General features: G+C 36.1%; 2 protein-coding genes across 2 annotated transcripts; one reads left to right on the top strand and one right to left on the bottom strand.

The window, feature by feature from the left end:
• The first annotated feature begins 3,119 nt into the window (after positions 1–3,119).
• On the top strand, positions 3,120–66,133 carry FAM171B (family with sequence similarity 171 member B). The gene is made up of 8 exons (XM_063087243.1): positions 3,120–3,333; positions 44,347–44,580; positions 48,842–48,934; positions 52,006–52,164; positions 55,668–55,838; positions 57,941–58,057; positions 64,420–64,543; positions 64,792–66,133. Exons 1-8 carry the CDS (start codon positions 3,120–3,122, stop codon positions 66,131–66,133), a joined length of 2,454 nt encoding a protein of 817 aa, XP_062943313.1.
• Positions 66,134–107,094: 40,961 nt separating this feature from the next.
• ZSWIM2 (zinc finger SWIM-type containing 2) lies at positions 107,095–126,240 on the bottom strand. Its single transcript, XM_063079822.1, has 9 exons — positions 126,076–126,240; positions 124,818–124,894; positions 122,740–122,780; positions 116,669–116,879; positions 114,493–114,741; positions 111,657–111,741; positions 110,844–110,956; positions 108,762–108,915; positions 107,095–107,907 (listed from the first exon to the last, which is right to left on the bottom strand). Exons 1-9 carry the CDS (start codon positions 126,238–126,240, stop codon positions 107,095–107,097), a joined length of 1,908 nt encoding a protein of 635 aa, XP_062935892.1.
• Between the last annotated feature and the right edge of the window lie 17,939 nt (positions 126,241–144,179).

The raw sequence follows: 144,179 nt of genomic DNA on the forward strand, positions 1-144,179 counted from the left end.
GTTTGTTTACAAACTTTTTTTTTTTTTGGCCAGCTCTGCCTGTTATAGGAAATGGATGAAATATGAGTTTGAAAGAATTGTATTATTTCTATGAAAACAAAGTCTGATACTAAATGTGTGAGAAAATTGTGAAAGTTTGGGAAAAAATGGAACATGGAAGAACTTGACACAAATTGCTTGTCAAGGGTCTTTAAGTACTCTTTCCATTTAAACTAACACTGCAAATCACAGGGGTGCGGGGTGACACATTATAATTGTGGTTTATGACCACAGACCCTAAGATGTGGTTAGAAACTCAAAGAAAAATTCTTGGCCCTACACCAAAAGATTGGTGAATGAATATACATTTACTTATTTTAAGGTAAAATAAGTGGTTTAAGATATAGTTAAGATATATTGATTTTTATGTCTCTCAACCAACTTTTTCGATTCACCAATGACTAGCCCCAATTGCATCAAATAATATGGCTTTTGTATATCGCACAGAAATTAAGCATGAACTGTGAGAGTTCATGGAGACTTTAAAAAACCAGCTAAATGCTCTTTATTGACAAAACTTATCCCTTTAAACAGTCCATAGTGTTCAGAGATTTGAGGTCCACTCTCTACTGAGGGCCATGATTCAGTGGCTTTGCCTCCAGAAGGTCTGCTTCTAACCACCACAAAGCGGGATGACAGAAATCCTGGCCGTATTCCTTTCCTTTTGATCTACTAGTCAGGTTTTTGGAGCCATTTCCATTTTCTCCTTTCTTCTCTCCAGGAGCAGAGGTAACTTGGAAGAGAATGCAACAAAAACAACTTGATGAGACTAATAAAGGCTTGCTGCATTCAGTGCAGGAGTCCCCTCCCCGCAATAGCTCCTGCTCACCCAGGCGAGGCAAAGCCGCAATGGAACAATGGTGTTCATTATGATGGGTCTCATTTTGGCATCTGTTTTCCAAATAATTATGTGGCCCATGTAATTAATTTTTGTGTAAAAATCACTAAGAAAGCAATACAAGTACAAGCTCATGGTAGAAGTTTCAATCAGTGCAGAAAGGTAAAGTCACATGCTTTTAGCGTGGCCTTGGGCAGGACAGGGAGCCTCTCTGATGGTCAATGTTTCCATTTGCTAAATAGGATGAGAGCTAATTTGTAGAGCTGTTCTGAGGATATAATGAGATAATGTATGTAAAATGCCTATTATTATTATTTTACTTTATGGTTATGTAGGCACTATTTTCATGGCCTTGACCAAAAAAATAATTGTTACTATTGAGAAGTGTGTTGTTTTCCAGCAAGTTGGAAATGTTGGGAGGGACGCTCATGAGCACGGTGAGGGTAGAAATGGACACTGTTCAATCAGCCAAATCAGCTCAATCACCTACAGTGGTAAATGGGATGATGTCACAGCCAGATGACATTTACATTATACTATCAGATGTCCCACAGGTCCTCCAAATACAAAGAGACTACAGTTGAAAAAGTAGGAAAAGAAGGCCCATCATTCTAGCCCTATTCTGCAGTCTGTATCAAAAGTTGTTCTTGATAACGGCATAAGTAGACACCCAAGATCTCAATCTGGCAACTTGGGTATCAGACTATACACACATATATTCTCCCTCTCCTCCCAATCAGCATCTCTGTTGATTCTAGCCCTACATACTGAGTCATACACTCCTTTCCTCTCCTTTTCAGTCTCACAGGAGTTTGGTATCTTCTCATGGGTGTTTGAAAACACCTTTAAACCGTTCTCTTCTCTCTCAGTCTATGCCCCTCTAATCCATCTTCCATACTAACAGCAAAATGATCCTTCTAAAACACGCGACTGGTAGTTAGTCTCTTCCCTGATTAATTTCTTTCATAATCACCTGCAGTGCAAATTTCAATATTTAACACAGCATTCAAGGTTATTACAGGAGTTAACATATGTAAAGTGGTTGAACAGTGCCTAGCACACAGTAAGTACTACGGAAGTGCTTGCTATTACTATTTTTTTAATGACCTGGTCTCTGGTCTCTTTTTCAACCGAAAACACTGTCACTTCTCTGTTAGAACCATTCTCACATTTTTCCAAGCACACTGTGCTATTACACACCTTTGGGCTTCACACACACACACACACACATGCACACGTACGCAGTCCTTTTTAGAGGACCTGGTTGCTACTATCTGTGTGTGGAACTCTTATTCTTTCTTATACCCCATTACCCCCAGTGTTTGATAGACCCCTCCCATACACCAGATATTTAATTTCTTCCACTTCTGTGCGACCTGTGTACATTGTAATGCTTCTCCAGTTGAAGAGGCACCATATAAACCACCACACTGCATATAATTTGTTTATATGTTCCTCTCCCCGACAGGTGGTGAGCTCCTAGAATGCAGGGATTGTATTTTACATATTCCAAACACCTGACCAAATGCTGGCACACAGTAAGCACCTAGTAAGTATTAAGATTTTTTTTTTGAACAAATGAAAAGTGTGGACGACAGTAAGACAAAATGTAATTAAAAATATTGTATTTTATGACATAGAAAGAAAAAGGCAGAAAAAGGAAATTTAGTCAAAATCCGCAGAGCAACTACTTAACTTCCAGTTAAGCAATGATGGCCGTGATGCAGCAAAGCCTATTTGGTTGGGAGACCCTGGCTCTTTGATCCGTTGGTGCCACATTAAGTATCATATGAGGGTAATCAAGGTGCCAACTTCTCTTCTACTCTCCGGTCAGGTGTGTGTGGGGGGGAATTTTATTCCACTTCCTGCAAAATTTCCCTGTGCCTCGGTAAGGACTGCAACGTCTAAAGGTCCACCAGCCCCCAGAAAAGCTCTCCCTTAGTGTTCACCCTGCGCGGCCGCCACCGAGCACGCATCCCTGGCACCCGCGTCCTCCGAGTAGCGGGGCGCGGGACGCTGGTACCGGCTGGCCCCTCCCGGCGCGTCACGTGCGCGCGGATGCACGCTCCCCTCCCCCTCGGCCGAGCTAGTCGCCTCCTCCTCCCAGTGAGGGTGTGCGAGGCAGACGGCGCGAGGGGGAGCGAGCGAGCGAGCGAGCGGGCGCTGCCGGAGTCCGCCGCCGTGGCTCCTGCCGCCGCCCCGAGCCCCGCAATATGCCGCCGCGGCCCTCCGGCTCTCGGCCATGGCGAGGCTCTGCCGGCGCGTCCCTTGCACCCTGCTTCTCGGCCTGGCCGCGGTGCTGCTGAAGGCGCGGCTCGTCCCCGCGGCCGCCAGAGCCGAGCTTAGCCGCTCCGACCTCAGTCTCATCCAGCAGCAGCAGCAGCAGAAGCAGCGGGAGGAGGCTGAGGAGGAGAGACTAGAGGGGCCTGGAGCATCCTCCACCTTAGCCGTTCCAGGTAGGTCCCCGCAGCCCGGCCCTGCCTCTTCATCTCGGCCGGCGATCTTATTTGGCTTCGCTGGTTTCCTCGCCCCTTCTTTAGCCTCAGCCCTTTCCTACCCATCCCCAACCCTCACGATCTGCCCAGCATTTGGGCTCTTGCTCTGGTGTCGGGAAATTGCCCTTTGGGTGATAAGCTTTCTGGGAAGCGCCGAGCACTGCAGTGGGTTGAAGAGGGGTCGGGTGGGGTTGGGGTGGGCGACTGCCTGAATGATCTTTTCCTTCTCCCTCCCTTTTTCCTGAATTCTTCCCCCAGCCCTGGGAATGACAGTGTACACACACACACACACACACACACACACACACACACACACACACACACACACACACACACACACACACACACACACACACACACACACACACACTCTCTCTCTCTCTCTCTCTCTCTCTCTCTCTCTCTCAAATCCCTTTAGCATTTTGTTCTCTATCCTTTTCTCTCCTAGAGACAGAGAAGTCTTGCCATAGACACCCACTCATCTTTTTTTTTTAATACCATTTCTCCCCGTATGCTGTATTTAAATTTAGACATGGAGAAAGAAATCTTGATTTATTTCGTTATTTATTTCTATCTCTTCTTATCCCAGGAAGGGTTTAAGGCAGTTTGCAAAGAATGTCTGCTGTACAATCAGGTGAAGCAAAACAAAATGAAATAGGAATTTGTAATTGAAGGAAAGGGAAAAGGAGAGGGAGACAGGAAAGATAAAGTCTGGAGTGATTTAGTACACCAAAAGCCTGCTCCCAGAGAGGGAAATCTCCTTGTTAGTAGAACTTAAACGAGGTAGATTCTTGACACTCTTGGGTGAAGGTGAAGAAAAACTGCTGTAGTTTATGTGGTTGTAACCGTCCCCTCCCCCTTCTTTAAAGCTCCACCGGTAAACAAAAAGCTGGATTATCCTTTGAAATAGTCTCTCCCTACCCCCCAACCCAGTTCCCTTCCGTGCTGTAGATGCTGCCTGCTGTTTGGAAAGGAAAAAAACAAAAAACAACAAAAAAACTCATCAGTTTTCTGACAAGTGGGCTTAGGCTTTGCAAAACCAAAGCCAATTATATTATAATGTTTGTTTTTGTTTTAAAATCCTGCCTAGTAATATTATACAAGATGCTGAAAATGAGTTAAAGAGTGGAATCAGCATCTTATTTTGTATTGCTTGCTCATCATCAAGAGCAGTACTTAGGCATGCCAGCTGCAATTCATGACACAGCCAAGATGATTTAATTTATTAGAATGCTCGGAGCATAGGATGAAATCACCAAAGTGTGCAGGAAAGCATGTGTTTGTGACACCCTGTTAAGCCAATTAATAGCACTCAAGTGTGCCTAAAGGTCCTGAAAGGTATGCAGTGTGCGGTGGTTTTCCTGCCCAGCTTTTAATAACTGAAAGTGATAACAGCATGGTTTGGGCGAGGCTGCTGTTATTCATGCTATTCACTAAACTTAAGAAAATTGGAGATAGAAGAGTGATTGAGTGTCTTCATTACAAAGAGAGATTTCATAAATTAACTATGAAATAGAAGTCTGGGAAAGTGTTGATGCGTTTTATGGTTTGCAATATATTTTTATTTTGATCTACCTTTCAGGAATATTTGTTAATTGGATTTTGACTACTACAATGTACATATGTTGTGATGAGCATTATGAAAAACTTCAATAATATTGAAGTATCTAGCATGCAAATTAAAATATTTGTTTTCTGATATTTGTGAGAGAATGTTTTGGAAAAGATGATTGTTTAGAAAACTAGCAGTTTTTGTCTTATTTATCTATTAGATTAACCGAGATAAAGGAACCACTATCTAATAGATCAAACTAGAGCCTGAAAAATAGAATGATTCTTGCTTCTTTCTCAAAAACTTTAACCTCCCAAGCAAGTGGCAAACAAGACAGCAATTCAGTAAACTGCTGTTTTAGTTATTGGAATATCTAGTTGTAAACGAAACACAGCCTGTAACCAAATGAAGTTAAAATATTCTTCTGAATGCATTGTGATCTCTACATTGAACTGGTCGTCTTGGTTGTTTCCTGCAGTCTATTCTCTTCACACAGCTAGTGATCTTTTTAAAAATATTAAGTAGGATCATTTCTGCTCACAGTCCCACAGTGGCTTCCCATTTGTCTCACACTAGATGCCCAGATCCTGAAAACGGCCTACAAAGGTCTAAATCCTTTGTTTCTCCCTCTCTTCTCCTACAGCTCTTACCCTAACTCACTCCATGCTAGCCACACTGGCTCTCTATTTCTTCAGATTGCAAGTGGGCTGAGGTGACAGGCCTTTGCACTTGCTAATTTCTCTGTTTGGAATTCTGGAACTTCAAATTTTTTGTGTTTGCTTGAATGTCACCGTAACTGGGAGGCCTTTCCTGACCAGCTGTATTAAATAGTAATCTGCCCACCCTTTTGCTCTTACCCTGATTTATTCTCCTCGATGGCACTATTATTCTCAGCCCCTCTTATAAGCCTCTCTCCCCTTACTAGAATGTAAGCTCTATGAGGGCATGAACTTTGTTGTTCACAGCTATATTTCTAGTACCTAGAAGAGCACCTGGTACCTGTAGACATTCAGCCATTTGTTGGATGGATGGATGAATGAATGAATGAATGAATGAATATGGTGGCATCAAGGATCACTTTCAATTTCTGAGTATTTTCTTTTCAATATCTTGTGAAATTCTTCATTGAAATTTAGCAGTGGATGTATAAAAATGTTATGTAGGAAGATTTGTAAGTAGAGGTTATAAAGTATGCAAATTTTTGATCTTTAATTTTAGCTAATTTCAGTGTTTATCTTATGCTGATTATAGAAAACTGATTGATACTAATACTTAAACCCACTTATTAGGTTCTGTAAAGAAGATTCTTTACCCGAGAGTACTGAAAATCCTCTTCTGACCTAGGAGGGTATTAACATATCATACCTTTAAGTGGCTGTGATTGAACCTGAGTTTATTCTTTGCCTCTACATGGTATTTCCGATTCTTTGGACAAAGCGTGTGAAAAATTACAGAACTTTTCTCAGGAAAAATTTATAAAACTACTAAGACACATTTAGTGGATGGTACGTGACTGAGCCTTACTAGCCCATAGAAGAGAAATTGACCATTGACCTTGGTTAGTAGTCTCTGGATTTTATTATTCTGAAAATTTATGTCTCTTTATATTGCTGAGAAATAAGAAAATGAGGTTAAAGAAACCTTGAACATGAGATTTTTTTAAAAGTATATTTCCATTTTTCATTTACTTACAATAAGATCATCTTCAGAGAGTAGTGAGAATAAAGAAAGACTAAGATTGGGATCTGTCAAATCAGTTGTTTTCTACAGTGTATGTGGCAGCTCTGATTTCTCCATCTGTTCCAGTATTTGCTAGAAATAAATATTTGAGGGGCCCGAGAAGAATTAATATGGGGGCTGGTGGTAGCTGAGATAACCATATCATTCACTCTGATGGCCCATTAGTTGGAGGCATGCTGAGGGTGGGGGTGAAGGGAGCTGGAGAAAATAATGAGCTCCATTTAACATTCTCCATGTGAAGCACAGACACAGAGGATTTCCATGGATCTTTAGAAATGTCTTTTGCATACAGAGAAAGCTTCTTATATTTTTATGGTATGAAAATTTTTGATTGTATATTTCAGTGGTGTATATTTTTAGACTTTTTAATTTTGGAAAATGTCAAGTATATAGAAAGTAGAGAGAATAGTGTAATAAAAGCCTACACCCATCACCCAGCTTCAACAGTGATCAAAGTTCTGACATTGTTTTACCCACACCTCTACCTATTTCCACTACATGGGATTTTTTTTTAATAGGTCTTTTTTTGAGGTAAAATGTACATACTGGAAATATATAAACCTTAACTGTATCCTTTTCACAAGTGGATACACCCACACAGGCATCACCCCATCAAGATACAGAACATTTACGTCTCTCTAGAAAGTTCTTTCATGCCCCTTTCCCAGACAGTCCCTGCCCTTCACCTGGAGATACCCACTGTTCTGATTGTTTTCATCATATATTAATTTTGCATTTTTTAAAACTTCACAAAATAGAATTGCACAGCATGTACTCTTTTGTGTCCAGCTTTTTTAGTTTAGTGTAGTTTCCAAGCATTCATGTTGTAGCTGGTTCTGTAGTTTATTCCTTTTTACTGCTGAGTAATATTCTTTTGTATGAATTACCACAATTCAGTTTATCACTTCTTTTGTTGATGGGTCTTTAGGTTGTTTCCAGTTTTAGCTATTGTGACTGAAAGTGCTACATTCTTGTACAAATCTTTGTGTGGACATGTTTTTATATCTCTTGAATAAAAGCCGAGGAGTGGAATTGCTAGGCCAAGTGATACACCTTTTGAAGTTAAAAAAAAAACTTTCCCCCATATTCTACATAGTTGGAACCTATCTTGCTTAATAAAATTAGTAATTAAAAATTATGAAATTTTATGTAGAGAATTACTATATACTTTTTTATTAAATTAACTTGATTTAACATCTTTTTTATTTATATAAAAATGTTTTTAAATGTCTTTAAATGCTTTTAATTTAAGGTGTACAACATGATGTTTTCATATACTTAGAAATAGTGAAATAGTTACTATAGTCAAGCAAATTAAAATATCCATCCTCTCATAAAAAAAGGGTATAATTACTCTCCTTTTTTTTTTTTTGTGGCAAGAGCACCAAAAATCTACTCTCTTAGCAAATTTCCATTATTCAATACAATATTTATAACTGTAGTCTTCGTGTTTTACCTTAGATCTCTAGGTTTATTCATCCTACATGTCTGCAGCTTTGTGCCCCTTGTCCTCCCTCTCACCGTTTCCTGCCACACCTGGTAACCACTGTTTTATTCCTTATTTAAATCTCCCATCTATGGAAGCATTTATTTACTTTTTTCTGTGAAAGGAATTTGAAAATCAGTAGGAAAAGTGGGATTAGGAATTGACCATTCTGTCTAAAAGTACTCATGCTTTAAAGGCTATATTCCCAGATGGGGTAATTATGATTTCTTTCCAGGATTTTAATAACCAAAGGGAGCTGTTTCTTGGTGTTGATTACACGTTGAAAAACATGCGGTTGTGTTGAATTTGAGTCTAGTTTGTTTTAGTGGTGCTTTTGCAGTGTCCTAATGTGACTCAATAGAAAATGGACCAAATATTTTTCTGAAACAAAACTCTTCCCCCAAGTCTATAAATATTGAACTTGATTCTCTTTCAATGTTCTGTCTAAGTAGGTTAGCTGCAGTATTGTTGTCATTCATTTATTTGGCTTAGTGTAATGTTTCTTAATTTCCTTTTGTCCAAATTGCCTTAGCTAGGAAGAAGATATAATATTTTCCATCTGCTATTGGTAAAAAGTGTGCTTTGGAATACTGACCTGGAAGATTCTAAAGCTATGGAAGCTATATGTTGTAGTGAAGTATGAGTTTAAGAAAACAGCTTCTGTTTGCTTTGAAGATGCTATTTCGAGATGATTCTTAATTGGCCTTTTGTGTAAGCATAATCTGCATGTCCAAGACATATCAGATTCTTCTTTTAATTCTTTTTCTTCTATGACTGTCCATGTCTTAAGGGCTAGGGCGTATTTTTAAATACTTGTTGATGATGTCTGTGAATATGAAGGCCAGTACACTTGGGTCTTAAAAGAGTAATTGATTCTGAGTGCCATTTCATGTAGGGCAGGGGGTGTCAAGGAAATGGTAATCACTTTCCATCATTACTAACATGTCAAATATGCCTCAGTGACCTAGTGAACCAAGACTGTAAAATGCCTTAGTAATGCATTACAAATCTTAATGTGGAAGTTCTCCATGTTAAAGTTCTATGTCTTGTACAGAAGTTAAGACTTAAAATTAATTTCATTTATATCTGAGTAAGATTTCAATTTCTATTTAATGTGCGTTTTTTTCCTCAAGCAGATTTCTAGATCATGATAAGTTAGGGAGTAATTTAAAATTTAAGTAAATATTTGCCGGTATCATCAGTTATCGTGCTTAGTTCAGTTTTGTTCCTGTTCAGTAAAGAAATATTATTTATAAACAATGTATTTTTAATTCATTTGTTAGCTCTGCTGAAATTTAGAACACTTATTTGGCTAAGCCAATAGCAATGCATATCTGTGGATCTAAATGCTAGCCGGGTTTTAATTGACTGTTCAAAGCTGGTAGAAATGTCCAGCCTGTATTCAGAGCTCACACTGTGAGGTCCATTGGCTTATAACTGGGGTACGTGTTCCAGGAACATTATACAATTCATGTCCTTTGGTCTTTCTAAAATAAAATCAGTGTTCATGGTTTTATTCCCATCTACCTACTCCTTTGCTCTTTCATAATAGGAATGTTATAAATCAGGATGAGTCGATAGATGATTTGTTTTTTTCTAATGGATTGACTGTAACCAGAAGTAGAATAAAGACTGCAGAGGTCCTGGAGTCTTTTGTGACTCACTGGAACTTGTGACCCATCCTACCCTTCTCTGCTCCTCCCCTATGTTTTGGGAAAGAGAAATTAAGCTGTCAAAGTATGGCTCAGTATAGTTAAATGGATTATGTTTCTTCAAAACTTTAAACATGCTGCTATTCTTTCACATTTGCATGAGTTGGGTTTGTTTATAAATGTCTGGGTGACTGAGACAAGATTACCAAAAGAATATTCATTCATTGTAAAAATGAACTGGAGTGAAACCATGCTTTTTGGGTACTGGAGAGGATGTGGCCAAGAATAATAGGCATAGTAGAATTTATTTAACTGTTTAAGTAAAATGACCTGTGTGTGGATCAGTGATAAGCATGTGTTGTGAAGTGGATTCTGATTAATTTGTGTAACTGAAGTTAAAAAAAAATCTGTCTACTTATTTATATTTAAATGAAATGGTGTTTTTAAAATAGTTTCATTTCAAGACAAATAACTTCTTTTCATAAAATAAGTACTTCCCAAAGTATATTTTGCAATATATTTGTGCTGTTAGATTTTGGAGGTTTAGCAGAAAAGCTATGATTTAATATTTCTCGAAATTGTAATGTTTCTTTAAATTTATTAGTGTTCAACTCTCATTATAATCATATGCAAAAAAAAATATTTGAAGTAATGTATGAAATAACTAAACATCTTCTAATGCTATTTACAGTGTAGCAATGTCTAATATTGATTAAAATTTGTAATAATTTTTTAAAAAACAAAAGTGTTCACTTTGCAGGTTATATACTAGGCTCTGTGCTTTATAATAAGTCTTCTTGGAATCATAGGCTCTTGGAACTAGAATAAGGTAGAAATAACCTTCTCTTAAGTGCTTTGCTCTGGCAGCATTTGAAAAGCATATGATACAGCTAGAACATACCCTTAAAAGAATTGTGGTACCACCTGGCAGTTACAAAATCTGATAAAACAGTTAAAGATACTTTGGTGGTTTCCTTCATAACAAATATGACAAAGAGTGAGATTTTTCATAACGTAAAAATTTCACTACCAACTGATTCAAATTGGTGAATCAGAAGAGTTAAAACAATGTGTATTTTAAAATTACTTCTGTACAATAGTATTTCAGATGGGGAGGAAGTCTTGTAAATCAATAAAGCTTGGCAAATGTAGGACATAAAGATGCAGGAAATGAAGACTTTGGAGGTTCAAGAGACAAGAGAAGTAATAAAATTCGTTGTGACAAGTCCGAGAGGGAGTCGGCTAAGTCAGTAGTCTGGGGAAGAGGAAAGTACTCCCAATTGGTGAATATTTTTCTCCACTTTGTGTGTAAGGGACTCACTGTTCCTTATACCTTAAAATACAGAGGTTCTGGGGAGCCATTGGAATAGTACGGGGGATTCACGAGAACCCTGAAATTAATTATACAGTCTGCAGTTATCCAGTGTTCAGAGTGTCTATGAGATTTTCAGAGGAATTCCTGACCCCCAAAAGGTTAAGAAAACCTGCCATGGTTAATTAAGCCTTTGTAAGTGTACTCAGTAAGAAGGGAACAAGGGTGACATTCAGACTCAAACAACATTTAGACTCAGATAACATTTTTGTGTTTTCTTAACATGAGGGTTTTCTGTTATTGTGCAGATGTGATGGGTAAAATTAGTAGGCGTGACAGCAGTGTAACCAATCCTGCCAGAAGGGGCTTTAACCCTTAAAAGAAGTGATTGCTTAGGTTGCACGTACCTTGGTCAATTCTTTTAGCCTTTGGTTTTTTCATTCGGCTTGTAGAATGGCTATCAATGTGTAATAAATATCTTTTGATAAATCACATAACTTTGAATTGCTCTCATAAGCACCTGCTCCTTGCTCAAGGTCTGTAATTAATCTGTGGCTATGCACAGATTTCATATTTCCATATTTGTTTTTTCCTCTAGATTGAAAGCCAGGTGAGGCCAGCTACAATAATTGCTTTGCTTGGGGCTGTATCTCTGTATAAGTATTTATTGAATTAATAAGTGAATGTATCCGTACAGATACATGTTTGGGTAATTGTATATCTTCTTTCTTCTCCAGGCTTGAGTTGGCTTCTAAAGTTAGTGTATATATGAAAAGGATCTTATACGGAGAAAAAGCTGTAGGACTTTAGGAGTGAAGTAGCCAAAGTATATAGGTTTTAGATCAAGAGCAATGCCTACTTTGAAAAAAAAAATACACAGGAAGAGGAACTGGTATCTACTCAAATTCAACATATCATATGCTGGTTTATATGTGGGGTTGGTGATAATGTACAAGATTTGTACAGTGACTGATTTTATTTTTGTCTTTTTTCTCTTTAAACGAAACTTACTGAGTCTTTACTATTTACCAGGCACTATGCATGGTACTAAATGTACAGAATAAAATACATTGTCACTGCTTGCAGAGAACACTCAGTGGCGGCACACATAAAGAGACTACAAATCATAACGGAGTGTGATAATTATCAATATATTGAGATCTGCTGTGAGCCAGCAATTGATACTTTTTTGCCTTTGCATTGATATATAATAAAAATACTTTCCCATCCCATTAAAACAGTGGGTGTCACCACCTTGACCAAATGTTGCTGTTTTCTTCACATATCAGTCCTTACCATGAATGCCACACAGACCAGTGTGTCTTGATATCTCCTCTAACTCCTCTCTCTTTCCCATCTGTGCCAGCCTGCTGGCCATTTCCCCAATCTATCATAAAAACAACTTGGCTTCTCTTCTTTCCCCTTCAGTGACCCCAAATTTTATTTTCACACCCCACCACAAGTCAGTGAATGAGTTATAAAATCTTCTGTTAATGATAGTGGTTACAATATAGAGATGGAGACCTTTAGAAAATATAATTGCACGTAAGCAGTTGCTTCATTTTCTGCTAAATCAGAAAGTTCATTAAAACTAATAAATATCAGGAATTTTGTGTATTCATGAAATTTTCTCTGTTCTAGGTTAGCCTCTCTACGCTATACTCATAGCAAGAGGCCTGCTTAGTTGGAAATTACCAAAGCAGAAGAAAGAGAATCACATTTACTTTAAGTTCTATTCATTGATTTTTGTGGATACAATAGAATTTCACTCTCACCCTGTGGTGCATTCTGCGTTTTTTAAAATCCTTGACATTCTGTAAATCGTCCGGGCTGGGGAACTGAGACATTGAAACAGGTGGCTTAGACAGGAAGCATATGGGCTGACTGTGACTGTTCTCCCTCGGGCTGTAGTCCAGGGTTCTCAGGGTGGTTCTGTGGCATGTTGTCTTTTGGGGCTTTCAGAGACTCAGGGGGAGATCATACTACATACACCACCATTCAGAGTGTGAATTTATATAGAAGAGGCAATATGTAAATCTATTTAAGGAAAGACATTGTCTTAACCCAGGAGATTCCTCCTTTAGACCTTGTCTATCTCCACCATTTCTCTAATCATCCATTCTGGAGAATCTGGAATCTTCATCAGTGCTATCACTCCATCTCTGTTAAGTATCCAGTCACAGTGATTTTTAGTGTCTGTTCCTGCTGTTTTATTTTCACGACCACTTTCCTTGTCCAGGTCCCCATTCCATCTGTTTGGACTATTACAGTAAGCTCCTGCTAGGTCTCCCCCTTTTTTCTCCCTTCTAACTCAAGCCATACCCTTGCTGCATGTATCTTCCTTGGAACACTGCTTTCTTTTCCTAAATTTTCATTATATTGCCACTAAAATTTGAAGTATTCCATCAAGCCTGTATCTTCCTCCACCTGTTTATAATGTATACTTCTAAATATACTGAAAAACTGAAGTAATGAATACCCATATACCCTCCACCAAGGTACAATTACTAAAATTTTGTCATATTTGCTTTTCTTTATTACTGTCTATCTACACACACACACACACACACACACACACACACACACACACACACACACACACACACACACACACACACACACACACACTATATTAGAACCAGTTGAAACTGAGTTATATAAATCCTGAGTTTTCATCCCTAAAAGTTTCAACATTCTTCTCTTAAGATCTGGATAATTTTCAGTGGCCAAGTAATACTTAATTTGAAACAGTATAACAATTATTGAAAACATTTTAATGAATTATATAAAAAACGAATGGGGAGATGGTATAGAACTTCAAGTAATGAATGAATAAATAAATCTTATAGACTGTATGTGGCACATTCTCCAGAAGGCTCATTTTGATTGGCTTCTTGTATTTGTGCAAATAACATTTTATTTATATTACATGTCCACCAGGTTGTGGTAAGACTGAGTACTGCATAAAGGTAACATTTTAGCTACGTTAAACTCTACCAGGCTTTCAATTAATTTTGTTCTTTGGTCCTTTCTTACCAATCTAGGATCTTTTCTCATTGGTCAACTCAGCTCTTTACCTGTAATTTTTATGGTGGATGTATATAGAATTCTCTGTCTGCTATCCCTTCTCCCCTTATGGCACCTTTGTCCATCCATATTTGGTGGTGGAAGTGGTAAGATTTAAAACCTGGGGGGCCGACCCTGTGGCTCACTCGGGAGAGTGTGGCGCTGGGAGCGCAGTGGCGCTCCCGCCGCGGGTTCGGATCCTATATAGGGATGGCCAGTGCGCTCACTGGCTTAGCGTGGTGCGGATGACACCAAGCCAAGGGTTGCGATCCCCTTACTGGACACACACACACACACACACACACACACACACACACACACACACACACACACACACACACACACACACACACACACACACACACACACACACACACACACACACACACACACACACACACACACACACACACACACAGCCTTTAATGGAAATGATGAAACCAGTGCACAGAAATGGAATTCCTGGTTCTAGTTGTTCCCAAGATCTGGCTGGATCATTGTCATCCCCATGGTTTGCTTGTACAGTCCTTCTTTATATTCCATGAATTGATGAATTCCCACGTTTGCCTCAGCAAATGCTAGTTGTATTTCCATAACTTTCAAACAAAATGCCTTAACTAGCTCTATACATTATTTCCTACACTAAATCTTAGCTCCAGGCAGATTTTAAGTCTGTTGATACTTTTTTCCTCCCACTGGCACTGTCCTGCCTCTTTCTTATCCCTAACTCCAGCAGAAACCAAATTAGCTCTGCTTTCTCCATGAAGCTTTTCTGGCCCATGATCATCTTTCTCTCACTAGATCACTTATGTTCTCTATTTTGTGATTCAATACTTAATAATATGTTGTTTTAAATCAGTCTCTGATTGTTTTTGGTATGTTTATTTTGTCTCTCTCGAGTTTCTGATGAATTTCTTCAGAGCATAGGTAAATCTATTCTCCCATTTTACATCTCAGAATGCCTAACACTCAGCAGGTGCTCAATAAAAGCATATTCATTCATAATATGTTATGATTATATATATTTATTAAAAAAACTAAGGAATTAAGTATGTTTTGTTATTTATGTATTTATTCCAAAAATGTTCAGGATAATTTAAACAGTGTTTGCTTGACTTATTATATTCCCTATTTTGCTAATTTTGCTATGGTTTAAAAATACAACATTTGTCTAAGAATATCATTATGAGACAATCTCTCATCATATATTTTTATTTGTACCCATAGCACGTTCCAAAATATGTGTAAGTGGGATCAATTGATAGTTGTCTGTCTCCTTGTTAGAGTAAGGTCCATGGACTGTGTGTCTTTGGTCCTCCGCTAGATCCTCATGCCTCTGACAGTGACAGACACATACTAGGGACTCCAAAATCCTTTTCAGTTAAAAAAAGTTTGTTCTCAGGTTTATGACTTTGGGACAAATGCTGATGGTATTCTAATGAATTGAAAGATGTGAGTTGAACACTACCGTGAGATCCTTTGAGATTGAGAACTGTCAGTCAGGATATTAAAACACCAAAGTAGAGTTCTTACACCTGGAGCACTTTTTAGAGTCAGTGTCTTTCCTCGTTCTATATTTTTGTTTCTTTCCACTTCTACCTTTCTTTTTTTGTCTCTTGTTAGCACTTGGCTTTGTCACTTTTTGGTCCATGATGATAACCTCATGTTTTCTTACTCCTGCCCCCCTCCCTTTCTCACCTTCACTTTTTTCTGCACTTCACACTCCTAATTTAGGTGTCTTTAGGAGTCTGTCTTCCAACACTAATCTTTTTTTTAATGTCCTCAAAATATTGCCCAAGGGCCTCTGACTTACCAAAACACATTTCTGAATCTACATTGCAAGTAAATACATTTAATTAACCAGCCCTCAATATAATTGTCAAATAAAAGTTGTCTTTGCCACAAAAAACATAACAAATGAGGACAGTCATTGAACTGTTTTCTTGGCACTTTAAAAAACTGGGTGCTTAGCTAAATACAGTTCATGGTTGCAGTGCTGAACAGGAAAGACTTGGGTGAATTTGAGACTTGCAAGAAGCCCAGTGTGGTTGCCCTGGAGAGAGTGGGGTGAGAGGGTTGTGGCTGGGGTTGTCAAGGGAGGCAGGGCTCAGGTATGGCCAGGGCAGGATGCTGGGTTCTGTGCACTCACACGGGCTTCTGTGGTTGATGTAACCAGGAGAGGATTCATTCTAGGGCTGTGTGGTTTGGTGGCTAGAGCATGTGCTTTGGTGGTAGGGCAACTGGAGTTGAAAATCTGTTCTGCTTCAAGGTGTGCTCTTGGGCAAATTAAACTTTCTCTGAGATGGAGATAATGATACTTACCTTGCAGAATTGTAAGTATTAGAAATGATGTATGTAAAATACCTAGAACTCAATGGATACTTATCAAACAATTAGTATTATTATTAGAGATGATTTTTGGTAAATTAAATATTTCAGAAGTATGACCATTTATCTTATTAATTTATATCCTATGATATTATGTTAGTATGCATTGAATAGGCAGAGAATAAAGTTAACACACCTGTTTTACAGCTTTCTAGTGAATAAGGATGGATTTGTTTCCATTGTTTTATTATACTTTCTGTGAATTCACTATAAAAGTGAATATGTTTCTGTACTAAGAAATATTAAAGCATATTGTGAAATAAAATTACTGTTTCTTGTAAAATAACCTAGAACAATATTGCCTTTGGAACATTACCTAAACCAAGCAAGAAAAAATATATTTGAAAGCCAAAAATTGTTGAGGTGTTTATTTGTGAGCTTCAAGTTTTCAGTTATATTGATTTCTTTTGTTTTGCTGAGAAGATAAATTGGCTGTAAAGAAAGGCTGAATTCAAACAGTAGTTTTTATTATTCTTTTTTTCTGTACAGAAAATCTTACTATGAGCTAGAATATTCACAGTGTACAAATAAGCCAACAAATGCTGGCTGTGGACCTTTGGAAAATTTTTTATTGAAAAGATAGTGTTTCTTTTTTATGGGAAATAAAAGGATGTTGTACAGCTCTCCTCCTTTTTCTTTGCTAGCCTTGGCATTAATGGTCGGTAGTATCTTTTGTCCGTTTAAATGGTGTGTCTTTAGAAAAGAATTCTGCTTGCAAAGCAGATGAAATCTTTTTTTTTTTTTAATACTTACCTCAAAGGAGTAGTAAATTATGTTTCTCTCTAGTATTGCAGTTACTACTCCACAACAGAGAAGGACATTAACATCCTAATGGAGGCAGCTGATTGACTAATATATTGATTAGATCTAGAAGATTGTGTTCTGTGTAATTTGAGGCTGATTGAGTTCTCAAATTGATATGGCAGTTTCATTTAAATAGTTAAAAATTTCCTAATGTTAACAATATAACAACTAAGCAACATCTTATGGAGTTTTCATTAAAAGGTGGGATGAAAGAATGGAAAAAATGAGAAATTACACATTAATGGGAAAGTGTTCAGAAATTAATTGCTATTTATTCTATGTCTACAAGTAGGAAGCAGGAGAAAGTCATAAATTATAAAGGCCAAATAAGATTCGTGAAGAGTTTACTAAAAATTCCTAGTCATGGTATGGGTTATGTCCAAATTAAAATAATAAATCCATTGAAGGTTTAGGAAGTTGGTGGGACAAAAATAAGAGCATTATTTAGGAATTATTTTTAGCCCACTATGGTAACTGAAAACAAGATTCAGGCATGTTAAACATACCTTTTTTGCTCTGTACTTCTAGAGCCTGGCAAATGACAGAAAGGCAGTATCAACCTTGGACTTGTGTCAAGTTCACAGTAATAGCTTCCTGAATAGTTAGATCTGTGGATAAATGATTGCTTCTTGATTGGTTAGGTGGAATTGATTGACAGGTAGGCAAAGGCTAATAAGGTAGCTGTGTCTAAAGTGGTGGCCGGCTAAATAAGAGATTTGAACTTAGAAATTTAACCTATAGCAGCTTATGTTCTCTCAGCCTTTGTTATAAGAGAAAGACTTAGAAAAATTTACTTTAGAGGTAGTGATTTCTTTATGTCCATAAAATCCAGTAATTTTTTAATTACATAGGCTATACTGAACTACTAAGATGGAAAATTATTCATACAGTCAAATAGAGAGATAGGCATATAGAACATCACTCAAGTTCAATACATCAAGTGCAGGTGAACATTTACTATGCACAGAATCGCTTTGGCTTTTTGAAGAGCCTTTGTTTTTTTTTTTTTTTTTTTTTAAATTTTATTTTGTCGATATACATTGTAGCTGATTAATGCTCCCCATCACCAAAACCTCCCTCCCTTCTCCCTCCCCCCCTCCCCCCCAACCATGTCCTTTCTGTTTGTTTGTTGTATCAACTTCAAATAATTGTGGTTGTTATATCTTCTTCCCCCCCCCCCCGGTTTGTGTGTGTATGTGTGTATGTGTGTGTGAATTTATATATTAATTTTTAGCTCCCTCCAATAAGTGAGAACATGTGGTATTTCTCTTTCTGTGCCTGACTTGTTTCACTTAATATAATTCTCTCGAGGTCCATCCATGTTGTTGCAAATGGCAGTATTTCATTCGTTTTTATAGCTGAGTAGTATTCCATTGTGTAGATGTACCACATTTTCCGTATCCACTCATCTGATGATGGGCATTTGGGCTGGTTCCAACTCTTGGCTATTGTAAAGAGTGCTGCGATGAACATTGGGGAACAGGTATACCTTCGACTTGATGATTTCCATTCCTCTGGGTATATTCCCAACAGTGGGATGGCTGGGTTGTATGGTAGATCTATGTGCAATTGTTTAAGGAACCTCCATACCATTTTCCATAGAGGCTGCACCATTTTGCAGTCCCACCAACAATGTATGAGAGTTCCTTTTTCTCCGCAGCCTCGCCAGCATTTATCGTTCATAGTCTTTTGGATTTTAGCCATCCTAACTGGGGTTAGATGGTATCTCAATGTGGTTTTGATTTGCATTTCCCGGATGCTGAGTGATGTTGAGCATTTTTTCATATGTCTGTTGGCCATTTGTATATCTTCCTTAGAGAAATGCCTGCTTAGCTCTTTTGCCCATTTTTTAATTGGGTTGCTTGTTTTCTTCTTGTAAAGTTGTTTGAGTTCCTTATATATTCTGGATATTAATCCTTTGTCAGATGTATATTTTGCAAATATTTTCTCCCACTCTGTTGGTTGTCTTTTAACTCTTTTAATTGTTTCTTTTGCTGTGCAGAAGCTTTTTAGTTTGATATAATCCCATTTGTTTATTTTTCCTTTGGTTGCCCGTGCTTTTGGGGTCGTATTCATGAAGTCTGTGCCCAGTCCTATTTCCTGAAGTGTTTCCCCTATGTTTTCTTTAAGAAGTTTTATTGTCTCAGGGTGTATATTTAAATCCTTAATCCATTTTGAGTTGATTTTAGTATACGGTGAGAGGTATGGATCTAGTTTCATTCTCCTGCATATCGATATCCAGTTATCCCAGCACCACTTGCTGAAGAGGCAGTCCCTTCCCCAGTGAATAGGCTTGGTGCCTTTGTCAAAGATCAGATGGCAGTAAGTGTGTGGGTTGATTTCTGGATTCTCTATTCTATTCCATTGGTCAGTGTGTCTGTTTTTATGCCAGTACCATACTGTTTTGGTTATTATAGCTTTGTAGTATAGCTTAAAGTCAGGTAGTGTTATGCCTCCAGCTTTATTTTTTTTGCTGAGCATTGCTTTGGCTATTCGTGGTCTTTTATTGTTCCATATAAATGTCTGAATAGTTTTTTCCATTTCTGAGAAAAATGTCTTTGGAATTTTGATGGGGATTGCATTGAATTTGTATATCACTTTGGGTAGTATGGACATTTTCACTATGTTGATTCTTCCAATCCAAGAGCATGGAATATCTTTCCATCTTCTTGTATCCTCTCTAATTTCTCTCAGCAGTGGTTTGTAGTTCTCATTATAGAGATTTTTCACCTCCTTGGTTAACTCAATTCCTAAGTATTTTATTTTTTTGGTGGCTATTGTAAATGGGCAGGCTTTCTTGATTTCTCCTTCTGCATGTTCACTATTGGAGAAAAGAAATGCTACTGATTTTTGTGTGTTGATTTTGTATCCTGCTACTGTGCTGAAATCATTTATCAATTCCAACAGTTTTTTTGTAGAGGTTTTAGGCTGTTCGATATATAGGATCATGTCATCTGCAAACAGGGACAGTTTGACTTCATCTTTTCCAATCTGGATGCCCTTTATTTCCTTCTCTTCTCTGATTGCTCTGGCTAGTACTTCCAACACTATGTTGAATAGGAGTGGTGAGAGTGGGCATCCTTGTCTAGTGCCTGTTCTTAAAGGAAAAGCTTTCAGCTTTTGCCCATTCAGGATGATATTGGCAGTGGGTTTGTCATATATGGCTTTAATTATGTTGAGATACTTTCCCTCTATACCTAACTTATAGAGGGTCTTTGTCATGAATGAGTGCTGAACTTTATCAAATGCTTTTTCAGCATCTATAGAGATGATCATATGGTCCTTGTGTTTGAGTTTATTAATATGGTGTATCACATTTATTGATTTGCGTATGTTGAACCAACCTTGCATCCCTGGGATGAATCCCACTTGATCGTGATGAATAATTTTACGTATGTGTTGCTGTATTCTGTTTGCTAGTATTTTAGTGAGGATTTTTGCATCTATATTCATCAAGGATATCGGCCTGTAGTTTTCTTTTTTGGTTATATCTTTACCTGGTTTTGGTATCAGGATGATGTTTGCTTCATAGAATGAGTTTGGGAGATTTGCGTCCGTTTCAATCTTTTGGAATAGTTTGTAAAGAATCGGTGTCAATTCCTCTTTGAATGTTTGGTAAAATTCTGCTGTGAATGCCGCCGCAGCCGCCGCCATCTTGAAACCTCTTGAAGAGCCTTTGAACAGTGAGGTTTTGGCTCTCAAGGTATTTAAAGTTTATAGGTGGAGAGGGTACTTTAAAAAGTTCATAGAAAAATTGAATTAAAAGATAAAACAAATCTTTCCATGAACTTTTTGAAGACCCAGTGTGTATAAATATAAGGCTAGATGTAATAATATACTGTGTTAGCACTTGAGAGTGCTGTGCCAACATGAGGGGAGAGAAACTTTCAATTTTGGAACTGATTTCCAACTGTTTACTGCTTAATTACATGATTTTGATCACTACAGTTTTAGAAACTTTATAAAAGAGAGTGACCGGAAAGGAATAAGGAGAATTTTTTTTTGCTATTTGTCTCTAAATAGAAGGCTAGCTGCTTGAACCTAAGGTAGGAAATAGAAACTAAGGCTTTGGGTTTGTACTTTTATATTTACTCACATGTTCACCATAGTAATGAATTCCTTCACTTCTATTTTTATTTAAAATACTTTTAATTATGAAAGATTTCAAACAAATAGATGTATAGTCTATATGTAATGGACACCCATGTACTTGCCACTGACATTAATTGAATATTAGCTTTTGGCTATATTTGCTTCACATTTCCCTCTCCCTTTTTTAAGAAATAAAAATGAAAGATAGCATCAAATCCCACTCTCATCCCTTTCCCCTGCTTACCTAGAATTAATCACTGTCCTGAAACTGGTGTCGATCATTTTCTGTTTAAAAAGCTGTAATAGATGTACACACATATTGTACGTAGCCTTTTCAGTTTGATTTTATTCACTCAGTATCATGTTTGAGAGACTTGTTGATACATTTACAACTTATTAATTCATTTTAATTGCTACATAATATTCCATTGTACAAATAAAACACCTTGATGGATAATTAGTTTTTATCTTTTGTTTTGCTGCTATGCAGAGTGCAGAGCTCAATCTAGTAGGTGTCTCCTTTTAGACGTGTGTGAGAATTTATCTAGGGTTCATACAAAGAAATAGAATTGCTGAGTTGTATATGTGTTTATAGCATTTCTAGGTCCGTTCAAATTGTTCTCAAAAATAGTTGTACAATTTGCATTTTCCTGATTATAGATAAGTGCCCAATATTTTTTCATATTTTTCCTCTTCTGTTTTCCTTTTCTGTGAATGGTCATCTTGTATGCATTGCCCATTTTTTTCTTGGGTGGTTTTTCTTTTTCTTATTGATTTTGCAATTCCTTATATCTTTTAAATAGTAATCTTTTCTAGTTTATGTATTTTGCAGATTCCTTTTTTCCAGTGTCTGGCTTGTCTTTTAGTATTGTTTTTTAGGATCTTTTGTGGCAAAGTTTTTTCTAAAAAATATTTTAATGTAGCAAAATGTATTAATCATCACATTTATATATCTGGTTTAAGAATTTCTTCCCTAATCTGATGTAACAACAAAAAAACCTCTATCATTGTATTTTTTTTCTGTTTGTATTTATCTTTAATACCTTTGGAATTACCTATTTTTGTGTAAGGTGTGAGGTAGACACTTTAGATAAATTAATTGAAATCTTTCAAAAATCCCTCAAAACTTATAATTACATTTTTTTTCTAGTTTTTGATGAGCTTCAAGAAATGTTAGAAAATTTTAAAAGCACTATACTTTTTATTCTTCAATATTTACAGTTATTTGTATTTGGTGCATCATCATTTTTATTTAAATATGTTTTCTATTTTAAATTATTTATGAAGTATTATTGCTTTCAAAGCATTCAAAATGAAAATGATCTCTAAGGCAAATGATGTCATGTCATACATAGTACTGGTGTGAAGGATGTGATACTAGCCTTGGAAGAATGTTAGCAAAATTATTTATTAATATGGGAAATATTGTTTTCAATATTTGTTAAGGCCTAAAATAACATGCTGTATGTTAAAAGAGGAAACAAAAAATAATAATACCTGAAACAAGAAACTCTGAATTTATTGTTTACTTAATAATAGGGCACAGTCTTAGCAGATAACTGACTTTACATAGAGTTTTGGGGGGAAGATTGAGTTTGGAGACTGGAGGGCTTTCAGCAGTGATGGTGGTGTGCTGTGAGCAGTAGAAGCTGCTTCAGGTGAGTCTGTTATTTGGATTGGCACACAGAGCAGGTCATTGGAGTGAGTCCATTTCGGATTGGCTGATCCTCAGGAGTGGTGGTCACTGATTGGTTGTCATACAAAGGTGTGTTTACTGAAGCAAGTTGTCAGTGATTGGTTAAATAAGTTTCAAATCAGTTCTGTGGTTCCAAGGCTATAGAACTGTCATATATTGATTAAGCATATTTAAAACCCATTCTTGTGGCTACCTATTACCATGATTAGAGATCTGTTTTAGGACTGTGGGAATTTCTTTTATTCTTTTGTGTATAATTTATTTTCAGGATTGACTGTTTCATAAATTAGGTTATTATATAGCTTCTTCAGAGCAGATTGTATTCAGATTTGGGGGTAGAAAAAAGGCAATATACCTGTTTCTGTAATAAATTTGCCCCTGTGCAGCTTTGGACATTGCTTGAGATAGGGAAAAGAATTATATATATTAGTCCATCTTCCTAATGGCTGATGTCAAATCCTTACATGCCTCAGTTGTTCTACTGAGAAGGAATAGTATTTTCAATTGAACAACACACTGTCTTCACTACTTTCTAGCAATTAGACCTTGAGCAAGTTACTTTCTGAAGGCCGTTTTAAATTGGAAAGAGTAATACCTGCATGTTTGTGAGACTTGAAATGAGCGAATTAATGTATACGAGATACCTAGAACACTGTGACTCAGTAGGTAAGGGTGCTGTACCCATCCCAGTGCTGACATTTCTTGCTCAGTAAATGTTTGTTGGGTACATAAAATTTCTTATTTGAACTAGACTTCCTTTTCTGTCCATTTCATTCCAGATCAATTAAACGAATGTTTAAATGTGTGATTAATATGTTTACCTAACAGAAATAATTAAAAACAAGTGTTTGAGTAACTTGTAATTGTGATCATTTATCAAAATTGGTCTAAGATTTTTTAGTAAATATCAATATTTCTATTCCACTGCATAAATTGTCTTTTATGCGAAAGTATTTTGTTGAGGTTATTAGCTTCATAGAAATAAACAGCCACTTTATAAACTTACTTAAAATAAATGAGAAATTTCCAGAAGGGCCAAATTATGTACACTAAAATATATACTAATTTTTATGAGGGAGGATTTGGTAAATTAGAGCATCTTGCCCTTGTGTGGGTTATTTATCTTCATAGAGCCTCAGTTTCTCATTTGTAAAATGGAGATTATAATTCCTATACCAAGTAGTTGTGAGAATTAAGTGAAACAAGGGATGTAAACTACTGAGCACAGTTTTGTTGCACATCATATGCTTTCCATAAATGTTACATTTGTGGTAAAAACAAAATCAGAGGAGATTTATGTTCAGAAGTTAAAGAAAAATTTACAAATATGGAATAATAATATTAACCTCTACTAATACTAACTTTGGGGCCAGGTTCTTTTCTAAGCTCAGTGATTATATGAGTGTTATTTCATGTAATCCTCTGATAACCCTGTGAGGTACATCTGTTAGGTGCTGTCGTCCTCATTTCATACATGAAATTCAGGTGGACAGGCTGTGTAACTTGCCATGATGACACATGCTGGGTTTAAAACTTGGCTGTTGGGCTCTTACAACAGACTGTACAGCCTCTCTGGAAAAATGACCCATCCTTACCCATGAAGTCAGAACACGTTTTTGAAATTAGCACTGGTAGTTAAAACAATCATTCTTGTTTTAAAAATGGCAAAACAGGATGATGTCGTTAGCAATATTTACAACCGTAGTTCATGGAAATCTCTGAGCCCAGTGAAAATGTGTGCAAAATATTTGTGTATTTGTGAGTACATACATGCTCTTTTTTTTTAGTTGGGGTGGGGGTAAGGAGAAATCCATAGCTTAATGAGATTCTTGAAGGGATTAAAAGTTAAAGAATTGCTGCTCTGGTATAAGGGGGAGAGATCTTTTAAATGGAGTTACACCATAGAATCACTGGGAAGGGCAAAGTCTAAAAGCGCCATCTGTGTTTGTTTCTAGGACAGTAAATGAGTGCTTCTGTCCAGAAGTCACTCTCACTTCTCAGTCTCCTAGTCCTTTCCAGTCCATGCCCTAGTTGGGCTTTCCTGTTTGCAGTTCCTGCCCTCTGCTGTCTAGGCCTCAGCATCTTAGATTTCTCTGCCTAGAATTCTCTCCCATCTGGATAGATTCTGCTTGTTAAGGTGAGGAGAGACTTTCTGGTGTCAGCTTTCATTTCTACCAGGGACCATTCTGGCCCCTCCAGTCTGGCTCTGTGGTCCTCCGTGTTTCCGCAGGACCTGACTCACTGAGACACTCTTACCACTCGGTTGAAATGGACTGTTGATCTGTCTGTGACCGCCCACTGGACTTGCCAGTCCACAGAGTAGGGACTACCTACCGCTACTTTGTTCTCTTTGACTGACTGTCAGAGCCTATCACCTTGACTAACATTATTAGGTACTCATAAATAATTATTAAATAAATGAATATTATTTCTGTCCTCCTATTGGTTGAAGCTCAAGAATCTCAGCCTCATTTTAAATTTCCCCTAATCTCAGTATTGTGTCAGTTGCCAGATCCTAAATGTTTTTGCATCTGGTCCTTTTTTGTCACTGTCTCTGCTCTCATTTTGACTTTCTTTACTTGATCCTAAATTATTTCAGTAGCTACCTTCAGTTTTTCACTATCCATGTCCATTTTACAAATTGCTCCCAGAGAGATCTTTTTATACAGAAAAGGTTTTGTTACACACTGCTAAACCTTCACTCATCTCCCATTGTTCCCATACTCTTTGTTTCTTTCTTGCTACAGCTGTCTTTCCTTAATACTGCATTTATTTACATTTTTTTAAAAAAACCTTGCTGCCTTTTCTCATGCTATTTCTTCTTTCCGAGATGTGTCCTTGCTTCAGCTCTAGATTTTAAAATTTACTCTTTCAAATTCAGTCTCAATTAATTCCTAGTTGAGAATATCCCACATTTCCCTCATTTAGAATTCATATTTCTCTTTTCTGTATTCCTATAATACTTTGTATCATTTTTATGTGCCTTTCCCACTGGATTTGGAACTACTTCAGGCTTGAAAATGGGGAACATTAAATATAACATACATAAATGTCTAACATAGTTACTGACACAAAGAAGCTGCTGAATAAGTAGAAGCTGTTCTGCTACATGCTCCCACTGGACCTGGCACTTTACTTAATGCCTGGTTAGTATTCAATAAATGTTTACTGAAGCGAATTTAATCGATATCTTACTTTTTAAAATAATGAGATACAATCTATGGGCTTTTCTTTCATATCAAATGTGCACATGTATTTGTGTTTGCTTTGTCATTTAAGATCTTTCAATTTAATATATTTCACTGAAAAAAAATGAATTGAGTGAATATTTTCGTTAATATTTCTGGGCCTGGCAATATAGTGGCTATTGGCTAATACTGTCCACTGCATCCCATTCATGCAATGCTAATGCTTTGGTCACTCAGAACAGCTGAATTTCTATGGACTGGTCAGTATTCCTTTTAGATGTTGAATCACAGGGAAAATGCCATATTTTACTAAGGTGTCAGAGAAACATTAGGGAAAAAGCTTGGACTCAGTTATGTTTAAATCTAACCACTCTCCTAGTAGGATGGGCCTCATGTGCTTAAATGAAATGCCGACAGTAGGTTTCAAATCCTGTCTAAAAGACATGCCGAAGCATGTGTCCAGCAGTTTCTAAGTTGGTTCCATTTTCTCTTCATTGGTTTAAACATACTTTGCATGTAGATAGAACAAGGGGAGAAAGCCTTCTGTGTAAGGGAAAGTGGATATTTTATTAAGTCCCTTCCACTTTATTTTACTGTGAATTTAGCAGTGGCATCTCAAAACAACAAAATGGTATCTGTTGAGTTGTTGTTGTTTCACCAGGCTATTCTTTGTGTATTTAATTTTCTTTATAAGAACGTGTTACAAGAAACAAATAAACAAAACCAAACCAAAAAAAAAAAAAAAAAAAAACCCCTAATAACATTGGGAATGAAAGGTAAATTAAAGGAATACAGAATGATTTCAAAGCCTTGCTGAACATTCTTTTTCATGTTAACTCCTTGGGGAGATAGGAGCAGTTACGATACAGTGACTACAGTAAAATAAAATAGAAATACTCTACTGTTTGCAGTACAAATTGGGTATCACATTCTGGAAAACGTTTTAGCAAAACATATCAAGAAGCTTTGAACAGTTCATACCTTTGACCTATTATTTTTCTTCCCCAGGAAATAATTGAAAATTCAGACAGATGTATGTACATAGATTGTAATTAAAGCATTGTTTGCAAATGTGAAAAATTAAAAATGACTAAAAATACAGTAATAGGAGAATAGTTAAATAACCTATAGAATTTTTTTCAATAATGAAATAAGGTAATTTTGAAAAATATTTAATAACATGAATATATGTTTGCAATACAGTCTTAACTGAAAAACACAGCATATAACATTCTTTAGTGGCTTTATTTTCTTTTTTTCTTTCTACTTATAATACATGCTGTTGGGAAAATACAGGAAAATGGTCAAGGCCCCTCAGATGTTCAGAATCTTGCTGAGCATTTGATGTAAATATGCACGTGCGCCCAGGTGTTCCTTGGTTACTATCTAATGTAATTGTCATGTGTAGCTGGGTGTCCTGGGTTATGGACTTAAATATAAAGGATGAGTGGCTCTAATCCACAGGGCACCCCCATCCCCGGGATGCCCCTACTGCTGCTGGAGGCTGTTGCTACTAGTGCCCCCAGGACCCTCTGTGAGGCCACCGCCACCGCCAGACTTGTAAGCTGCTGGACCTGTAAGCTGCTGCTGCTGCTGAGGACCGAGCTCCTGTCGTCTGCCAACAGCTCCCGGCATCTTTCCCAAATACCTAGCATGGACCTGCGTGTGAGGAGTCTGGGGACCCAGTCTGTACAGTGGGTTTGAAGGGTCTGAGCCCTAGCTCTAATATAAATGGAAACATAGTATAACTAAAATAATGACACATTTTGGCTTAAGTTATGATTTGCCTTACTCAGCTGGTGCAGTTGTGTAGCTTTACAATTGGCTATGGCGGCAGGATTCCGATATTAGCCCTAGCTTTGCACATGCTCACTGTAGTAAGTCAGATCATACGTTGTAGTAAGTCATGTGGTATCTCCTGCCCCCCCCATGACCCTATTGATATACTCAATATTAACAATTGTGTGAGTTTTTCAGTCCTTACTCTGTGCTTATGCAGAGATACAAGTAATCACATATACACAATATGTTGTTAATTTTGTAGATCTATTTTTTTTATGTATGCTTTTAAAAGTACTGGATGGAAACCAAGTTACCTCTGAGAAATGGGATTAGGAAATATTTTAATTTTTCTGTGTTTTCTACATCTCGATATAGATCATGTAAAAAAAAAACTAATTAGAAGTGTTGAGTGAACTCAAACACTGAATTAACCAGGTATTTTCAATGTGGGAAGGGCACAGAAATAAATGACTAGAAAATGGCAGATAGTGATTTGTTTAAAAAAAATAACAGTAACTATCAGGAGATATAGTAGCCACCATGGTCAACTTTCATTTTTGTCAGTATTCTACATCTCTGGTTCTCTGGGGTGCTTGTGCCTCTAGGGAGCAAGCTATGGAATATCAGCAGTGTCAAAGGTATGCAATTTAAATAAAAGAAACAGAGCAATTAAATATGAACTGAAGAGGATGGCTTTAGGTCAAATTCCTAGCCTCTTAGGATCTACCTGTTTATCATCATCCTAGGTCAGTGGTTCTCAATCTTGGCTGTGGTTCTCAATCTAGAATCATCTGGGACCTTTTACAAATACTGTCTGCAGTGATTCTGACTTAATTGGACTGGGGTGGGGCTTGGGAATACAATGTGCAAAAGTTCCCCAGGTGAGTCCAATGGGTAGCCAGGGTGGAGAACTCAGTCAAGAGAGTTAAGCATTCTGGAAAAAGGTTTACAATAGTAACACATAAGGCAAATTGATAAACTTGAGGTTTTGTAAGATTTTCATTCAATATTTCATTTACTTATTCATTCAAACAACCAGTCATGTATTCAGAAAATAATTAAGTAGACATGTGTATTTACAATACTAAATTCTTTTTAAAGAAAAGATGTGTTTCCCAGAATGTTCTTATTAAGACAATAAATAGGTACCTTTTAGAAAGAAGTACACTAAGAATTCGTATATGACTGACTTCTTGCTTAACATTGTTAACCAGAATAATTTAACTGTATAGTTCTCTGAACTCTCAAACACTTTATCTGTACTTTTTTGGTACTATCGCTCTCCAACTGTTTTTTTTATATGTATATTTGAGGGCAACTAATTTCTTCGTATGTCTCTCAGTGACTGACTAGTACAGATCTTGTATATAGTAAGTGCTTAATAAAAGTGTATAGCATAAAGACTGCAGAAACACAGACGCTCCCAAACTTTCTTGGTTTACAGTCTTCTCAGTGTCTCAATAATTTTTTGGTGGCCAAACCACTTCTAACATTTTAGTAGTCATCTAAAAAATAATACATACTTGCTAATTCCTGAATGGGATCTATTGCCAACCTTGGAATAAGATTGAACATATCACCCTCATTTCTTGCTCACATTTCATTTTCATGCACTGTTTGCTTCTAACAGAGCAGTTACTGACTTGAGTATAGTAGGATCTAGTGTTGAAATTGTAAACTCTTGCGTTTGTGTGATGTCCAGCCGATGTCAGTATCATTGTGAAAATTTAAAATATCTTCTGGAACCTCTGTGAGTTTGTTGTGTCATCTTTGGTGGCTTTGAGCATAGTTTGTGAACTGTGGCCCCACATCTCAGGCTTTTGATGTTTTCCTGTTTTAGGTACTACACAGGATTTATTTATTAAGTTTTTGTTGATCATTTCATTCACTTTAGATATTCAATTGCTAAGCCTGTGCATATATTCTAAAAGAGAAGATTGATCACACTGTTTTCAGCATTAAGATGTGGAACCACTAAAAATAGGTACTTTTTTTTTTAAACACACCTAGATTCAAGGCATTGTGTTGATACATACTTTATAGTACCATGTTCTTTGATCCTGAGATTAACATTTTTTCGCATTTTAATATTTTTGAAATTTGAATGTATCTTATATCAGTGGTAAAGAAAACTTCTCTGTTGTGGTATAGAGAGGACTAGGGCTTAGAGATGACAGCCTTTGGGCAGTGCTAGACAGTGGTATAGTTGGTATAGACAGTTAACCTTGCCTTAAAGCCCATTCTGTTGAAATACATTAACGTGAACTCCACTAATGAGTTCTGTCTCTCTGCAGGTTCCCTGGCTTTGAATTGTGTAGCTCAAAACAGTAATCACACTTCACGATTATTTTCTGTTTGAAGATATTACATCCTTTTTACAACCTTTGGGGGAAATTTTTGGGGGCGTAATTTTTTGGGACATTTTTCAGTTTTGGATGCTGAATCCTTTTCAGGATATTAACTATATAGATAGTAATAGATTGATTTTCCTTTTGGCCTGGATATGATATAGTGCCCTCTAGACTTCATCCATCAATTATACTACATTGGGAATACTTAAGGACACTGAATCATTAAGTTGCAAAGGAGGCTAGAGTATTGTGTATCTAATTCAAGTAATGCATACTTAATTCATCCCCAAGAGGGTATTGTACCCTAGCTAGCTATTCTAACCTGATATCCATTGTTATATTCATGAGAGGTAATGTTCAGTAATTATTGATTCCCCAAAGGTTTTCTTCTCTTTTTTGTACTTTTACCAATGTAGTTGAAAAACGTAGAGGACAAACATGTACTGCTCAAAATTCCTAGTTGATAACTCCTTTTAAATAGCAGTTTATTAAGAAACCCAAGTCTATGTGAGATAGATTTTATAACAATCTATATTCAAAATATTTTAAAATTATTTTCCCAAATGGGGCTTTTCCCCTTAGAGTAGCCTTTTTGTTTTTACCTATATTACTTGTTCTCATTTTTATTGCCAACTTCAATTTTGGTTCCAGTATTTTTTGTAATTAATTATTTAAAGTTGGGTAATCGATAATTGATGGGACCTAATCTTCCTGTATGTTTGTTTTTCTAAGGAAAAGCAACAATGGCTTCCCTGGTTTTGTGTTTTGAAGTCCTTTCTCAACATCACAAGAATTAATGTATCTGTTGAACAAGTTCCTAAAGGAGGAAGTGGTAGAGAATCAAAGAATTTGTACTTGACAAAGTACATAGCTTACAAATGTTCTGTGCATAGAAATGGTGGCTTATAGATCTTCTTGTCCCACCCTCTACTTCAAGCCTTCTCTATCTTATTTCACACATTGACATCCTTCCTTGTGGTTATTAAGTGGTTCTGAGCCAGTGGTACCAGAGTAGGGAATTCATTCATTAATTCAAGTATTCAGTATTCAGTGTAGTAACTTGCCATACATGTTTGTAGCCAGGGAGCCATAGGCTATACCATATAGTGTAGGTGTATAGTAGGCCATACTATCTAGGTTTGTGTGAGTACAGGCTATGATGTTCTCACAATGACAAAATTGCTTAACGATGCATTTCTCAGAACATATCCCTGCTGTTAAGTGATGCATGACTTTAAAATGAAAATGTCCATGACCTCATAGAGTTATAGTTCTAGTTGGGGTGACACAAAATGAACATAATGAGTAAATTTTATATGTGGTAAGAAGGTAGTATGAAAAAAGATTATGGAAAAAATAGATCAGGGTGTGAGATGAGCATTAATGCAGCAGGTCTAGTTGCTCAGTCCTTGAGTGTCATGTAGTCTGGAATCATGATTGCCCTTGGCCAGCCCCTCAGAATGTTCTTAATGGTATGTTGATGATGATTTTTATGCCTGAAGCAGTGGTGCATGCTGTTCCAGCTTGCCAAGACTTCTCAGGATTGTTTAGCAAGTTCATGATATGTCTGGTATTTAAGCTGGGGTCCTGTGTCTGTGCTATTGTGACTGGTTATGTAATAGGAATGTGTCCACATGACCAGGGCCCCATGACAGCCTTGGATCCTAAGACTCGATTGGCCTTCCCTGCGCAGAGACACTTTGTATGTGTCCCAGCAGCTCACAGTAAGAGAAGACGCATGGCCTGTGCAGTCCCAAAGGGGAAGGACTCAGAATACTGTGCTGACCTTTGTGGACGAGGTCAGTCAGCACATGTTTGCTGGACGAACTGCTAAATTCCCATCTTTCATCTAAGGAGGAATATCTGCTTCTTGCGTTTTCTCAGTTAGCTTCTATTTTTTGCAAAGTCTTCACATATTCTTCTTAACCTCATTGTTCTTTCTTCAGTCTTTTAAAATTTTTGCTGAGTTACCTCAAAAAAAAAAAAAAAAATCTCACTTTCTCTCAGTCTTCTTTTCATCTATGATGCCAAACACGACCATGATCTTAGGTTTGAGATCTCTCACTTTGAGTTGAGCTATATCAGTTCTAAGGAAGAGGAAAACCAGGCCCTCAACATCCCCTCCTGCCTTGGAGAATGCCTCAGTGCAGAGGTGACGTCTGAGCTGAGTCCTGGGATCGGTGATTGAATTCCTAGGTTACAGGGGGCCACACTATTTATTCTGTACTATCCACATACACCCTTTCTTTAAAACTCAATTCTGGTTTTGCCTCTATAGAGGAGCCCTCTCCTCCACCTTAGACTGAGTTCGGTTCCCAGTACTTACATAGCAGCTGTGATCAATGGTTTTTCAAATACTTAAAAAAAAAAAAAAAAAGGGGATCTTTAATTTTCCTCACTAGATTGTAGGTTCTTCTGTCACTCCACACTTAGTGCCTTCACATACAGTGCATCTAATGAATGTTTGTGAATGAATTTATGCATGATTGAGTGAATGGTTGTGAGTGATTCTAAGGTAGGACGAAAAATTGGGAAGAAAAAAAGACAGGATGATAAACATCTGTGGAGTGAGCTCATACAATATATTTTACGAGCTTGAGTCAGATTGATTTATTTCCATTGAGAAAAAGGGCCCTTTGGGTAGACAAGAAGGATCTGAGTCCAAGTACTAACGATTCAGCTTTCTCGTTTGTTCCTTGTTAAGTTGTCTATTATGTACTAGTTCTCAAGTTATAAAGGCTTTTTAAAAATGTTATCCATTTCATTAGCTTTGGTGAATCACACTTATTTAAGTTTTCTGTCCTAAGGAGAAAAACTGTAATTTATTTGCTCTGTAATATTTTTACACCCTTGAGAACATGTTCTTATTCTTTCTCTTTACTGTCTTCTGAAGTTTAACATTTTCTCTGTAATGAATATTAGTTTACCGCAAATAAATTTGGTTTTTCTTCAAACACACACAGATTTTTTTTTTTTGCTTTTAAACCCCAAAGCCAGTAAGAGTTTCGGATCCAATCTGGGCTTATGCAATGAAAAGGAGGCTTTTCTGTTTTACTGAGTTTTTTGTTTTTTAATTCATCACCCTTTTGTTCCTTTAAAAGAAGGAGGCTTGTGTGTCCATATTTGAACTGCTGTAAAGATTAGACTTTTTAAGCCCTTTCCACTCTGCTTTACAGAATGCATAGTAGTATGGTCCTTTCTCATTATAAGCTCCTTTTTAAACTTTCAGCCCTCGTTCCAGTTAAATAGGGAAATTGTGCTAGTGCCCTGGGAGAAAGACTTGTAAAACTACTGTATTGATATTATTTTGTAATAGTAACAATAAAAATTTTAGTTTAATCTTTGCTGTGATACATTTACCTTATATTTTTTTTAAAGAATTTTTGCTACTTCCTAGAAGCATTGTCCAGTCAAAATAGCATTCTCCAGTCAAAACTTCTAGATTAAATGCTCATAAAAAAGAAGGAAAAGTTGTATTAATTTCCAAAAGGAAAAGGAATCTTAATATAATTTATTGCAATTATTGTAGTAACATAAAATGCTTTTTTACTGCAACTTGGCGAGTAAGCTCAAAATTTTACACCCAATACTGGGCTAGAAAGCTGGCTGTAATTTGGGTGGCCCCTGACAAAATCCTACAGTTATTGTTCTTTTCCCAAGTGCTTGGACGCTTCAGAACTTCTGTATCTTCCTCCTCTCTCCACATCTCTCCTTTCATTACTTTTCTCTCTTCTACTTATCTCCTCTTCTTTCCTGTCTTCCTTCGCACACCTTTTCCAGTCAGTGAATATCCACATGCTAACCCTTACTAAGTTCTGGTTAGACACAAGACTGAGTTTGAAACAACATGGGCTGTCAAGAAGCCTAATCTTGTGGAGAGAGAAAAAAAATACACAGAAAAGAAAAATGTACACAAGAATATATCATGTGCCATTAGACCAGTCATTACAGAAGAGGAGATCCCATTTGGTTGGGATAAGGACAAATTTATTTGAAAAGGGTGTATTTGACGTAAACTTTGAAGGATGGATTAGCATTTTGACAGGTAGAGATTAAAAGGCATTTCAGATGAAAGAAAGAAATGAGTAATGATTTTGTACCACTTTCCTGGTACAAACTAGGCCTCAGAATGCCCCCAGTAAAGCAAGCTAGGCCTCATATTGCCCCTAGTAAAGCAAACTAGGCCTCAGAATGCTCCCAGTAAAGCCTGATTTGGGTCATAAGCAGAAATTTGGAATCTTTTGAGGTTTTACCATAAAGTCTCCACAGAAATTGATCAAAACCAAGTCTATAGATATGCCTTCTGTAAAATACCTGATTGCTTACAACACCTCCTCCTGAAATATGACACAACTGTTAACTGTTTAACTGGACTGACCCATTCTCAGGATGAGAGATTGATTCAGTGGTTTATGAGACAACCCACCAACCCAATTTCTGAACTGTGAAACTCCTTGGGGAAGTTTCAGATGGGGGAAATGTTGGGATTCAGAAAATGATACTCCAAAGTATGGTGCTTTGGCATGCTGGGTACTCTGAACTAAAGGAAATTTGAAGTCCCCAGAAGCAGCCTAAGCCTTTCTCTGACCTTCTCCTGCCCTCCTGTCTTCCACTCCCTTTTCTCTGGTAAGGGATTCCGGTAAGTCATAGAAACCAGAATTCATATGCTTGGATCATAGGAATGAGAACTCATCTTTCCCAAAGCAAGCCATACAACCTAGAAAGGTCACTCTGTCCCTTCTTCCTTGAAGACCCTCATTCCAGAGGAGTCCTACCACATACACAGGAAGAAGGAGTGCTACACAGAAAGAGGAAGAAGAATCTGAACAAACAGGCCTTACTGGGTTATCCCCATTAGATCATACCCTTTTCCAGTCACATTTCTGTATGGCTGTCTATTCTGTATCAAACCTAAGCATAAAAACAGAGTTTCTTCTGGGTCTTTGGGTCTTCATTTCTGAAGTTTTCTGTGTCATGTAAAAATTTGATTAAATAAATTTACTGTGTTTGAGAAAAAAAAAAATCATGGAAAACAGGAGAGACTGCCTGGGCAAGCCCTTAGGAGATCTGAACTCACAGTGTTGACGTTCTCTGTTCAATAAATGATTGTGTGAACCGATTCCAAAGTAGATATCAGATCCATATTTTTGCCTACTTATAGGAATTTTAATACATATTAATTCAAATTAGTTTCTGCATAATTTTATAGAAGACTATTTTAGATGCTACAGAAAGTTCTTTTGTCTGTTTCAATATTGCTTTATTACCTTCTTTATTATAGTATCAGAAATTGTGCTGTACTTTTTTTCCCACATGTTGTTTCCTGTCAGAATAAACTTCCTCAAGACAAGACTGTTTTCTTTTAATGTCTGTATCCCCAATACTATCTAGTGCAGATCTGGCCCACAGTGGGCAGTCAGTAAACATTTGTTGATCAAATTCATGTGAGTTTCTAATTATTCCCGGCCAACTATTTTATTACACTATATTTTTGTGCTCTTTATTTTTTCCTATTTCTCATCAGGATACATAAACCTTAATAAAGTTTTTTGAATTTATTTCAATATTAATAATATTGAATGTTATTTCAATATCTTTTTCTGAAAATTCAACCTGTTTATAAAAGCTTTCATTTTAGCATTACATTTTTGTACAGAGAAAAATTGTATATTCAGTGGAATTATTGTAGATGCTTGAAACATAATGGAAAAGAAGTAGGCTCGTTTTTCTACTGGAGGAACTGAAAACGAGGTGGTTCTCCCTGTGCATAGTTATAACCTACCTAATGGCAACAACATAATAGGGTGAAGTCAGATTGTCTTGAAAAAAAGTGGGATTGTAATTTTATCATCCCACCCCACATCAGGATATAGATGTCACCCAAATATATAGTTACCAGTATTTTTTTTTTAACCCTTTCTGGACTTTGAGTTGCCTATCTGTATTCTATAGCAAAATCATAACATAGTGTTGGTTCTAATGTGCTTTTTCAAGAATATTCCTTTATACCTATTTATTATTCTCTGAATTTAGTGATTCTCACTACTTTAACAATGCTTCTAACCATGTGATAAATGGTTAAATCTGTCCCAGCAACCTCAGGACCTAGCTCATTGGTATTTTATTTTTATTTGTTTCTCTCAACATTTAGATTATATGTTTTCTAAGGGTGCAGTTGAAATCATTTGATACTGAACCATTTTTAAACCAATCGTGACATATTGAAAAGAAGATTATGTGGGCAGGACATAATGATTATAATTAAGTGACAGAGAAAATAATATGTTCATGGAAAGCTGAAAAATACAATGCAGAACAGTAGGTAGATTATGGAGACAAAAGCACCTTGGGCTGAAAATCATATATTTTATTATAGAATCTGCCCAGTCTAAATGCCATACTATTTTGTTGGAGGAGAGAACTAGTAGAGTGGATTGTTGTGGATATATATTGCTTCTGGCTGCCTGTGCTGTTTTGCTTGATCAAACTGTTGACACCACAGAAGACAGAAAAAGCATTCTGTTTAAGTCATGAGCAGGTAATTCTTTATAACGTTTACTTTTATTTGAAGGAAAAAGATTTGTTTATGCTTCTTTAATTGCCAGCAGCCAAGTTTTTTGTTTTTGTGTTTTTGTGTTTTTTTTTTTCTTTTTTCTTTTTTAATGCTGCTTTTGCTGCAGCTTGTGCTGGGGCGAGAGACATAACAGGTTCGATGGGGAAAAAGAGGCTCAGAGGGGCAGACAACAAGCATTACCTTCTCAGCATTGGTTGGAGAGAAAATAAGTGAGCTAGTAAATATGATGAAAACCAAATCCCTAAAGCTTTTCAATGAGAGAGTATGGAGCAAAGAGCCTGGCTTTTGGAGTCAGAGAAACTTGTTCATGAACCCTGGCTATACTCTTGTTAGCTGTGCAATTTTAGCTTCAATTTCCTTGCCTTAAAATTAAGAAATGCCTTACAGGTTTGTGATACAATGAAATTGAACAACATGTGTAAAATTTTCAGCCCTGGGCGTGATATGTGTGCGTATCACACAAGTAAACGTACATATATAAAACCTGTGTTTTATGATGTCAGCTTTCCCTTAAGTGGGATTGCAAAGGAAACATTTGCAAGACAACAGTTATTTTCCGAGTTGAGTTAACCTGCTGGTTAGGCCTAGATTATGCAGTATGTCTACTAAGCTGTTTAAGGTACAGATATAAGAGGGAGAGTGTGATTTTGATAGCCAAGATTTGACCTTTGCAAATCGTTTTTTCTAAATATATTTATTTTCTCATCAAATTTATATAAACATTATTATTACATGTGAAAAAAAATTATCCATTCTGGATTTGAAGACGTTTTAGAAAACATTTCATGATTCAAACCAGCTTGAGGATGTCAGGAGGTTTTAGTGTGTCTTATTTTGGCAAGTGTATCTTGATAAGGATGAAACAGATGGAATATGCAGTATTTTTGTGAATTTAACTTAAGATCTTACCACATACTGGTATTTGTCTGTAAATCCAAAGGCTCTGAGAATTTCTGACATTGATCTTTGAAGCAAATGAATTAATAAAAATTCTCTATTTGAGTGTCATTTCTGAATATGCTTTTGAAGGAGCCCTTGTAAGTACATTTCATTTGAATAAGACCCGTCATTAAGTTTTAATAGGAAATCTCTAATTCTCTTATCTTTTAGTTATGTCTAGTCTCTCTCTCTCATGTGGTTTATCGTATTTTTGGTACTTAACATTATCCTTCCTTCCTTCACTTTCTCTTATAAAAGATAGAGTGGCCTATTACATAAAATATTCTGTACTTATAGTTGTACCCTATATCATTTAAGGTGCTTGCTTTAGGAGCAAGCAACAGAAACTGACTCTGGGTACAAGAAATAAAGTGAGTTTGGACTGGCTAGTTGGCTCACTTGGTTAGAGTGCAGCCTTACAATACCAAGGTCACAGTTCAGATTCCCAAACTGACCAGCCACCAAGAAGAGAAATAAAAGGAGTTTACAGGAAGGATTATGATGTGTGGTTCACAGATCAGCTGGAGGGGCTGCACAGCCCAGCTTCAGGAAGGAGAGAAACCAGAGGAGTGCTGGAAAGCACAATGGGTAGGATTTCGTAGACTTTTTCTTTAAGATAATTCAGCTCTAGCAACCATTAGCCTCTGTTTATCTTTATTCACATGTCAAGGTCCTGATAGAATCAGTCTGGCCCACATTAGTTGCATGCTTTATGCCAGTGGCTCAGTAAATTTTGACTAGGAGATTAGGGGCTGGGTGGCTGGGGGAATTATTTTGAGTTGAGCAGCAGCTACTTGTCCTCTATACTTAAATAGGTTTTTTGTACTGGATGGACCTATTCAAATGCATTTGGTTTAGAAGTGTGTTATGTCATATATATTACAATCTTTTTTTTTTTTCTTTTTAACCCAAGAGTTATATTTCCCGTTTGAGTTTGAGGCTATGGTTTGGCATAAGCATGTGTTTGTGTCTGGCCAGGGGACATTTAAATTCTTATCTAACATCAGTTAAAAAGGAATAAAGTTATCAGTGATAATTGGAATCATATATTCCTTAATTTTAGTAGTATGACCCCAAGACTCACTATTCTTTTGTGCAAAGATGGCTTTGGAGTCATTCATGGGTGCACTTGAAGGCTGGCACGGCCTCTTACTATCTGTGAGACTTTGAGCAGTTTACATAACCTGCCTGAATCCCCATGACTTCATCACTAAAATGGACTTGATGTTATATTTTTACGAAGGATGTTGAAATTTTTGTGATAATATATATACAAGGCTTGGCACCACGGACTTATGTTTATTCCCAGCCCTTCTTCATCTTTTGATTTTAAATGGTTAGAAACGTAATTTTTTATTTATTTTAGAGTGAAATAATAGTAATGGGCTGAATTTATATGATGGAAAAAGTTAGTTCAAAGAACAGTTGGAGTTAAGGCCCAAAGCTTAATTGACCTTTTATTACCTGATGTTCCTGAATTTTCTCTTACAAGTAATGATAGTAATGACTACTCACAAATAATTTGACTCCCCAAAAGGCTGTCTGTTCTCATTTAAAATGCTGAAGAAGCAGAGGTGTGTATAAACTTCAATTGTCTATATTTCATCTTGGAATTTCTTCTCAATATTTACATTTGAATATGAGTTTGTTGTCTGGAAAATTAACAGTATTTTGGACATACCAATGGACCTTTTTTTTTCTTTTTTAAAAAAATTTTTATTGAATCCTATTTGATTGTACATATTTTGGGGGTTCAATGCTGACATATGTAGGTCAAATCAATATTACTGTCATATATATTGTTACAAATTGTACTTATTCTTTATGCCCCTTGTCCAATCTCTCCCTATCCTCCTCTCCCTCCCCTCTCCCCACCTCTGATAACCATAGATTTCTTCTCTCCTGAAAGAGTAATGGTTTCTCTGTTGACTTGTTGCCTAGATAATCTGCCCAATGCTGAGAGGTGTGTTCAGGTCCCCCAATATTACATAGAGCATATGCCTCTTCTGTCACTCTGGAATGGGGTTTGTGGAGAGAGACACCCTCTTCTTTTCTTTGGTCTCTGCTGGTAACTCTCCTTGTGTCAGTGCACTCCAGTGGCTGGCGGGCCATCTGCATGGTGGTTGTGGCATCTAGCCACTTTTACGGCAGCCATGGTTATTGTGGTAGCTGTAGTGGGCCATCCACATGGAGGTGATGTTTTTGGCATGCTCCTTGGCACTGGCGGTGTGCCCGGTTGTGGGAGGGGGAACCTCACTTTTAAAGTATGATTGTCCAGGATGTAATCCTCTCTTTTATTTCCTTTTCCCAGTCAGTTCTTCCCATCTCCACTCTCTAAACTAGGACTACAGTTGCTGTTAAGAGTATAATCATGCAGATGTAGTGCAATGGTTTATGAGCATAAGCTCTTAAGGGAGACAGTCCTGAGTTTATGTCTTGTTTCTAACATCTACTGTGGATTAGCTGTCGCTAATTTTCAAACCTCTCAAACTCTGTTACCAATATGTGTAAAATGAAGAAAACAGTATCTCTCTAATGAGGGTTTTTTGAAGAGTAAATGGAATAATGCACTTAAAAATTAACATAATACTTGTCTCATTAGCTCTCAACACATTTTAGTTTTTGTTGTTAAAATAATCATCAAACTGAAAATATTTTTGTGTCTGAATGTATAAAGAATAGCGTTTAGATAACAACCTCATTTTTACACTCTTGATCAGAGCTATTTTCTAACTTGGTGGGTTGTGCCTTCTGTAGGACTGGACAATTATTACGATGTTGCATATCTATTTAAAATGTCTTTGTTATGATCCAAAAGCAATTTAAGATCCAGTTTATTTTAACAATGTTAGAATAGATAAGGTGTAACTACAATTTTGTAGCAATGCTAAGGCTCAATCAACATCAACAGGATTTTTTTATCTGATGTGCTCTTGATAAAAATTGAGCAAAAATGGGTTCATGCAAATGCATAGCAGCATAATTAATCCTTATGAGGTATTTCTTACCAATATATTCAAATGTTTGTTTAGTGATCTCCAGTTCTGGAGTAATAATTCTTTTTTCTTTTTTATTTATTTTTAAAATTTTAATTTCTCAATATATACTGTAGTTGATTTTTGTGTCCATTTACCGGTTCCTCTTTCCCTCCTCCCTCTCCCCCACCAACTACATCATATCTGTTCACTTGTCTTAACAAGTTCAAGGATTTGTTGTGATTGTTGTATCTCCCCCCCACCCTTTATTTGTTTCTATATTTATTCATTTAATTATTTATAACTCCCACAAATAAGTGAGAACATGTGGTATTTCTCTTTCTGTGTCTGATTTGTTTCACTTAATGTAGTTTTCTCTAATTCCATCCATGTTGTTGCAAATGGTATTATTTCATTCTTTTTTAGTAGTATTCCACTGTGTAGATATACCATAGTTTCCTTATCCAGACCATCTGAAGATGGACATTTGGGCTGGTTTCAACTCTTGGCTATTGTAAATAGTGCTGCAATAAACATGGGAGTACAGGTATCCCTTCGCATGATGATTTCCATTCTTCTGTGTATATTCCCAGCAGTGGAATAGCTGGGTCATAGGGTAGATCTGTCTGAAATTGTTTGAGGAACCTCCATACTATTTTCCATAAAGGCTGTGCCATTTTGCAGTCCTGCCAACAGTGTATGAGAGTTCCTTTTTCTCTGCAACCTTGCCAACGTTTATCATTCTCAGTCTTTTGGATGTTAGCCATCCTAACTGGAGTGAGATGGTATCTCAGTGGGGTTTTGATTTGCATTTCCCAGATGCTGAGTGATGTTGAGCATTTTTTCATATGTCTGTTGGCCATTCATATATCTTCCTTTGAGAAATGCCTATTCAGCTCCTTTGCCTATTTTTTAATTGGGTTACTTGTTTTTTGCTGTAAAGTTGTTTGAGTTACTTGTATATTCTGGATAATAATGCTTTATCAGGCATATATTTTGCAAATATTTTCTCCCACTCTGTTGGTTGTCTTTTTGCTCTGTTAATTGTTTCTTTTGCTGTGCAGAAGCTTTTTAGTTTGATATAATCCCATTTGTTTATTTTTCCTTTGGTTGCCTGTGGTTTGGGGGTCATATTCATGAAGTCTGCACCCACTCCTACTATTTGGAGTGTTTCCCCTATGTTATCTTTAAGGAATTTTATTGTTTCAGAATGTATATTTAATTCTTCAATCCATTTTGAGTTGATTTTGGTATATGGTGAGAGGTATGGGTCTAGTTTCATTCTCCTACATATGAATATCCAATTTTCCCAGCACCGTTTGCTGAAGAGGCAGTCTCTTCCCCACTGTGTAGACTTGGTGCCTTTGCCAAAGATCAGATGGCTGTAGGTGTATGGACTGATTTCTGGGTTCTCTATTTTATTCCATTGATCTGTATGTTTGTTTTTATGCCAGTGCCATGCTGTTTTGGTTATTATAGCTTTGTAGTATAGTTTAAAATCAGGTAGTGTTGCCTCCAGCTTTACTTTTTTTTTTACTCAGGATTGCTTTGGCTATGCGTGGTCTTTTGTTATTCCATATAAGTGTCTAGATAGTTTTTTCCATTTCTGAGAAAAATGTCATTGGAATTTTGATGGGGATTGCGTTGAATCTGTAGGTCACTTTGGGTAATATGGACATTTTCACAATGTTAATTCTTCCGATCCCAGAGCATGGGATATCTTTCCATCTTCGTTTGTCCTCTTTAATTTCTCTCAAGAGTGGTTTGTAGTTTTCTTCATAGAGATTTTTCACATCCTTGGTTAACTTTATTCCTAAGTATTTTATATTTTTTTGGTGGCTATTGTAAATGGGCTAACTTTCTTGATTTCTTTTTCTGCATGTTCACTGTTGGAGTATAGAAATGCTACTGATTTTTGTGTGTTGATTTTATATCCTGCAACTTTGCTAAAATCATTTATCAACTCTAAGAGTTTTTTTGTAGAGGCTTTAAGCTGCTCAATATATAGGATCATATCATCTGCAAACTGTTTGACTTCATCTTTTCCAGTTTGGATGCCCTTTATTTCCTAGTAATCATATTGAGTGATAGCCATGCACTGTACTGGGCACATTATTTTCATTGTTTCATTTTGTTACCTCATAGTAGTTCCTGTTCTTCTGATTTTACAGATAAGCAAATGGAATTTGAGAGGCACATGCCTAGGGAATGGCAGAGATAGACCTTGACTGACTCCATTGCCCATTTACAGGGGGAGGTAAAGCATCTTTGGCACGAGTTCTTTTTTAGGCAGACATTATCATGTGTAAATTAATGAACACATTGTGAAGATCTGTACTTGAGGAGTATGGCCAAAACGTTTAAGTAGCAACTGTTTTTCTCATTTTCTTCAATTTATTTATTGTGTTTTCTTATTGTATCAGTCCATTTTCTGTTGCTTATAACAGAATACCTGAAACTGGGTAACATATAAAGAAAAGAGATTTATATCTTACAGATCTGGAGTCTGGGAAGTCCATGGTCCATCTGGTAAGGGCCTTTTTCTGTTCTGGGAACTCTGAAGAGTTCTGTGGCAACACAGGCAATCATATGGCTAGAATGACAAGACAGCTTTCTCGTGCTCTCCTTATAAAGCCACCAGTCCATACCCATGATAACCTATTACTCCATGAATTGATTCACCCATTCATGAGAGCGTAGTCCTCTTCACAATCCAGTCAACTCTTAAAGGCCCCACCTTTCAAATACCATAATCAGATTTCCCACCCTCTTAACACTGTTACATTGTAGATCAGGTTTTCAACACATGAACTTTTGGGGGACACATTCAACCTGTAGCACTTATACAGTTAATGGATAATGCTTTTTGATATTTTAGAGAAAGATTTTTGATATTTTGTGTGCTGCATTTTGAACTGAAAAACATCCCCTGCTTTCCAGACAACAGAACAAAATAAGAGCTAGCCATACACTAATGGGTTTCTCTAGATGGTGTGTTATTCTAAGAACTTTGACTGTGTTTGGAATTAGTATTAAATCTATATAACTTGATAGCATTAGAATTAGTGAGACAAAGTAAAAATGTATTGAAGAAAGAATCTCTTTGTTATGTGCTGTTCTCCTTTCTTGTCCTTTTAATTGATAGAAAAAACAGTAATGATACTATGACTTTTTAATAATAAATATTCAAATGTATTTAGTTTTAGGAAGAATAATGAATTTGTTGAAATGTTTTTACCTCTTTCTCATAACATCCATAAATATGTATTTCTTAAATTTAATATCAGTTTTGTACTGTTATTCAGATATATTGAATGACATTTTAAAGGACAGTAGATATGCTAACATGCTGCAATTTCTGGCTTTTTCTCTTTCAGTGTCTGTATTTATGCTGAAAGTCCAGGTGAATGACATCATCAGTCGTCAGTACCTGAGTCAAGCAGTTGTAGAAGTGTTTGTAAACTACACAAAGACAAATTCCACAGTAACTAAAAGCAATGGAGCAGTGTTGATAAAAGTACCCTATAAATTAGGACTCAGCTTAACTATTATTGCTTACAAAGATGGCTATGTGTTGACCCCTCTGCCTTGGAGGACCGGAAGAATGCCAAGTAAGTACTTAAACAGTGTTTTATATTCACTAAATGTAAATGATTTTTTTTTTCTTGTTCTGGTAAGCTGAAAATGACAGTGCCTGAGTGACATCAATATAAGGAGGTTTGAAGGGTGTGCCAGTTTGAAGAAAAATTGTCTTAGTCTGTTGGGCTGTTATAACAAAATACCAGGAACTGGCCAGCTTATAAACAACAGAAATTTATTCCTGACAGTTCTAGAGGCTGTGAAGTTAAAGAGCAAGGTGCTAGCAGGTTCAGTATCTAGTGAGGGCCCACTTTCTGTGTTATAGATGCACCTTCTTACTGTGTCCTCATATGGCAGGAGGGGTAAACGAGTTCCCTTAGGCCTATTTTATAAGGGTACTAACCGCATTTATGAGGGCTCTGCCCTCTGGACTTAATCACTCCCCCAAAGGCCCCACCTCTTAATATCATCACTTTGAAGGTTGGGATTTCAACATATGAATTCTGGGGGAACAGAAACATTCAGACCATATCAGTCATGAAGGCATTTTTCCTTCTAAAGAGACTCGAAAGAATCCTGAGCATGAGTTATACTCCGTACAAAGCTTGTCTGCAAGGAGGGGTGAGGGTAGAGGTTGGCCTGCTCAAAGGATTTGTGAGAAGCAGGGTGTGCCAGGTCAAGTGGGGCCAGATGTTAAAAGGATGTTCTCAAAAGATGAGAAAAGAACAGTTTAGATTTATGTGCTAAATAATAAGGCATTTATTATAGATTCTTGAGCACAGTGATTTTAGGTTGTTTGGAAACTGGACTTACTCAACAGTGTATAATGATAGGCTAGCAGCAGGGCTGAAATGGATCGAGGAGCCTGGCTAGGAAGCTGTGGCAGTGCTCCTGTGGCAGTGCTCCTGGCAGTGCAGCCTGAAGCAAGAGAGGGAGCGAAAAGATGGGGTGAGTACAAGAGACATACTGAAGAAAGAACTGGTAGGACTTAGTATGACTAATTGAATATGGGAACCATGTGCCATGCAAGATACCAGAATACAAGTCTGACTGCTTGGAAGGACGATATATTAGGTAATCAGTCTTTTTCTTCTTTTTTTTATTAGGTGGTTTTTGTGGTTAGAATTTAGATATTTTATTTGGTTTTATATTGGAAATATTTGAATTCTTGGACCATTATATAAATTTTGAATGAGAGATAAAATGAAAAATAAAACAATTTAATAAAATTCAAACAAATAAAACTTTAATAAAGCCATAACTAGAAAATCAGAATAGGGATGTTTGAGGTAAGTTCATGGTTTAAATGCTTCAATTTTTTTCAAAAGAGAAATTAAGCACAACTATTCATTCAAAAAGTTAGGAAAATAATGAAGAAACCAAGTAAAATAGAAAAAAGGAATTTTAACTGAATTACTGAGTACAAAATTAGCATTTATACAAATCAGTACATGTTCTTATATACCAGCAGTAGTAAACAGTTAAGAAAAATAATGAAATCTTTCTCAGAAAAAGAACAAACAAAATATGCAGGAAAACCTACCCCGCAAAAAGTAAAATTACTATATGTATGGGGAAATGAAAACTACCACTGTTATTAATTACCTAAAAAATCCAAATAAGCTAAAACCATGGATAACTGGAAAAACATAATTCTTTTTAGGAAGTCTGAATATTGTAAAGATTTCTGTTCCTTCCAAATTAATTTATAGATTTATGTTTTTAATTTGACAAAATGATCTTTGAAGAATAAATGGGTAAAGATATCTGGGGCTCTTTTTAAAGATTTACAAGGTTATATTTGCCATTCTAGACAACTGAAATATTATATAGCTACAAAATTAAAACTAAGTGATACTGTACTATGATTTGTACTTTGGTACAAACTGGACACGTAGTTTGTATAAAAATGTAATCTGTGATAGGGTGCCATTATAAATCATTGAGAAAAGGCTGCATGATCAACAAGTGGTATTAAGATATTTTGGTTGACTGTTTGAAATAAATTAATTGGATCCACATGCCAAAATGTATTGCTCAAAGAGATCAAATGTGAAAATCAAATCATAATAAACATAAGAAAATAAATTATCTGATCTTTGAATTTGCTTAAGAGCAATAAAAGATGTCATAAAAGGTTGCTATGAGCATTTTTTTTTTAAAGCAGAGTCTTGTACATCAAAACAAAAAACTGAGGTTGCAAAAATATTTGAAATAATAAGGGGTGATATTTTTAATATGCAAAGAATTCATACAAATTAATAAGAAAATGCCAAGGCCATACCTGAATAAGGTAAAAGGACAAAATCATGGCCTGGCAATTTTCAAAACAGGAAATACAAATGATTAGTAAACATGATAACATGTTTTATATCCCTAATAATCTGTACATCAAAGAAATACACACTTAGATTTTTCACCTTAGAAAAGATTTTAAAAAGTGATTGTCCTCAATATTGGCAAAGCAAGGTAAGATTGGCATTCTCAAATATTGTGGATGGGAGTACAAATTGGCAAAATTATTTGTGTAAGTTTTGAAATGTGTGTGTGAAATTCTTCAAAATCTTCAAAAACTTTAACCTAGTATTCTACTGCTAGGAATATATCTTCAAGATAAACATTCAGAAGTGGACAGACATTTGTGCACCAGGATGTTGATTCCAATATTTTTGAATTAATAGTTAAATGGAAAAATCTCAGTCTATAATATTAGTACAATGATAAAATAAATTTTGACACTTTAACAAATGAAATATGTGACCTTAAAAATGTCATGAAACGTTTCTGTTGAGAGACAGAAATGCTTATATTAAATGAACAAAGCAGAGTAAAATATTCTGTATACATTATCATGCTCCCTATGTTAAAAAAAAAACAGGAAAAATCAAGGAAGAGTTGTACTAAAATATTATTAGTGGTTGTTTCTGTGGTGGTATTACAACGACCATCATTTTCTTCTTTTCTTTATTCCTTAAGTTTTTCGTATTCCTTAAGTTTTTCATTGCTTTTATAAGAAGAAAAAATTAAGTAAAAAGAAATCTGAATGTAAGTTTTATCAAGGTTCAGAAACATTCTCCTCGGGTTTAACAGCCCCACAAAGCTTATTAGGGCTGTGCCTGTTAAGCTACCTGTGACTTAGAAAGTATCCAAATACGGGATTATGCCCTACTTATAATTATCTTGAGGTGTAAGGTACAACCCGAGTATTTCCTCCCCAATTAACATAATCCATTCACCAGTCTAAATGTTAATGTATTCCAAAATTGAAATTGTACTTTCATTTGGTAGTTCTTTTTTCCTGTGCAAGGGAAAAAAAAAGTTATTTCGTTTGACTTTCACCCATCACTACATACTTTTTGTATTTTATACTTTTTAATATTTCCTTTAAAGCTCTTTGAGATATCTTAAAATATTAAAAGTATTTATGCAAAAGTGTTTTATCTTAAGAGCTTTGAGGATACTGGGTTTTTCTATTAATTTTAAATACTTATATAACATAGAGGAGAGATACCAAATGAGAACTCATGCTTTGGGTAACTCCTCAAAACTTATTTTTCTTTTGCAGGATTGGTCAGTTTATCTGATTTTTTCCTCTTGCTTATGAAGGGGTCTTTTGTCCCAGCTTTTTGCTTCTGATCTTGAAATAATTTACTTGTCTTTTAGGTGATCTGCACTTACTCATCCCACCAGTTACTTGTATTTCAGGTGCCTACTCCTGTAGACAGGTTCAGCCCCATCCTGAGTGTTACTAACTGTTGCCTATGAATCATTGTGTGTTAAACTCTTTCCTCTTCTGCCAACCCAGAGTCCTTTAGACAAAACACAGCGTGTGCAGAAGAGCATCGTGCTCTTATGTGGAAAGTTAAAAATGAACAGTGAATGTAGTCTTTATCTAGAGAACCTTGAATGCTGGAGTCAAGAAACTTTAAAAAAAAATCATAAGAAGTAAACAGCAAGTAACAATATAGAGAAAATAGCAGAGGGTTATTCAAAGCATTTAACTTTATCATTTATATCTGGGGTTAAAGAATATCACTCGTCACCTTGGTAAAAACTACTGTATGAAATAGAAAAGATTAGTAAAGTAAAATAGTGATGTCCAATGTTTTCTTCTCACTTTATTGTGATTTTTTTTCTCCGTCATATTTTATATTCATTCTTCCTTTGTTTTGAATTGCTCTTCCCATCAAATAGTTTGCTTTTCCTACTTTTTAAGACTTGCTGTAACAGAATTATATTTGTCCCAGTTTTTTCCCCCCACTCTAAATATTCTAATTGTGCTGTACTTCACAGTCTATTCATCAGTTACACTGTCTCTGTTCCCGCAAAGCCAAGCAAATATATGGCTATTTGAAGACACTGTTTTAATTACTGGAAAATTAGCTGGTAAGTACATCTTCGTAAACACTTAAAGTGATTATTATGTAACTATACTTCTTCATTAATCAATATTGACATAACAGGAAAAATCTAAATTGATTAGTGGTGATTAGTACTGACTATAAGTTGATCTAAATTGATTCTTATTTTACTGTCAAACTATAGTATACATTTTTTGTGTGCTTGTAGTAGGAATCATTTTCTTTTTTATTGTTTTAGCCCCCCACATAGGAATATTGGACTTTAGGAAATGTTGGAAAGAGTTTCTGTCTGTCCTTTCTAAGTCATTTCTCTTATTGGGGCTTCTTTAGTGATTGGTGAAATCAGGAGAAGGGCAGAACACATGCCACTCAGACTTTTGGGGCTCTCTAATCACAAGTCACCTCCATTCCTGCCTCTCGTGTTATTCCCACTACCTGTGTGGGAGGGGCCTGAGACAAGGTCGTTAAATATCTGCTCAGCAGACCTGATATGCCCCACGTGCATGTCTCAAGGGGAAGAATGCAGAAAGCCTTACTTTAGGCACTAATTCAAGCTGTGTCCTCCAATTCTTCTTTACTAACATGATGATGATAGTTTTATCCTTATCTTACCTCTCTGTACCCCTTAATTGGTGCTTAGGAGGAACCCACAATTCTGGAACTCTTACTGCATATTATATAAAACCTTTATAAATTACAACAATTTGTTTTGTGTTGGTGAATTAATGTTTAGGTCTAAAGCATAATGGGAATAACTGGTAAAAGCAGAAAATCCTCAAGGTAGAGTTCAGTAAGAGTGTCATGGTAAAAAGAACTGTTTGTGACAGTTCTTCTCATTTTTAGATGCTATCATATATGTTCTTAAAGTATTAAATAAGAAAACCTAATGTGATTATTTGGAAACAGTTTAAACTAGGGCTTGATTAATCTTGGAGTAATTTGTTGAGTGAGATTATAGAGTCTCTTACTCTTGAAATGCCAAAGCATTTGGCAGAATTTTGAGCCACTGAGTTTGCTTGTGTATGGCATAACAGCGGATGTGCAGTCATTTGTGGAAGTATGGAAAGTAGATAGGAACCACATGTCTGCTGAGAGAGGCTACATTTTATGCTGCTGGGGCCCTAATGAAATCAGGTTCTTCATAGCCTCTCTTCAGTTTTTTGTTTTGACACATTCCTACCCAATACTGTCCTCTTCAAAGCCACTAGAAATCATAGTTTCTGCTGGAACACATGAACTGGATAACTGAGCATGTCTGGTACCACTGCTTTGCTACTGCACCAAGTAAGTTGTCTGCACAGTACTACCCGTGCCTTGGCAGGTCTGCATGACAAAACTTCTTGAGTTATCAGCTCACTTCCTTCTACCATCTCATTTCCCTAAGTAAGAGGTGACCCACTGGTAAGGCCAAACAGGAAAAGATGGATGTTTCTTTTTTTTTTTTTCTTTTTTTGTGACCGGTAAGGGGATTGTAACCCTTGGCTTGGTGTCGCCCGCACCAAGCACCGCTGTGCTCCCAGCGCCGCACTCTCCCGAGTGAGCCATGGGGCCGGCCCTGGATGTTTCTGATGTTAAATCTTTCCATAGAAAATGTATATCCTTGCTTCTTCACTTCCATAAAATGTTTGATCAGGAAAGTGTTCTGTTTGTACAGTGAAAATGTGTTAGGTTTCCATGTGCATGTATTTGTGGTAAAAGAGTAGGAGAAATTGGAAACATTAAGAATGTACAAAATGGTAGAGAAGCTCATCTAGATATTTTGCTTGGTGTGCATGTTTTCAGTTGTAAGAAATTTGTATCTTCAAGGTCGTTAAGCCACATATTTTAAAAGAGCAAGTTGTAGATAGTACCTGTAAGTGATTAAAAGGTTATTAGATTGTACCCTCAAATAACTTAATCAAATAGGAATGTATATCATTTTTCTTAACTATTTTTCAGGTATTTTTTGTATGTAAAGCTACGAACTAATTTAAAGAATTATTGTACATTATTTTGTTTATCATTTATTGTCATGCAACTCCTTAAAAATTGATAATTTTTTATCCTAATAATTTAACTGATTGCTTCTGTCTTAATTAGTGATCTTATTAAAGTGCAAAGCAAAAGCTGATGTTTCTGATAAATTTTAGTTTTAATAAGTTGATGTGTTGATCACAGAAATATTAGTACAGTCACTAAGTTTCCACTTAATAATGTTAGAAGATAGTCAATTCACAGTTACTGAAATGAAATATGTACAAATTGAGTACTTGGCATTTGGAAGAGTTTCAATGCGTGCTTAGTTATCTGATACAGAAACCTACGCACTTATGTATGTGGCTGAATATCATCAAAGACACTTTCTGCTGCAAGTTGCTGAAAACCCAGTCTTAAACTAGCTCAAAGGAAACATTCATTGATTTCTCAAATAATAGATACGTGTAGGAGTAGGACCAACTTTAGACATGACTTGATCTGGACTTCAGTCAAAATAATTGAAAACTAGTTTTTCTTTCTCCATTTCTCAACACTTTGAATATTGCAATAAATAAAACACTTCAATTTTCAAACAAGTCCTCATTTTTTGTCATAAGATGGCTATTGCAACTCCAGATAGATATCCGCTCAGGTAAAATGCAGTGGGAGAAAAAGCAAAACCGAAGTCCAAGCAAAACTCACATTGCATCCTATTAACTGTGCTAGGGAAAAGGCCCATCATTGAGCAAATCACTTTGGCCAAGAGAATAATGAGATGCTTTTGATTGGTTTCAGCCCATTCTGCCATGCACTACCAACTCTACTCACATTACAGAAATGAAGGCTCAGGTGAACCATATGGTCTAAAAATGGTCAGCATGTGGTTCCCTATAGTGAAACCTGAAAAAGAGTGAATAAATTGTGGGCAGCAGAATTAAGCAGTCGTTAGTACAGAGGTGCCTCGTGTGATCTAAAGAAAGGAAAATTTTTTATTTAGTCAGTTCTGAGTTTAAAATAATAATTATATGAGGAAATGTTAGTGATGTTTAGAAATAACTACTTCCTTTAAAGTAAAATGTCCTGACCAATGATGCTGTGATTAATATGCATTTATCTGTTAACAAAGTTTACTTTTTCCAGATGCCAAATCTCAACCAAGCGTTCAGTTTTCAAAAGACTTAATTAAACTTCCTGACAACCATCATATCAGCAATGTGACCGGCTATCTTACAGTTCTACAACAATTTTTGAAAGTGGACAATTTTCTGTATACAACTGGAATTACTCTCACTAAACCAGGTATTAATTTTTACATAATATAATCAATCATATTTATAAGAAACATTAGTACCTAAGTCATATCTTAATTTAAGCTAGACAGTACATGTCACTTTTGAAACAAATGTAGTTATTAAAATATTTATATGCAATTCCCTATTATCCAGTGAAGGAAAGAAAGATTATACCAGAGTCTTTAGCATACATTATTTCGAATTAATGGGAATGTCATTTAATTTTATTTAAAGTCATTAAATTTCATTTGAAAGCAAGGTATAGAGAATAGTTATGATTATTGTACAACTTTGCAAGTTAAAAAAATTCATTTAAAATGAAAATTTGATTTAAAGAAATTCATACATATTCCAGAGTCACCAGCTCTGATATATTTATATGGCTGTCATGATTTAAAAGTAAAGGGAATGATGGGATTTTACATTCATTTAAGAATACATCCGTGATAAAACAGTCTGTATTCCCACTACATCCACACTTGTTCCATAGTTTCTAACTAGTTGTTGCAACATAATTGAAACACCGCGGTTTAAAACCACCTCAGACAATCTATAATTTTGATGGTTTCAGTTGTGTCAAATTTTCGCTCACCTTATTTGGGAGAAGAGCCAGAAATGAAAGTAATAAGGGCAAATAGTTGTTTTAGTTAGATAGGTTTTTTTTTTTTTTTTAAACCTGGTCCAGGAAGCAGGCTTGGCCCTCCCATGAGGCAAGTACTCAACCAATGGTAGGTGAGTTGGTACATAAATACTCCAGTTTCCTTGCCTTGGTTAGGACAACTCTGAGCCAGCTTCTGTTCCCAGTGTGACTGCGTTGGAGTTGCCATAGTGATAACCTCCTCATTAACACGTCCTGTGCTGCCTTCCTTCCCTCTGTATCGTGCTTCCACTCCCTTAGTGGTAGGTGCTTCCTGAGATTACCTCCCAAACAAACAATTTGCACTCATATTGTTATCTCAGGGTCTGCTTCTTAAGGAAGACCATCTAAGACACCTGCCAAGATTTTCCAATGTAAGTTACAGGATGCTCAAAATAAAAACATTTACAAGAATGGTACCAATACAGAATGGTACAAATGAAGCTCACGTTGTGCTAGAAAGTGTTTGTGGACAAGACTCATTAGATTCAGTAGGAAGGAGTCATAATAAGCTCTGCCCACCCCTCCAACATTCCTCTATTCCTGCTTTTGAGATTATTCATTAAATGTTTTGATTTTCCTCAGAATGCTGCTATCATTAAAAAAGTTCTAGAGCAGCGCTGCCAAATGAGAATGTTCTTCTGCTCTAACATAATAGCTCCTAGCCACGTGTGGCTGTTGAGCTCTTGAAATGTGACTAGGGCACTGAGGAACTTGATTTAAATTTAAATAACCACACACAGCTGGTGGCTACTCTCTTGGATTGTACAGTTCTAGAGTTCTGTCAATATAAAAGTCTTCTTTTATAAAAGGTTTCTTTTCTCCATCTCATTATTCTTCAGTGTCTTTTTTCCATTGCACCATTCTCTTTTCCTTCTTTTTTGAGTGGCTTTCTCTCAAATGATGAGGTGTCAATCTCAGCACTTTGTGAAGCCACTGACTGCAGAGCTGAGGGGGGTGGGGTCGAAGCAGCACTTCAGAAAGCCAGCCAGCAGGCTTTCCCAAGGAGTTTGATACATTCCAGTTTCTTAACAGATGATGTAACACCCGATCTGTATTTACATTGGATTGCTTACGAGTATACTGGTCTACAAAATATGTAGGGCATTACTTTGCTCATCTGATATTAGTGTTTCAGACAAATTACTGCAGATAATTCTCTTATATTTAACTGAAATTTTTCAGTAAGCCAGTAGTTGTCCTGTCTCATAGCAGAATGCATATGCCAGATGATAACAGTAGTGACAATGAGAATTCCTTTCTATGGCTTCCAAGGCCCTACACGGGTGCCTCTCTCTCCTGCCCTCTATTTGTGTAGCATTCTTTCTTTCTTTCTTTTTTTCTTTCACCTGCCAAGATCACCCCTGATTTGGGGGATTTGTACTTATTCTTCTTGGAAAGCTCTTCTCTGAGGTCTTGGCATGGATGGCTCCTTTCTGTTTGGCCACAGCTCAAACATCCCCTCCTTGGAGAGTAGGTCTTCCCTGACCACCTAATCAGTTGCCTTTCTGGATTATCATGCATTCACATTCAGGTGGGGTAGAAATTGGCAATGAATAAAGAAGTGAAAAATGAAATTTTTAATAGTAATGAAGATTGTGAGAAAAATATTGCAGGCAGTATAAGAGAAAATGTATTCACTGGATCTTTGGGGCCCATATGAATACATGGTGCCATTAGGGGCTTTGTAACTATTTGTTAAATGAATAAACAGAACTCTAGCTTTGAAGCCAGAGACTCAAAATTTTAGACCATAAACAAATAGTATGTAAAAAATATACTTTCTTCATCTATTTCTAATGTTAGTAAATTACTTAGAAAATCCAACATTATCACATTATTTGTAGAAGTTAACACTGTAATTTTATAACCATGTTCTTATTCATTGTAGTGATTCTAGTATATGTTATAATTTTTTTTTTTTGGTGGCCAGCTTGTACAGGGATTTGAACCCTTTGACCTTGGTGTTAGGACACGGTGCTCTAACCAACTGAGCCAACTGGCCAACTGTATTCTGGTGTATGTTATAACTTCTTTTGGCATTGCTAATATTTCAAAAACAAAAGAAAGGCACTTTCTGCTTTTTTTTTCCCCAGTGTAGAAAATCTGTGGTTACCTCCTGATATTTAAGAAGGCATACTATAAATTGCATAATCAGATGCTTAAAACCTTAGGTAAAATAGTATAACCAATTCTATTAATCTCCCTTTCTCTTACTTTTCATGCTTTGTAGTCTAATATATATTAATATTTGAAATCTAAGTTTATTAATACAACTGAAAGAGTATAATCAAGTAAATATCAAGGCATATAATTTTTATCAAATAACAATATTGCATAGTGATTTTGTTTCATGTTTAATTGCCAAACCCACCTGTTAAAAACTACATTTTGAATCGTATTGTTTTTTCTGTAAGGAGAATAGCTTGATCTGTTGGTTCTAGTACTCCCTGAAACAGATGGCCTTGGGTGGAGGGCCAGATGTTTCAAATCCGTATCTTCATTGATGATGTGGAATGTGAGAGCCTTTATTTGGGTATGATGCTAGTAAGATGTGTTTTTTTGGTTGTTGCTTTTTAGGTTTTTAAAAACATTAGATACCATGTTCTGTTAAATCAGATGACACCGAGAATTAGATAACTTATGCTCTCATTGATTTGTCATTGTTACATTGTATATAGCCTATGTTTATTTATGTGATATTTTTAAATTATATTTTTAAAATCCTTAATGTGGATCTAGTAACTATTTGATATTAAAATGGATAACCCTGGGTGAAAGAGAAGAACTAGATATTTTAGACCTGTAATAATTTATTATGTAACTACAGCCTCTATTTACATATGAGTTTAATAAATTGTCCTCTTTTTTAGGTTTTGAAAACACTGAATTGACTCCTCTTGCTGCAATATGTGTGAAAATATATTCTGGAGGAAAAGAATTAAAGGTGGATGGCTCTATTCAAGTTTCTCTTCCCCTTCTACATACAAATGATATAAGTGTGGGGGACCGCATACCTGCTTGGACATTTGATATGAACACGGGTATGTGAGCTGAGTAAAAATGTTCTGAATATTTTGAATGTTTTTCTTTTAAATATTTGAATGTTTTATCTTTGAAATTTGACACAGCTCTAGTTTTTCTGTAACATTACAATTTTATGCACTTTGATGACCAAAATTGGCCTCACTTTGATTAATATAACACAAGAATGCAAGGAAATGATGCTAATACATATGTCCAAAAAATAGCATTATTTGCTCACATTCCTTTAACTTTTTGTACCCGCCCCCCAACATTTTGAGGCAGAAATAAATTTTTTTAAAGTTATTTTTCCTCTTAGGAGTTTGTTTTTGTTTTGATAGGCAATATGAGCTTATATAAAGTTTGGTTCAGGCAATTAAGAAATGTATGCTAATTTAATGAAAATAAATAACATTGTTTTATAAGAAAATAACATTGTTTTATTAAAGAAAGAATGATTATTTCTCTTCCCCAAGAAAACTTTAGTACTAAAAATTTTGTTCCCTTGGTTTTGCCCCCTAAATTGCAGCTGTAAGCACTTTTTCCTCCTCAGCTTCCCTTGGTTTTATTCTTGTGTTCTCCTTGTAAATAAGGTGGGAGTCTAAGTTACAAAAATAAAAGAAAGCATCAGTCCACAACTGAAAAGTCCAGAGGAAGGACTGCTTTGGGTGAGGCATGCTATGGCGCCTGGACACTTCCACAGGATTTGGTTTCTCTCCTCCTTTTCTCTCATCTGTTTCCTCTGTGTTAGCACTTTTCTGGGATAGGATTTCCCTTCAGAGTGGCAAAAAGGCTGTAAGTGCTGTATGTAAACTTTATACTTATCTAGGTTGAAAGCCAGTGGAAGAGATTCTGTTCCTAGTAACTATAGCACGAGCCCTGGGATTCACTGCAGTTGTAGAATGGAGTTTACATTCCTATCTTGGAACCAGTCTTTGTGGCCTGCAAGTATGCATGGATTTATGTAGGCTTGGAATGTTAGAGCTGGGGATGGAACCCCAAAGTAATTATGTGGACTGACAATAGGGAGCAGTAGATCTTCAAAGGGATTTGAAATGGGATTTCACTGTATTTGGAAGAGTGGGTTGTGAAGCCAAAATACTACACAGATGTTCACTGTAGAAGATAAGCAGTAATGTATCTATGTTTTTAAGAACGAGTGGAAACTATGTAAGTAACAATGAGAGTACGCTGTTGTAGATCATTAGATTATGAGCTCTAGGATTCAGAGTCTAGTCCATTTACTAGCAGAACCTGTATGAACAAGTCTTTTAAGGGCCTCAGTTTCCTAACTTGTTGAATGAGAGAGTTGTTTTAAGGCACTTTAAAGAAGAATATCTGCTGTTAAATCCTGGTTTCTGATTCTCTTGGCAGAAGCCTTTGTCTCTAATGTACCTGTAAGCAACAGAATTTTTAATTGATTTATCATGTATGCAATGCTTGATTTTAATGTGACTATTTAAAAGCAATAGATTGAATCCTTCCCATCATTTCAAGTTTCTCTTCCTTATTAAAAACACTGTTTTACTTGTTGTAGATAATTCACCACAACAAATTAATTAAACCAAAATACAAATATATACCAAAGTTATAGATAGCTTTCTTATGCTATTTATACATAAAACTCCATAAAAGGTATGGGTTTTATTGAATTCTTTTTTCTATGGATGGCAAACTTTTATTGGATTAGATTGCATTTTTTCAAAGTTAACAGTATTTAATAAAAAAAAATAATAAGGCTTTGAAACATACACTGTGTTTAATCAAAACCCCAGAACAGGTGACAAATAATCACCTGTTGATGAAGTGGGATTTCACTACTTACATCCTTAAGAGATAACTCAATATGCACAATTTAAACATTATTTGAGAGTCATAATTTTTCTAATAAGTATATCTGCATCCTTAGTTTATTATTTTATTTCCTTTGGTCACAAAAAATCAAATTATTTTAGGTATTATAATATGGACTATATTATAGTATGATATATATATATTTTCCCATGATAATCTCTGGAAAAGTCCTATAAAATATTCTATTCATGACCATGAGCAAACTCCTATCATCTCTAAAGATATATAACTATAACTAACTGGTATTTTTACTTACCTTTATCATTAGGTGCTTGGGTAAATCATGGCCAGGGAGTGGTCAAGGAATATAACAATCACTTAATTTGGACATATGATGCATCACATTTGGGTTACTGGATAGCAGCTCCACTTCCAGGAATGAGAGGTATTGTAAAAATTTAAATAATTTTTAAAAATAATCCAAATAGTCATATTGGAATTGATATCAGCAGACATCAGTTTTATTCTGAGCTTTGCAACTTGCCAGCTGTATGACAGTGGGAAACCGCTGAGCATTTTTTTTTCCCCATGTGTATAAGAAAAGATTAAAGTCTATGAACTCTAAGGTCCCTTATTACTACAATGTCTAATGAATCTGTGAAGAATGAAGTTTGTTCAAATTTACTCTTCTTTTCTTAGTTTGCTTTTTTCATGGATAAATTCTACCCAGATCAGTTAGAGCTTTTGGTTGCCAGCAACAGAAATAGATTTTGGATAATTAGAAAAATGTGTTAGAAGGCTATGGGGAGTTCTCAGGATCCTAGGAAAGGAAGAAGAACCAAATGTAAAAGGCAGGAATCCTTGTAGCACAGAGGGCCCAGTGGAGGCCTGCTTGACTGTCTTTATCAGGTTGCTGCTGTGTGATGACTGACTCCAGCCCTTTCCAGTCCTTTCCTCATTCTGTTCCTGATCATTTTAGGGATGAAGAGTCTGATTGGCCCACTGTTGGGTCATGGGCACACCTCTTGGGGGTGCAGGAGAGGAAGAAGGGCCTTGAACAATAGTGTCCCCAGACTGTGTTCAAGAGAAGACAGGTGATATACCAAATGAAAATTGGCCTGACACTGCACAGACGGTAGATGGGGACTGTGGCTAAAAACCGAGAATTGTCCACTAGGGATGATCTATTCATATTCTAGGAGAAATAAGTTTTACTTCCTTACATTTAACATGGTATCAAATTATCTAGCTAACTACCTAAGAATCCTACATTCATCAAGTAGTGTAAATTTCTCAAAATATTCAAACATTGCATATTTTATCCATTAAATCTTGACAAGAGTCTTCTAACCTGCTTTAATCTAGACTGGGTTGCACTGTCAGCCTTGTATCACCTTCTGGGCCTTTTGGGTATTTGTTAGCGTAAATCAAGCCGCTGCTGGGCTTTCCCTACTGGAAGCTTTGCTCAGTCAACTTTCTTACCTTCAGCATTTTGTTATCTCATTTTCCTTTATCCTTCTAGGTTTGTGTATTTGCAGAATCAAAACAAAGCAAAACTTTTTGTGTCATTTTAGTGAAGATTTGGGAATGAAAGTTGAATGCATGTATTATTCCTCCATGTTCAGTCATGTGTCAGAGATGATTTTTTTGGTTTATCAAGTGTTTTGGCTCCCAGCTGAAAGGCAGCTGCTACCTGGCTGTTTCATGCTGGTCAGGAATAGTCCTAATGCATACCCTGATCCAAAAGACATGGATGACATTTCACATTCATTTCTCTGCAGCATTCTAACATCTGTCTATTATTTTGAATGCAGTTTTTTTGGAAAAAGTTTTAATCCAGTTTGATTTTTATTTTCATTTCATGTTGGCAACGTTTGAATTTTAAACCATGCAGGATAAGACTTTTTTCCATGAAGCCAAAATTTAGTATTTCAATAGAAGAAATATGAGCCACTAGCCATGTATAATCAAGAGGGATGTTCTTTTTGTTTCTGTTTGAACTTAGTGCTTATGAGATTATTTATTCAGAAACCAGAGGTGGTTACTTTTGTTCTTCATGATATAAAATATCATGCAGTCTTGCCAGATGTCTGGCCTTATCCCATCATAGATTTGCAACTATAATGAAATATTGATGAAAAAGAACAGTTAATAATTAATATTTCAACTCAACTAAACCAAATTTATGTTTAATAAAAATAACCTAAAGAGCATTTGAGTTTTATGGAGATATCTGGAACAACCAATTTAAGATGGGTTTATGAATTATAAAAGCCAAAATTGTTTTCTAAAACAGGTAGAAGTTCTGTTACCTCTTATCTATTGGGAAAGATTTTGTGTAGAGAGTACTAAAATAAAAGTATAGAATCCTTACTTAGTCTGCGTTAGATACCTTCTAGTGATGCTTTTGAAAAATTTGTTCCGCAAGCATATCAGTCAAAGGAACCTTGTATTAGAAGTATGGATAAGTTGACGGTAGCTCTGGCTTTGCCCATAATTAACTGTGGGAGCTTGAAACATGTACTTACCAATCTGAGTATGCTCTTATTAAATTGAAGGAGTTGGATATTGTACAAGGGTACTTCAGAAGTTTGTGGAAAGATTAGTATTATCTTTCAATTCTATTTTTCCGTGAACTTTTTGAAGTACCCTTGTATTAGATGGCTCAGGCTGTCATAACAAGATACCACAGATTGGGTGGTTTACATGACAGAAATTTATTTTCTTACAGTCTGGAGGCTAGAAGTCCAAGATCAGGGTGCTGTCAGGGTTGGTGAGGTCTCTCTTCCCGCCTTGTAAATGGTCACCTCATGATGTCCTCACATTGCCTTTTTTCTGTGCATGTGTAGAAAGAGAGCACTCTGGGGTCTGTCTCTTCCTCTGTTTTTATTTTTTTTAGGAGAAACATTGTGACTTGTTTAATTTATTTACTTATTTTTTTACATTCAAAGATGTTGCGGAGCAGTGGGAGGGGTAGGGAAACAGAGGTGGAGGTAGAGGGGGGTGGGGCTGGCATATGGCCAGTTCCTTCACTGGCCTGGATGTGGAGAGCTGTGGGGCGTGGCTGAGGCCTGAGGGTACCGCCACTCCAGCTTGGGAGCCTGAGGGGTTTCCAGTGGCTCGGTTGTCTCTGGGTTGGGTGTGGACTTCAGGGAGGCATGGTGGAGACCCTCAACCCTCCCACCCTGGCTCAAGAGCCTGGGGGCTTCTGGCTCTTTTAGGATTTATAGGTGTTCTTTGGTGGTGTTAGACCTTTACTGGTTAGTATCAGAACTTTGTCTCTGATCTGTGGGTGTTTTGTGTTTTCTTTCAGTTCTGTGTTGGATTATTAGCTACTCCCACCACTTAAACTCTGCACTGGAACTAATTTGTTGTCCTTTGCTTACTTCTAAAATGGGGGAAATTCCTGTGGGAACCAGCACTTGAGCCCTGTGGTTGAGCTAAATTGTTGCTTTGCTGCTGATTCTCTGGGGAAGGCGTTTTGTGCAGCTCAGGTTTTAATGGTTGACCTTGTACATACTTCTGGGTCTTGCGAGTTATGGTACACCTGAGTTGTGTGGAAATTCTGGTCTGGACCTGAGTCTTTTCAGTGAACTGCACCCCCTGCAGATCTGTACTCCTGACCAGTTTACACTGAGAGGGCCTGTGCTGATTGGAGGGCGATCAACTGTCCATACTATGCCCCAATGTTCCTCCAGTGGACCAGTCTCCCCCACCCCCTGCACTCCAGATACTTCCCACGGGGAGGCTGTGTTCCAGTCCCTTGAGATGACTCACTGGCCTCTGAGTGTCCCCTCACTCCTATGTGGGTCCATGGGAACCCTGTCAGTGGTCTTGCTGGCCTGGGGTCCACCAAGGCCCTGCTCTCCTCTGCAATCTCCAAGCAACTTCACACAAAGGGCACAGCAGCAGCTCTTGCTCCATGTGCTCACCATGGCCAGCCTTGAAGTGGCTTGGGCCCAAAATGGTCAGAGAGGTCCCTTCTTTCTCTCATTGAAGCTTCTCTTGCCTTCATGAACTCCATAGGTCTCTCTGTAAGGGTCCTGAGTGCAAGAGCTTCTGTCTCATAGAGCTGGTGTACAACAGCCTGGAAGCTCTCCAAACCCTGTGGTTTTTATGGAGGCTTCATTAAGTAGGCATGATTGACTATTAACACAATCTCCGGCCCCTCTCCCCTTCTTGCAGGTTGGGGTATGGGGTTGAAAGCTCCAAGCTTATAATCATGGCTTGGTCTTTCTGGTGACCAGCCCCCATCCAGGAGCCCACCAAGAGTCACCTCATGAGAACAAAATATTCCCCTATTACCCAGGAACTTCCAAGGGATTTAGGAGCTCTGTGTCAGGAACTGGGGTCAAAGATCAAATATTAGAACAAATGATATTCCTAGCACCCCTACTGCTCAGGCAAGTCTAAGGGATTTAGGAGTTCTATGCCAGAAAACAGGGACAGAGACCAAATATATATTTTTTATTATGTCACAATCCCTAATGTCCCTAAACATTGCAGGATGTGTTACTATAAAATCAAAATTGCTCCTATGATGGGCTAGTGAGTGTCTGGCATGCTGAAACTACTTTAGTTATAATTTGGTTAATAATATACTTTGTTTTTTAAATTAAATTTTAAATAGAATTCTAGAATTCCTTGAGAAAAATGTTAAGTACAAGAGATTAAAAGTAGTTTTTCAGACTGCTGTAGGAAAGTAGATGGCTGAGTGTAGTTTAATAAACAAGTGTTAATTAATGCGTTTCCAAATATATTTGAATGAAAACATTGTAATTTTCTACCTTTCTGACCCCTTCTAGGCATGCACGTGTACACGTACAAGCACACAGGCAGATGCATAATTTTTTGCTGCTGTCATATATACAGGATTTGGGGCAAATCCAACAGTATCAACCTCCTGTTTCCAAAAGCGAGTTCTGTTGGAATCCTGTGCCGTGAAAATTATTAGCATTACTTCATTGTGGAAATACATTTATATATACTTAGGAGCAGAAGTTGCATTTCACCTGTTGTAATCAAACTTTATTCTGATGCAGCTCTTGATCCTACATAAGAATTTGCAGATAGGATTAGGTTTCTCTTATTTCTGTTTTGTTTGAAGAAATTTCATATTGTGTATTTGTGCTGTATTTGTTTGCCTGTTGGGTATGATATAAGCTTTATTATCAATCACCATATGTGAAACCGTGGCCAATACTAGAATGCCTGTTCTTAGATAACCTTGAAGCTTCATTCAACAACAAAAGTGTTGTAGTGTAGCTAACAATTATTGAGTTCTTATCATGAGCCAGGCTCTGTCTCACAAGTATTAATTTGTGTTAATAATCGCAAGTATTAACTCATTTAATTAACAACACCCCACGTGGGTTAGGTATGGCTGTTATTACTGCTTTACAGATGAGGGAACTGACATACAAAGAAATGAAACTTGCCCAAGACCACATAAAAATAAATGCCGAGGCCAGGATTCCAATTCACACACTCTGGCTACAAAGTCTATATGCATAACCATAATGCTCTTTCTCTAAACCTTTTAGCATTACTATTATGATTACTGATTTTTGTCAAATCAGATGATACAAAATTTAAAGGATAGACTTAAAAACCTGGTGATACCTCAGTCTCTTCCAGTGTCCTCGGTGGAGTACTGGATGTTTCCTCATGGTAGAGATGACCAGAAAACCAGTTGTCCCAACACTCTGGTCACTCTATCACCCTGTATACATATGGAATCTAGTCGATACTGATGAAAAGACTTATTATACACGTTTTTGAGCAAAATGAAGTCGTAGTGATATTGAAGCAGATTATCTCAATTAGTTGCCTAATAGCATTCATTTTTATGCAGAATCTGAATAGCCTACACTTTATCATCCTAGTGTATTAGCCAGCTTGCACTGCAGTAAAGCTTATCACAATAGCTTTTTTATGAGGAGTCTTCAGAAATTCATATTATTTCAATTCTGTTTTTCCATGAATTTTTTGAAGTATTCTCCTATATGTGTGTACCTTCATAACAGGAGGATAGTGAGTCAGTTATGCCTCTGCGGCACTTGGCTTACCTGAGGTCATGCTTGTCTTTATTCTATAGCCCGGTGCAAGGAGTTGCAACTTTTAATCCTTCAAGTCCCAGCATTTTTGTATTTCCTTTATTCTTTATATCCCTGCTTGCTTTGGCAAATTCTTTATTGAATTTATCTTTAAAATTTTTTTAAAAAATAAAATGCAACTAGTAATCAACACTCACTACCAACATTCTGTCTCAAAATTTTCCTTGCACAAAGCCCAAATTATTTTTTCCCAGTTTATTTTACCAAATGTTTTGCTGTGATAATCAGCCATTGCTGCAGTAATGAACAACCCTGCTATCTCAGTGGCTAGCAGTAGCAAACATTTATCTGCTGCTGGCTTTTCATGAGTGATTTGGGTTGGCTGCTGTACTGTTGTGCTTGGCTTGGTTCAGTTCAGCATCTATTAGTCCAGACTCCAGGCTGAAGGAGTAGTGACTTCGGGATAAAGTATTCACATATTAGAGGACCTTAGCAAGACGGCAGTGTCAAACCATGCAGCCTCATTTGAAGTGCTCACATTTCACTGGTCAAAGTCAGTCAGTTGATTAAGCCTGAAATGTAGGGAATGGATACTTCATCTACAGGGAGGTCTCTGCCCTGGGAGAGGAGCAAACAAAAGTAGTCAAGTGTATGCACATACTCAATCTACCTCACCCAGGACAGGACATAGTTAAAATTTGATCTAAAATGATGTATTTTCTCCTTGTTTTGTTTATATTGAATCTTGTAGGTTCAGGTATAAATGAAGATTCCAAAGATGTAACTGCCTACCACACAGTGTTTCTTACAGCCATATTAGGAGGAACAATAGTCATTGTCGTTGGATTTTTTGCTGTACTACTCTGTTATTGCAGGTAAGAACAACATTGATCATTGTGTATAAACAGAAAAATATCAAATTATAGTATCATTTCATTATATTCTATGCATTACAAAGTTTACTTGTAGAAATAGTTTAATCTTTAATGTAGATTAAAAATAAATTTGGATATATTCTAACAGTAGCATTGTATATATATATGATGTGCATATTGTGATTTTTTTAAAAAATGAACCTTCTAGATTATAACTTTTAAATATTTTGCCTTTTCTTCTACTCTAGGGATAAGTGTGGTACTCCACAGAAAAGAGAAAGAAATATCACTAAACTTGAGATCCTCAAGAGAGACCAGACAACTTCAACCACACACATAAATCACATCAGTTCAGTCAAAGTTGCATTAAAATCTGAGGACAAGTCGCAGTTATTCAATGTCAAAAACTCATATAGTCCTCAAAAAAAGGAACCTTCCAAGACAGAAGCAGAAGAAAGAGTTTCCATGGTAAAAACTCGGGACAATTTTAAAATCTACACTGAGGATGTTTCATTTCTATCAGGCAATCAAAATAATTACTCAAGAAACCCAACACAGTCTTTGGAGCCCATTGTAGGGTCCAAACAACCTAAACATATTAACAGCAATCTAGCTTCATCTTTAGGTGATGCTCAAGAGGAAAAGAGGTACCTCACAGGGAATGAGGAAGTGTATGGGCATTCCCACATTCCTGAACAGCTTATGCATATCTACAGCCAGCCAATTGCCATCCTTCAGACATCTGACCTTTTCTCCACTCCAGAGCAGTTACATACTGCTAAGTCAGCTACTTTGCCAAGAAAGGGACAGTTAGTCTATGGCCAATTGATGGAGCCAGTGAACAGAGAGAACTTCACACAGACATTGCCCAAAATGCCAATGCATTCTCACACACAGCCCCCAGATGCCAGAGAAGAAGACACTGTACTTGAAGGTCAACAGAGCTTGCCATCCCAGACTTCAGATTGGAGCCGATATTCGAACAGCTTACTGGAATCCGTCTCTGTTCCTGGAACACTAAATGAAGCTGTTGTAATGACTCCATTTTCATCAGAGCTTCAAGGAATTTCAGAACAGACCCTTCTGGAGCTATCCAAAGGAAAGCCCTCTCCCCATCCCAGAGCCTGGTTTGTGTCTCTTGATGGAAAGCCAGTTGCCCAAGTGAGGCACTCCTTTATAGACCTGAAAAAGGGCAAGAGAGCCCAGAGCAATGACACCAGCCTGGACTCCGGGGTGGACATGAATGAGCATCACTCGAGTAGAAAGCTTGAGAGGGAGAAAACATTCATCAAAAGCATGCATCAGCCCAAGATTCTTTACTTAGAAGATTTAGACCTGAGTAGCAGTGAGAGTGGAACTACCGTCTGCTCCCCTGAGGACCCAGCTTTAAGGCACATCCTAGATGGAGGGAGCGGAGTGATCATGGAGCACCCTGGGGAAGAGTCCCCGGGAAGAAAAAGCACTGTTGAAGATTTGGAAGCCAATACATCCCCCACTAAAAAAAGGGGCAGACCACCACTAGCCAAAAGAGATAGCAAGACAAATATCTGGAAAAAGCGAGAGGAACGCCCGCTGATTCCCATAAATTAACTTCGAGGGTGTTTGTGTCTCTGCTGTTTCGTGCTGTTTATTCTGGCTCCTTATTGTAAATTGCGGTATGAACTTCAAAAGAGGTTGAGCCTGAGCAATCTTATGGTCCCTGGACATGTCTCAAGCAGAGTAAATAGTAAATCGGTTATTCAGTAATCAGAGAGAAAGATATGAAGGGAAGCTTTTTCTGTCCTATTCTTGTCATTTATTTTTGGGTGATGAATTTTAAATATCAAAGTTTTCAACATGTAAAATAGTGTCGAGATGTTAGCTATCTGAAAATGTTGCTCAGTCAGCCAGTTTAGCCCAGACTCTCTTAAAAACAACTTAGTGAAACCTGTACTCCTAAAGTTGCTTCCAAAATGTTGCGTCTGCCTCGATGACTACCCTGTGGAACATTGAGAAATGAAACTGTCGTCTTCAGGTGTCATATTCTTGTAAAATGTTACAAATTATGTTCCCCTCTCTCTATCCTTGAAAATAACTTGATAAATGTTCTGGACTGATGTTATTCTACAGTTTAAAGACCAAACGACATTTTCTTTGAGATAAACAGCGTGTGTATTGTATCATCCCGAAAGTAAATCCTACACTCACATAAGATAGGCAAAAAGCTACTTGGTCATTAGAGTTGTCATCTTCTTAGTTATTTTTGGATATAACTTCACAGAATAAATAAAGTATTAATTTGTTATTTAGAAGTTTGAGAATGAATGCTCTGATATGGAATTATTTTAAATTTTTTTCCCTCCCCCCTCAAAAATGAGGTGAGCTTAACTGTCAAGGAAAACATTTTACTAATCCGAAAAAAAAAAAAAGAAAAATCTGTGACTTTAAGGCTCACTGATACTTGTAGGGTAAAATCAGTTCTTTTATTCCAAAAAATAAAACTTAGTCACTTAAAGGGTATCAAACTTGATTTTTTTAAAAATAATGTGAAAGTTTCTTATACACCAAAATATTAACTAAATATGAGGAGATAAAGGCAATAAACACTTTTTTAAATGTTGATGAGCAGAAAAAGAAATGCCCTTCTCCTGAGGTGCAAAAATACCTTCAGAAAATTAGTTGTCTATCCAGATGTTGACATTCATAAAAGATATTTGATGAAAAAATTTCAGAGGAAAAGTTTTCCTTAAATCACTTGTAACATTTGCAACATTTTTTCCCCCAGTTTTGAAAGCATCATAGCAAAGAATCAGTGTGAACACAAACATGTTCAACAGCTGTTTTTAACTATAAGTGTCTTTACTGAATTATCATTGAGATGTTCTAAAAATCAAAGCTGTTAATTAAATTCAGCTCATCCCACTTCTGTTAAAATTTCCATGAAGGCAAATGTCTGAAGCATCTTTACCTTTCCCTTGGGGAAAAATGAAATTAAATTGCTTTATTTCTCATTCGCTACTATTCAACATGGGAGCAACGTAGGGACCCACGCCAAGTAAACAAGTTGAAAGAACCAAAATAGCCACCTTAGCTTTAGTAAAATTGTAGATAGATGTAAAATAAAACACAGCTTTTTCCTGCAAGATAGTAGACTTCAGCCAATTTTTTTTTTTTGGTAACCACTTCTGAAACATCTAACTTGTCAGACATCTCTCCTGCCTTTCTGTGTTAACCCAAAGAACATAAAGATCTAGGCAAATGTTTTCTATATAGTACTTTAATCCATAGAAGAGATAAATGTTTTGGGTAATATCTAGGCTTATTATTATCACTATTTTTTTGAGTAAGGATAAGGCTCACAATTAGAGGAGACTTCTTATTGGTCATATACAAAAAGCTACATTAAAACAGCATGAATGAAAATGACTTGGAAAAGGTTAAGAAATTAGTGCTCTGCTGAAGTGCCTTTGATATAGACTTGCATTATTAGAAGGTTATAACAACATCTTTAAGTGTGCATTTTCTTTCTGTTAACTAAATTAAACGGATGTGCAGTTTTTATGAAGAAAAATAGACCTAGTGTTTCACGTTGGAACAATGAATTTTGCATGTAACATTTATCTCTTTTGTGTGTTTAATCCTTTTGAATCCAGTATATATCGATAAATGGTTTATGTTGGAATGAAGTTAGAAACTATATGGCAGTATACACTTTTAAGTGTATATTTTGCCTATCTTTAAATAGGAATGTTTCACCTCTCAGTAATGAAGTACACATATTGGTATACAGGTGTATACTGTTCAGGTATGCCACTTATTTTATTCACTCTTGGGTAAGGGAAATTAGACTATGTATCCCAAGGGCTATTCTAGAAATGTTTGTTTGGTTTCAGAATAAAACATTTTCTTATACTGCACATGCTGTTCTCAGTTGGGAATTATAAGCAATTTATCTTTTCTAATTATCAAGAGTGGGACTTCTCATTTGTGAGTAGTTCACAGATTTCCTAAGAAGCTAAAGCCATCTAGTTTTTCTGAGCCCAAGTGATAAACGAACAATAATCACAACTTTCTTAAATTTTTAAATTGAAAACCAACACAATTTTTTGCAAATGTAAACCTAGATAATTGTGGTCACAAATTGTTAACATTTGTGGATCCTCTGTATATACTTTGGATATATCTTAAAGGTAAAACTATCTCTCAACTGCTGGATTCATTTACTAAAGCACAGCTATATGTATTTTTGAATACATATGATCTTGAGACTTTATAAAATCAATTTTTATGACTTTATGCAGTTGTGTAGGAATTATGCCCTTTTATAATATGTAGGACACCACGAAGATCACAAATGTTGAGGAATAAAAAGCACTTCTTTGCTTTGGCAATCACTTTCTGATCACTTTCTCTGTTTCAATCCCCAGTACATGTTATAGGGTTTAGAGATCTGTGGATCAAATAATGACCCTTAAACTTCCCAGAAAGGTGAAGCTCAAAGTTATACATTTATTTGTAAGATACGAGTTACTCATTTCCCCATGTACCAGTATCGTAAAGGAATTTGACTGTATTAGTTTCCATTTCAGATCTAGGGTTGACATTTTGCCCTCTTGTTTCCAAGTGTTTCTATTTTTTGTATTCTTTCAGAGAGATCTCATTTCACTGTATTTATTGCCATTAATACTATATTTACTGCTGAAAGCTGTAACAATCTGAAGATTTGTAAAATGTTAAACAGTTCATTAAATATAATAAAATAAATCTAAAAATATACTTGATGCATTGTTTAATTTTGGATAAACCACAAAACATTCTAAATTGTCATTTAATCTAGGAAATGTTAAATTATTACTTTTTATTCATTATACTCCCTACAATAAAATAATCTCTTTGTTTATATAATGAACTTGTTATCTCTTTATACCTCATGTCCCCAAAGTTCACGTTTTACTGTTAAAGCTGAGTGTAGACTGTTTTCCGTCCCATGAGGAGACTTACTAAAATAATCTGATAGAATATAAAATAAATTACAATTCCCAAAACACTTAAGTGAGAAAATGATACAATATCGCCTTCCCCACTTTAAAAATATTCTTTGAACTTCAGACCTAAGACTAAATGATGCTACAAAGGCCATTTACACTTAGATTGTTAGATCTCCAAGAGCCCTTCTGCTTAGTCAATTGAATTATATTTGAGTTCAGGCAGCTGTATTTGGAAGCTTTAGAGTACTATTTAGAGTCATCCTGGCTGCCATGTTTTTAGATATTTCTTATAACTCTTTAATATGGTACTAGAAATACCTTTGATCAGTTTTAATGGGAATAGGCTCTGAATCTACTCACAGTGCAGTGGAGATTATGACCCTCAACAACGTTACTGTGACAGATACTTCCCCTTGGAGACCAAGTGCCAGCCAGGCTGTTGCTTCCTTTGTTCCAGGGCCTGGTCTCCATCTAGGAGAGTCTGGGAGTCTTATCAGGAATGATGCATTCCTTGAAGGAGTTGTGGAGAACTCAAACTCACACGGAACTGGTTTGTCATAGAAAGCATTTCATAAGTCACCATCAGAACTATAGCTTTCAAACAGATGATGTTCACATTTTCACTTCAGAAGGGAAACTAAGATGGGAAGACTAAGATGTAAGAACTGTAAGAAAGGTAGTGGGATGGAGTTAAGATATGTTAATCCATTTATCAAAGGTGATTCACCTGTTTCTACTTAATAATTGTGACAGATCATTAGGGACCCTTTGAATTACACTGAAAAATGTTAGATTACATCACAGTGTTCTAAACTCCATTTAAAAAAAAAATCACCTTCTGGCCTTCTTTTTACAGGTGAATTTCTTTATCGTGATATGCAGTGAGATGCTTAATCCTATTATTAAGCTCTCTCTAAATCAATTGTATTTGTTCTGAGAAAATCCCCTATTGTCTTAGATTGGATTTGTTTGCTCCATCAAAATAAACATTCTTTCTTGTTTTCTTTCTTTTCCCTTTATTTTGAGCCTCAGTTTAGTTTGGAACTGTAGACTTCTGTCTATAGAATTTTTTTTTTTTTTAAAATAAAAACATCATCAGAGTTTGACTAGAGAAAAATAGTTTATAAATCAATTTATTATTTTAAATACCAGAAAGTTAATAATTACAAATGATGGGAAAATGTTTTCATCAAATATATAGGCCGATTTCTTAGGAAAAAAATTGTAAAAACTATTTTCTTTCTAAAATAGCTAAGCTGGAAAATAACATTTTTTACTACCTGTGGTGTTTGTAAAAGCATCACAATAACACTTTTCTCTACTTTGTTAGCTATAGTAGATGAATACCTTTTCACTTCTGTTGAGAAAAATTCACATGTTGAGAATTTTTTTTAACTCCTTAGATGACAAAATCTTTTCTAGTAGAATCCTATTTTTCCTGGTTTTCATGGCTTAAACTTGCAATGGTTGTGAATATTCCACAGTCCTGTAGGAAAACTCCAATCTCCCATGAGTTGGTCTTTTTTTTTTCTTCTGTTCTTCTAGGTTGACTAGGGGTTTCATAATTCACATGTTGACTAGTTCTAATCCTTGTAGACCTTATTAAAACACTAGACTAACTGCAGACAGTCTGATTCAAAACAAACCAGATAATTACATTCCCAGAAGTCTCTAGGGTTATTATACTTCAACAACTTAGTTGAAAACCTTTCCTAAATACTATACTGAAAAGCATAATTGTGGCTATTAAGCAACAGGAAATAAATAGAATAACTTTTATTTTATAATTTCCATATTTTAGTCCAGTAAATGTAGATTTTTATTTTATAAGTATTTCTTAATATAAAAAAAAAATAGCTTAAATTTATCTCCAATGTCCAGCACTTTGTAATAAATACTGTTTTGAAATTCTGATTTCTAATTTAGATAACTTCTGAAAGATTTGTGTCTATTAAATACAGAAAAGTTAAATTATTAACATGCACTTTTACAGATATTTTTCTCATTGTTACTATTTTTTTTCAGTTAGTGTTTATTTCTGATTTTTAAAAAACAAGTTGCTTATTATTCTATAGATTATTAACAAAAACAATTAGAATACTGACCATTGAAGAGGATGTTAATGGCAGGCAGATGAGGTTTATAATTCAAGAATTTATCAGTTTCTAGGGAGTGCTTACCTTTATAAAAGGAAAAAAATTACTTCTCTGGCCAGGTATTTTTTTTCATATTGTGCAGATAAAATGGAAAAAAGTGCTCTAAAAATGAATTTTATGCTAACAATCTTTAACACATACCTGTCTTCTGAAACCCTGGTTTCTTCAAAACAAATCCTCACTACTAGTCCATCAACTTCTTTTTCCATGATGGCACATAAGAATAAGCTGTAATGAATTAGTTACAAGAGAACTGTACTTGTTCTTCTTGATGTTGGGGCCTATTTCTTCCTGCTTCTTTCAGAATTCAAGGTAAAATTTGATATTATTAAAATTAGCCTTAGTAAAACTCTATTCTGAATCAGAGAATTTCTAAAATTCCATCTGCTCTAAGATGGACTCAATTTGCTTGTAAAGAAAATAAGGTCTGTTTGTTAATCATATGTATTTGCCTTATATACTAAATTGCTATATTGACGTTACATCTTGCTTATGCTTGTCTCCTTAGATCATAAAGTCTTTGTAAACAGGAACTGTATCGGTCAGTTTCTGTTGCTTATAATGAAATACACAGAACTAAGTAATTTGTAAGAAAATGAAATTTATGGCTTACAGTATTGAAGACTAGGAAGTCCAAAGTCCAGGCAACATATCTGGTGAGAGCCTTGGTGGTGGTGATAGTGATGGCAGAGCATCACTTTGTGAAAATGGTAGAGCAGAGAGAGACTAACCTCTTCATTCATTCTCCTTTTAAAGCCTTCCAAACCACACCCATGACCACCATTTTTAATCCGATCACTATAGCATGGCCCTAAAATCCAATCACCTCTTCAAAGCCCCAGCTTTTAATTACCATAGTAGGATTTCCCACCTTCAACAGTTATAGTAGAGATTAAGTTTTGGGGGGACATTCAACCCAAGGCAGGAACCATGCTTTATAATTCATCCATTCCCAACAATACCTTTGTTACAGTATGTACTCCATAAATGGAGTTATGGATTGAATGGAGGATCATGGGTTTTGTTCAATGGAGAATACTGAAAGTGTTTTGAGACGTAGGGAAAGTGATGTCAAGACAGTGACAGAATAGGAGCTCCCCCACTTGTATCCCCCAACAGGAACAGTAGTCTAGCAGCCATCCACACATAAAAGTGCCTTTGTGGGAGCTTTGGAATCCAGGTAGGAGACCTAGGAGGGCTCACTTGAGAAGTCAGAACTATGCCCATGTGGTAGGTTCACAGACTATGGTCTTAGATCCAGAACCAGAAACTGCACTGTCCCTCCATAGGCTCAGCTACAGTCCTGTTTGGCCTTGGTCCCTCTACCAGAATCATCTATTGAGGGACCCAGGAGGAGTTGCACCCACTTCTGCCTCAGGTGACAGGCCTGCTGACCTTGGACCTAGCTAAAACTTGGCCCCAGCCCCTCTCAGCTGTGGACAGGGGCCAATACTGCCTGCCCAGAGACCTACCCAGTAGGAGCCCTCCAGAAGCCCAAAGGTAGCCACACCAGTCTGTGCACCTGATGACAGGCCTGTTGTCTGAGAACCTAGAAGCAGACCCTCATCTCAGCATCATCAGCCCTACTGACCAAGGTGCTGGGGGTAGCCTAGTCCATGCAGGGACCATGCAGAATTTATGCCCACTAAAGCCCCTTAAAGCCAGTAACAGGCCCACCGGCTATGGATCTAACAGCAGCCAAGTGATGTGGCTCCAATTCTACTTGACCACAGTCCTGGAGGCAATCCTATGCCTGGGGTCCAACAGAAGAAGGCCTGTTTCTGAAAATCAGTCAGTAAAGGTGGGAAGAGGTATTTCCTCTTACAAATATACAAACACTGATGCAGGTCTACACAGATAATGAAGAATCAGGCAAACATGACACCATCAACAGAAACTAATAAATATCCAGTAATCAATTCCAAAGAGATGGAGACCTCCAAAGTGCTTGAAAAGAATTCAGAATAATCATTTTATAGCTCAGTGACAAACAAGAAAATACAGATAGGCGAGAGCAAAATTAAAAAATAAATTTTGAAAAATAATGCATAAACAAGATGAAAAGTTTATTAAACAAATAGAAACCATAAAAAAGAACCAAACAGAAATGCTAGAGCAGAAGAATACAGTGACAGCTGAAAAATTCAATAGAGAGCTTAAACAGCAGACTCAATCATGCAGAAGAAAAAGTTAGTGAACTTGAAGACAGGTCTTTTGGAATTAACCAATTAGAGGAACAAAAAGAAAAAAATAATGAATAAAAGTGAAGAAAGCATCAGGGACTTATGGAGTACCATCAAGTATACAAATGTAAGAATTATAGGAATTTTAGAAGGAGAAAGAGAAAGGGGTAGAAAGCTTACTTAACTTAAATAACTAGCTGAAAATTTCCCAAATATTGGGAGGGATACACTTTCTTCTCACATGTACATGGAGTACACAGGATAAATCATATGCTGGGTCACAAAAAAATGTTTTAACAAATGTGAAAAATTCAAATAATCTCAACTATCTTTTCTGATCACAGTGATATAAAACTAGAAATCAGTAACAGGAAGAATCTTAGAAAAATCCAAAAGTATAGAAATTAAACAAAATGCTCCTGGACAACCAAAGGAACAAAGAGGAAATTTAAAAGATAATTAAAAAATATCTTAACACAAACAAAAATGGAAACAAAACATATCAAAACTTATGGGATGTAGCAAAAGCAGTTCAAAGAACAAAGTTTATAGCAATAAATACATGTATATATCCACATTAAAAAATGATTCCAATAAACAACCTAATGCTATACCACAAGGAACTAGAAAAAGAACAAAACATGCCCAAAGTTGGTAGAAGGAAGGAATTAAATATCAAATCAGAGAAAAGTGAAACAGACACTAAAAAGACAAAGGAAAAGATCAATGAAACTAGGAGTTGGTTTTTTGAAGATAAATTTGGCAAACCTTTAGACTAAGAAAAGAAGACTCAAATAAAATCAGAAATAGATTGGGATGTCATCAAGATGGCGGAATAGATGGTCCCCACCATCACTCTTTCCCAATTTACAACTATTAAAAAGCAAAAACTGCCAACCTGGGATCACTGGAGCTCGGGGGAATAGGGGAAGGAGAAAAATGATTGAGTTTGTGAAGACAGGAGATGCCATGACAAGAGAAAGAAGGGACTGCTCTGACCGTTTCCACCTCCAGGTGCTTCAGGGCTGGCCCTGTTGAGGGGTTGAAAGAAATTGTAGCACACACAGTAGAAACCAGCAAAAGTCACAGATATGCCCATTGCATGAAGTCTGCAGGGGAGAAGAGGGTCTTGGAGTGTACCATACCAGCCCCCAGGCCAGTGAGACTGACAAGGTTCCCTGAACTCACATAGGAGTGAGGTGCTGTAGCCAACTGAAGAAAAAAAGCACCCAGAGGCCAGTGAGTCATCATGAGGGACCAGCACACAACTTTCCCAATGGGAAATGTTTGGAGTGCAGGAGGAGCCTGGGAAGCCAGGGGAATATTAGAGCACAGTGTGGGCAGCTGATCTGCCTTCTGTTTGGCACAGGCCCACTTGATGGTTGAGGAGATGATAGAACTGCAGGGGGTGCAGTTTGCTGGAAAAACTCAGTCCTTGGCCAGAATTACCACACAGCCCAGGTATATCTGACCTCACAAGACCTAGAAGTGAGTAAAGGGCCAATAATTACAATCCATGCTATGCAAAAAGCCTTCCCCAAAGAACTGGCAGCAAAGCAGCAATTTAGCTCAATCACAGGGCTGAAGTAGTGGTCCCCACAGGAATTACTCCCAATTTTGAAATTAACTAAAGAACAACAAATTAGCTCCAGTGCAGAGTTTAAGTGGTGGTGGTAGCTAAAAATCCAACACAGAGCTGTAAACAAACAAACAAACAAACAAACAAACACAGATCAGAGACAAAGCTCTGATATTAGTCAGTAAGGTCTAACACTACCAAAGCACACCTATAAAACCTAGAAGAGGTACCAGTCTCCTCAAATGCCCAGGCATCAATTTAAAGACACAAAGATTGAGAAAGAACAGAGAACTATGACACCATCTAAGGAAACAAAGAACCAGCAATGGATTCAGAGAAACAGCAGATTTATGAAATGTTTGACAGAGAATTTAGAATAACACTCTTAAGGATGTTCAAGGAGTCACAGGAACATCTTAAATATCACAGTTGTTATTAGTTTCAAAATAATCTGTTATAACTATAACATGTTTCTTGTAAGCTTCATGATAGCCATTATACAAAAACTTACTAGACATACTACAAATAAAAAGCAAGAAATCAAAATACACTGCTAGAGAAAACCACTCAATCAGAAAGAAAGACAGTAAGATGAGGAAAAAAACAGATCAACAAAAGAACCAAAAGAAAAGTATCAAAATGGCAGCAAAAAGTCCCTATATATCAATAATAACTCTAAATATAAATGGATTAAATGCCTCAATTAAAAAACACACAGATTATAAAACAAGAACCAATAGTATGCTGCCTTCAAGAAACTCATTTTGTCTTTAAAGACACAGACCAACCGAGAGTGAAGGGATGGAAAAAGATATTTCATGCAAACAGAAATCAAAAAAGAGCATGAGTATACCTATATCAGATAAAATAAACCTCAAGCCAAGGGAAGTAAAAAAAAGATAAGGAAGATCACAATGGGATCATAATAGGACCAGTTCAACAAGAGGATATAACAATTGTAAATATATACACACCCAGCTACACAGCTTCCAGTTATATATAGCAGTTGCTATTAGACCTAATGGGAGAAATATACTCCAGTGCAATAATAGCTGGGGACTTTGACTCTCCACTTTCAGTGAAGGACATATAATCCAGACAGAAAATTAACTAGGAAACATCAGAATTAATCTCTACTCTAGGCTGATGGAACCTAACAGACATTTATAGAAGATTTCATCCAACAGCTGCAGAACATATATTCTACTCAGCAGCACATTGAACATTCTCTAGAATAGATCATATTTTAGGTCACAAAACAAGCCTCAACAAATTTTTAAAAACTGAAATTATATCAACTACCTTTTCTGACCACATGGAATTAAACTAGAAATCAACAAAAGGGATACTAGAAACCATACAAATACATGGAAATTAAACAACATGCTTCTAAACAATGAATGGGTTAAAGAAGAAATCAAAAAGAAACTAAAAATTCCTGGAGACAAACGTAATGAAAATACAACCTATCAGAACAAATGGAATACAGCAAAAGTAGTTCTAAGAGGGAAGTTAAAAGCAATAAAGACCCACATTAAAAAAGAATAAAAACTTCAAATAAACAACCTAACATTACGCTTCAAGGAACTAGAAAAAGAAGAACAAACCAAACCCTAAATCAGTAGGAGAGAAATAACGAAGACCAGAACAGAAATAAATGAATTAGAAATTTAAAAGGTGATACAAAAGATTGATGAAAAAAGAGTTTGATTTTTTGAAAAGAAACAAAATCAATAAACCTTTAGCTGACTAATGAAAAAAAGAGAAAAGAATCACAAAAAATTCAGAAATGAAAAAGGAGACATTACAACTGATACCACAGAAATACACAGGATCACAAGAGACTACTATGAATAACTATATGCAAACAAACTGGAAAACCTAGAAGAAATGAAAAAATTCCTGGACACCCACAAGGTACCAAGGTTAAATCACGAAGAACTAGGAAACCTAAACAGACCAATAATGAGTAATAAGACTGAAGCAGTAATAAAAAGTCTCCAACAAAGAAAATTCCAGGACCAGATGGCTTTACTGCTGAATAGTACCAAACATTTAAACAACTAATTCTTCTCAAACTCTTCCGAAAACTTAAAGAGGGGGGAATACTTCAAAACTCATTCTAGAAGGCCAACATTAACCTTATACCAAAACTGGAAAAAGACAACAACAAAAAAGAAAACTACAAACCAATATCATTAATGAACACAGATGTGAAGATCCTCAATAAAATACTAGCAAACAGAAACCAACAACACCTTAAAAAAATCATTCACCATGATTAAGTGTGACTCATCCCAGGGATGCAAGGATGGTACAACATATCAATAATGTGTGCAAATCAATAAATGTGATACATCACATCAGCAGAATAAAGGGAAAAAAAACCCATATGACCATTTTGACAGATGCAGAAAAGGCACTTGATAAAATCCCAAACCCCTTCATGATAAAAACACTCAACAAACTAATTATACAAGAAATGTACATCAACACAATAAAGGCCATATACAACAAAACCATGGTAAGTATACTGAATAGATAAAAGATGAAGGCTTTTCCTCTAAGTTGTGGAACATGACAAAGATGCCCACTTTCCACACTCTTATTCAACATAGTACTGCAAGTTCCAGCCAGTGCAATAAGGCAAGAGAAAGCAATAAAGGGCATCCAAATTAGAAAGGAGGAAGTCAAACTATCCCTGTTTGCAGTTGATATGACTCTATACATAGAAAACCCTAAAGACTCCACCAAAAAATTACTAGAACTAATAAATGAATTCAGTATAATAGCAGGATACAAAATCAACACACAAAAATCAATAGCCTTCCCATATGCCAATAAATACCTGAAGAAGAAATCAAGAAAGTAATCCGATTCAAAATAGGCACCCAAAAAATAAATAAATAAATAAATAAATAAAATAAAAATAAGAAATATCTAGGAGTAAATTTAACCAAGGAGATAAAAGACCTTTACAATGAAAACTATAAAACATTGTTGAAAAAAATTGAAGACACAAATAAATGGAAAGATATCCTATGTTCTTGAGTCAGAAGAATTAACATCATCAAAATGTTTATAGTACCCAAAGCAATCTACACATTCACTGCAATTGCTATCAAAATACCAAAGACATTCTTCACAGAAATAGAAAAAAACCCTTAAATTTAGAATCACAAAAGACACTGTAAAGTTAAAGCAATTTTGAACAGAAAGAACAAATCTTGAGGCAATGCTAACTGACTTCAAAATATACTACAAAGCTTTAGTAACCAAAGCAGCATGGTACTGGCATAAAAATAGACAAATAGACCAAGAGAACAGAATAGAGAGCCCTGAAACAAACTTACACACAGCCAACTGATTTTAAACAAAGGTGTGAAGAATATATAGTGGGGAAAGAACAGCCTCTTCAATAAACCATTCTAGGCAAACTGGATATCCACATGCAGAAGATTTAAACTAGATCTCGATCTCTCACCATACACAAAAATCAACTCAAAATGGATTATAGGCCTATATTTAAGACCCCAAACTATGAAACTACTAGAAGAAACCATAGGAGAAACACTACATGAAATGGGAGTGGGCAGTGCTTTTTTTCAGCAAGACTACCAAGTGACAGGCAACTAAAGCAAAAATACACAAATGGGACTACATCAAACTGAAAAGCTTCAGCATAGCCAGGCGCACTATCAACAAAATGAAGAGACAACCTACAGAATTAGAGAAAGTGTTTGAAAACTACACATCAGCCAAGAGGCTAATATCTAAAATATATGAGGAACTCAAGCAACTCAATAGCAAAAAGACAATCCAATCCAAAATTGGGCAAAGGACCTGAATAGATGTTTCTCAAAAGAGGACAAACAAATGGCCAACAAGCACATGAAAAAATGGTTAAGATCACTAAGCATCAGGGAAATGCAAATTAAAACCACAATGAGATACCATCTCACCCAAATTAGAATAGCTATTATTAATAATACAGAAAATAACAAATGGTGATGAGGATGCGGAGAAAAGGGAATGCTCCTACATTGTTGGTGGGAATGTGAATTGCTAAAGCTATTGTGGAAAACAGTATCAAGGTTCCTTAGAGAATTAAAAATAGATCTACCTTATGGTCTGGCTATCCTACCAGTGGGTATGTATACCTAAAGGAAATGAAATCAACATATCAAAAAGACACCTACACTCCCATGTTCATCGCAATGCTATTCACAATAGCCAAGAGATGGAATCAACCTAAATGCCCATCAATGGATCAAAAAAACTGGTATATATGCACAATAGAATACTATTTAGCTGTAAAAAGAAATGATATCCTATCATTTGCAACAACGTGGATGGAACTGGAAACCATCATGTTAAGTGATATAAGTCATGCACAGAGAGTCAAAAACCACATGTTTTCACTCATATGTGAATCTGAAGGGAAAAAAGTGGTTCTCATAGAAGTAGAGAGTAGAATGATGGTTACCAGAGGCCAGGAGGACGGGAGTGGGGAGTGGGGAGAAGAAAAATAATGGGGAAAGGACCTGAATAGACATTTTCAACAAAAGAGATACAAATGGCCAAAATTCTCAACATCACTGATCACTAGAAAAATGCAAGTTAAAACCACAATGAGATATCATCTCACTCCGGTTAGAATGGCTATTATAAGCAAGATAGGAAACAACAAATTCTGGCAAGGATATAGAGAAAACAGAACTCTTTTTTGTTGTTGTTTATTGAAACGATCGGACATATCTGTGGAGTTCAGCATTGCATATCAACACCTGTGTGCAATATGTGATGACCAAACCAGGATAACTAGTACATTCAACATTACAGAAAAAGAAACTCTTATACATTGTTGGTGGGAATGTAAACAAATACAGCCATTATAAAAACAGTATAGAGGTTCCTCAAAGAACTAAAAATTGAACTACCTTATGACCCACCAATCCCACTACTGGGGATATATCCAAAAGAAATGAAATCAATATTTCAAAGTGATGCCTGCCCTCCCATGTTCATTGCAGCACTATTCACAATAGCTAAGAGATAGAATCAACCTAAAATGCCAATCAACAGTTGAATGGATTAAAAACAAAATGTGACATATATGCACAGTAAAATACTATTCAGCTATCTAAAAAAATGAAATCCTCTCATTTGCAGCAACATGGATGGGATTGGAGACCATTATATTAAGTGAAGTAAGCCAGGCACAGAAAGCCACTGCACAATCTCATTCACATGTGGAATCCGAAAAAAAAAAAAAAAAAAAAACCACAAAAAAACAACTGGTTCTCATAGAAGTAGGGAGTAGAATAATGGTTATTAGAGGCTGGGAAGGAAAGGGGGGATGCATGGGGAGAGGAGAAAAAGTGGATTAAAAGTGGGAAGAGAAGAAAAAGGTATAACGTTACAGGTAGATAGGAAGAGTAAGTTCTGATGTTCTAGGCTGACTATAGCTAGTAATACTAAATTTTATATTTCTAAATAGCTAGGGAGGATCCTGAACCTAATCACCACAAAGATAAGTGCTTAGGTGATGGATATGATCTCTCTCCCTCCTACCTCACTAATGGGACTGTAAATTAGTGCAGTCATTATTAATGGCTATTATCAGCAAGATAATAGTATGAAGGAAGATAAGTATGGAGGTTTCTCAAACAACTATACATAGAACTTCTATACAATCCAGCAATCCCACTACTGAGTTTATACCCAAAGAAAAGGAAGTCACCTGCAGTCCTATGTTTATCACAACTATTTACGATAGCCAAGAGATAGAACCAACGTAAATGTCCATTGACAGAGGACTGGATAAGGAAAATGTGGTATGTGTATGTGTGTGTGTGTGTGTGTGTGTGTGTATTATACACACACAATGGAATACTATTCAGCCATAAAAAAGAATGAAATTCTTCTATTTACAGGAACATGGATGAGCTTGGAGAAATTATGTTAAGCGAAATAAGCCAGGAACAGATAAAGAAATACTGCATGTTGTCACTCATAAGTGGGAGCTAAAAAATAAATAATGAAAGAAAGACACAATCACAACAATACATTTAACTTTCAAGAGGAGAGAAAAGAACTGCTGTTACTAGAGGTGGGAAAAGGGGAGGTGAAGGGGGGTTATCGAGAAATTGGTAAAGGGTCACAAAGAACGGTAATGTTTTGTAATGAACATACCAATCATTCTGATTTGATCATGGCATATTGCACACAGGTATTGATATTCAACTCTATATGCCACCAATATGCATAATCGATTGTTTCAGTAAAAACAAAACAACATATAGTACAAAGATATGGTAAACAAAAGAGCATGGTGCCAGCATAAAAACAGACACATGGACCAATGGAACTGCATAGAGAACCCAGAAATAAATCCAAGGATTTACGGTCAACTGATTTTTGACAAAGTCAACAAGAACACACAATGGGGAAGGGACAGTCTCTTCAATAAATAGTGTTGGGACAACTGGACATTTACATTCATAAAAGTATGAAATTAGACTCTTAACACCTGATATCAACTCAAAATGAATTGCAGGCTTAAATGTAAGGCCTGAAACTATAAAACTACTAGAAGAAAACAGGGAAAAATTTCCATGACATTGGTCTAGGCAATAATTTTCTAGATATGACTCCAAAAGCATAGGTAACAAAAGCAAAAATGGACAAACGGGATTGCATCAAACTAAAAAAGCTTCTACACAGCAAAGGAAATAATTAGTAGAGTGAAGAAACAACTTATGGAATAGGGAAAATATTTGCAAATCATACATCTGACAGTGGGTTAATATTCAAATGTATTAGGGTCACAAAAACTCAATAGCATGTAAACAAATAACTGAATTAAAAAATGAGCAAAGGACCTAAATAGACATTTCTTAAAAATGCTCAACATTACTAATCAGAGAAATAGAAACTAAACTACAATAAGCTATCATCTCACACCTGTTCAAATGATTATCATCAAAGATTAAAGATAACAAGCTTTGGAGAGGATGTAGAGAAAAGGGAATGCTTTTGCACTGGTAGTGTGAATGTAAATTAGTATAGGAGTTATGAAAAATATTATGGACATTCTCAAAAAATTAAAATAGAACTACCATATAATCTAGTAATTCTTCTTTTGGGTATATATCCAAAGGAAACGAAATAAGTATGTTGAAGAGACAACTGCACTCCCATGTTCATTGCAGTATTATTCATAACAGCCAAGTTATGGAATCGACCTAAGTGTCCATGAATGGATGAGTGGATTAAAAGGAAATGTGGTATATATACACAATGGAATACCCTTCAGCCTTAAAAAACAAGGAAAAAAAAAAGAAAATTAAGATGCTAAAATATGTTTCTTAGATCACTTTTAAAGTAATGTAAAGAATGAGTTTGGGGGGGGGGTGAGGGAAAGGAAGATGCAGATTTTGTCCAGCAGAAAACCAACTTATACAACTTTGGGGGTTCTCTTTATATAAACAATATAATGTTCCACATGTAAGTATAAAAACAAATATTTATAATAATGAGAAAGGAAATCATAGTATATTACGATATTTAAAATCTAATACATACAACATCACAGATTCCAGACAAATAATATAATACTTATTAAATGCCTGACCTACACTCTCTATATTTTTTCCTTCATTTTTAGGTGCATGCTTTTCATATGAAAATTTATAATATGTTCTACAGAGAGAAGAGAAAGATAATCTAGTTTTTCTTCTAGTATGATTGCTCCGATTTTTTTTATTAGGTTCTGGTCAAGATGGCAGACTAGTCAGTTCCTGGTGTTGCTCTCTCCCACAGAGTGACCAATTTGCAGCTATTGAGGAGCAGCGATGGAGGGCCCAGGACCTGCACTGGAGTGGATGGGAACCTCCCACCATGGGACCCCAGTTCAGGTTGCTCCCCATTCTGTAGAGAGACTTTGGAGCTTCTGGGCCCACATGCCTAAAGCCTGCTGGGCCAGAGAAGGCAGACAGGGTGGGACTTCTGGCCCAGGCTGGTCCCACCACCTGGAGGACCTAACAGCCTTGGGGCTCCCACACCCCAAGCCAGCTAAGCCAGAGAAGGTAGGCTGGGCAGGACTTCCAGTGCAGGCTAGTTTCTACTGTTCAGAAGCAGCAGTCCCTTCAGGAACCAAGCCAGACATCAGGGTGAAACGAGTGGACTGTGATACCCTCAAGCCACAATGACAAAACACCAAAGGAAAGATACCAGAAATATGAAAAATCAAGAAAGTACATCACCACCAAAGGAAAATAATAACTTTCCAGTGCTATAGAAAAGGAAGTTTTTGAAATGGCAGAAAAGGAATTTAGAGTAACTATTCTAAGGAAACTAAATGAGATACAAGAAAACTCAATTAGACAACACAATGAAATTAGAAAAAATATAATGGATCTGAAAGAGGAAATGTACAAAGAAATGAATGCCTTGAAAAAGAATGTAGCTGAGCTTCTGGAGCTGAAAGATTTATTCAATGAAATAAAAAACACAACAGAGAGTTTAACCAGCGGAATAAAACAAGCAGAAGAGAGAATTTCTGACCTTGAAGACAGGCTGTTTGAATTAACACAGGCAGACCAGAAGAAAGAAAAAAGAATCAAAAAATTGAAGAAAACCTAAGCAAGACAACTGACAACCTTAAGCACTCAAATATCTGAATCGTGGGTATTCCAGAAGGGGAGGAAAAAGGAAATGGCATTGAAAACATATTCAATGAAATAATAGCAGAAAACTTCCCAGGTATAGGGAAAGTCACAGATCTCCAGATTCAGGAAGCCCAAAGATCACCAAATACATTCAACCCAAAAAGGTCCTCTCCAAGACATGCGATAATCAAACTGACAAAACTCAAAGACAAAGAGAGAATCTTAAAAGCTGCAAGAGAGAAGTGACAAGTCACCTATAAGGGAGCCCCAATCAGAATAACATCAGACTTTTCATCAGAAACCCTAAAAGCCAGAAAAGAATGGGATGATATATTCAAAACACAAAAGGACAAAAATTGCCAGCCAAGAATACTTTACCCAGCAAGGCTATCCTTCAGAAATGAAGGATAAATAGTATATTTCTCAGACAAACAAAAACTGTGGGAGTTCACTACCACACAACCAGCCCTACAAGAAATTCTCAAGGAAGTACTGGGTTTGATAGCACAAAAACAACCATCACTGCCATGAATATGCAAGAAAGAACAATACCTACAAGCAAAAAAAAAAAAAAAAAAAAAAAGCTAATAAAAGAGAAAAAAATAGTTTATCTACCACTCCAAGAAACCAACAAACGCAGAAGATAAACAGAAAATTAGAAAGAAAGGAACAAAAGATACTTAAGACATCTAAACAAAAATTAGTAAAATGCTAGGAGTAAATCAATACCTTTCAATAAAAACTCTAAGTGTAAAGGGATTAAATCCCCCATTCAAAAGACACAGACTGACTGACTGGATTTAAAAGATGGACCCAACAACATGCTGTCTTCAAGAGACTCATTTGACCTGTAAAGAAACACATAGACTAAGAGTGAGAGGATGGAAAAAGATATATCATGCAAATAGAAATGAAGAATGAGCTGGAGTAGCTATTCTTATATCAGATAAAATAGACTTTAAAGCAAAAACCATAAAAAGAGATAAAGGCAACTATATAATGATAAAAGGATCTATCCATCAAGAAGACATAACAATCATAAATATATAGGCACCGAATGTCAGAGCAGCCAGATTTAAAAGGAAATACTATTAGACCTAAAGAAAGAGATAGACACTAACAGAATAGTGGGGGACCTGAACACCCCACTTTCATCATTGGACAGATCATCTAGGCAAAAAATCAACAGAGAAACACAAGATCTAAACAATACTTTAGACCAATTGGATTTGGCAGATATCTACAGAACATTTCATCCAACAACCTTAGAATATTCATTCTTCTCATCAGCACATGGAACATTCTCCAGGAGAGACCACATGTTATGTCACAAAGCAAGTCATAACAAATTCAAAAAAACTGGAATTATTCTATGTATTTTTTCTGATCACAAAGGATTCAAATTAGAAATCAATAATAAACGAAACTCTGAAAACTATACAAACACATGGAAATTAAACAACATTCTACTTAATGACATATGGGTCCAAGAAGAAATTAAACAGGAAATCAAAAAATTTCTTGAAACTATTGAAAATAATGACACATCATACCAAAACATCTGGGATACTGCAAAAGCAGTATTAAGGTGGAAATTTATCACATTAAATGCTTATTTCAAAAGAATGGAAAGATGGCAAATAAATAACCTAACACTTCACCTTAAAGATCTAAAAAAACAAGAACAATCCAAACCTAAAGTTAGTAGACGGAAAGAAATAATTAAGATCAGAGCAGAACTAAATGAAATAGAAACACAAAAAACAATATAAAAGTTCAATGAAACAAACAGTTGGTTTTTTGAAAAAATAAATAAAGGTGACAAACCTTTAGCACGATTAACTAAGAAAAGAGAGAAGACCCAAATAACAAAAATTAGAAATGAAAATGGTGATATTACAACTGACACCTCAGAAATACAAGGAATCAACAGAAACTACTATAAACATCTATAGACCAACAAATTAGAAAATCTGGAGGAAATGGATAAATTTCTGGATGCATAAAAATTACCAAAACTGAGCCAAGAAGATATAGAATACCTGACCAGACCAATAATAATAGAAGAGATTGAAGCTGTTATCAGAATGCTCCCAACAAAGAAAAGCCCAGGACCAGACAGGTTCACTGCTGAGTTCTACCAAATCTTCACAGAGGAACTGATAGCAATTCTCTACAAACTGTTCCAAAAGATTGAAACAGAGGCCATTTTCCCAAACTCATTCTATGAGGCAAACATCACCCTGATACCAAAACCAGACAAAGATAGATGCATCAAAAATAGAAAACTACAGGCCAATATGAATATATGAATATAGATGCAAAAATCCTCAATAAAATACTAGCTAACAGAATACAGCAATACATACAGAAAATTATACACCATGATCAAGTGGGATTCCTCCCAGGGATGCAAGGTTGGTTTAACACGTGCAAATCAATAAATGTGATACATCACATTAATAAAAGCAAAGACAGAAACCACATGATCATCTCTATTGATGCTGAAAAAGCATTTGACAAAATTCAACATCCTTTCATGATAAAGACTCTATACAAGTTAGGCATAGACAGAAAGTATCTCAACAAAATTAAAGCTATATATGATAAGCCCACTGCCAATATCATCCTGAATGGGGAAAAGCTGAAAACTGAACTGAAAAGCTGAAACAGGAACTAGACGAGGATGCCCATTCTCTCCACTCCTATTCAACATAGTGTTGGAAGTCCTAGCCAGAGCAATCAGAGAAGAGAAGGAAATAAAGGGCATCCAGATTGGGAAGGATGAAGTCAAGCTGTTTCTGTTTGCGGATGATATGATCCCATATATTGAACAGCCTAAAGCCTCTATAAAGAACTCCTAGAGTTGATTAATGATTTCAGCAAAATTACAAGATACAAAATCAACACACAAAAATCAGTAGCATTTCTCTACTCCAACAGTGGAAATGCAGAAAAGGAAATCAAGAAAGCAAGTCCATTTACAATAGCCACCAAAAAAATAAAATACTTAAGAATAAAGCTGACCAAAGATGTGAAAAATCTCTATGAAGAGAACTACAAATGCACTGTTGAAAGAAATTAAAGAGGACACAGGAAGATGGAAAGATATCTCATGCTCTTGGATTGGAAGAATTAACGTTGTGAAAATGTCCATATTACCCAAAGTGATCTACAGATTCAATGCAATCCCCATAAAAATTCCAATGACATTTTTCTACAAGATGGAAAAAGCTATCCAGACATTTATATGGAACAACAAAAGACCATGCATAGCCAAAGCAACCCTGAGCAAATAAAAATAAAACTGGAGGCATGGAGTTTCAAGATGGCGGCGCCTGCGGCGGCTGGCGCGGAGTAGCTGAGGTGGAAAAGGTGGCCACTGGGCCTCAGGCAGCCGGGAAACTTGTGGACCTTCCTCTGGCCATCTCTTAAGGGAGGACTGCTGCTGCTGGCCGGTCGTGGGGGCTCAACGCCACTTTGCCCCCGGCAGGAGAGGCTGCCTCATTTACAGGCAACAGCTTTGAAGTGTGGAGCAGGAAAAGAACTGATTCTTAGCTGCAAAAGCGAGTCTTGAAACAGGGAACACGGCGCCAGGGCTGCTGTGGATGCAGCCAGGATCCCGGAGGCTGGGGCCGCACTGAAGGCGGCCAGCTGCCCTATTCAGGATTCGAGGTTTCAGGCCGGCATTAAAGAAGATTCCTGGGAGCGCCCGAGCGGCGCCGCGACTGAACAGCCCGAGGCGGCAGCGCCGAGAACACGGAAGGCAACAAACCAGAGACAGAGCGAGCGCCCGACCTGGCACAGCACTGTGAGTGATCCCTGGCACAGCTCTGTTCGGGGGGTGGATGCCCACGCGGCTCCCGCCTGCACCACCAGGCCACTCACTGCCCCGGTGCTGCCTCCATTTTCCCAGGTGCGGGCAGCTCCGCCCTGCTGGGCCATCACTGAGCCCATTTGCTTGGCCTGGCGCGGGGCTTTCCGGACCCTGCGGGCCGGCCTCCTCTCCCACTCCCTCTGCGGTTCTCTGGCGGGGCTGGGGGTGTGGGGCATCCTGACCAGTGTTGGGAGGGCTAGGAAGTACGGGCGGGCCGACTGTCACTCCACCACACCCTGGACTCCGGCCCCGGTAAACTTCCTGTTACTGGGAGGCAGATACCATCTCTGCGACCACCACTTTGGAAAAAAGCCTAACGAATTTCTGGTTGGGAATAGTGTGGTAGGAGAGTTCCCAGGTCCGCTTGAACCTGCCGGAGAGCAGGCTGCAGGCGGGCACTAGACTCGGTTTATACCGGGGGGATACAAAGGTGAACAAGACCCGAGAAAGATCTACACAGTGCTACAAAGGCACCCAGAGAGACCGGTCGTCTGTGCCTAGCAGAAACCTGGTAGACTTCCTGGGTGAGGCGGTGCTGAGCAGGGTCTTGAAGGCCCAGCTGATAGACGAGGGGTGCAGAAGACACACCCCAGTCCAGCACAGTGTGCACAGAGGGGGGAGACGTGCGGCCAGGGAGGCGGAGACTCGACAGAAACCACACACCTGGTGGGGTCGCCACTGCACGATCTGACAGCCTGGGCCAGAGCACACGGAACGGGGAGAAGTCCTGTACAGAAAGTGAAAGCTCAACAGAGATCACACACCCTGTGGTACGTGATCCACCAGCCCAGCAGAGTACAAGCTGACCAGAAAGGTGGATCCCCGGAGAAGCCCAAGACCCGAGGCAACCACACACACAAGACACTAGAGGCCAACTGAGCAGTCATGGCGGGAGCCATACCAAATTGGCAACCACAGCAACATCCTAGTTAGTCATTAGTCTCAAACCGGTGGACTGTGAAACCCCCTGCCACAATGAATAAACACCAAAAAAAAGACACCAGAAATACAAAAAATCAAGAAAGTACACCACCAAAAGTTAATAAATCTCATACTCTAGATCCTATAGAACAAGAAGCCCTTGAAATAACTGACAAGGAATTTCGAGTGATAATTCTAAGGAAACTGAATGAGATACAAGAAAACTCAGCTAGACATCATGATGAAATGAGGAAAAGTATACAGGATCTGAAAGAGGAAATATACAAGGAAATCAATGTCCTGAAAAAAAATGTAGCAGAACTTGCTGAACTGAAGAAGTTATTCAGCGAAATAAAAAACACAACGGAGAGTTTAACCAGCAGGCTTGTCGAAGTTGAAGAGAGAACCTCTGAACTTGAAGATGGGCTGTTTGAAATAACACAAGCAGACAAAAAGAAAGAAAAAAGAATCAAGGACATGGAAGAAAATCTGAGAGAGATATCAGACAACCTCAAGCGCTCAAATATCCGAGTCATGGGTATTCCAGAAGGCGAGGAAAATGGAGATTCCATTGAAAACATATTCAACAAAATAGTGGCAGAAAACTTCCCAGGTATAGGAAAAATCACAGATCTTCAGATCCAGGAAGCTCAACGATCTCCAAACGTATTCAACCCAAAAAGGCCTTCTCCAAGACATGTCATAGTCAAATTGGCAAAACTCAGAGACAAAGAGAGAATCTTAAAAGCTGCAAGAGAGAAGCGTCAAATCACCTATAAGGGAGCCCCAATCAGGTTAACATCAGACTTTTCATCACAAACCCTAAAAGCTAGAAAGGAATGGGATGATATTTTCAAAATACTAAAAGACAAAGATTGCCAGCCAAGAATACTCTACCCTGCAAGGCTATCCTTCCGAAATGAGGGGCAAATAGTATATTTCTCAGACAAACAAAAACTGCGGGAGTTCACTACCACAAGACCACCCTTACAAGAAATCCTCAAGGGAGTACTGGGTTTGGTTCCTGAAAAATAACTACCACTGCCATAAAAACCTAAGAAAAATCTAAACCCGCTAGTACAATAAAATGGCATTCATGAAGAGAAAACAAGCTAACAAAAACACTATCTACAACCTAAGGAACCACCAAACAAAGAAACCAAACAGTAAATCAGAAAGCAAGGAACAAAAGACACCTAAGACAACCAAACAACCAATAAAATGCTAGGAATAAATCAACACCTTTCAATAACAACTCTTAATGTTAAAGGCTTAAATTCCCCAATTAAAAGACACAGACTGGCTGACTGGATCAAAAAGCAGGACCCAACTATATGCTGCCTACAAGAGACCCACCTCACCCATAAAGATTCACACAGACTAAGAGTGAAAGGATGGAAAAAGATTTACCATGCAAACAGAAAAGAAAAACGAGCTGGAGTGGCTATTCTTATATCTGACAAAATAGACTTTAAACTAAAAACCATAAAAAGAGACAATGAGGGACACTACTTAATGATAAAAGGACTGATCCATCAAGAAGACATAACAATCATAAATATGTACGCACCCAATGTTGGAGCAGCCAGATTTATAAAACAAACTCTATTAGACCTAAAGAAGGAAATAGACACTAATACCATAATAGCAGGGGACCTGAACACTCCACTGTCAATATTAGACAGATCATCTAGGCAAAGAATCAGTAGAGAAACACAAGATCTAAACAAGACTCTAGACCAATTGGAATTGGCAGATATCTACAGAACATTCCACCCAACAACCTCAGAATATTCATTCTTCTCATCAGCACACGGATCATTCTCCAGGATAGATCACATATTAGGTCACAAATCAAGTCTCAATAAATTCAAAAAAATTGGAATTATCCCATGTATCTTCTCAGACCACAATGGATTAAAACTAGAAATTAATAACAAACGAAACTCTGGAAACTATACAAACACATGGAAATTAAACAGCATTCTACTTAATAACATATGGGTCCAAGAAGAAATCAAGCAGGAAATCAAAAAGTTTATTGAAACTAATGAAAACAATGATACATCATACCAAAACCTGTGGGATACTGCAAAAGCAGTATTGAGGGGAAAATTTATTGCATTAAATGCTCACTTCAGAAGAATGGAAAGATGGCAAGTGAACAACCTAACACTTCACCTTAAAGAACTAGAAAAACAAGAACAATCCAATCCTAAAGTTAGCAGACGGAAAGAAATCATTAAGATCAGAGCAGAACTGAATGAAATTGAAAACCAAAAAACAATTCAAAAGATCAATGAATCAAAAAGTTGGTTTTTTGAAAAGATAAATAAAATTGACAAACCATTAGCATGGCTAACAAAAAAAAGAAGAGAGAAGACTCAAATAACAAAAATTAGAAATGAAAAAGGCGATATTACAACTGATTCATCTGAAATACAAGGAATCATTTGAGACTACTATAAACAACTATATACCAACAAATTTGAAAATCTGGAGGAAATGGATAAATTTCTGGACACACACAAGCTCCCAAAACTGAACCGTGAAGACGTAGAAAATTTGAACAGACCAATAACAATAAAGGAGATTGAAGCTGTTATCAGAAGGCTCCCAACAAAGAAAAGCCCAGGACCAGATGGATTCACAGCAGAATTTTACCAAATATTCAAAGAGGAATTGACACCGATTCTTTACAAACTATTCCAAAAGATTGAAACGGACGCAAATCTCCCAAACTCATTCTATGAAGCAAACATCATCCTGATACCAAAACCAGGTAAAGATATAACCAAAAAAGAAAACTACAGGCCGATATCCTTGATGAATATAGATGCAAAAATCCTCACTAAAATACTAGCAAACAGAATACAGCAACACATACGAAAAATTATTCATCACGACCAAGTGGGATTCATCCCAGGGATGCAAGGTTGGTTCAACATACGCAAATCAATAAATGTGATACACCATATTAATAAACTCAAACACAAGGACCATATGATCATCTCTATAGATGCTGAAAAAGCATTTGATAAAGTTCAGCACTCATTCATGACAAAGACCCTCTATAAGTTAGGTATAGAGGGAAAGTATCTCAACATAATTAAAGCCATATATGACAAACCCACTGCCAATATCATCCTGAATGGGGAAAAGTTGAAAGCTTTTCCTTTAAGAACAGGCACTAGACAAGGATGCCCAGTCTCACCACTCCTATTCAACAGAGTGTTGGAAGTACTAGCCAGAGCAATCAGAGAAGAGAAGGAAATAAAGGGCATCCAGATTGGAAAAGATGAAGTCAAACTGTCCCTGTTTGCAGATGACATGATCCTATATATCGAACAGCCTAAAACCTCTACAAAAAAACTGTTGGAATTGATAAATGATTTCAGCACAGTAGCAGGATACAAAATCAACACACAAAAATCAGTAGCATTTCTTTTCTCCAATAGTGAACATGCAGAAGGAGAAATCAAGAAAGCCTGCCCATTTACAATAGCCACCAAAAAAATAAAATACTTAGGAATTGAGTTAACCAAGGAGGTGAAAAATCTCTATAATGAGAACTACAAACCACTGCTGAGAGAAATTAGAGAGGATACAAGAAGATGGAAAGATATTCCATGCTCTTGGATTGGAAGAATCAACATAGTGAAAATGTCCATACTACCCAAAGTGATATACAAATTCAATGCAATCCCCATCAAAATTCCAAAGACATTTTTCTCAGAAATGGAAAAAACTATTCAGACATTTATATGGAACAATAAAAGACCACGAATAGCCAAAGCAATGCTGAGCAAAAAAAATAAAGCTGGAGGCATAACACTACCTGACTTTAAGCTATACTACAAAGCTATAATAACCAAAACAGTATGGTACTGGCATAAAAACAGACACACTGACCAATGGAATAGAATAGAGAATCCAGAAATGAACCCACACACTTACTTCCATCTGATCTTTGACAAAGGCACCAAGCCTATTCACTGGGGAAGGGACTGCCTCTTCAGCAAGTGGTGCTGGGATAACTGGATATCCATATGCAGGAGAATGAAACTAGACCCATACCTCTCACCATATACTAAAATCAACTCAAAATGGATTAAGGATTTAAATATACACCCTGAGACAATAAAACTTCTTAAAGAAAACATAGGAGAAACACTTCAGGAAATAGGACTGGGCACAGACTTCATGAATACGACCCCCAAAGCACGGGCAACCAAAGGAAAAATAAACAAATGGGATTATATCAAACTAAAAAGCTTCTGCACAGCAAAAGAAACAATTAAAAGAGTTAAAAGACAACCAACAGAGTGGGAGAAAATATTTGCAAAATATACATCTGACAAAGGATTAATATCCAGAATATATAAGGAACTCAAACAACTTTACAAGAAGAAAACAAGCAACCCAATTAAAAAATGGGCAAAAGAGCTAAGTAGGCATTTCTCTAAGGAAGATATCCAAATGGCCAACAGACATATGAAAAAATGCTCAACATCACTCAGCATCCTGGAAATGCAAATCAAAACCACATTGAGATACCATCTAACCCCAGTTAGGATGGCTAAAATCCAAAAGACTATGAACGATAAATGCTGGCGAGGCTGCAGAGAAAAAGGAACTCTCATACATTGTTGGTGGGACTGCAAAATGGTGCAGCCTCTATGGAAAATGGTATGGAGGTTCCTTAAACAATTGCAAATAGATCTACCATATGACCCAGCCATCCCACTGTTGGGAATATACCCAGAGGAATGGAAATCATCAAGTCGAAGGTATACCTGTTCCCCAATGTTCATCGCAGCACTCTTTACAATAGCCAAGAGTTGGAACCAGCCCAAATGCCCATCATCAGATGAGTGGATACGGAAAATGTGGTACATCTACACAATGGAATACTACTCAGCTATAAAAATGAATGAAATACTGCCATTTGCAACAACATGGATGGACCTTGAGAGAATTATATTAAGTGAAACAAGTCAGGCACAGAAAGAGAAATACCACATGTTCTCACTTATTGGAGGGAGCTAAAAATTAATATATAAATTCACACACACACATACACACACACACACACACACAAACCGGGGGGGGGGGAGAAGATATAACAACCACAATTATTTGAAGTTGATACAACAAGCAAACAGAAAGGACATTTTTGGGGGGGAGGGGGGGAGGGAGAAGGGAGGGAGGTTTTGGTGATGGGGAGCATTAATCAGCTACAATGTATATCGACAAAATAAAATTTAAAAAAAAAAAAAAACTGGAGGCATAACACTACCTGACTTTAAACTATATTACAAAGCTATAATAACCAAAACAGCATGGCACTGGCATAAAAATAGACACACAGATTAATGGAATAGAATATAGCACCTAGAAATCAATTACTACACCTACAGGCATCTGATCTTTGACAAAGGCAACAAATCTACATACTGGGGAAGAGACCGCCTTTTCAACAAGTGGTGCTGGGAAAACTGGATACTCATATGTAGAAGAATGAAACTAGAACCATACCTCTCACCATATACCAAAATCAACTCAAAATGGATTAAAGAATTAAATATACATCCTGAAACAATAATACTCCTTAAAAAAAACATAGGGGAAACACTCCAGGAAGTAGGAGTGAGAAGAGAATTCATGAATAGGACCCATAAAGCACAGGCAACCAAAGGTAAAATAAACAAATGGGATTATATCAAACTAAAATTTTCTGCACAGCAAAAGAAACAATCAACAGAGGAAACAACAACCAAAAGAGTGGAAGAAAATATTTGCAAAATATACATCTGACAAAGGATTAATATCCAGAATATACAAGGAACTCAAACAACTTTTCAGCAAAAAACAAATAACCCAATTAAAAAATGGGCAAAGGAGCTAAATAGGCATTTCTCAAAGGAAGATATATGAATGGCCAACAGACACATGAAAAAATGCTCAACATCACTCAGCATCTGGGAAATGCAAATCAAAACCCCACTGAGATACCATCTCACTCCAGTCAGGATGGCTAACATCCAAAACACTGAAAATGATAAATGCTGGAGAGGTTGTGGAGAAAAAGGAACTCTCATATGCTGTTGGTGGGGCTGCAAAATGGTGCAGCCTTTATGGAAAATGGTATGGAGGTTCCATCAAACAATTGCAGATAGATCTACCACATGGCTATTCCAGTGCTGGGAATATACCCAGAGGAATGGGAATCATCATGCTGAAGGGATACCTGTACTCCAATGTTTATTGCAGCTCCATTTACAATAGCCAAGAGCTGTATACAGCCCAAATGTCCATCATCTGATGAGTGGATAAGCAAACTGTGGTACATCTACACAATGGAATACTACACTGCCATAAAAAAGAACAAAATACTACCATTCGCAATGACATGGATGGACTTAGAGAAAATTATATTAAGTGAAACAAGTCAGGCACAGAAAGAGAAATACCACATGTTCTCATTTATTTGTGGGAGCTATAAATAAATAAATAAATAAATAAACCCACAAACAACAAAGAATGGGGGTGGGGGGAAGAAGACAGAATAACCACAAAAATTCTTTGAACTGTTTAAGTCAAGTGAACAGATATGATGGGGGGGTGGAGGGGGTGGAGAGGAACGGGTAAAGGGGCATGAAAATCAACTATAAATGTATTTTGAGAAGCAAAATAAGAAAAAAAGAATTTGTTTATTACTGGTAATTGATATTCATAAAGCATGATTTCTAGGACAGATATTCTCACGCTTTGTAGTACTGATACTGGTTTATAGAACAGGTATTCTGATAAATTCTGGTGAACACGATTCCTTCTCACCCACCCTCCCCCAAAAGAAAAGTGGTGTCTTTATAAATGCATATGCTGCCTTTTTGAACATATTTCTGAGAGAACATCTTTTGAGTAGGTATTGTTTAAACAGAATCCTCTGCTTACAATTATATATGTGCAAAATTGGAAGACTTTTCCACAGAATAGCTTCCAGCTTAGTATGTTCAAATACTTTTGTCTCTTTCTCTGAACATATCCTTCTGATACCAGGCACAGGATAGATTCATGTCATGCTACGGCCTCTGTATGTGAACATTCATGTCACAACCGTGGGTGAGTCAGCACTAGGGAGGATGGCAGTATAACTCAACCTCCACTTACCTAGATCCCAAAAGTACCCTGGGCCACTCCAGTGCCTTCTCACAGGTGAAGTATGATGGAGGAGAAGTCAGAGTAGAGGTAGTAGTTTTAACTGATTGCACTTAAAATGTTGTACTTTTGCAAATCTTAATAAGACCTGTTATCATGTGAGCAGGCTGAGCAGTCCCCTCCTCCAGGACCATGGAAGGCATTTCTGCAAGTGAAGCGCCCTAGGCCTGAGCATCTTTAGCTTCACAAAAAATACCCCTAGGGATGGGAAGGGCCTGGGGAGGCATGCCAAGACCATTTAGCAACCTGGTCAAACAGTCTAAGAAGTGAAACTATGTTCCTAAAGGAATGGCAGTGAGAATGGAGAAGTAGATAGATTAAAATTTCCTTGAGAAGCCCTAACCTGCAGGACCTGATGGACCGTATGAAGTTAACAGAGACAGGAGTCACAGCTGACTTCTGTGTTGTCCTTGGGGTAACTAGGTGACTGGGGGAGGAAATGGTTGACTGTGGGAGAAGGTGTGACAGGAGGTCTATCTTTCAGTTTCTTTTTTATTTTGATATTTCAAGTTATAAGAATCCATAGGGATTCTAGGAAATTTTCTGTGCACCTTTGAATCAATCTTGGGCTTAGATGTTAAGATATCTTCAGATGTTAGGTGTGATGCAGGCAACAGAGATTTGGGAAAATCCAGGCTGTTGTTGAAGGTACAGGTGAAAAAAGATTTCCACTGATGTCATTAAATTATTGTTTGTTAACAAATAACTTAAAAACATAAGTGAAATACCAGTTCTATTTAAGAGAATTGAGTTTTACAAGTAAACTGATATGTATTTAAGTTAAAAGAAAAACAAACAGTGAATTCAATGTCTCCTTTTAAATTTCATAAATATGACTATCTCATTTTACATTTCAAGTTAGGTATACATTTAATTTTTGTAAGCAGAATCCTACTTAAAAATAAGTGGTAAATAATTATTTTTGTGTTAATTCTGTCCTTCATTTCTCATTGCTAATTTTGCCTTTTTTATATTGCATTTTCCTGGCTTTACCACAGTACAGAGATTCAATAAATATTTGACAAAAAGAGGAGCAAAAGTTAGGAGATTTGGGTCTATGTCATGGTACTTCACCTTTCTAATAAACTTCAGTTTCCTCTTCTGTTATGTGGGTTTGACACTGATCATGATAGTAATATCTCCCTTACATGTCTGATGTGATACTTAAATTAAGATGGTATAGAGGAAGTCACAGGCTACATAAATATTAGTTATTGCTCTATGATACTAAACTTGATAAATGTAATTAAATTATAAGTGGTAACTGTAGGGAAAATATAGAAAAATGGTCAGGGCCCCTCAGATGTTCAGAATCTTGCCCAGCACTTGATGTAAATATGCACATGCACCCAGGTGTTCCTTGGCTATTGTCTAATGTAAATGCGCATGTGCACCCAGGTGTCCTGGGTTATGGACTTAAGTATAAAGGATGAGTGGCTCTGATCCACGGGGCCTCCTACCCACCGGATGCCCCTCTTGGGGCTACAGGGAGGCCGCTACTGCTGCTGGAGGCTGTTGCTGCCGGTATCCCCAGGATGCCTTGAGAGGCCACCATCGCTACTGCTTCTGCTGCTCCTGCTGCTCTCTGCAGAGGACTGAGCTTGTGTCGTCTGCAAATGAGTCCTGGGATCTTTCCTAATTACCTAGTAGTGGACCTGTGTGTGAGGGGTCTGGTGATCCAGTCTGTACAATGGGTTTGAAGGGTATGAGCCCTAGTCCTAGCAACACAATTGGAAAACTTAGTATAACTAAAATAATGAAACATTTTGGCTTTAGTTATAAATTACCCCAACCAGACAATTAGTGTAGCTATGGCACTAACCCGACAACTGGTATAGTCACGTAGCTGTGCAGTAACTCATGCGATTCAACATTATTAACCAATGGAATTATCTCCAATTAAGATCCAATCATCATCACTGCAACCAAACATCTACGTCACTGATAGTCAATTATCAAAGTGTAGCCTCCATATGCCAGATTTTCCTTACAGCCTCTTTTGTTGTGCTTTTTCACCAGAGGAGAGAACATCTAAAAGTATTTAGGGGATTTAACAGGGTTGAGGTAGTACTTCCCAGCTGCTCTGAGCATACTTTGCCTCCCATCCTTCACATTATGTGTCATATAACAACAATAACTGCGTGGTTCTCTCAAATGATTAGCAACTGTGTAAAAAGCATGAAGAAGAGAGTTTTTACAGGCCCGTCTTCATTAGTCAAAGGAACCCGCATTATCTTTACAAAGGACCCCCCTTCCCTTCAGCAATTTTGTTCCATTTTTTAATCTAAAATGTTTAAATTCTACAATTTCTTTCAGAAAAAAATTATCTCCAGAAAATGTTTTTCCTTTATCTGTTCACTGATATTTTGGACGGATTCTAAAACTTGTAAAAGAATGGACCAAAACATTGATTAGGGGAGCTTTCCTGTTGTCCTGAAGACTTAAGTTCATAGAAGAGAACAGAAGCAGGTGTTGAAGTCTGGAGAACCTTCAGTTAGGTAGCCAGCCATCTCTTTGAAGGGTTTGCTGAGAAGCGCTCTTTCAGCAGAACTGCTGCTGTCTCTTACCCCTTCCTCCCCACCCATTAACCTAAGAGGGGACTGGCAAGCAGAAGATATGCCCTTTCTGGGGAGAGGGTTTTACGAAAGGAAGGTGTCACCGCACCTCCCACAGTAGTGAAGGGAGCACTTTATTGGTACTTTATTGGCATCATCTGGGAATTTGTTACAACTGCAGACTCTTACATGCTGCCCCAGGCATATTTAAACCACATTTGCATTTTAAAGGAATCCCCCAGGTGATTTGTAAGCACAGCAGAGTTTGAGAAGCACAACACTAACACTCCATCTCTGTCAAAGTAATAACTTTTAGGATCTGAACTACATGCTATGGGAACCTGACTAAACATCTGGAAAAGGCCCTTCTCTGGGCACGCTGTGGTCCTTGCTTTCCTTGGCCCACGTGAAAGCTTTTCTTTCTACCACTGTTCCTCTTACTGGTACAGTGTATTCTAGGTTCACTGTTTTTTTTTTTTTTTTTTTTTTTTTACCTATTCCTCGAAATTTCCAGGCCGTATCCAACCTTGGGATGCTACATTTGCCCTTCCCTCTCTTGGAATATTCCTGCCTGTTTCTGGTTTTTGTTATTGAGGTTTTCGTTGAGTTCATAAGACTTTCTCTCATCCCATTTCTGTTGGCTTCTGATCCCCAATCCCTAACATATTATCTGTTCTTTTTCTATTCTCTTTTGCTATCTGAAATGATCTAGGTTGCCTACTTATCTCCCATCCCCACTAGAGAATAAGCTCCTTGAGGATAAGCACCCTCTGTCCACTGGAACAGAGGGTCAGTAGTATCGTGAGTAACTAATTGGTTTTCTGAACAGTTGTATCTTATTTAAATTGCTCCTATAGTTATTAATTTACTTCTTAACAGTAACGCTTTTCTGAAAGCCCAAAGAAAAGTTTTCAAAATATATGTATTCATGTTCACACATACAGTCTCTTGAGTTCTAAGTGTCAGAAGCATGGAACTTCAATGTAATATACTGAATGAAAGTTATTTTAGAAAGAAATGGTTATGATTTGAATTGCCTTTGCAAGAGAAAAGGACTTGTCTACAATGAAACAATTTTCTTAGAAATGAACTATTTGAACTTTCTGGGGATTTACAATAGGGTTCCAACCACAATGATTTTGTAAAATTAAAAGAAATAAACTAATACAATCCATTTTCAATTAAAATGATCCTTGGAAAGATCTCCTTTTATAAAGAGGAAATTAATCTTTAGTGCATTGTGTGGAAAACTACTAGGAATTGTATAGCTAAATTCTCATATAGCACCTTAAAGATGTATTTCTTTAATCATTTTTTCTCCAGACATTTAAAAAAATTAAATTACAGAATATAATACTCTCATTAAAGGGTAGGACTCTCTGGATCCTAGTTATTCAGGGACTGGCATTTTTATATTATCCTAAAAAAGAATGAAGGCATATGGATAGCTAGAGAATACATGTAGATATAATTCATTTCAGGTTTAATTTTAAAACACTTTAAATATCAGGTAAAATACTAATTATTCAGACAGAACTTGGGAGAATTTTATGCTGCCTGTATCTTAAAACTCCCTATTGTCAAGACAATCAAATGAAGGTTAAAAATATTATCATTATCATATTCTTGTTTTATTTTTTGTTCACAATTTCTTAGCACTCTACAGTCTACAGTAAAAGAAGAAACTTGGATTTTCAAATTACATTTTTTGAAAGGAATTTTCTTAACAAAAGAATACAAATCAGTGCTGGTGCCATATTTTATTTTTAAAATCTATGCCATAATTTTAATTGTTTCATTATTTTATTTTAAAGTAACTACATAATTAGTACTACAAAATTTACTAAAATAACCCAGATCAAAATACCTATTTAATAACGTGCATTTTTCTTCAAAATAACTGATTTTATAAAATTTTCCATTTGGGAATCATTACCATTAGATTCTTATTCTATTTCTTCTATAATAAACCTTTAGAATTTTTGCATCTTCTAAATCTTTAGTTTTATTATCCATATTAATGAGAAAAGACTAAAAAATCAAATTGTTATTTTGTTTTAAAGAATCAGTGACACGGGTATGTGAAACTTTGGGAAATCAACTTTATTATATTTTAGTGTTTTATAAAGTGTAAAAGAAACCTATTTTATTATTTCTAGCTTGCCCATGTTTCTCTTACAACTGTAACTCATAACTCAGGTATAACTCACTGAAAGGGAAGAATTTTTGTCATTGTAACTTGTCTTGCTCAAATACTGAAATATCACTGAAACACACCCCTAGTCCATTGAGTTTTCAAATAAAAGCAACTACTTCAAATGTTTAAATTCTCTTCACTCCTTTGCTCCTTTGTACTATAAGAAGATAGTACCATGTAACTACTACATTAAATTGCATCTCAAGCTCAATTTAATCTTTAGTGTTATATCTTCCAGTCCTTATTCTCAGGGTTTCGAATGTTTGAATAAGTATACATCTTGGAAATGTGTTTCAGTTACGAAACAGATGGTCACAAAACAGTAAGCTTTATTTACAAACTGAAATTAAACTTTCAAACACTGAAACTTCCCAGTGATTTAAACCTCTATAATACACCAAATTGTCTTTTATATGAATTCATGTTTTTTATTTGTAGCTTGAAAAATGCTCCACTCCAGAGAGATCATTCACTCACCCAATAATAATGACATTTGAACTTTAAAGAAATTGGCCATCCTCTTCCAAAAACACATTAAAACTAGAACTTATTTCATAGTAGTCATTACTTAGAAAAAAGCAGTTCCATCAGTTTTTAATTCTCTAATTGATTCTGGAAATGTTTCTACAAATATGTACCTCTGAATATTTCATTATAATGGCTTCTTTAAATAAAATATTTATTACCATATGTACAAGCAACACATGCATAGATGTAGTAATTAATCATGATAAGAGTCATGAAGATATTTGCTGATATCACCCATTCACAAAGCTTCTGTCTAGGTGCCTATGACCCTAAATTTATTTTTGCACCCCAACCTCTCTTCTGAGCTTGTATTCAACTGCTTACCTCCAGGATAAAGGCTGAGAAGGGGCTCCATTATTTTGCTGCGGTACCTTCTGGAATATGTGGCTCCCTAGTTCCTATGGCTGGGGAAGAGAAACGGGATTGTGCAGAAGCTTTTCACTGTCCCTGGCTGGGAGTAAAATTCTTCGCTTTCTCCCTCATCTCATTGGTCAGGATGATTCACAGGGCTCTACCTAACTCCAGTGGGGCTGGGAAGGGTAATTTCCTAAATGCCTGGGAAGGAACCAGATATTGGTGAGTACAAGTAATATCTACTGCAAAAACAATTGTTCTGGACTTCTTTTTCCTCCTCTCCCTTACTGATCACCTCCTAAGCATTTCTTTAATTTGTCTAATTTTCTCCATCTCTACTTATGGTAGACAGCAGATGCATTGTCCAGATCGGCCTTCAGGAAAGACCTTGTTGCCTCAGCTTCTGAGAATGCTGTCAGCAGACAGCCTGAAGCTGTCAGCTTCTTCAGGGTCTGCCTCAGCTGCAGAGCACTACCTAGCTCAAGTGCACACCATTCCTGAGATGGCCAACACCCCATGATTGATTGTGGCAGCGGTATGACCAAGAATTTACAGTTCTACTTCTTCCTTTGCCAAATCTTGTTTTCCTTTCTCATTGAAGGACTAGGGTGAGGAGAGATGATGAGTAAAATATCAACATTTTAAATAAAGACAGGATCAGGCCTTTTCTTTCCACAGGTCTTCATGCTAAATACATAGCCTCCACACCAAATTCTATTTAATGATCTGCTTTTGGAAGAAACAACCTATGCCAGATGGCAGTGGAAGGGATCTGAGAAAGTACTTGATAATATGGGGTTTTGGAACTGAATCGCTTTTGGCATAGCTACAATAAGGACCCTGTCTCTGGTATGGGGGTACCTCAAAAAGTTTGTGGAAAAATGGAATTAAAAGGTAATACACATCTTTCCATGAACTTTTTGAAGTACCCTTGTTAAGTGGAACACAGACATCTCTGGGCATAAGGTGGGTGTCCATTTCCTAAAACTCTCTCCATTGGTGAGTTGTAACCGTATGCCCTTGGGGGAGGAGGGCATGTAGTAGCTGGCATGAAGTATCAGACCTTTGAGATGTGCTGAGGAAATAGTAATTATAAAGACAAAGGGAATGGATGGCTATTGTTAAGTTCATTGCTATACTAGAAAAAGATCATGAAAAGCTGTGGGCTCCTGAACTCCAAGTGTGAGAGCCAATGGACCTTCCTGATAGTGTATAGAAACACCCTTGTGTAGCAGGAATGCCACGGTGAGGACCAGGAGTTAATGGTGTGGTAGAGCTCCAGATAAGGTTAAATGTCAAACCAAGGCAGGTCAGTTATGACAAGATCAGAGCCTGGATAAAATAAAAAGAGACCCTGACACTTCGGAAGAGAACATCTGCGCGAATGTTGCTGGAAATTTTTAACCCTAGACTCTTCTGAACTCTGAAAATGCAGAAGCAGGCCACCCATTCCTCATAAGATCTGCTCCTCCTTGCTTGAAGGCAATGCAGAGTCCTCTGCCTCACAAAACATCATGCAGCCCCACCCCCCCTTTCAGAATCTGTCTTTACCTCCTGTTGTGACTCCTAGGCACATAATTAGGGTTAACACATTGCATACCCAGACAGGGATGCACTGGCCCTAATATGAACTACTACCCTAAAGCTGCTGCAAGACCTAGCCATTGTGTATTGGCAGGTAATGGAGGAGAACCTGTGAGTCTGAATTCTGAGAATACTTAAGCCAGAAAATAAGATTGGGCAGGGAAGAGTTTACTGACTTGGGAGCATTCTTGTGGTGCAGATTTTAACATATGATTCCAGGTGACGGATTATGATTATTATTGCAAGGTGACTCCTAAAGGCATAGAAAAAGCAAACAGCCAATGCTAAGTGAAGTTGAAATACAAGAGTGCCATAGCAGATAGTAGATGAAGGGATTAAAAAACCCACAGAAGTGGGCATGCATTGGTGAATATACTTTGTGAAGGGCTAGAGCCATTGTTATGTGACTACGCCAGTTGTCCAGTGAGGTAAATCATAACTAAAGCCAAAATGTTTCATTATTTTAGTTATACTAAGTTTCCATTTGTATTGTCAGGGGTAGGGCTCACAAACCCTTCAAGCTCTCTGTACAGACTGGGTCACAAACCCCTCACATGCTGGGCTGGGTCACTAGACCCCTCACACATAGGTTCACGTGAGGTAATTGGGAAAGATCCCAGGAGCCATTTGTAGATGACGTGAGCTCAGTCCGCAGCAGCGGTGGCGGCGGCCTCTCGGAGGGTCCTGGGGACACTGGCAGCAACAGCTTGCAGCAACAGCCTCCAGCAGCAGTAGCAAGCTTCCCATGCCCCCCCCCCCCCCAGTGGCATCCTGGGGATGGAGAGCAGGGTGCCGTGATTTAGAGCCATTTGTCCTTTATACTTAAGTCCATAACCCAGCACACCTGGGCATACATACACAATCACAATAGTCAATATCCAAGGAACACCTGGGCACACGTACATATATACATCAAATACTTGGCAAGATTCTGAACATCTGAGGGGCCCTGACCATTTTCCTATATTTTCCCAATACTTTGTAAAGTCAGGAGCTGCACCAGATGATTATGTTCCATGGGAAGGTCTATAAAATACACAATTTACCAAAGCCATAACAGTGTGCTGGTGCAGGGCACCAGCATCACTGAAAGTTCTGTGGTGGCTCTCTTCTATAACCCAGGGCTGACAATAGGAGAGGCTCTTACTTACTACCAAGCTCAGTTATAGCAGTGGGGATGATGGAACGGACTTCCCAGTAAAGGCCAGCTGGTAGCACTTAACTGTCAAGCTCCAAGTGGATGCAATTATCTTAATAAGCAGCAGGGTCTGAGAAGCAGCCAGGAGGCCTGACTTACAGAGATGGAAACAGTTAATCAAAAAGAGTGTCACTAGGGGCAAAATAGATGGAAATCCAACAAGGGTATTCTATTTAGCTTGAAGCATCATAAGAAATCAAGGATGGATGATTAGGCAACCAACAGCAAATGCCCCAGTTAAAAGTCACAGTCTGGTACCAAGTTGCTGGACTTAAGGTGGTTTCCAGACTCAGAACACACAGACTGAAGAGGAGGTTAAGTTTCCAGGAGGAGGGAAATTGCAATACGGTAGAAAATGCATTCGGTAACAATTTTCCCACTCCTTTCCCAAAAATCATTTACTTCGGTAACTTAGAGTGAACCACCATCCTGGTTTGCCCAGGACTGACGAGCTTCTTGGAATGTGGAACTTTTGTTTTAAAATTGGGAAAGTACTGAGCAAACAGATGAGTTGGTATCTCTAGTCCTGTGAAATGGGAAAGGGGGAATAGCCAACTATTTTGAGGGCTGTTGGACACATTCTGAATTGACAGTCATACCCAGAGACTTGAAGCTTCATTATGGCCCCTCGGACTAGGGGAACATGGAGACTAGGTAATAAATGGAGTCCTGAGAAACATCTGGCTTATTATGGGCTCATTGTTTCTTCAGATCTGTTAGGCGGTTATTTCCCCATTCCCTGAAAGTATAATTGAGAATAACATACTAAATAATTGGTAGGTTCCAGCCTGTGAGATAAGGGTAGTCACACCAGGGAGGGGGTAAGTGAAAGCCTCTAAAACTGCTCCTCAAACACAGTCAAATTAATTAGATCAAAAACGGTACATCCCTAGATGGATGATGGAAATTAGTGCCACCCTTAGGAATCTAGAGAATGCAGGGGTGTTGGTATTGTGCTAATCTCAGACCATTTCTCCTTCCTCACAAATAAGATGACCTTTATTCTTAGAAATTAGACCCTTTATGAAATTCATTTTGTTTAATAAAAAAATCAAAAAACTGTTTAACTTCTCTTTGAGTCACCTAATTCACATCTGGGCAAAGCTTGTTTATGTAGTCTTAAGGAATTGCTACTGTAATAATTTCTGCTCTTCTTTTATAGTCACTGGTATTTTGTATATAGTATATTACTACAATAATAAAACTAAAATGATTGCAGAATGATCATTAACAAGCTTGACCAGTATAAGAATAGTGTCCATATTATATTTTTCTTTAAAAAATGAATTTTACAATATTGTTTTTCTCTACTAGCATCCAAATTTCTTATTCTTTTAGAACTCTTTCACATGTTTTGTTTTCAAAGTATTATTGTCCTTTTTTAAAGGATTTTTTTAAAAAGGAGAGTGCAATATTTTAGTACACAAATATTCGATTAATTGGAAAATTATTTTGCAGTTTCCTTAACCCTACCTTTCAAAAAAAAAAAAAATAGGCTGATAAATTCTTGGATTGCTGACAAATGTATTTGGCTATCCATTTGTATATCAGAAGCAAGCCAAATTTTCACTCAATTTTAAAATGCAGCTCATGTTCTAATTAACTCAGTTACTGTTTCCGAACTATATTTTTGTAATTGCTTTCTGCTTGGTGATTAACCTCAATAATTTTTAAATTTGAATGCTATTTTCAAAGAAATTTGCTTTATATCTTCAAGATTTGTTTTATACAGTTATGCATTCCATTACCACCATGACAAAAAAATCATGTGAAGTTTTTTCTTTGTTACAGATAAAAAAATAAATATCAATGTTTTAAATAATATTTGAAAAGCTACTGAGCCATAAATTTTAAAAATAAACAAAATAAGAATCTAAAAGTTATATTTTTCAAATGAACATTTTGAAACAAAGATTAATTATTTTGAAAACGGAGGTTTTGAAAACCAGATCTTTAATCGTGATTGTATTAAGAAATTGGATAGTACTTATAAAATGTTTCTTAAAAATAAAACAGTAAAATAATTAGAAATGTGGCATAGTTTATATATTTTATTTTCATTTCATGTGTAAGAAAACTCCTTTAAGGAAATAAAGTAAAAAAGAAAACCAGCTTCTGGATTTTCCTATAGATTTGTGGTAGTTACCAGTGCAAGAAAAATGCAAAAAAAAAAAAAAAAAAAAAAAAAGTTCCATGCATGTAATATGTTATCAAGCAGAATATTTAGAAACAGTGACACAAAGCAGGGAAAATCTATTTAAGTAAAAAAAAAAATTAAAAATCAGTGTAAAATAAGATATTAAAGTTCTAAAAGTTATTCATAATTTATAACATCCTGAACATACTCATTAAAGACACCTAATGCTTTAAGTCTTATAAGTAATGAGGTCATTTCCTTTAAGTGTCGTAAGTGATTCATAGACAAGTCAGCAAAATGACAACAGAGAATTTAATATATATTTTAATATATATTTCTCAAAAGCATATACGTTTTCTATGTACTACAAATAAAATATTTTCTTATATTCAATATTTTATGATAGTAATAAAAATACTTTTTCACAATTGCACTCCTTCCATTATTAAAGATAGCTTGGTACTTTTTGCATTTAAACAGTGAGATGCAGGTGGTCTTGATAGATGACTACATTTTTGTTTAATTTTCCCCATACAATTATTGTACCTTTTAGACAAACTAAGTTTAGTTGTACCCCAATTAACAATAAGATTTAAATCCTCTGGAAATAAAGTATTTGATCTCCTGCTGTCCTCTCTTATTTTAGTACCAAGAGTCGTCTTTGGATTGTGGTTAATATGTTTACAGCGTTTGGTCATCTTCTGGCTTTGACCAAAGTGGTATTTTTCACTGATACATGGGCTTTCCATTCCAGTAGGACATACAATATTCTTATGAGCAATGGAAGGAAGAAATGTTTGAGATGACATTTTCCCAAATGATCCAGTGGGTAAATCTTCAAGATACCTGGGGAAGTGTTGGCTAATTTTATATTCATACATTAATTTTCTCAAATTTGAATCATCTGATTTTATGGTGCATAGATCATCTATTGTTACGTTCTGATAGGTATCTGTTGAACTTTGAGGTGTATTCAGTTTTTCAGAATGATGTTGAGATATGCTAGGTAAAATTCCAAATCTATTTTGTTTTAAGACTAATCCAGTACCAGGAATAAAAAGTTTTGGTTCTTCCTGCTTTGATGCATGAGTGATGCCTGTGTTTGAAACAGACTGACGTGCTTGTCCATTCATTGCTGCATCTTTCCAGATTAAAGGGTTATATACAACTTGTCCATCAATAGGGCATGAATTGCACTTGTAGAATAACCAACTATCAATACATTTCCTATGAAACTTAAAAAAAGATTATAAGTTAATCAACTATAATTATCCTGTTTATAATATATATTATTTACATAAATTCTACCCAGTTTAATAATTATGTAATTTTTGTTAAGAACTCACTACTTATTCAAGCTATTGATTTCACTGCTGTCTAATTATTCCTACTGAATAAAAATAATTAAAAAATAAAAATCATAATCACCTAGAGTTGAAAATAGATCTGATGAAAGTAAGATATAAAATAACAAATCACATTTTGGGGAGTAAAACAAACCATCCACCATTTTAAGTAAGAGTGACTTTAAAGTTACACATGCTTATTTAATGAAACAATTTATTTCAGGAAAAGTTGGTTATCAAATACATAGTGATTGAGCAAGATTAGACTTTGATTTTACTGAGTTCATATGAAATAATAATTATGTCAATTAAGGCATTTCTTTTTATCTAAAGAATTATAAGAGCACATAGCAAAATGTTATGAGACTACTTCAAGATGTCTGTAGAAAAATATAATTAAAAGATAATATGGATCTTTCCATGAACTTTTTGAAGTACCCTCTTATAGTATTCTATAAGCATTTTCTTTTGAGAGATAACTAAAGTAGATAAGAGAATCTAACTTAAAGTGTCATTTTATCCTTCCTAGATAGTATATACAGACATGAGTCCTAATCAATAGTAATACATTCTCAGGGGGCAGAGCTGCCTTCTCAGTAGTCTCTGAAGCAGTTCTTCTAAATATATTATGCAATTTGAACATGTTTGCGCGTAGTAACTGCAAAGTGAGAGACTTAAATCGTCACTTCATTTGTGGAAACTGGTCCTATAGAGAAAGTCAAACTGAAATGTGTGACTTTTACCTTGTGAGTACATGGTAGCAATCTTGTATGTTGGCCAATATGAAATGCTTTCAAACAAAGTCGACACTGGAATCCCGGAGCAAGCAGCTTACTATTCTTTGTTATGAGTAGGAGAGGCAGTGACTTTACAACATGTTTTGGTGTGTAAATCTGGCTGAATGAGAATAAGCAGAGAGACATGAATGTTCATGTGTGATTACAGATCTGGAAGTAATCAACAGCACAGGTAAATAACCTCTATAAATAATGCAACTGAACTCAAGGTTTTTTTGAACTAAAGATAATAAATCTCATACATTATGAAGTTTTTAAAACATCTACTGTATTGATCCTGAACAAGATGGATCCAACTTCATAAAGAACAAAGTTTAATTTGGTAATTCATATCATATAAAATATTAACCTGAAATTTTAAACTTTGTACTTTAATGTCAATAAAACCAGCACAAAATTTTGATGGGAATCATATACTCAGATTATTTCAGTCTGAGCCAACACTTAGGCATGTGTTTGTTTAGAAAAATACAACCCGATTCACTCTGTCTTCTGGTAGGAAGTGAGGTGCGCAGTAAGCCACACTAAATATTCCGGGCTACTACTGTAAATAGGTAGATCATAATCTATGAGAAAATTCATTTTCCCTTGGTGTATATGCTTACTACTTCAATATTGTTAGATTATGTTAATGTAACTCTAAACATACCAACCCTGTTTTTATCCATAAAGTACTGACCAACATAACTAAGACAATATAATGTTAATTAACTGCTATTTGATACCATCAGCAACTGGTGAAACAGATAAATATTTAAAAACTAAAGCTTGGAGAAAAGGTCAGGTGCATCCCTGTTGTTCAAAAGTCATTCAGAACAAAGTTCAAGTATATTCTGCAGAAAATTCATGCTTTTCATTACTCTACAGATATATTCCCATTATGCCACAGAAATTGCTTTCACCAAGATCATTTAATTTCAATTAAAAATGTGCATTTTCAGTACTCTTTTAAGATTCTTATTCATTCTTTTTATTTTAAAACTCTCTTATTCTGCTTTTTCTGCCTAAAATATCCTTCTTCCCCTAATGTTCTCCCTCCCAACTACCTACCCCCCAGTATCTCCGAAGTCCAACTGCTAGTTATGCAACTTATCATTCAAATAGGATATAAAGTGTGATACTTGTTCAGGGGAAATGGAGACAGAGAGCCTTTGTACAGATGTGTAGGGGTGTGCATGTGTATGTGTGAGGGGTGTATGAGAACAAGCACAATTTTTGTTTGGTTAATTCATTAAAATTACTTTAAAAATATTTCAATATTATCCCATCCTTTCAAAATGTTCTCTTTTTCCGTGTTTTATAATGTACATAATCTATTAACAATATACAGCATGTTTTTTTTTTAATTGATAAGGAATATGATAAAAGGTCTGGAGGCTCTTCCACTAGTAAACAGCCTGACCAATGGTCTGAAATATGACCAGTCTCCTCAGTACTCTTCCTCCATGGGGGTGGAGTAGAGGGATAGAGAGAGAGGGAGAATGAAGCAGACAAAAATCTCCTTCTCTTAGAGGCCAATCATTTCAAAGGCATTCTCAAATTCCGCTGTGTCTTTTCTTATGTCACATAACTTATGTCAGTTTTAGTTTTACATTTATTTTAAAAATTATCTGATTACTGCGGAAACTATCGTATTCCCCCTACATACTACAATCTCTGGTAGAATTAATAATAATAATAATAGACAACATTATTTGAATATTTACTATGTGTATCATCTTGTACTCACAAAATTCCTATGAGGTTGGTTGTATCATCATCCCCATTTTAAAGATGAGGAAGATGTAGCAGAGAGAAGAGAGGTAACTAGTCCAGAGGTCACGTGGCCTACATTTAGTTGAGCTAGGAGTGGATTCAGGCAGTCTGACTGCAGAGCCTTGCTCTTCACTTGCATGCTATAATGTTACCGAGTATATAGTAAGTGTTTAATAAATATTTATTAAATAAAAGAATAAAACTTATTTTAACTGAAAAACTATTGAAAGATCCCAAGTCATAAAGAAATGTACATTTTACTGAGAACCTCACCCTTGCTTTTCTTGAAAATGTGGCATCTTTTCTTCTATCTTATTTTTAATAGTTACATGTTTTACAACTTCATCTGATCTTTTTTCTAGTGATCGCCATCTTTGATTTCTCTTCTGTAATAGATAATAAGTACATGTTACTTTGCAAATCATGAAAAATTTTAATTTATGAATTAAAATTACTAGGTTGCATATTAATAACAATAATGTGAATAATACTCATAAGTTTTAAACATACCTATCATTTTTACCATATTAAAGAACTTAAAATTAGTGAGTCTCATATATTATTGCACAGCTACTATAAGGACTAATTTTTAAGGTAAAAATATTAATAATAATAATTGTGGATGTTCTGTTTCATCTTGTACAGTAAGAAGAAGGTAGAAATATTAAGTGTACAGTTCAAATGATCTCAATAAAATTCCATGTTTCATTATTGTCGATGTAAGAAACTTTAAGAGAAAACCATAAATGGTTGTCACTTATATTATGACAAGCCAATTTGTAATGCAGAGATCTTTTTTAAAACTAATTTTCAAGTTTGATGGCTACAATTCCTGTTCTTAAGATTTATTAATAATGTCATCAGACGTTTGTTATTGTGTTGGATTTTATAAATTACCAGAATAAGAACTGGTTGCCTTGTGCATCCCCATGGAAAAGTGTCTCCTAAAAATATGGTTTTAGGTTTTTTTAAACAACCAACCAGGTCTATTCCAGAGTGTTATCTGTTTTTCTTATTCTTAGATCTACTGAGCTTCTCAACAGGATAAGTACAAACACTATATTAGATTCAAGATGGATACTGTACCTCACGAAATGTAAATGTGTGAGAAAGATGGCAGCAGCTATCAAAACATTCCTGGCATAAGTGATATTCTATACATTCGGTACACCTAAAAATGTAAAATACCAAAACATGCAAGAAAAAAAAATCCAATTATTGTGATGATTTCAGGTGAACAATTCTGACCAAAATTTCCTGGGAACTATTCAGACATGACAAGGCCCATCTCAAGTCACTCTATGTATTAGTTTCCTATTGCTGCTGCTGTAAAAAACTACAAACTTAGCTTAAACAACACAAGTTTATTATTGTACAGTTCTGTAGGGTAGGAGACTGGCACAGGTCTCAATGAGCTAAAATCAAGGGATTGGCAGAATGCATTAGTGTTTGGAGGCTCTCGGGGAGAATCCATTTCTCCGCCCTTTCCATCTTCTAGAGCAGCCTCTATTTCCTAGATTGTGGCTCTTTCCTCCATCTTCAAAGCAAGCAGCGTAGCACCTCTCTGGCTTTCTTTTTCAGTAACATTTCCATCTGACTCTCTTGCCTCTCTTTTCTACTTTTAAGAATGCTTGTGATTACACTGGGCTTTTCCAGGCAATCCAGAATAACATTCTTATTTCAAGGTCAGCTCACTAGAAACCTTAATTCCATCTGCAGCCTTAATTCCTCTATGACATGTAACCTGACATCATACGGGCTCTGGGCATAAGGATATGGACGTATCTGGGAAGCCATTATTTTTCTTACCTTCCCCTCCTCCTCTTCTATGATACTTTCCCAGACTACCGTAGCTTTCATTAATTGCTTTCTCTAAATTCCTATAGGATCTACAGCCTATTAGATGTTCTGCTACTTGACTATAGAGTGTTGTTTCCCAATTGTTTCATGAGTGCTAGAGTTACACTTAGCAGCATACTTCTTGAGTACAGGAATTATATTATGTCCCTTTTTTCCCCAAAGAATGAAAAAAGGTAAATGTATAAGTCTCCATAAAAACTATTGATAAATCTAAAAAAAACACTTTATTTTCCACAAAAGCCCAATCTCAAGCTTATATCATTTTATAAATATTTTGCCACAAGCAGAGGATTTTAATTTACTTGCAGCAAAATTCACCAAACAATATGCTGACCAGTAGTAAAATAAACTTATTTTCTTATTCAAGTTACCAAAGATTTAGAAGACTACTGCCATGAGAAATTTAAGGAGTTATAAATTACTATTTATACATACAGGGAAGATTCCTAATAATTAACATCAATGAGTCAGAGCAATGGTGCAATTTATTAGGTACGTCAAAGTATTTGGGGCTAGAAAAAGTTAGCATCTCTGTATTTTAACATATATTGATATATCGCTGAGATTTTTAGAATTAACCTATTAAAAGACAAAGTAGCTATATTGTGACACTCTAATAAAAAAGGAACTGGAAAGCTTTTTAATTTATCTTGTCTCCTACTCAATCTATTCCTAAAACCATTGGAAATAGTTTTTCATGCTGACTGAAATGTCAGTACTTGAGGGAATGGAAGGAGGACGGAGTCACAAATGCTGGAAGTGAGGTATTTAGTTTGTAAAAAAGATTGAGACAGAGATAAATAATCGTTAGCAAAGTCCACAGAGGGGAAGTTATGAGAAGAGAAGATATTCTCAAAGGAGCATGTAGAGAAGTGGACAGAATGTGGAACAGTGCAGGATGCGTCCATTTAGGTGCAATAGGAAGAATAATCCACCAAGACAGAAAGAGCAGTCAGAAAGCGCGGAGTGACAGAGAAGTGCACTGTCATCAACAAATAATTAAAAGCAAGATTTGGTCATCTTTGAGATAATCTACCAAAGCCACACATTAACCATTTGAGGAATACATAACTATAAGGACTGAGAATTTTACACTGTGGCCCTCACATGTCCTTGTCCCCCACAGCTGTTCGTCCCAGCCCCCACTTTCACATGTTACCTATCCACCCCTCTTAAGAAAATTGAAATTGGCCAAACAATGGCTGCTAATACTGAAGATCAAGTCCTTCTTTTTCCTAGAACCCTCTTTAACCAAAATTTCTGAAACTGGATGAACATCAGAGAATTTTCCATACATATATAACTTAAACTGGGCTCATCATAATGTGATTACAGAATACTGAAAAGTGAACTGAAGCATTTCAGAAAATTTTTTACCAAAGCTTGAAACAAAATAGTTTCTTCTTAATGTACCATTAATTAAAAATTTTAATTAAGAAAACACAGTTTCCCAGGCATAGCAATTAATTGATATGTTATCGTGGCAATTGTGGGAAAGTTTAGGGGTTACTCACAGAAGTAGTAAAAATGGTTTGTTCCAATAATTCTCTTGTTTTTGTTATTGTTGAGGTATAAGATATGAAAGAAAAAACCCAAACTCATAGCAATTTTGAGTAGGACCAAGGTGATTAAATATTCAGTCAATCTATTCAATATCTTTCTGGCTCAATTTTAGGAGTTTTTGGCGATGAAAACTTTCAAAGAAAGTTACAGGGGTGAGAGATACAGCAGGGATCAGAGCTTGGAAACTCATCTAGGCCAAAGAAACAAAGCCTGTGCTCAGAGCTTCTAGGAGGGGGTGCTACTTCAGACTCAAACTAGACCAGACTACAAAACCAATACCATTGCAAAAGTGAATAAACTAAAATGATAGGAGTTCTTGAGATATTAGACTGAGATAGATCACCAATCTTGAAATCATAAGTAATCAGCCACTACCTAATGCAAACACAGCATATGTGGGAGGAAAAAGGCAGGCTAAAGGATAGGTGTTCTAATGTTCATTCAAAGTTTCTGAAAGTTAAAAAAAATATAAGCTTATGATTTGACTGGTGAAACTTACTTATAACATTTCCCCTCAATTGGAAATTGTTTACAGTTATTACAGGGAATTCCAAGATGTTTGTCCAGTCGTTCCTTCTCAGCTGCAGTCACAAGTTGGTTAGAGTTTTTGAATTCCTCTAAAATAAGTTTTAATGGTGCAAACTCTTTCCTGCACAGAGGGCATTTCAACATGGAAGTGTTTGATATATCCTGATAACTTGCTAAGATCTTCATGCATTTTATATGAATACTATTGCCACAGCCAAACCTGTCAGAAATGAAATTCAAGTTTACCATTTGCATACATCAGTTTTATATATATACACTTATTGTACATATTATACCTATTTATATAAATACAATTTTCTGTGATACCATCTTTCTTCCCCATAAAAATTGACTCTGAACTGATTTTTGAGATATAGCTTGATTACAGTCAAACACATTATCTATCTAATCTATCATCTTTAATTTAGTGTATCACCTGCACTCCCATGTTTATTTAGCTATATATACAATACGTAAGAGTTGGAACCAACCTATATGTCCATCGACAGACAACTGGAAAATGTGGTATATATACACAGTGGAATACCGCTCTGCCATAAAAAGGAATGAAATTCTGCCTTTTGTAGCAATATGGATGAACTTAGAAAAAATTATGTTAAGTGGAATAAGCCAGACACAGAAAGAGATATACCGCATGGCCTCACTCATAAGTGGGAGCTAAAAAAATAAAATAAACAAATAAAAAAAGAAAGAAAGAAAGATACAACAATCACAGTAATTCACTGAACTTTCAAAAGGAGAGAACTGGAACCGAGCCACCAAATTGGGAAAGGGGGAGGGGGAGGGTGGTTAGTGAGAAATTGGGAAAGGGCCACAAAAATGACTACATTGGTTAATGATTAAATATAGTAGTTATCCTGATTTGAAAATCATGTATTACATACAAATATTGATATTTAATGCTGTGCCCCACAGATATATATGTACAATCATTTCAATTAAAAAAAAATTTACTGTGTGTGTGTGTGTGTGTGTGTGTGAATTTATATATTAATTTTTAGCTCCCACCAATAAGTGAGAACATGTGGTATTTCTCTTTCTGTGGGGGGATGGGGAAGAAGATATAACAACCACAATTACTTGAAGTTGATACGACAGACAAGCAAACAGAAAGGACATTGTTGGGGGGGAGGGGGGAGGGAGAAGGGCGGGAGGTTTTGGTGATGGGGAGCAATAATCAGCCACAGTGTATATCGACAAAATAAAATTAAAAAAAAAAAATTAAAAAAAAAAAATTTACTGTATCAAAATTCCAAATATAAATTTCCCCATTCCAATGAAATGGTGAAAGATTTTGCATCATTAAAATATTTTTCACTTGTAAAATGAGAATGAATATAGTCATAACACAAAAGAAAATTACAATGATAATTATTTATAACTATTATTCTTTAAATAAAATACTTCAGTGAGAGCAGGGATGCCACCTTATTTTTCCAGAAATCACACAATACATGGTAGCACCTAAGAAATATTTGCTGAGAAAAATAATATATTGGGAAGTAGTTAATAATTTTATAATATAAAATAGAAGCAGCCACATGAACAACTACAATGTGGATGAAAATTGTGGGAAATAATCAAGAGAAAAAAAGAATAAAAAATTTCAATAGCGAGTGGTTGCCCAAATTTTGCAGGTTCAACTTCACAGTATGGTAAATAGTATGAATATGAGACTTTTGATAAACATTTGTGCATAAGTGAAATTTTGATTTAGGTTTAAAGATAGAATTTTGAAAAACTGAAATGAATTTTCATAATTTCAAAGTAAAATAATCTTTACTTTCAGAAAACTCTTTGTAACTAAGCCATGGCATTTATTCATGTGTATAAAACAAGGACATGAAGATTACTCTACTTCAATTACTTAAAATAGAAGGAGAAATAATTATGAAGTTATGTTTTAATTTTCACTCTTAAGATGCAGACCAGAGATTTTAGAGCAAGAACAGGACCCTTCACAACATATATGTTAGGAAACAAAAGAACACTAATTAAATATAAATAGGCTATAGGTAAAGCTTTCTATTTTTTTCTATCAACATGTCTCATAATCTAATCAATTACAACTATGTTAAATTATAATTTTTCATAAGTTTTTAGAATACAGTGAAAAAATACATCACCTGCAATAGGTGACAGGAAGTTTTTTCTGTAAAAGCACCTCTTGACAAATAGAGCAGACATCCTCCAAACCAATTTCCTTCTGTTTAATGTACCCATCTTCTTCAACAAGTGCATTTTTGTCATTTATTTCTGGTTGGGGAGTCTGAAATCGATATATCCCCTGTAGCAAGTCACTTATCTCTCCTTCCACAAGACCTAACTGGAAGGCATCTAGTGAAAAATCCCAAAGTATTAAAATTCAGTGGCAAAATTAGAGATACAGAAATGTAATAACTTATGCTGAAAGTTAGAATTTTCTTTTGAATATCACAAAGACAGTTTTGGTTGAATTATTACACTGACATTGACCATTTCCTTGTATTCCTTTCAGAGCAAAAAGGTCGGAAAAGGGTCATTATAAAAAGAATAAAAACTTATCCATAAACAAATGTTTTATGAACATACAAGAATATTAAAAGAAATAGGGCACAAATACATAAAGCAAAAACAGGGGTAGCTGAATATTTAGTGTAGTTAATACTGGTTAGATGAATAATTGAATAAATGGATAACAGAGCAAGACTTAATTGTGTCTATTTTCCTGTTTGAGTTTTGTATCCCTATGAAAGAGTGTCTCAGTAGCCACATCCTTCACAGATTTGGTCAGCAGTCTTCAGAGCAATCTATTCGGAAATATGTTGTGTACACCCTTGGGATATGCATTCTTGGAATTCTGAATTTTCTCCATTCTGCTGTCCTTATAAGAAATTGTGTTCTAAGTGCCTACAGTTTTGATCAGGGTATCCTAGATTCTGTATTCCCTGGCCCATATTATGCTCCTTCCCCTTTTCTTCTCCCTCTCCTGAGTTCTATTCATTTTATGCATTTGTTAACGCACAAAGATTTAAATATTATTTGCAAGATAATGAAAAGATCCATTTTCCTGGGAAGACCCGCCAATTTAACACTAAAAATACTGAAAACATCATAGTTACGCTTCAATACAGAAACCTCTGTTCCTTGTCTGAGGTGGTGTGGCAGATGGACTGTGGGAGGGCATCATACTTTAATTAACCATTACTTTGGAGGAGAAGGGCTATTTGTCACAGAGATACAGCAACATCTGCTCTCTAAAAAAGGGAGAGGAGAATGAAGAACAAAGGATTGTGCTTTTGGGAATGAAGATCCTCTGGGGCAGCAGAAATAATGAAGAATAAAATTTTATAAAAGGATGTGGCCATAAACTATTCTATGTGGCATAACACGAATTAGAAAATAAAGCAGAGAAACAAACTCTTCTGAAATTAATTTGAAAAAATTAATGTATGACACTATACAAGAATATTCTGAAAGAGAACAGAAAGGCAGGCAACCTTATCTGATACCACGATTTGTTAAACAATAAATATAATAATATATATAAAAACTCACTTAATAATAAACATTATGAAACAGGTCAAAAAGGACTGAGATAACGGGTGGCAATATGGAAAAAATTAATTCAAACCAGCTTATACCAACAAACTACACATGAATTCTACAACGAAGAATAAAAATACTAGACAAACTAGCAGAATAAAACCCCAGAAGACTATCAGCACTATGGATGGAAGACAATTTTTAAAGGATTGAAACAATACACATGAGGGGAAAAAATGGTCATATTTAACAACACAAAAAATTAACATGTATAACGAAATTTAATAAAGCTATAGAGAAAAGATATATAACAGATTAGAAGAACATTTGCAAAGAGAAGTAATCCCTATAATATTTAGGAAGAGTTTGCAGATTTATCCCAATAATTAGCCAAACTGCAATTCACATGCGAAGAAGTACAAATAGTAAACAAGGCAATTGAAGATGTTCAATTTTATTAGCATCAAAGAAAAGTGAGATTGAAGTAAGAATAAAGCATAGACAGGATAAAACCTACTACATTACCAATAATAAATAAAATATTATGTTTTGTTTGCCTTTTGTTATTTCTTTTTGTATTTAAGTAAGTTATTTAAAGGCATTTTATATCTTCCGTAAAGGAATGTTAGATGTATGAGAGAACGGAAACTATTTTCCTATCTAGTTTACTAGGAATGAATAGATTACTATGAACCTTGCATCTGGCATTTTTACTGCTTTGTGTGACTTAGTCTTTTTTCCTAACATTACAGAACTATTACTCACATGTCAACATATTTCTATGTATCTTTATTTTCTTTGGAGACTTAAATGTGCTGTTGATGTCTTCCTATGCCTAAGTACTATGATTAAAATGTGCCTAAAACATAAATCCAAAAAACACATAAAACTTGAGGGAAATTGATATATTGCTAAAATCATTGTAAATCAGCAAAAATATTTTAAGACTAACTTGGCAATATATATGGGAGGAAGACCTAAACATATTAACACTTCTACTCCAAAATCCAATTAATGAAACTTTAGGCTAAAGAATCATTGAAAGTAAGAAAAGTTTCATGTACAAATAATATAAGAAGTAGTTAAAAATAAATTAAATGCCTAATAATGGAAGAATGCTAAATTAATTATAATATACCAGAATCAGTGGAATATTAGCCATTGATGACTTTAATTATAGAGATTATATAGCACTGAAAAAATAAAGTAACAGTATATGATAAAAGCAGAACACAGAATTCCAACAGACTATTAGGCACACATGTGTATATATATATAATTGTAAAAGAAAAATAGAAAATAAAAATATTTATTATACATTTGTGATGAGAATTTAGAAAAAGTTCAGTTTTAATTTAACTCATAAATATTTAAATAAGAAAGGAACAGATGGCATTTACTAGTCATTGCATTTAAAAGGAACTATTAGGTGATAAATCTAGGTCATGTTGGGAAAACATCTGTGGGAAAAAGAATGTTCAGTGTTCAAAAACTAATATTTCTCATAATAAAATGAGTGTATAAAAATCTTTGTAGGTCTTTAAAAAGGAAAGAAAATATCAGGTTTTTAAATATGAAACACTAGGCTGTGAATAATTGTTTCCAGATTCCTTTTAGAAAAGAATCCATGAATGATGTTCAAAACACTACTCCTGCATTACTAGTAACAATTCCTTCCACACTTATTTACATACTTTACATAATGCTCATGAATAACTGGTTATAGCTTTCTTTGAATTACTTTAATTTTCACATATGTTTGTTCCAGCTTTCATTTAAACGATAAATTTCAAGGTCATTAAGACTTCTACATTCTTTGAATATTTCTTTGAATACTGTCTACTATTATATTGTGTGCATAATATTTTCTCAATGTTAACTAAAACTTCTTTTAAACATAGAATATAGGAAAAATTGCTATTTCAGTAGGAAGTATAAATTTTCAAAATTTATAGGATTAATTTTAAACATTTAAACAATTCTTTACTATAGACCGATATTATTAAAAAATAGTTTCTGCCTTCAAGAAGTACAAAAAATACAACATAAAGTATTAAATTGATCCATATGAAATTGGTGTTTATCTAGATTAAAAATCATCTAAATATTAGCAATTCATATGCTTCAGTTTATAAAAAGCACCTAGCAGAGCTCCTGGCAAATATGTAGTACAATAAATATTTGTTAAATTTAAATGGGTAGAGTTACGTTGTAGTCATTAGCCACATGTAGCTATTTTTTTTTTTTTTTTTTACATGTAGCTATTGTACCCTTGGAATTTCACTAGCGTGACCGAAAAACTGAATTTTAAATTTCGTTTAATTTAAATTTAAAGCTGATTTAAATCTACTTTTTTTTTTTTTTCCCGTACTTTTTTGTGACCGGTAAGGGGATTGCAACCCTTGGCTTGGTGTCGCCTGCACCGCGCTCAGCCAGTGAGCGCACCGGCCATCCCTGTATAGGATCCGAACTGCAGCGGGAGTGCCGCACTGCGCTCCCAGCACTGTACTCTCCCGAGTGAGCCACAGGGTCGGCCCTAAATCTACTTGTTAACTACAGTTTTTATGAAGTATACATGCAGATCAAGCATTTCCTATGGAAATACAGTATTTAAGTTGAGATGTGCTGTAAACATAACATACACAGTAGATTTTGAAGACTTGGTACGTAAAAAAATAAAATAGTTCATAATTTTTATATTGATTACATGTTGACCTGATAGTATTTTAAGGTATTGGGTAAAGTTAAAATATATTATCAAAATTACTTTCCCTGTTTCTTTATATTTTTTATAATGTAGTTACTAGAAAATTACACATGTGGCTCACATATTTTTATTGGACAGCCTTAGTATAGAAGCTTGTGAAAATGATATGGAAAAACAGTGTTGAGAAAGCAGCTTTGGAGAGGAGGTCAACATTGAATTTCAGGTGTTTGAACATCATGTGTTGCACACAGGTATTGATTCAATACCTATTACATTCAACGCTGATATTCAATGCTATACCACACAGATATATTCAATCAATTATGTTTCAGTACAAAAAAACACATTTAACTTCAGGTGGATGAAACAGACACATGGAAAAGACAATAATATGTATCAAATCATACAACCTAGTCATTGTGCATGAAAGGATTGGTAGAGAGGATCAAAGAGAGAATGACAATTTAGGAAGAACCCTTTGTCAACAATTTGAAGGAGGAAGTGCAGATGCAGGCTCTAGAATCAAGGGGGCTACAGCATAGTACTCACGGCAAAGGAAGGTTGAACAAAGGTGAGAATTTGGATGGAGGGATGGGAACACTTGAGAAACAGGTAGGACATAAAATAAACAGGATTTGTAGAATGACTATACACACACCAGAGAAGAGGATGGAGACACAAAATCAAGGAGAATCCCAAGGTTTCTAGCTTTGGAGAGGATATAAAAAAGGAAAGCCAATATGTAAGGTGGGGAATATAAGAGGGGAGCACAGATGGGGGGATATTTGGTGTTTAAAATGCCTGTGGGGGCCGAGCCCGTGGCGCACTCGGGAGAGTGCAGCGCTGGGAGCGCAGCGACGCTCCCGCCGCGGGTTCGGATCCTATATAGGACCAGCCGGTTCACTCACTGGCTGAGTGCCGGCCATGAAAAAGGAAAAAAAAAAAAAAAAAAAAAAAATGCCTGTGGGACTTCCAAATTGTGTTGCCTAGAAGGCAACTGGAAATACCGGATGGCTGATAAGACCATCACTGACATAGAGTTAACAGTTGGAGACATGAAAATGAGAGGTATTTCTAGAAGGATATGCAAAGTGAGAGAAAAGACCAAAAGAAAAATCCCTGCGAAACACTAAAACCAATTCGTTATCTGGTATAACATTTAAATATGTCTACTGTGATTGTACTTATAATGTATAATAGCTGGGGGGAAATGATCTTACCTAAATAGAACAAATACTCTTTGAATTGAAAAAAATTGAAAACTTGATTTATCACTTTAATTCTTTATAAATATTATAAGCATTTATTAATAAATTTTAAAATGTAGTTCTTACATAGATCTAATATAGGTCAAACAACTCCTTCATGACATTATATTTATCATAAAATGTATAAATTTAAATGACCTGTAATACAATTACTTTTCTTTCTCTTTTCTTTTTGAGGACTCTGGAATTTAAAGTTATGTACTATATGCCTAACGTTAAAATCAATTTAAGTACTGACATAAAAACTATTTTCATTCTAAACACATTTTTTTTTTTGCAAAAAAATTTCAGTCAGTAAACGTTTTTGAATGAAATTATGTGCCATACCAACTCTGTGTTTCTGGGATCTAAACAAATACACTTGCTATTTTTCTCAAAATTAAAATAATTTTAGGTATAGAACCCACTGTGAACCTTTGCTTAGAATACAGTGGGCAATTTTTTTCTACTGAATAATTGGCCATTGTTTCATCCCTGTTTTTATTAAGTGCCTTTGAGTTTGAAAATAGCATATAAAGTTACATTTTTATTAAAGAAGAAAAATGTTCCAATTGACTTATGTGTTATAAACTGGGCTACAGAGAGTTATCAGATTCTCTAAAAAATAACTATCTAAATTTAGAATGTTTAAATAAAAAATTCTTGTATTTGTTAACTTCAAATTGGTAATAAAAAACCCAAAAGACCTAACACTTACATTCATGATTCCTTGGAAGCTTGAATTTTTTCAACAAGACCCTAATGTTCACAAGTAGAAAAAAATTAAAACATTTATTTTTGACATAACTTCAAAAGACATTTAAAGCACATTTTAGAATAGAAATAGCATTATAGGATTTATATTGCTGAAAGTGTTATGAATAAACAAAACTCTCATAAATAATAGTAGTTAAAATTATGTTTTAGAATAAGCATAGGTGAAAAAAGCATAATGGAAACAAGAGACATTTGTGGAAAAGAGATTTGTCAGAGATAGTCCATGTATTTCTTATGACATATAATCGTTCACAGAGAGATGATAGTGACAGAATTTAGGTATTCATTATACTTTCTTTAAACTTCACTGGAAATGAGTAATTTTCTGGAAGAAGTATTAAATGATTGTTTTCTACATAGCCCACGTTAATGTATCATAGAAAAAATATTTTCAAATCTCACCAATTAAAATGGAATGTGACTGTCTGTTTTCTGTTGCTTATAACATAATACTTAAAACTGGATAATTTATAAGAAAACAAAATTTATTTCTTACAGTTTTGGAGGCCGGGAAGTCCATGGTCCAGGGGGTGCCTGTGGTGAGGGCTTTCTTTTTAGTGGGGACTCTCTATGGATTACCATGGAGACACAGGCTATTACATAGCCATGGCCGAGCAAGAGGGTTTTAATATGCTCACTTGCTCTCCCTATAAAGCCCTCAGTCTACTCCCATGATAACCCATTAAACTATTAACTCATTAATCCATGAGTGGATTAATCCATTCATGAGAGTATAGTCCTCATGATCCAATCACCTCTTAAAGGCTGCACCTTTCAAATACTATAGTCCGATTTCCTACCCTCTTAATAGTGATAAAGGGGATCGAGCTTCAATGAGTTTTGGGGGGACATTCAAATCATAACAATGACTTTTTTTAAAAGTGGGAAATACCTATTAAATTATTATTTAAATATATTAAATATACTTCAGCATATTAAATACTTTGAATATATTTCCATTTAGTTTATGGTTAAATACTGCACAAAACAAGTTACATCAATTAAACATCAGAACAGAATGCCCTTTTCCTCATATAAAATAAAAATGGAAAAACCTATTTTAAGTATAATCATAATACCAAATTGCAAGTTTTAAAAGGACCATATTTTTATCTTTATTTCAACTACAGCAAATAACTTGTGTTAGTAGATATTCAACAAAAACTGATCAAAACAAACAGCAAAATCTTGTTAAGTAAAAGCATTAGAAGTAACAGATACACATGGTTTTTTACCTGTAAAAAAGTATTAGAAATATGAGATACAAATTCTTTTAATTTCTTGTTTTACATTTCATCTCAAATGTTAATTACAAATTGTTTATAATAATATAATTACTGATTTGCTGGTATGAGCACAGGTAGGAAAAACAAAATGAGTGGAGTCGAGTTTAAAATAAATGGAGAGTTCTTTTTTTTTCATTTCTATGGATTACCCTACAAATAGGTGCTAACAACAAAGGAAAAATTTTAGATTCAACAGATGTAGTCTTCAATAAAGTACTAGTTCTGTCTTGAAAGATTCTTAGTCATTGCGTAGGAAAATTTCCTAAAACTTGACCAAAATAAGCCAGTGTGGAAAGAGTCAATACTTTCAATTACTATGCCTCCACATGAACACTGGAACACTTGATTTTCAAGCAAATGTGATTTTGGAAATACAAAGTTGTTGAAGTGTAGGAATGTCTCAAAATGAACCATATAATTATCATCAGTGATGTGAATCAGGATTTTTTTCTGTATTATAGTCAGATTTTACATTTTGTACATACTGAGAATCTAAAAATTGATTTTTTTCTATTTAAAAACATTAACATTATTAAATGTTATTCAATTTAAACCTTACTCATTTTTTCAGTATAAAGTGAAATACTGAAAAATTTACTGGTAAGCTATGACAATTTTGACTTTATATTCCCTCAACACCACATTTCTTTAATCTAGAACCATGAAAAAGGCAAAATATATGAAACACATCAAGCTATTCCTTTGTGAAAATCTTCATTAAAAAGTCACTTACCAGCATATATGCTTACAAAGTTCCCCTCCTTTCAGAAATGTGGAACAGTTACAAATATGAGGATTTCCTAGAAAAACCTTTAAAAAATGCATACTTAAAAAAAAGCCAGTTAATTTTCAGAGTTAGAGCGAAACTAAATTGATATATAATTGGATTAAAATAGATATGAAGAGGTAATTTAGTTTAGGTGACTCAAAGAGGTTGAATATAGTCTACTGGGAAATTTAAACTCGACACCATTTAAGCTGATTTTTCACTTCCTTATTCATTGCCTTGGTTAAGAACTTGCATTATCAATTATGTCGGTTTTTAGTGACCTGCACTCAGGCAGGTGAAAATAAACCTAACTTTAAAAGCTATAACCCCCCCCCCCCAAACCCAACCTATACACTTCTTACTGAAAAGAAATTCTACCTTGGGGTCAACTATACACCTTTTGTAAGGTAGTTCTTTTTAAATTTTTGTTTTGTGCATCTGAATTGGTAAATTTACTTTATTAAATTTAATTTTATTAAAGAGCACTAATTTTATTCACCACGAATACAATGGCAAAGTAATTTATTAAATACAGTAAGTGCTGTAAGCAACATAGTAAAAAGAAAGCTTTAAATAAGCACGGACTGGTATTCAGTACTTGAAATGCAGGGCATTAAATTAAAATTTTCCAAGTCAAGTCCTGGGAGGTAGTGAGGTGGCTGATTTTTGAGTGGTGGGGGTGGGATATGCAAACATGAAATATCCGATCTTTCAGCAAAATTAAAAAGAATTTTTATTCATTAAGGCCTTTCCAAGGCATCGCCATTTAAACCATCGTTTAACAGGGCTTTGTTATAGCTTCAGAGTAAACGGGAACTGATTTTATTTATTTAGCCAATACTTACAGTATGTAAGCAGACTAAAATTTTCATTTCGTTTGATTTACAGGGTTAGTGACCGCTAACAACGGATCCAAGAACGCACGTGTAATGCAAACCAAATATTCATATAAAACATCTGACATTTTGAAGCCTAAAGATCAAGGGCCATCATCTTATAAGAGCTGGATGCAATTTGAGGTCCTAACCTCCCGCAAAGAAACTTTTCTAAAAAATACTATTTCCCTGTTATGTGCCCGTCTTTAGAGTCTGGAACACTAACGGGGATTCGCCTTTGGGTTGAGGCAGCAAGTGTCCACAGGGATCGTGAGGGTGGCTGGGCTGGGATCGTCGTGGGTGGGCCTGAGGGTCGGGGGCCGGAGCGAATTGGGGGCGGTAGTTACTCGGAAATCCCTGTTTTCCGGCTCCTCCTCCCTCAGCAGGAAGCCAGTGGGGCCCAGCTCTCGTAGGAGGTAGATGCTGCTGCTCAGCGCCTGGTCTTGTTGCCAGCCGAGGCTCTCGCTCAAGTGTCTTCGCCTTTCAGAGGCCTTAGAGCCTCGGCGAAGCATCCCACCGGGTGCGAGTGGAGGCGGCCGCTCCGGTAGGCCCTCGGAGGCGCGCGCCCGTCTCCATGACAACGGCGTACCGGCCGGTTGCCTTGGTGACGGTGGTGGGGCTCCGCGATGTCCCGGCGTGCCTTGCGCTGAGCTAGGTGTGGGCGGGTGTGGGATTCCGCAGCTGTCACCAGCAGCCACTCCTTTCCGAAGTGGCGCTTCTGGCTGAGGAATGTTTCAATAACCAACTGGCAGATTTGAAAGTTGGCGGCCGAAGGCATAGCTGGTCAAATCTCCTGCATTCCTTCTGCTGGTTCTTCATGGGTCGTCTGGTGACATCTGTATGTCAGGACAGTCTCAAACCCGCTTACAGTTTGGGCGCTGGATGCTAAAATTACCCTGTGGTGATTCGTCGTCTTTATCAGAAAGCCCAGAGTGATTGTCGCCCTTCAGCAATATTCCTCATGATGTGCACAGAGTGAGCCGGTCGCTGGGGGAAGATGTAGAATACAGCAGGTCTAACCCCTAGGAAGCTAGATCCTTGAGCCAGGATGTGTGACATTACCGGAATCTGGAAGATAGTACCACTCCACTGCCCAGCAACATTAACAAGGATAGGGGATGTTGTGCTATTTTATCATGGGAGGAAGCCACAACAAGATTATATGGAGAACAGGAGAGGAGAAAATGGCAAAGACCACAGTGTGCAAGAAGATGATGTTCATGGCAGCTTTCACATGTTAGATATCTGGATAAACACCATCTAACCCTAGGACTAAGGTTTTAACTTATTAAATTTTATTTCTACCCTCCTATTCTGACTAATAACAAATAACATACACACTACTGTACTCCCAACTTTAGCATCAATTTAATGGTGCTAGATGTTAAAGTAAAAAAAAAAGTTGTATATTAGGAAAAACCTCTCATACTGAGAGCAAAAAATTATAAATTGAACTAACTGATTTTAGGTATTAATACTTATAATTTAAAAAACTTAAATTAGTGATAATTCATATTTTCTATATAACAAGATGAGTTGGGTTTGAGTGAAGGCACTTTGCTAAACACCTATTTTTTTCTCTCTGTGTATGTATGAGAGTGTGTATATATACATATATATATATATAAATATATATAGTTATTTCAGAACTTTAAAAAAGTGAACATACCACATAATTGTTAAAGCTGTTGTGTTTTTACGTATAATTAGATTGTAATACTTACTCAATATGTAAGTGATAAATACCATTATCATAATTAAGGCACAATTGTCATTATGTAATTTGAATGTAAGTTCATAAATTCTATTTTGGGGAATGGTAAAAGTAACAGTGTGGAAGTTAAGAGAAGGCACAGATTGGTAGACAGAACTTCAGTCTAGCTGTAAGACATTTGTTTTTGTATCTGTCAGTTAAGATTTTAAAAACATTTCTATAGCCATGTGACTATCCCATATGTTTACTTAATCTCTTAAGAATGTGTGACAGGGATAATATTTTGCAAATATTAAGTTGGAGAATTTAATTTTTTCCCTTAAATTCAGTGGTCCCCTCCAAGGTACATTTTGAGGCACATTGCCTCAAGGAAGAGGTAGGTGTTTAACTGCTAGAAACAAAAATGTCCAAGTTTCATGGACTGGTAAATTTGCGTTTCATGGTTTAATTTTTAGCCTCTTTAGCAATACAATTGGTAATGAAATACAGGTATTAATAAATTACTATAGCTCCAATTTAAGATATAAAAAGGTGAGCCTAGAGTACTGGGTCTTGGAATTTCATGGAAGACAATGCTCTGGGTGATGGGAAGAATAGTAACACAAGTCAGTTTCCAATCTCAACATGGATGTGTCTGTGTCGGGGTAAGGATGGGATTATGTGGAGTGATTGATTGAAACACTGAGATGGGTTTGGAGTGACAGAATACCTGGGGCAGGTGTGTGTGGGAGCATACTTCTGGAACACTTTAGGGAAGTGAAGGCTACTAGGAAAATTTAGTTTTTTGCCATGGTGAGGGATACGGTAGTGGTGTTAGTGGAAATCCATCTAGTCACTCAAAAATCTAGAGACTAGACATTATACATTCTCTTTGAGGCAGGAAAAGCAAAGGACTTTATAACTGTGATTGCTAGTTGGGCTGCATAGTCCCAAGAGCTTCACTACTGCCTTTCAAGTCTTGGCAGAAGCTATGTATGTGTTTATAATCTATAATCTAGAGGCCACACACAAAAAATACCTGGGAAAAATGGAAAGGCAACTTTAACAAATTGGTGAACTGTGAAATGGGTAAGGGTGAGGGGAGGTTAAAACAGTCTGGTCAGCCACAAGGTGAAGTTGTTAAAAGAACAATCAGAATAAGAAAGGACATTTTGGTTTTAGAAATGATTGTCCAATAAAAAATTCAATAGAAATTTTGAAAGCTAAAATCAATGATCTAGATATAAGGCAAAAAGAAAGCAAGATGTAAAATATTAAAAAGAAAGAAAGAGGGTTAATCTAAGATTTACAAATTTAGTCTATTACAATTTCCAAAAGTCAGGATAAAGGTGAGGAAATTATCAAAGACATAATAGCAAAATTTTCCTAGAATCACGGGGAGAAATATACCTTCAAATGGAAAAAGTGTGATTTTGTTGCTTTGCGTTGCTTCGACCCCACGAATTTGTCACTCCACTTCCCCTGGGTGATGGAGACACAAAGGATTACTCAAAGCCCATCTCTTCTGAGCAGTGAGAAACCCCAAAGTGGTTAACTTCCCTGGGAATGCTCCAGCAAGAGGTAACCTCCTTTTTTAAAAGCACAACCTTCCTCTACCTCTTGAGAGGTGTGCCTTTTTGTTGTTACAGAATCTTTTTCTAGTTGCCTCTTTCTTTTTAATCCATCCTTAATAAGGTAATTTCTTCTAGGCTTGATATTTGCCCCTACAAGGGGGCAAAAAAAGGTATTTGCCACTAAAAGGGGGTAATTACCTAAAAGGGGGTAATTTCTTCTAGTTTCGCCTCAATTTTTACTAGAAATTGTTAGAATCCTCCTGCAACATTTTAGGCTGTTGAGATGGTTCACAGTTCAGTGATCCAGGAATAGGAAGAAACTAGGACTGTGGTCAATACCGCTAGGGGAGATTGTCTCTGTGAGGTTTCTTCTCATGTTTTGTGAAACACTTTTTTTTCAGGAGCTATATCCAGTGTGGTCCAAACTCCTTTCTATGTGTGTTGTTTATAGTATCAAAGAAGAGTCCTGATGTTAAAGGGAGAAACTCCCTACTCATGACACTAATATTTTATTTTGTGTGGCTTTCTTTGTTTCTAGATCTCCTGACTCAGCTGTTCCTGAAATTTTTTTGCTGTCCCCACTGTTGCTGCAGCTCACATAGTCATGGTTAGAGTCATTATTTTTGTAAACAAGTTCCTTGATGACTAGTACAGTCTACATGGTGTGTCTTCCTGGTTCCTCTGGCACAGTTCACTTCAAATATTGCTGGTCAGTGTTCCAGCTTTTCTCCTGTTGTTTTGCGTGTATTTAATCTTTATGTTATAAAGGAGTCAAGTACAGTCAGATGCCTTTGTTTTAGCTGCCAACTGCATTAGAAAGTCTCTAGGCTCTATATTTTATGAGGGGTTATTAGAACAATTAAGAGAGAATACTTTTTAAAAAGGCACACATGTGAAAGGGTAAAATTTTGGTCTATGTCATTCTAGAGGACTTGATGCATTGGCTCACTATAAAAGGAAACTTTGGGAGAATTTCAACTGTCCAAAAATGAACTGTCTCTCTTACAATGTTTGGAGACTCATCACAGAAAACATTTAAAGGCATATCAAATGTGCATAACTCAAGGATGCTGTGGACAGTTTTCTTGCACAGGTGGGAGAGTGTAATAAGTATCATCTAAGGAACGTTTCAGCCTTAATAGTCTATGATTATGTAGTTTTTGTTTTAAGTTAAATGAAAAAGGATTAAATGTTGTTTTAAAGCTTACTTTAACTAATTATCTCTTATTGTTCACTTGCCATAAAAGCCGTGTCTAATTTAAGATTTGTTATACAATTTTTGGTAGCATTCATGAATCTTTCCTATGAGTATATGTGGAAATATTACCTTAGTTACCATACTGATCAAAAATCAATATGAAGACATTTTGAGAGTTCATTAAACGTATGTACAACTTCCAATAGTCTATGTGTAAATCTAAGTATCTTATTCATTGGAGAATCTTTCTTGTAGACCTCATGGGCCAGTATAAGTATTTGACATTAGGGTCTATGTAAAAAAAATTAAATTATTGTTAAATAAAATCACGTCTTATTTTGTCTTAATTGTTTAATCATTAACTCAGAAAATACATTCAGTCTATCTCTTGTCTTTAACATCCAGATGGTGATTTTTCTGATTTTATTTTGGCACTATTTTCAACTATGCCACAGGAACTGAATTTAGCTTATTTGTAATTTGAATATATTATTGAACATTGCCTTTGTAAAAAATCACAACACCTGCAATTCTTGGGATATAGCCATAGAATATGATTATAAATAGAAAAATCTTACTTTTCCTAAGCAAAAGGAATGGATGTGTGTGTGTGTGTTTTCAGAGTCAGCGAGAATATATGGTATTTTGACCTAAGCCTTGGGGAAAATCTCAAAGTGAAATGATGCCCTGCAACTAATATCCATGTGAATATTATCCCATCTTTTTATTTCCAAAAATTGTTTCCTTACTTCCACTGGTGTAGTTCTACATAGGTTAGGGCAATGTTAGCGTAAGTAAGACAAAGAATAAAAAAAGAGGGCTGTAGTTAACATCTGTCCCTGTGTCTCAGTGACTTTCTCCTTCTGGAATCATTGGTGAATGGGTGAGTGGGAGGTATCATGCATCATTGCTCTCTCCTATTACAGCTGTTGCACCTATTTACAGCTGTTTGGACCAGGGGTGGACATTGTATTCAACAAGCATTCATAGACCAGTCTGACTTCAGTGGTCTGGCTTGTGAAGATGATCTAGGTTTCCTTTATTAGAAATAAACTAGGACTTGAAGGGAAGTACTTTTTTCTTTTTTTTGTGGGGATAGTAATAAGCAAGCAGATCTGTGAAGTGCTGCATAGTCACATTACTAGCAGAGCACTAGAGTAAAGTTTTGTGGACTCTCGCTGCCAAAGTTCCCAGAGCTACCAAGAATCTAAAAAACTCTCTAGTCCTAACCTCACCGAGGTACATCTCTTATTGTCTCTCCTCCATGATTACTGTGTGATTTTTCAATTGTTTATGATAATAAGCCCTCTTGCTTGAACTAGCTTGAGTGAATCTCTGTTTGTGTTTTTGTTTTTGTAACCAAATAATTAATTAAAATGAGGTTCTGCATTAACTTAATGGTTGTGGAGATATACAAGACAAAAAGGGTTTAAGGTATAGAATCAAAATGCCTTAAAAACTCATAGAATATGGATGATAGGGAGAGGAAATAGTCAAAGATGAGCCCCAAACCCCTGGGATGGGTAACAGAAGAAAGAACAGGGTCGGGAAGGAAGAAGTTGAGTCCAGGTTTTGAACATGTTAAAAAAAAAAAAAAAACATGTTAAGATAGTGGTGCCTGTGGGACTTTCAATGTAGATGCATATTAAAAAGTTAGATATATCAGTTTGGACTCAATGCAATAAGTGCAATATCCTTTTTTTTCCTTCAGAAAGAGGCATAAGTTGACATTAAACTTTTGATATTATTTATAATTAAAGATTTTGACAATGGTTTGACTGGCAAATTTACGCAGAGTACATCAAACTAATACAGCATCATGCCATTAATAATTAAAGTTTTATTCTTTTAAATAACCTGTTATTAAGTTTGGCCTTCTGTACTTTGAGCACAGAAATTGCAATTTGTAAAACCTGAATATTTTTATTCATTTGATAATATATTTCTTATTTTAAGTTGATAAATCATAATCCTTTTTTTAATAGACTTGTCCTTTGTGAGATTCTTTGTTAGTGTGAGCCGGTTGGCAAAGGACTGAGCAATTCTGAGCCACCAGTAAAATCATGTTTGGGGAGGCACAAATTTGAGGAATCAGTCATGAATTTACGATGTCTCCAAGGTAATTTAGGTGTAGAGGTGCACAACTGGACTCTCTAAATATAATCTTTTATTCTTTTGAACTGAAACACTTATAAAGCAATATTTTCAGTATGTTTTGGCTTTCCTTCTCAGTCATCCAAACAGCAAAAATGTCTATTAGCCTAATAGCGATACAAGGTTATTTCTCGATAAATTAAACATATGAATCTAGTTAAGCTACCTTCCATAACTCCACTCAAGCTACAGTAAAGGAATGTTTTGAAAGGCATGAACCTGCAAGTAAAAAGGAATCAGAGTGGAGACAGCAGTAACATAATTTTGGAAGATGGAATGACTGATGATTGGTAGGCATGGAAAACTGGTGAAAGTCTACATGAAACTTGTGTTGCAATAGGTGAGAACCAGTCCAGTTTACCTTGAAGAATTTCAAAAGAGCCTAAGGATTTATGGGATCTGCTACACCCAGCAGTTGGAGAGTCCACTGGGATAACATTCTAAAATTAGTAAAATGGATTGAAAGCTGCTTAGAAAAGAGTTACACCCTCAGTTCCCCTTCCTTTTATCAGTTAGGTAACTGCTTCCATGCAGGTAAATCAGTACAGATTTATTCTCTGGAGGATGTAAAACAGAATGACTCTACATTGGAGGATACCAAGCATAATTGAAGGTGGTGGTATGATACTGAAAAGCTATATTAAGTAAGCATATGCGTACTAGAGACTGAATCCCAGTCCCTTACTCTACTTCACAACCGAATCACTGGTTGTTAGGCATTTATCTTCCAAGAAGAAGAAAGGAAGAGTCTTCTCTAGAGAATCTGCCCAGCCCAAGATGAAAGATCTAAATAACAGCAATAGGGGCTACCTGATGACCTGGCCTAGCAGATCACCTGTAGTGTTTATTAGAGTCAGAAAGCATCACCTGCACACTCAGAGTTTCAAACTGGGGTTTTCCATTACCCAGTCTTGAATATGAGCTGGTAATTAAGGATTAGACTTCTTTAAAAGAGAGACCAAATAACTAAAAGAAAAAAATCTTTGAGAAGAAATAGAGATTCTGCAGAGAGAAAAGCATGAAAAATTTTGCATAATCTTTTCAGGGAGATGTCTACTGGAACCATAAAAAAGAACACAATACTATAATAAAGAAATATTGAGAGAATGAAAATGAGTTTTTAGCAATTTAAAATATGACAAGTGAAAACTCAAGAGGACTGTAAGAGCTGTGAAAATTTCCCCCCAAATAAAGCAAATAAAACAGAACAACAAACCCAACCATCACCAACCAAAAACAAAGAGATAGAATTCAAGTGAGAAAATATTGTAAGACAGTACAAGAGATCCAATTTCTAATTAGTAGAAATTCCAGAAAGAGACCAGAGAAAAGAAGGAAGAAGAAAACATTAAAGAATTAATTAAAAAAATTACCTGGAACTGAAAGGCATAAGTTAACTGATAGAAAGACCTCCTCAAGTGTAGCACATCTGCTGCGTGTGGGTGTACAGGTTGGATATCAAACCACTCCAAGGGGTACCCTGTCTGTATTACTGACGTTATACAGTACACACCTGTGCGCTGAACGTCATGACCTTGAGTGTGAAATTTCATAATCCTGGGGACTTAACAGAAGATCCTACACTCTGTGTGTGTATGTGTTTGTGTGTGTGAGAGAGAGAAAGAAAGAGAATAAGAGCAGGAGGAAAGGAAGAAGAGGGAGAGAGAAAGAAGACAGAAAGAGGGAGTGAAGGAGAAAAAGGGAGAGAGAGAGAGAGATAGGAGATAGAGAGAGAGAGAAAGAGAGATTAAGGGATTTAGAATAAGAACTGCTTTTTACTTTTCATCAACAACACTGAGCCATAAGACTCAGAATAATGACTTTAAAATTATAAGGAAAAGGAATTTCTAACCTACATTCTATACCTAGCCAAACTTAGTGTTATGCAGATAGGATAAAAAACATTTTCAAACATGCAAGATTTAAAAATATTTACTCCCCTCAACTTTTTTTCTCCCTCCAGGAAGCTACTGAAATTTGTACTCCACCAAAACAAACAACTAAAACAGAAAAAAGAAAGACTCAGGACACAGGGAATCTCACAGAAGGTAAAGTGGAAGGAATCTCCAGGATAATTTCTGTGTACAAGTAGAACAGTCCAGACTGGAGCAGTTCAGAAAACCCCAGATTTGGTTCGAGAAGAGGAAATTTATAGAATATCCGATGTGTCTAAAAGTTTTGAGGAGATTTTTTGGTGGACTTTTCAGACTATTCTCATTGAATCAGTGGCAGAGACAGAAAAAACAAACTATCAGATACCTCTTAATATGCCGCCTCAGGTTATCTTGGCCACAACTCTTTTGATGGCCTTTGGGCACTTGTTTTGTTCCAGCATCATAAGGTCAGACTGAGGGACCTTATGTGGCCCAACCTGACAGTACCTCATCTCTTGCCCAGCCATGTGTCTGCCCCGCCATTCCTCAGGCTGACCTTTTGCTGGTAAGTGGGAGATGTTGCTCTGGTGACCAGTCACCCTGGTTTGCCTGAGACTGAGGGGGGTGCCTGGGAAGCAGGACTTTCAATACTAAACCTGGTAAAATCACAGCAAATTAGTACAAATGGGGCTGGAAAATGTTCAGGATTTAACATCCTTGGGAAACAGGAGCTGGTGGATGAGTTGTTTCCCGGCTCCCACTCCAGACAGTCCTGAAATACAGACTATGAAGATGGTCCAGCAACATAGAGCAATCAGTTGTGCTTGATGCCAAGCGATCAGTTTAATAATTCGTTCTCTCATATTTGCTTGCACAATTTTCCCGCCCCTCTCTCGTTTCCTTTGTTCCTGCTCCCCTGGGCTTTCACCTCCCAGTAAAATATTGGCATGCAAATTTTACCTTAGGCTCCTTTATTTAGGGAACCCATGCTTAGAGGTAAACAAGCAATACATTCTCAATGATTTAGTTCTAGGGGTAATGCTATTGTGCAGAAATGTAAATATGGGCCGAGCCTGTGGCGCACTCGGGAGAGTGCGGCGCTGGGAGCGTGGTGACGCTCCTGCCGCGGGTTCGGAATGGCCGGTGCACTCACTGGCTGAGTGCCGGTCACGAAAAAGACAAAAAAAAAAAAAGAAATGTAAATATAATTATGGTTTACTACATGGCTTTACTCTGATTACCACTGACATATTCATGATATTTTGAATATTGAATAGAGATCTAACTGAAAGCATGATGTGACTCTTTCGTGAGATGAGCCGATGGGAAGGGTGAATGTGTGTGGTGGAGGACGTGTGAGTAAAAGGTAAATCCTTAACTTCCACGGTGGGAAGAAAATGGAAAAATTAAGAAGTTGTTTGAAGATAGAGACACTAAAAAAATCAACTAAAATAGTTAAAAAGTATTTTCCTCTCGAGAAGGGAAATGGGGTGTACAGGGGCAAGGTCACTTTTGTCTTCATAAACATTGATTCTTTAAACTATGTTCACTTATAACTTTGGTTGAAGTAAAAATAAAGAAAACTCTACTAGTTGCTTTTAAATAATGCAATTTTCATAGAACTTAGTGAGGTGTTATTTGATATCCAATAGCGTCTTCTTTTAATTGCTTTCAAGTAATTACTTACTAAATTGGCCATCTTGTCTTTTGGCTTATACTTATGATATGTGTAGCATGTTTGTGTGTGTGTGTGTGTGTGTGTGTGTGTGTGTGTGTGTGTGTGTGTGTGTGTGTGTGTGTGTGTGTGTGTGTGTGTATTATTTATTCTACAAGTGTGAGAAGCTTAAAAACAAACATACATTGCTTGGCAGCATTGGGATCCTATTTTTATTCCACTAGGTGTCAGCATAGCACCGTGAACCTGAATGTTGTTGGGTTAACAATTATTAAATCATTGCTTGTTCATAAACATGTTTTTATTTATCTTTCCAAGGATAATGATGTGAAATTTAGATTTAATAATGTAACCCCCTTGTGCATTGTAATAATTGTCTACCCAAAAGTTAAAAAAATTTTTTTTTAACCTATTTAGATCAATATAAGCTGCTTAAATTAGTTCAGCTTTGGTGTCAGTCTACATCACGGGACTAGAAAAAGAAAACAATCTCACACAGGAATGACAGTAATGAGTATATTTCCTGCATCTGTATTTTGGGTTTTCAGTCAGTAGCTTTTTTCTTCAGCAGGTTATGAAAGACATCTGGCTGATGGGGAAGATCAAAAGTATAACATTTCCACCTTCTATCATCTAGTTTATAAATACATTTTAAAGGATATGAGCAATAATTGACTAGCTCAGTGTCATAATGACTGATAAGCTTTCTTGTTAAGAGGACATGTTGGGTAATTCATAAGTTGGATATTTTTAACTTTTTTTCTCCTCTGTCTGTCTATTCAATGTAGCATCATTGGCTTTGACTTTGTGTTAACGTCACCTTTATTCATCTCAACATCAGTTTCATCTTACATTAAATAGAAGAATCATCCCTTGTGTCATATCTTCATAGGCCAGAAATAGCTGAATATTTGTGAAAGTTATTTGATATTTGGCTCTATCTCCTTTAGAATGCAAAAGATTTGTCATTTTGCTTAGTACAACTCTTAATACATTTTAAAGGAAAAAATTACACCCTTTTCAAATCACAGTACATAAAAAAGCATTGAAGTGTGCTGTTTCAGGCATTTGTTTTTACTATGGTCAACATTTTAATAAGTTTTCGGCAATAAGGAGTAGGGGGATACTCACTGGCTGATGAAGTATTGTAAACATCTCTTTAACTAGTAATTCACAGTTATGATTACGTAATGTTTCTTTGATTTTTTTCTTAAGATTCACAGGAAAATTCCACCTCTCCATGCTATTTTGCATAGTAAGACTTATTACAGTGTTAATTTACTCACAATATAACTCAACTACATAATAAAAAGCCTATAACTATAGAACAATATTAACTATAGAACAATATAAACTATAGAAATTTGGGGATATTAAATTATTGCATTCTGTAGGGGAAGAGTATAGAGAAATATTAGGTAAACTGATGTCTTCAAAGGACCTCCCCCTTGTTGGCCAGAATATAGTCATATGGCTATTCATAGTGGCAAGGTAGACTGGGAAAGGCGGCATCAAGCTGGACAACCATGCGTTGACACGCATTGAGGGGTATTCTGTTATTGAAAGGAAGAAGATCAGCAATAATGGTACAAGTGTTGTCTTTGCAAAACTTACTTCTTTTAACTTTTAGATGTACAGACATAAAAGAGTAAATTTTAAAAATTACTTTTATTATGGAGGTAATTGCTAAAATGTTTAAATGGGAAAATAAAAAAGGAAATTTCTGTTCTATGTTAAAAGAAAAAATTGCAGTGTAAGTGTTTAGTATATTTTAAAATTTTTTACATATGGTGGTACTGTTGAGAGATGCTTTAATTTTTGACATCACTATGCATATTTTGGAAAGAATGTTAACATAGTTTTCATTTTTTTAAAGAATGGATATTGATGCTCTCAAAAGGATTATAAATATTTTGGTCTCATACTTTAATATCATTGGCTAGAATATCTACATTTTTAGAAAACGTAGAATTTATGATCTTGCTTTTTTTTAACAAAAGAATCTAATTGTTATAATATCTACTGAAAAAGAGTAGACTAAAAATTCAAGTCCAATGGAACTGCAAAATTGCGTCTCCTTTTAATGCTTAAAAGTTACTGAGGTGGAAAAAGCATATTTTAACAAATTACCCACTTGCCAAAAAAAAAAAAAAAAGATTCTTGGCTTGGATTTTATCCAAGAAGACATCTGTTTGCCTGGAACTAATAATAGCACAATCCTAATGATGTGCCAAACAAGTTATTTTAATAGAAATGCTTTGTTTTGAGAGGTTAAGTTTGGTTACTCAGCAGAACTGCTGTGTTTATAAGGGTATTATGTATGAATCTTCAGCTAGGGAAGCTTGGAAAACTTGAAAGGAAGCTTGGGAAACTTGGCAGAGTTGCTGCACATTTTAAAGCCAAAGCTAAACTAATGGGGTACACATGATCTGTAAATGACCTTTCAAAATTCACCACATTTAGAGAATGGATGCAAAGTAGTAGCAAATCACCATTCAAGTTTTAGAATAGATATTGGAGATTGTCCAGTGTTTCAAAAAGCACAAATATTTATTCAATGCCTAGTGACTATCGAAACGTACTCAAAATAAAAATTCTGCTCGGTTCATTTTGGTCCCATTATCTCTCACTTCTAATATTTAAAATTCCAAAACATCTGGATAAAGTAAAGAAGAAATATTTAAATATTTGAATGTTTGGTCTATGTGATATGAAAGATCTGCATGATTGAATTTCTGATTTTATTCAAACTCGATGTTTTATATACTTAGCACATTAGTAACTTTATAAAAAACACTATTTCCTGTGACATTATTCCTTTTTGGAAATCAAACCAAAAGGAATAATGTCACAGGAAATATCATTTATAAGCATATTATCCCTGTTACCTACTTTTAGTGATTTCTCTGTTCAGTTTTCATTGTACCAACACTGCTTTCATTCAAGCATTAGACAAATGTCTAGTACTCATCGGGAAATATGTCTAAAATTTTGTCCAATATGATCTTAAGTATTAATTCAGAGGCATTATCTAAGCCAAAAATGAGAAGTTAAACTGGCTGTTTTAACACAATTAAGTACTGGCGCCCAATTATTGTAAGAAAATTCTTAGTATTTTATATTTTCCTTTTTTTTAAAGGATATGCACATTTATTTGTTCAAATAACAAATACATAAACTGTACATTTTCCTTTCTTGAACTAGAGTATTAATGATATAATCGATGCAGTATAAAGAGGTTAGCACCTTAAAATTAAAATAACGTTTTCTATGTAAGGAATTTCTAATCAAAGACATTTTGTAAGATGAACATTTTCTAAAAGTTTTTATACTGAAATGTGACTGCTATTATGTGTATTAGATAACGTTTAATTAGCCATCCTCTAAAGACACGAGAGATTCTGAATGCTGTGTACAAGGAGCACAGCCAGAGGAACATTTTCTGGCCAAGTCTGGCTCCCTGTGTTACTGCTGACCATGGGAAACAGATTTTGACCAAAACAAATACTAAGATTATTCCAGAAACTTTCCGGAACACCTGGATTTTTCTTTTTTTCTTAATTAACTAGTCTCTGAAATGATTATTCAGGTGTAGGCTACTTTTGGGGTAGAGTGTTTAAAAATATGATATAACTCTAGACCCCCAGGAAAAGTTTTGGAATAAAATAAAGGTCTCAGGGAGAAATATGAGTATTAATTGAGGGAGTTGTAATATACACTACAACTTTGAAAGAGAAATCCCCATTTTTTGTTTATTTAAATATAATATATGTAGTAAAAATAACCCTTTTTAGATATCCAGTTCTATGAATTTTGAGACATTTATACAGTTGTGTAACTGTTACCACAATCAAGATAGAGAACATTTTAATTATCTGAAAAAATCTCCTTAATGCTTCTTTGTAGTCAATCCCTTTCCCTCATTCTGAGTCTTTGTAAAACCACCGATCTTATTTCTGTTTCTATAGTTTTAACTTTTTTTAGAATGTCATAAATCGGAATCATACAGTATACAACCTTTTGGGTCTGGCTTTTTTCACTTAGCGTGATGCTTTTAAGATTCATTTATGTTTTACATGTATCAGTAGTTATTTCCTTTTTTTTTTTTTTTTTTTTTTTTTTTACTGAGACTCACTCCCTTTTAATGCTAATGGAATCCAAAATTTATTTGTGCAGACTTGAAAGTAGTCTGAGCCAGTCATGGAAATACTATTTTCCTTAGCCAAGTAGTCCATTTCCCATAACCCTTTGCACCCAGGAATGGTCATGTGACTGTTCAGACAAATGAGAGAAGTAAGGGTACATTTATTGGAGCACATTTAGGAAGGATGTCTCTCTCCCCTATAAAAAAGGAGACATGAACACAAATTTATCATACTCTAGTCCCACTGGTCGCTTCCTTCTCCTTCCAGATTTCTGCCTTTAGACAAGTAATATCTGGAGCTATGATAGCATCCAATTTGCAAGCATGATGGAAAGGTCAAGAGAACTGTAGAAAGTCCCATAAACTTGTCATCATTAGCTCATCAACAAACCTTGATACGGCCCACCTTCAGATTTCTTATTACATGAGGTAGTTGAAAACATTTTTTGGTTAAGTCACTTTATTATGTTATTCGTAGTCAGTGGCATTGCTTGCTGAGAAAAGTGTCATTCCATTTAGACCTCCCTTCAAGTTTGAATTGGGGCTTACAGTTTTAGAATTACAATTGCCATATTTAGAAAATCTCCACCACTACTTTCTAAAGCAACTTCATGTTATACTCAAAATGGGCTGATACCTAAGCATTTTCCTGGGAAACTCCAACCCATCAGTTCAATTAAATATTACTATTTTTCCCCTTCAAGATTTTTCTTGGGATCCACTTATTAGGCTTGCTCCAATATTTTCTGGATTGGTTAGAAATATGTGAAAACCATATTGTCCACTAATTAAGATATTGCCATTCTCTTCTAGAGTCAATTTAAGCATGATTTTCATATTATTCTGTAAAAAAGAGGAGAGAATTTACTTGAAAATTTCATGAGTCTTGATCAGAATGTGTTGGCCATGCTATCACTTTAGTCTCACAATGGTTAGTACAGAATTGCCTAATAGATACATTTTATTATCTTAGGTTAGTCACATATAATCTTAAAGTAAAGAATAGACTGTATCATTTACTTTGTGGGATTGAGAAAACATAAGTTAATGTCTTTCAAACAAAATAGAAAATGAATAAAAATCATTTCTGTGGGTAGACCTGCATTTTTATCTGAAGTCTGTCAAATATATGCTATTATTACCTATTATTAAGTACTGGTTCAAAGTTATTCCAGACCAAGGTCATTGTAATTTTGTAGGCACTGAACAGGAAATCCTGTGCTTAAAGAATTGTTTTCTCTGCCATTGGTGTGGGGATGTGCCCACTGGGTATAGCCTGAGAGGGTAATAGGCCCTGCAGAAATATTGGAATAAGATAATATAAAACTATAAAATGTTTTTGTTAGTAAACTATTTTTATCCTAATAACTTAGAGGGAAGATAATTTTACATTTAAGCCTATTTTATGTCAAACTTTTCTGCAAAGAGGGCCAATGTTTTTGACTGAAGGAAGTACCCATATTCAACAATGATCCAAAAGTAAACTTGAAAAATGTTAGAAATGAATCTTTTTTTATATTTAAGGTATTCTATTAATTATTTCTTGAATTAGTGCTAAGAATAAGAAAGTTGACTGGGTTTGGGATTGAATAATAAACTCCACATACCTTTGTCAATATTTCATAAAATAATTCTGCAAATGTTTATAGATAAGAAATAATTTTGTGGTTTTATTAGCCCTTCAAACAGTCCAAAGGACAACCTCTTTACTTTCTCCCAGTACACATGAAACACTATTTCTTGTGAATACTTATCCAAACTTTGCTCATTTAATGTAATAGTCTACTAGATTACTGGAGAAGTGTAATGAATTTGTTACTTCAGATTATATAAAGGATCTTCTTTGAATTTGTTTTGAGCTGGTCTTGCATTGTAACTCAGAATGGAAAAGGCCTTGGAAATTATCTATTTATGTTGTTCCAAGTGCACTGATTTACCCACTGATGTGTCTACTTTTTATTTATTTTTTTGAATTGGAGGAAAAGTCGTGAAATTACAGAGAAAGTACCAGGAATTGCCTGTAATCTATTGTTCGCCTCATCTGTGCTACTATCCTTGGGAGAGTGTCATATCTGTGAGCCACCACCTGCCATGGCTGCATGAAGATAGAGCTTGAGAAACACTGCTTTACAAAAATAACGTTATGCATTTGAGAAAACCAGTGGCTAGAGAGGTGAAGTAACTTGCTTAATATGCAATAGCTATTTAGAGCCATAGAGGTAAAAGTCCTCAAGTAGAAATAAGTACGCTTTGTATCTAGCCCTATATGTGCCATCAGTTTCCTGGAAATAGCAGCAGAAAAATGACTAACTGTGACCAGTAATTTACCGAGAGTATGTGGTTCATAGACTGAGGACACTATGTCCGAAAAACGTTCCATTGCTGATATGAATTTAGCATGCTCAGATCTCCCGTCTCACAATCCTGGCTGTGGGCAACAAATATTTAAGCCATTGTAGGAGAGTTAACCCAATATTACATGGATCAAATAGAATGATGAACCAAACACAGAGAGGAACCAGGTGATTGTGATTACAGAGTTTGGGGTGGCTGTCATGTTGAGGAAGAGTGATTCAGTATAGATGCAGAAAGAAGCTGTATGTCACAACAGCTTTATTAGGAAGATAGTATTTCAATCCCCTTTTTTCAGATGGGGAAATTGAGGCTATATTAAATAGTTTATCCAAAGTCATATAGGTAGTAAATGGTGGAACGAGATTTTGGATTTAGGTAGTCTGACTCAGTGCCTACATTCCTAAGCAGTGAGAGAAAGAGAGATAAGAAGAGCAGCCTGATACTAATATCTGAAAAGAAACTGAAAAGTTTCTAGGTCTGGTTTTCCATGAAGGCTTCACTATTTTTGGGTTCTATGTGATTTACCCTGCACCTTCTTCTCCATTTTTTTTTTATAGGAGCTAAGTTTGTTCCTTAAACAAAAAGGGCCTTTACTAAATGTTGGGAAATCAGGTGCTGAGAGTAGAGACTGCAAAGAGGTTTGCCAACAGGATATTGGAGCTATTTACACAGCATGTAAAATACCAGACAGGGTAGTGTTTTGACAAAGTCATCTTTAACTGGAGGAGAGAGAAGTGGATTACAGAAATAATGCAATGATGAAGAGAAAAAGGATTGATAAGTAATGATCATATTGAGATCCTAGAAATTCTGAGAATTAGGCTCAGAATTGTAACACTTCTGGAATCTGAGAGCAGGGAGTGGAGTAAAGTGTCAGCTGTAAGGAGGTTCCGAGAAAAAAAAAAAAGGGTACACTAGTAAGGTGGTCAAAATAGGTTGAGTAGTATACATTACATGACAGAAAGAATTGTGTTTTCCCTGAGTAATTGCTTTTAAGAAAACAGGGACAAATTGATGCAAATGCTTTTCCCATAATTATTCTTTGAATTACATCATTAGATTGCAATATCGTCAAGCAATGTTATTTGTGCATTATGCAACTATAGTACTCTTTTGTACCCTTTTAATAAGTACACAGTACAGTATTGTTAACTATAAGCAAAATATTGTATGGTAGATTTCTAAACCTTTTTCATATTGCATAACTAAAATGTTATATCCATTGAATAGCAACTCCTCATTTTTCTCTCCTCTCACTCCCTGACAAACACCAATCTACTTTCTGCTTTGGTGAGTTTGTCTTCTTTGGATATTTCATGTAAGTGGAATCATGCAATAATTGTCCTTCTGTGACTGGCTTATTCCACTTGGCATAATTGCCTCAAGATTCATTATCATCATTGCTTAAAACTGATTTTCATTATTTTTTATGGCTGATAGTATTCCATTGTTTGCATATACCATATGTTTATTATTATTTTTAGCTGACAATCCGAAACTGTGCATATTTATTGTGTACAACATGTTGTTTTAAAATATGTATACTTTATGGAATGGCTAAATCAAGCTAATTAACATATGCATTACCTCACATATTCTTTGTGGTGAGAACACTTATAATCTACTCTTTTAGCAATTTTTAAGAACACATTATATTGTTATAACTCTAGTCACCATGTTGTACAATAGATTTCTTGAACTTATTCCTTCTATTTAACTGAAATTTTGTACCCTTTGACAAACATCTTCCCTCCACCCCACCCACTCCCTTGAGTTTCATTTAT

This window comes from Cynocephalus volans, chromosome 1 (genome assembly GCF_027409185.1).
Source record: "Cynocephalus volans isolate mCynVol1 chromosome 1, mCynVol1.pri, whole genome shotgun sequence".
In the NCBI taxonomy this organism is placed as follows: domain Eukaryota; kingdom Metazoa; phylum Chordata; class Mammalia; order Dermoptera; family Cynocephalidae; genus Cynocephalus; species Cynocephalus volans.

Bases quoted from the DNA above. Each gene is read 5' to 3' on its own strand.
- FAM171B (XM_063087243.1), top strand. From the start codon at position 3,120: ATGGCGAGGCTCTGCCGGCGCGTCCCTTGCACCCTGCTTCTCGGCCTG. The intron at 3,334-44,346 runs GTAGGTCCCCGC...TTTCTCTTTCAG, and splicing joins CTCCACCTTAGCCGTTCCAG to TGTCTGTATTTATGCTGAAA. The intron at 48,935-52,005 runs GTAAGTACATCT...TACTTTTTCCAG, and splicing joins AATTACTGGAAAATTAGCTG to ATGCCAAATCTCAACCAAGC.
- ZSWIM2 (XM_063079822.1), bottom strand. From the start codon at position 126,240: ATGCTTCGCCGAGGCTCTAAGGCCTCTGAAAGGCGAAGACACTTGAGC. The intron at 114,742-116,668 runs GTGATGTATTTT...CATTTCTGACAG, and splicing joins CTTCCTGTCACCTATTGCAG to GTTTGGCTGTGGCAATAGTA. The intron at 111,742-114,492 runs GTAAGTTTCACC...TTACATTTTTAG, and splicing joins ATTGAGGGGAAATGTTATAA to GTGTACCGAATGTATAGAAT.